Here is a 106,881-nt window from a genome sequence, read left to right on the forward strand (position 1 = left end):
TGGATCTTTTCAGGATTACCCTCATCAAAACGTGTTGGTTATCCCTTGAAGGATTTTTATATCTTCAGATTAAGTGTCTCAGACTGCCTCAGTTCATGCTGTTCTTGGATCTTCACACTTGCAGCCAGTTCTTTAGTTTTCATTATTTGTTCTTCAGAAGAGTACCTGAAGCATCACACACTTTTTATAGTTTTCCATGACTCCATGACTTGTAGCTCTACCAGTTATTTTTTTTTTTTTATGGATATTTTACTGTTTAGTTAAAATGCATTGGTTTGTTCGTGTGCTTTTCAGTTCTGCATTTGTGGGAGTTTGGGTAAATGGCAGTGTTGTGTTTTAGTGTGGACCCTTGTTTGTGCTAAGTCTTTGTGCACAAATCTACATATGTGTTGCTGATTAACAGTGGGCGGCAGAGATTCCTTTTTCTTGCCAGCTCACCCAGTGATACTGGCAGATATTGCTGCCTCTAGATGGAACAAGCTAAACTCTCTCCGTCTTGATGTAAACACTGGATGGCATTATGTTACAAGATCAGGTGATTCAATAGATACATGCAGTATATTGTGTAAAAACTGTAATGTTTGGCTTTGTTTCTTAGCATTTGTTTAAATCCAGTTCTTATGCTGACAATTAAGTCATTTAAATTATGACAAAATAAATTCATAGGAAGTATGGATAAGTTCTCACACACAGTGACTAAGTTCTCACACCTCTCTCCAGAGACCCAGAGCTAATATTTGAGCCAAGCAGATTTTTAGGTCTCCTCAGGCTGCTTGTCTCAGCTGTTCTTAGAAAATAATCGACAGTTAGCCAAGATATCGACATCCTGGTTCATTTGAGCTCAGATGCTGTGCCATTAATTGGCCTGTAAGCCCCAGATCTCCAAGCATGTTCATTATTTGTACTAACCACGAGCTCCACTATTGGCAAGTGGCATCAACACGGAATTATCAGAAAGGGGAGGGGAAGGCATTCAGAGATAGAGACTAAAGCCATGGCATACACCAAGCACATGAGAGCGACTGCTGGAGGGAGGGAGAAAGCGATTGTGCTGGAGAGATACAACCAAGAGATAGCAGAACAGAGAGCCATGAGCGAAACTGAGAAAGGGAGTGTAATGGTGTGGACGAGGAGGGGAAATGTGTGGAGTTATGTGATGAAAGAAAAGGGAAGATGGCGATGGAGGCGAGAGAGAAGGAGCGAGATCTGAAAGGAAGCTCTCAGCTTACTGTATAAAGACAGACTCTTATTATGATGGTTGGATCAACTATACTGATATCACAGATATCGTGACTGATCGAACCAATCTGGCCTGAGTCCTCCTGAATCTGGCCTGGTTATCACTTATTATCGTAGTGAACTGTGTGATGCTGGCTCATCAGTTGCATCTTGTTCCAATCCTTCCACATAATTACAATCAAGATGATTTTTAATTTAGATTTTTACAAGGCTGTGTGTGTTTATAAAGCTTATTTAAACTCAAAATGAAACAATTAAGAACTATGGTTTTGGTTTCATCTCAGGGTTTAAGTTAAAAACACCATATAAATGCTAGTTGCATAACATTATACAAACGCAGTTATATAATACTAACAGTTGTCATACACAAAGTTTTCTCCTTTCATATGTCCAACATCTTAGCTTATTGTATGGATACATACAGCGTAGTCTGTTTTGGCAAACTACACAGAAACCAGATACAGTATATAGATGCTCTTTTTACACAATGCCGTGATCTTCACATAGTCAAGGTATGATTAGGAGTTCTTTGCAGTTATCTTGGTATTTTGCTGTTGAGTTCGTTACATAACCTGTGTCTTCTCCCTTCACTCTTCCAGGTCCTTCCCTGGCTCCAGTGTGTCTTATGTCATTTTCTAGCTCCCGTTCACTCACTCGACTTTCACGTCACGTTTATTGCCAAGGCCATTGGTTTGTGTTGGGGGTGTTACTGATATATAAATTCAGACGTATACCACATACGTCTGAATTTATAAAATTCTCAAATACTCAAATACCACAGCAGTAAGTCACACCAGACCACCAGTATGATAAGGCTGATAGTATCTATTCATCCCTGGTCCTCAACTTGTCTCAGTCAATCCAGGATATTAAGGCTGCTCTTGCTGTTTGATACATTTTAGGTGGCATCTACCATGCATTCTCTTTTAGTCTTGCTGCTTACAATTACTACATATTCAGCTACATTATAAGACACATTTAGTTATTAATATCCTCTCACATCTGCGAGATCTGGTCTACACATCCTCTGATTAGACATGCACCATGATCCGAGTTCTCGTTAATTTTCCCTCAGGCTCTCTTATTTCTCTTATCCTCGTACTTTACTGCATATTCCACTGCGGTGCGGATGTGCAGGAGTGAATGGAGCAAAATGGAGGGCTGACAAAATCTTTCCCCCCCACACAACCATTTACTAAATGTTACTTTACAGAGCACAGGAAGATTGCATTTGTGGTGCAGAGGCATCATAAATATTGGATGTGGCCCCTGCCTGCCCACCTTCTTCTCAGTGCCTGCCGTATTGCCTGGCTGCATGCTAAGAGAGGTGAGTGCTGGTTGTCTACCTCGTTCACTCCCCGTTACATAATGCTTGACCTCATCCACTGCAGTGAGGCAAGAGCTGGGATTCCCTCCTGCACATGGAAACAAGCGGTGGGAAGAAAGGAGGCATGAGATGGAGAGGAAGGGAAGGGAGAACACAATGCAGCATGATGGCAAAATGGGTGGTAATTAATGATATATTGAAGACTGATGGGGAATTGCCAGGGGGCTGGCGATAACATGACGCTAAATGAAATTGAATGCCATTAACAAGGATGTCAAGAAATGAGTGAGATCAGATTGAGTAAGATCACTGTGGTGGAGATGTCTGCTGATCACCGTTTCATTATAAAAACTGAGAAATAGTAATAGGTGGTTCACAGTGTTGGAAATTACATTGTTGAGTATGTGAGTCAGGCATGGGAAATGAGTAGTACACCAAATGTTTGCTCGGGGGGATTGACTAGATTTTGCAGGACTTGGATTTGAATAAGCTGTGGCTGGATCAGACGGAATAGGTAAAAGAGAAGAAAAAGAGAAAGGGAAAGACTCTTACTGCAATTGTGTAACACTCCACATTGGTTATTTGGACATTGCTTGAATGAATAAATTTTTAAAAAGAAATGTAATGAGATATATTAATGATATCCATGACCATAAAAATGGATTGCATTTATTGCAGTGTAGCTGAAAGGTGTTAAACCTCAACAGAAATTAAATAGAGTACTATAGTTGGTGGGTCTTGCAGGTTCATTATTTCCACTCTGGGTTCACACAGACCTCTCAAAAACATGAGTTAGTGTGCTCCATAATAAATGGGAAAAAGCATTCTTTTTTTTTTATTGGTGTGAGGGAGACTAACCGAAAAGACAAAAGAGAGTGAGGGTATGACCTCAGACAGAGGGAGCCATTGAACTCACAATATCAAAGTAGATGAAATGTTTCTGATCCTGTGCTTTTAGACTCGCAACCATACGGCCCCAAACTTGATGTACCAGTGATACAAGTAAAATGACAGTTAGTACTGAATTTCTAGAATATAAAATTTCCCAAACTCAAATGCCGCTCATCTTGTACGTATTACAGGCCTTTGTTGTGGTATAACTCACATAATGACATTTTCCATTTTATTTCAGTGGTGTGTATCACAACATTTTTACTGAATTGCTGCAGAGTTAACTGGTAGCAGAGATAAAGATAATCTTACACATTTGGTGACAAATATCAGGCTTTGGTTTCACTTCCTTAGTTTTAAGGAGGAGGAGCGTTTTTTGCCAGATAACATTTCCCACTGACATTTAATAATCCCTCAGGGAGGGAGGAATGTATTTTTAATGAACTGCAGATAGAAACTGTCTCCAGACTTAAACCTCAATAGGCAAGAATCTCAAAAGAGCGACAATGAAATATTGTATTTATTGCAATGTCTTTTGATTTGTGCAAAATATCTGATCACATACGTATTTAACATATCATTTGCAAAGTGAATGACTTTATGTAGACTAACGTTTTTTTATTATAATTATTTCATTTCTGGTTGTGGTTTAACTCCTGATGGCTATACACTGGCACATTGTTAAACATAGCACAAACAAGCGTTTACCTCTACGACTTGATGTCATTCTGTTACAATACTTTATAGAGACTATGCTTAGAATCTTGTAGTTACTCTTCAAAGTGAGTATACACTTATACCAAACATATCTCATGAAGATAACTGTACTTTGAAAAGGCAACATCATGATCAAACGTAAAGGATAAAACATGCAAGGTTCGACCATCAAGTTGCAGCAGCATCTCATTTGTATACCCCATCTCCCATTTCAAGTGATAAGAGAGCATGTCCATACAACACGAAAGCAGTCTTTGTGCAGCATTTTTAACCCTAATGTCACAAAGGCGTGAATGCAGAATAAAACCCATAACATTAACAGCTGCCATACTCGGCAGAGAAAACATTTGTGGTTTCTGTTTCTTCCTAACATTATCTGCAATTCCCATCCCAAGCTGTCCTTCCATGTTATTAACTGGGGATTATTCATTAAAGTAATGGGTTGCTCCCTTTGTCTGGATTACAATAATGTTAATCTGACTTTCCTGTCTGACATTAAATTGTGTGACTGTGCTTTGGTTTGTTATATCCCTTTCAGGCTTTTGTGATGCTGCTTGAACCAATTTCCAATGCTTTTTTTTTGTCCATGTCAGTCTAATTACTCATTTTGCATTTATATAATCTCTGGTTGGTCTTGTGCAAAACTGTTGCTGTTTGTATGATCCCAGATACCCAGAGGTACAGCAGATTTATGACAGATGTGCAAATGAATACGTCATGACTGGATTTACAATAGCTGCTGGAAGTGGACAAAGGGCTTATAATAATGGATTTTCCCTCAGCTGTAGTGTAATTTGCGATACAATGAGGTCTAAATCTGTTATCTAATACATATTACATACAGTATCATACTGTAACTAAAACCTTCCACAATTATGCTTTTTCCAATATGGAGGAGTAGTTGCACTAAATACAAATAAAAAACAAACAAGGTCTGTAAATAATGGAGCAAATTAATAATTATTATCATTAATTAAAATGAAAAGCATTAAAGCAAATTTCATTATTATTATTATTGTTGTTGTTTTCTGACTGAGACACACACATTTTAATGCTATTCTTGTAAAAACACCTTTCAACATTTCCTTTAGAATTTGTTTTTTCACACGGAACGTTTTCCAAATTTCCTGGATCTGTATCAGACGTCTTGCTTGTTTATTGCTTATTTTAAGGATCCCAATTTGAAGCGTATTTGAATACTCACATTAATATTCAAAGCGGACCAGAGCTACTGCACCGCTGGAGTGGAAACAGACCAAACATGAATAATTAAGTGGCAGCATACATACACAACAGAAACACATGTTGCTCTGCCGCGGTACGTGTTGTGTCAATAATATGTAACAGGAGTAACGTTAGGTAACACTTAAAACTTCAGTTTTCTGATCAAGTATAGGAAAGTTTGACAGACAAACCATGACATTCTCCACTATTCCCAAGTCGCCACGTCATACATTCAGCTATAATTTAACATACCTTGCAGACACAGTTTTTATGTTAATAAATTTTTGAAACGGTAATACTAACAGAACCCTGCTTCCTAGCAAGCTGAAACTCTGGTGCATCCAGTTTGGTCTACTCTAACACCTCATGTGGCCACTAACCCTCTATGAAGTTCTGATCTCTAAGGAGGAAAAGCTGGAGAGACTAGTTCACTCCTACGAAAGGAAATACTGTGGCTCGGCCTTCCCAAATGCCTCAGCAGTATTGGGCTCTACAGCAAAGGAATGTTAGATCTGCCCATCTCCAGCTTATCTAAGGAGGACAAGTGTGCAAAAGTAAGACTTGAGATAAGACTGGAAATGAGGAGATCAGGAGTCAGGCGATCCAGCACTAGCCCAAGCTACCCCCCTCTTGGTGACTGGCAGGAGGTGGACCCCATCAGCACCAACAGAGCAGGCAAAGGCAGCACTCAGACACAGGGAAATTGTGTGCCAAGTGCAGGAGGCGAGAGGTGGCCTTGGTCTTAGGACCAGCCTGGAACAAGGCCACTCTGTTCGAAAGATGCAAGCTTGCAGTGTGGGAAGTATGGCAGCAAGAGGAAGCAGACAGGTGTGCAAAAGCCATTGTGCCAGCAAAATAAGGGCAGTAGATGACATGGGAACGTGTGGAAAGAGGAAGATCTCCTGGCAAGAACTATGGGATATGGAGGCATTCACCGTCAAGGCTGCCTTTGATGTCCTCCCATCTCCCAAGAACGTCAGCAAAGAATGGTAAAGCGAAGCTCATTATGTCCGACTCCAGCTACACTGAAACACGTTCTAATGACCAGCCTCACCCAAGGCTGTTACACCAGGCAGCACAACCAGGTGCTAAGGTGTCTTGCAGCAGTCCTGGAAACACGACGGCTGATGTCAACGCCCTTCCACCCACGTTATCCCGCTGGCAACCAACAACCTTTGTCTGAGAGGGTGAGGGTCAAGCCTGTCTCACCACCTCAAGAGCTGATGTTGCAGTGGAACAGAGCATGCGACTTGGACCAAAAGCTCTGCTTCCCACCTGAGATTGTGTCCACCAGCCTGCGACCGGATCTTGTGCTATGGTCATCTTCGGTAAGGCATGTATACATCATCGAGCTCACAGTGCCCTGGGAGAGCTCAGTAGAGGAGACCTACGAGTGCAAGAAGCTGAGGTACAGGGAGCTTGCTGCTGACGTACAAAAAACGAGGCTGGAATGTGAGGGTCCGACCAGTTGAAGTAGGCTGTAGAGAGTTCGGGAGATGGGAGTGTGAGGGAAAGCCCACCGGCAGGCAGTCAAGGACATCTCTAGAGCTGCTGAAAAGGGGAGTCAGTGACTGTGGATGAAGAGAAAGAACTCCAACTCAAGTGATTTGATGGCATCTGGGGGGTGAACCTAGACGCTGGGATTCACTGCTGAACCCACTGGAGGTGTTGTGGGCCTATCAGCGAAACACCCAAGAAAGAGGGCGCCTACTTGATAAGGATGCTGTCACTCACTTGACATCCCATAGAGTGGTGTCTCAAGTATGCAGTTAACAGATATTAACATCTAGTCCTATGCAACAAATCTGCTGCCTGTCCAGAAATGAGCCGTGTGCAGTAATCAGACATGGTTTTAATGATAATAAAATTTTTAAATGGTAATAATAACCATCAGGAATTTTACCACAGTTTATTATGAAACCTATAATCGTTACCTCCCCAAACGCATGATATCACAGTTCGAAGGTAACGTGGACCAACCCCAGCTAGTGGAAAAACCCTGGATGATTTAGACAGAAACATACTGTATTGTGTAAAAGCTTTAAGACCCCAAAGTAAAATGTGGGTTCCATCAAAATAACGTAAATGCAGTGAACAGAAACTCATGAAAAATATTTTTTTGGGTGACTGTCTGGGGCCTTCAAAAAAGCATCACTTTTCCTAGATATACTTCCGCACTGTCGCTCAAGGCAAGTAGATTCAGCTTTGCAAACTTAATTCAGGATGTTTCATTTGCTTTTGTCTATTCATGGAATCCCATGCTGACCCAAGACAATCAGACACCTCCCCTATGGTACTGCAAGATGGATAAAAATTTAAACATCATGTCTTAACATTTTCACAGCACTGTATATGTTTACACAGTGTAATCAGAAATGCTTGCTTTTCAATTTTTTTTACTCTACATTTGATTCAAATGAACCCATGACTGTGCTGTTATCCAACTGTGGGATCATCATGAATATTTAAAGAGAACTTCATGGTCCACATGGGATGAATATTTCAACATTGATGGATTGCCACTAGATGTTCCATATATGGTTCCTTGAGGATGAAGCCTTATTCTTTTGGTGATGCTCTGATATTTCCCGTGGCCATGAAATAGACATTTGGGGTTTGACAACGAAATATCTCAAACACTGTTGAAAGAATTGGACAGCATGTAACTTTGGTTATCTAAGTTTTCATATTTTTGTTGAATGTTTATCAAAAATATCATCAGAAGTTGCAGTTTACAATTACAATTTGCAGTGATTCTACATTAATCGTAATTAATGGCAAATTAAATACAAAACAGGTGTTGGTATTCAGCTTGAAGCACCATTGTGCGTCAGTACAGCCACACTGAGCTGCTTGAAAGGGAACGTGAAGAGCAACCAATGCAAAATGACATGCAACAAAGGTTACCAGCTGTATCTAAACCAGCGACCCTGCTATCGCACAGCTAGAGTCCTAACCCCCCTGGGTCATATGAGGAAGCGCAAGGGCCATTCAGCTATACTGAAGCAATGAACTTTGTAGGACCTATATATAGCCCCACATGAAGCATGCCAGTTACCATGTACAAGTGTGTAATGTTCTTTGTTTATTTAGCGAATCACATGATGCATGATGCAGAAGAAACGAAACGTTGTCAGAGCATTTAAGAAGCATGAAGTGAAAAAGTCTTTTTTTAAAACGTGACGGAGCACCACAACGGTAAAAAGCAATTTTCTGTTTCTATATGCTACGGAGAACAAGCGGCAGTGTGAAGAATCCACATCTCTGTTTTCTAAACTAAAATTGGCAACACACACTGCGGCTTCAGGACAATGTAACAAGGACACAATATGTCAAAAGTCTATTTCCTTTATGTTTCTTCTGATAAACAATCCGCATTCAATCAAACAAAGACCTGAAGAATAAGCACGAGGCTACAGTGCAGCTTTACTGTACCTCTAATGGTGGGAGCCGTCATGTTTGATGCTATTTGCAGTGAATGTTATCACTGCGCCTTCTCTGGGCAGTGTGTCATATCCATCTTTCCCGGGCTGTCCCTGGTGTCCTGGTGTGCTGGTAGCATTGATAAACAGAGGTGTGAGACGCTTTCTGCTCAGGGTAATCTGTTGAGAATGAAGCTTCAGCTTTTTCTGTCCCAACCAGGGGCACACGGGGAAGATGATGAAAGAGAGGTTGTTAAAGGGACAAATGGCAGTCAACTCTATTTAGATCCTCTGCTTTCAGAGGGCACATGAGTGTGGAAGGGTGTGCTGTATTCAAGGTTAGCAGCAAAGCATTCCATTGAATTTCACCATGAATTTGACCACTTTTTTCTTCCGTGAGCTGAAAGCCTGGGGAATATGTCAGTGTCTTCCGCCACCTGACTTATTTCTTGCGTTTGTTTGATTCGGTTAGCTCTGTGCACTGTTTTCCTCAATATACTGAACTCAGGTGTCTCTTATTGCTGCTTTTTCCCCCGATGGAGGTTTTCTCACTTCTAAGCCTTTTTGACCCCCCCTTTTTTCATATTTAATTTGTCCCCACTTCATCTTATTTAATCTTGGTATGTCTCTGGGGTATAGATCCAGATAGCTTAGCATTATTTATAGTCTGATAGGTTCAGCTCTAATTTCTGTTTGTTTTAGAATAGCTTGCCCTCAAGGATTGAAGATTATGAATAACAAAACTTTATGCAGAGAGGGCATTTCTTGACAATATTTTCAATTTACCACATTTATTAAATAATACGTCAACATAACATGTCCCTACATAGAGTAAATGGCATCCACAACATTGAAGGAGATTGAGGAAAACCCAGTGGAGGAGAAGTAAATGAGCTGCAGCTGCCATTCGTGGGTGGGTTCTGCATCAGCCGATCAATTAAGTTCTTTGTCTACTTCAGAAGGTTGTAAAAGCATCAATATTTCAGGGAGGCTGCACTTAACTCCGTCTGTTGTACATTAAATTGTGTGTAAAATTCAAGGAGCAATCATTCTGGCCTGTAATTATACTAATTAGAGTAATTTCGTGCATTGACTTTTTGATTGACAGATGGAATATAGTTTTCTGTACAACACGCCTCTCGTGACAGGACAGTAAGAAAGGGAAGGAGTTGATAAGTGAGAAAAGGTTTGAAACCTGATGTGTTCGTTAATGAATATTAGCAGTAAATGGGTGGAAATTGGGTTTTGTTTTCACTTCATACTTTTTGAATGGCAGCTTGAGTGATTGATAAATATTCTCTGAATACACTCCAAATAACAAGTGGCATCAAAAGATAAAGGATAATGTTTTTGCACTTGCCATTCAGTCTTCCATATGAAGCCAATTATAGAGACATTTGTGCCAGTTCGGTTACGGACAGAGAATGTTGCTCTGATGAAGCAAAGCGACGGCAAAATTGTGAAGGAGATGACAAAGACAGACAGAAAGGGAGACTTGGGTGTGAGGAAGAGAGAGGAATAGAAGCCAGTCAGCTGGTGCTGGCAGTGATAAAGGGTAATGAGTTATAGCATTCACAGGTACACTGTGCTCACATATATCACAGCACCATCAGTTCTGTCTGATTCGTGACAGAATATTTCAGCCCGACCTCCCTCAAACTCTCAAATCTTTGCGCACTGTAGTGGCAGTGAGTCTGCTTGATAGGTATATATGTGTGCGGCAGCTCATACTGTACATATGCATCAGACACACCCAGATATTGCATTTGCTCTTTTTTAGGGGGAGGCTCATTAGACTTACCAAGTGAAGGGCAGCATAGATGATCGGTCAGTGGGTGAGAAAAGGAGAGAACGAGATACCACGGAGGAAAAGTGGCTTCTCTTCACGTCGACATCTCTGAACAAGGCTGGCAGCCTCCGTTAATGAATTGGACTGTCCCATGCTAATGAATGGAGTCTAGAGATGGGAAAAAGGAAATGAAGGGAGTAGGGGGATGTCAAACTAAATGAACGATGAAGTAGCTCATATCAGGGCCCATATTACAGAGGCCTATTAGTCCTCCTGTCTCTGCTTGCAATGGGCGTAATGAGGAAGTCTCCAAGGGCCAGACTGATGCCTATTCTCACACTCACTAACATGAAGCTCACTGTAAAGTTGAACACAAGACTCTAATTAGCAGCAAAATTCTCTTTTGCTCTTGAAGCATTGTACAATAGCACAAATCAAATCTTTAGAGCAGTGTTAGGATTTTAAAAAATAGATAAATTTTTTGCCATTGGTCAAATTCAGAAAAGATAAGTCTCGTTGGTAGCTGACTGTTAGCCTGCTGGTCGTTTTTTTGCTTTTTTTTTCATTTGGACTGGGTTTCTAAATGTGTTTTGCCTCATGTTTTTTAGAGGGGAGAAGTGTTGGTTGGCGTGTAGTTGCGTATCCCATCACTTCTTACCTACCACTGTTGGCTAGGCTAGTTAGCTGGTGTCTTCTTGTTGGTTTCCAGCTGGTAGCTGACTGCTAGCCTGCTGGTCAGTTTTTCAGTTGGACTGGGCTTCTCGATGTGTTTTGCCTCCTGTCTTGGCACAAGGGATTGTAACATCTCATCCTGTGTAATAATGAAAGTCACCATTGGTGATCTCCATTGTTGGTTGCGTCAAAACAATTAAAAACAGATGTGGCCACATTGTTGCAGCGACAAATTTTTGTCCTTGTGAAAAAAATGCATGAACTATATTTTATCAAGAAATAGCTACACAGACATATAGCATTAAATTAATTTAGGAAACCTTAAGTATTTTTGCATAATTCCTCCTGCTGTTACTCTTTTCATAATTTTATTTATTTTGAGTTTTGATTTTTCGATGTATTTTAATGCCCTTATAATCCCTGGAATGCTACGTAGGTCGGTAGACGACAAATCAGAGCGGAGTAATCGTGGACATAACCCTTCATTAAAGCTCATTAAAGAAAGTGTTTCTTGCCAGTGTGACAGAGAAAGTGAAAGAACGGGCTGACCTTATTAACAAAGCTCGGTAGGTTAACGCGGTGTAGCGCCATCCTTCATATTATCCTTTCTCAGCCTGTCTTAACAATCACAGACTCCGCAGGTGATTACTACCTTGTGTAGCGTCCTCCCTGGGCACGAGGACCTTATAGCCTTGAAGTGTTCTAATTTTACCCATCAAACAATGTTGTTGTCTTTTATGTTCTTGCTTAATTATATAAAGACTTGACCTTGTCAAGCATGCTGTTTCCCCTCGCTAAGGAGGAGCCTTAGGCTGTTGCGTCTTGGCATAAACATGATTTATTCTCTGGGAAAGATTTGAATCATTTTCGCTAAAAACCAATCTCATGTTTAGCCTTTTGGAAAAAGCAATCTTACTTACTTAGTGGGGTTACTCAGCCAAAGCAGTGCTTATTCAGACATAGTGAAAAGCCACAGCTCTGCAGCAATTTTCAGGTGTCGAAGACTTCTATCACGTCCTACGGATATATTGATTTATTAAATAGAATGAGCCCTACACCAGCTGCAACTCTGAGGCAATTAAAGGCACATTCCACCTCTATAGGACACATGGGTGTTCACAGACAGGCAAGTTGCCAGGATTGAATTTATGTCAAATTTCTCAAGGGTGAAAGCTGGAATGCATGTTCTATACTATACTGTAATGGCCGGCCGGTGGGATAAATCTGGAAAATTATCACACAAAGAATAAAGTCTGACACATTTTAAAAGTATATCTTAATATAAACATTTTATTCAGTGCATTTTTGTGTATACAACAAATAATAAACAACTGGAAGTTATCAGACAGCTGCTGTGTCTGCCTGTATATGTTGTTTTTTTTTTTTTTAATCAGATTTAGCCAGGTAGTTTGGAACACATGATCCAACATGGGTTAATACACATAGCCTACATCATGCAGCTCTAGACCAGAATTTCCCTGCTTTCTTCCATGCAACAGATAGGTTCACCTAATACAAACCACCTTCAGAGGAAACCAAGAAAGGAAAGTCTCCCAGAAGCATGTACCAGAAAGAAGTTATGTAGCTGAAGGGAAGAGTACATAGCCCACAAAAAGGGTCCATTTTGTACATATTTGTGTTTGTACATGCCCTGTGCAAGAAAGGGAAGATGTTCGTTTTTCTATGTTGTTTTTTTTTTTTTTTTTTTTTTCACTTTTACAAATATGACGTGCCCTATAAAATGTTGAGCCACCTAAAAGTCCACAGTATTTTTTTTTTAAATATAGAAAATATTGTCACAACAATAAGTTACTCAAACACATAACAAGCATCCTGGGAAGGGACTTTCACCATATTCCTATGGTGAGCTTTATCAGTCAATAGAAGTCGACAAAAAAGGATGGCCGGGGAGTCGAAGTATGACACTAGCACAGAGGGAGGAAACGGATCACGAGGACAAGAGCTAGAGACATTGTGACACATCGGTAACAGAAGGGAATGGGGACACAGAATAGTTGTTTTGTTCCTCGGTCATCGAGTATATCAGCAAAAAAAGCACAACATTAAGCACGCTACCAACTCCAACGTTAAGTTTAAAATAACTTCCTCTGTCCACCGTTCTTGTTTTCCACGAACTCTTTGTTTTCCTTCATCAAAAATGTACATTGAAAAAAATCCAGCTTCGCCTTTATACTGACTTGGTTTTTCAGCGGCTTAAAGGGACACTCTTTCGTTCGTTTCGTTCGTCTTTGGTTTGCTGGAACCCTTTTCAGTAATGAACAGTGATACAAATACTGAACAATGGCTAGGGAAGAGAACACGAGGGGACAAAAATCAAACATGGTTATCAAATTAAAAAGCTCTCAGCTAATTCAGAAAATTAGCAAAAACCAAGGTGCAGCTGTGGCATCTCAGAAATTGAAAAAAAAGAAAGAAAAAAAACAGCAAGAGCGCCACACTGTCCCTTATATTTCAGGTCAGTTAAACATAGGCTTCATTTTCCCATGCTAGAGAGCTCAGTCTCTGAGCGTGTGCACTAGGACGCAGGAGAGCTACCATCTGGCTGGCCACAGTCCCAGTAGCACTAAGCTGTGCCACACCAGGGAGTGTATAGGCTTTGTATTCACAGAAGCATGGATGAGACAGACATCAGGGCTTGTACGTTACTACTGCAGCCTTGTAGACCAGCACCATTACTGGCTGCCCTGAACACCTGCATTTCTAACTTCCTGTCCCTGTCTGACTGATGCATGAGTGCTTGGAGTCTGCATGACTAAGAAAACTTACTGTCCACAGGAAATTAAGTAAGAACAACATAAGATAAGAATGAGCTAACTGGTATGCAATCATCACCAAAATGGAGAGGCCAATAAATAAATAAATTTCAAGCCCAAAACAAACATTTATATTTTTTTTTTAAATCCAGAATGATCTATCTGTTGTTAAGTTTCTTACTATCAATGCTGTTTTGATGATGATTGACCTAGATGCTATCTAACTGTTTTTTTTATTTTTTTTATCAATGGTATCTGGGTTTTGATGTGTTGTTTGTTGTCGTAGCTAGTCCTGAACCGCTGATCGGAGAAACAAGTCTGCTTGGATTCACGCTCTGTTAGAGGTAAGGTTCTGTGGTTCGGCCCCAGGCCTGGGTTTGGCTACAGGGCTACGTCGACTCATTCTGGCTCACGGCTTTGCCTCCGTTAAGGACCGCTGAGGCACTCCTGCTCTTGGTGGGTGTGCCGCTGCCAGAGCGGGAGAACTCTGTAAAGTCGTGGAGAGATGGCTCTTTGTACATTGCCACTGTGGAGACACGAGATAGAGATTTTGTACATTAAACAGTAACAGAATACAAGAACCACAACACATTTATCTATAGTATACATATACTGTAGCAATGAAAGAATTTAGTTAAATTCCACTGTAGCTGTAATGCAGATGGCCTCCGTATTTCAGCCAGCAAATCCTGAGTTTATTCACTGTAGAACATCAACAAGATGACATTTCGTTTCTCTGGTGGTCTGTGAGATTTAGGTTAGGCCTTAGGGACGGCCACCCAAGACTTTTCACCTGGGCGAAATATCCCTTTAACCTGTGACTGTTCCTAGTATTATTGCAAGTTTGTATCTTATTTTTTTTGTAAATACTGGTCCAAAAAGAAAGCAGACAAAGAAAGAGACCCATACACTATTGTTTCCACTCCCATGCTTTAACCCTCTCTAGGTGCCCCAAAACCTCAGCACCATCATGTGCATGTAAGTTCAATGTGGGCTCATCCAAAATTAACACATCTCCCAAAGATGCTGTCTTTCTGTATGTGTTCCTTTGCACTTTTCATCCTGACTGTCTTATTCTTTTAGCTTCTGCCATGTCACTCTTTGATGTTATACCCATGTTTTCCGATTATCCCCTTTCACTTGTCTTTGACATTTTTGCCACTGCAGAACTCACAAACACAAGTCATTCTCTTAACTTAATAAATCATTTTTTGAAGGAACACAACTACCACATTAGACCTGACATTCATAGGCATGTATTGTTTGAAAGTTACAACTCCCCAGAGACTCTTTGTAGTTAGAATAACCCTCTCATGATGGACTTTTGCTGTAACTTGGAACAAACTCTTTGAACAAACACTACTGTAAACTAGCTTTAACAGCTCCTGCTGTAAATGTTTAAGCAGAAATGTATTCTTAGTTATCGTAACTATTAACTATTTAACATTACACCTAGTCCAACTATTTTTGTCACCATATACAGGAAGTGACAGCCTGTTTTTATTTGTTTCACGAGTTTACTGATTTTATGTGGCAGTTTAAGGAAACTCATGAAGACTGCTGATCAATTGTCCATAGACTTTAGGAGGTCACCATGAAGTGCTGAATCAGGAGATCACTGGAGATCTGCTTGGTGTTGAAGTAAAAAAAAAAAAAAAAACCCATATTCAGTGCATGGCATTATAAATTCAAGACTTGCTAGTGCTTTAGCTTTGCTGTGTATGCAGCATTGGGTCAATCTGCATCTCAGCAGCTCCCTTTTCAGAAGAAATATCAGTAATCTGAGGTTCACAGTCTTTGGTTTCAGGATGTTGTCAACATCCTTCTGCATAGAATGCTATTTGATGTTTATTCCTGGGGGAGTCTGTGGCTGAAACAGCAAGCCCAGTCTTTCAGACACTTCACTTAGCCCAGCATTTTTTGGTAGAGCAGCCATCCAGTAGACAGTCCTTATGTACACACATCAATCATTGGTAGGATTTGGATGGGAACTGCTGATAATTATGATGGACCTTGTTAATGACAGTATTGTATGATTATAGTGGTAGCCAACTGACCTTGGTATTATAGTCATCACCGCAACCCCCTGCAACTTTTCATATTTCAACATTAATCCCCAACAACAGCAAGTAAATTTTTACATTTCCCACATAAATCTCCCAGAGTTTCAGTGACAGACGCCACCTGAAAAATTCACACATAAAACCAACTCTTTGTCTCTTACATCAGGACCTTCTGAAAGAATTTTAAGAGGATTTTCCTGTACGGGTTTGAATGACATGAGCTGAACTTACTCTTTCCAGAGGAAGACAGAATAAGAGGCTGTGGGATGAGCTTTACAGACTGAAACTAGAGGAATAGTGAGTAATGCCTGCAGGAGATGCCATCACCGGTGCAGAGACAGCTTCTTAATTGGTGCCCTGTAACGCCACTGAATCTTTATGAGCAGCTGGAACAAAATCTACTTTATTTCTCTTTCTCCCTCTTTCTTATTCAAAGTGCTCTTCGAACCACTATCTATATCTGATATTTAAATTATTTAAAAGATTATTATTATTATTATTATTTTTAAAATATTGTGGTTTATTTATTTTTTTTATTCATTTAAAACTTGTCCAGTCTAAAAGATGATGTATTTAAATTAAATGTTACATTTGCTGTTGGACCTCAAAACAGCATATTTTTGTTTTTCTAGGTTTTAGAAAAAATTTAAAGACTGTTACTATCTCACCCAGCCGATATCAGTCCTTACTTCTTTTCTTTCTCTGTATTTTTCTCCCAGCATACAGCAAGGCAATCATTCTGTGGGCATTGCTCTTAAATGTGATTCAGGCCCCCTGGATGGCCTTAAATGGAAGTGAAAAGCTATTAAAGTGATCCTGGAGGGCAGATATGGATTCTTAATAAGATGCTGGTGCAAGGGGCAGCATTTGAATGAAACCCCCATTTATAGTCTTACTAAGATATTTATCCACAAATGGATACCATCTGCATCATTTAGTGAATTTGATTTGAAGATGATTGGTGTGTTCAGGCAAATTTGATCTTTCAATTGAAATTGTATGGCTTCATTTGACAGGAGTAAAAAAGAATTCAGAAGAAGAAGAATTTATGCTGATGTTATTTGACTGATAACTGTAAGCATACTTAATAATAATAATAACAATGATAACAGTAATACTAACAATTGTTTCATTCAAGTCAAGTTCCTTTTATGAGATTTTTCTATAAACTGCACTTCCTCAAATGGCTTCTTGTTAGGCAGCAGAAACAAAGCTGTTTACAGCACAGTACCAAAAATTTAAATGATCTGTATTGAATTTCCCTAATCCCAACAACTGTATGGAGGGATTGCTAGTGGGTAATTTATGCAAAAGTGAAGATCTGGCCGGTTTGAGGTCCAAGGCATCAGCCTCCTACCTCACCCACTCACATGTCACTTCTGTTTCCTTCTGGTATAAACTGTCTGATCACTTTATTATGGGATACAGAGGGGTTCAAAATGTCAGAACATATTTCATTCCTATGGTATTTATGTTTCACAGTACAGCAAAACATTAATTAGATTAATGAACGTTTTACTGGGCTTTACTAAGTAGTGGTCATGTTAAAAAAAGACTGAATAAAGGACCAGATGACACATCCAACTATCTAAAGAAACTACCCTGCCTGTTCTGTGTATTTTGCCCTGCAAGCCTTTGAATTCCTACTTAAAAAAAAAAAAAAAAAAAAGAGAGTGCTCTTCTTTTGTCCCATTGAAGAGTAAACAGACTCTCCCACTTGTCTCCTCTCCAGGTAAATCTGTGTCTTGTTCGAGATGAAAAGACTGTGGTCTTTTCAACAGAGAGACTAGAACAATTCCTTCCTCTCTCCTCCCCCTTTCTCTCCAATTTCCACAACCACACTACGCCACATGCATTGTAGATGGGTGGAGTTCTCTGTGAATTTACTGTAATGACAATAAAATCCCCAGTGCTACTGTTCAAATAACGTAAATGTTCCTGCAGCCTCTGGTTACAAAAAAAGGCTGAAACAAATTTTGCACTCCTTCTGCAATGAAGTTTGACCAGCTTTAGAGGAATGCTGGTGAATAGATACATCACAGCATCTCTGATGAAAATTAAAAATAGCAGTCAAGTAGAAAGAAGCTGTGTAGGGAAAAAACATATTCAGAAGAAAAGAAATGAAAAAATTGGATCAAAGCAAAATTTCTTCTTCATTCTCATAGTGTGCCCAGAATCCCTTAACAGATTATGTAGTTTTAAGAACTGTCCCTGATCTTAAACATTGCACTGCAGAGTAGGCTCGTGGACTTCTTGTCATACTTTGTCTTGAGTGCAACACCAAACAACAATGTGCACAACTTCTCTATATATATGTATTGGTTGGTAACACATTGCATAAACTAATTATTATAACTATAACCCATGTGATGTCCCTTTAAGAGTAAAATAGTTTGTGCAGCTGCGCTGTTTGTCCCTGCAGGTCCCCACTCACAGTTCATTTTCCTCTCGCATAAGTCTGAGTAAATGAACTGTTTGTTTGTGTATTATCTATGTGACTTACCTGTTGGTCTTCCGATTTGGATTTTTGTTTTTGTTTGTAAAAGTTAATAGGGGACCGATGCTAATGCGTTAGCCTGTCATTGGGATTTTCTGTATTATGTTGGCATCGAGCTAATTGCTCCTTGTTACCACTTCTGTTGTGGTGAGTAAATAACAATTTTGGTTTAGACAAAACAAACTATGACACAACATTTGTTCTTGTTTTTTATTTCAATTTCACAGATTTTCTTAATAAAGCATCAAAAACTTCCTGAAGACTCTGTGGTGTTGAGAAATTGTTTAGTTATCTGCCAAGCTAGAAGCCAGCAGCATTCTGTGAGGGCAGAATAGTGAAAAGACTCAGGCCTGACGGGTTACTTACAGAAAAGTGGATCTTCGTGGAAACACTGTCTCTGTTTGACATTAAAGCTTCAAGATGGATACCAATGACCTCCATTGCATCCAGAGTGCGTGCAAAAGCAGAAGCTGCTCGTGCAAAATCATCATTTGCACAAAAGGAAGGAAGCTCTAGCATGTGTTGAAGAGCAACAGCAAAAGGCTGCAGCAAAGGCTGCGAGGAAAAAGGCAGTTACAAGCTAGTCTGCACACACTGAAGCTAAAGTGTGAGGCTGCAGCTGCCATCGCTGAAGCTTATGCTTTGGAAGCAGCTGAATGCGCCAAACATAAGTACACTGAGAATCCAAGACCCGAGCCTCATCAAGCCTCAAAGCCGCCAGCCGACAATGGACGGTGACACAGCTGATAACAATTTGTGAGAAGGTAAAGACAAGTCAAGCGAGGTCAGCAACTACGAAGTCAGCAACAATGACTTACCTGCTCAGCGAACATTCAAACAGGAGGATGATTCAACTCCATATCACCTTCACGCTCACACTCAAGGTTTATCCAGAATAGGCCCCCTGAAATGAGAGTGCCTGCACAGTTCAACTCATCTGATGCAAGCAGACAACACAAGCCAGCAGTAGCTACCAACCTCCTCACTGGCATACTGGTGCCACTACCAGAACCAACGACCAATGAAATATGGACATGGGGGGTCGTGTAGGACGTTGAGACTCGCCCACCCAACTTTCCCCTACCAGTTAGCTTAGGGTAACGCTGGTCACTCAAAGCGGGGGTGCCCTTACTTATGCAGAATTTCAAATGTTAAAATAAAATTAACAAATAGAATTAGAAAAATATTCAAGCTGGCTCACTTTTGTGACTGTACATGCTCCCTTTTGGAGCCAGCCTCAGGCGGCCACTTGATGAACTGCAGTTTTTTGCACTTGTGCATGGGCTTCATCGCTCAGACGTGGAGGTGTCCGCTTGGGTAAAACTCGCATTCCAATACCTGAGGTTGCCAGACATTATAAACACCTCAAACGGATTGTGAACATGATCACTGCCTTTGACCCTCCGGATTCATCCTTATCCTGCTCGGCCAAGACACAACAAGGGCACACAAGGTTCGAGAACAATGTAATGGGCCTCACAATGCCCCCTACACCCAAAGTCTCGAGATCCTTGTTGGAAAAGCCCACAAATCGAATTGCGTCAACATCTACTGGACCAATGTGCTGAGTAACGGACGTACATCTTTGTTTGACCTTGTACCAACAGCATCCAAATCAAAGAGAAGCTGGATATTCCACAACATCACTGTCACTTTCCAAAGGCTTATGAGGTGAAAGATCTAGAAGAAGACAACCCAAAGAAGTCTTCCAGCAAACATCACAAAACAATAGGCCTGCTATGTTCTTGGTGGCACCACTACCCTTCAGGAAATCTAGGCATAGACTCTCTAACAACAGAACACATGCAGTCAAGCGTCTTGCAATGTTACGTGGCATGCTTGAGAAAAAGACAGACATGAAGATCCTCCAGAGAGGTCATGCTGAACCAGCCCTATCACACAATGAGTATGTCATCTGCACAAGCCAGGCCGGGTTCGAGCAGTGTTCAACTTGAGCACCAAGCACGACGGCATCTCCCTTAATGATGTCCTGTTTAGTGGAGCTGACCTGAATAACATGACTTTCGGGAGTCCTCACTTGTTTTTGTAAGGACCCCGTGGCTGTGGCAGCAGATATCGAACAAATGTTCTACTGCTTCAAGGTCTGCCAGGAACATTGCGATTTCTTACTCTTCCTCTGGTTTGAGGACAGTGATCCTACAAAAAAGATCATGGTGTACTGCAAGACTGTACACGTCTATGGCAGTAGCCCCTCTCTCACTGTTGCCATATATGGTTTGAGGAGACAGCAGCCCTGCAAGGTCAGTCAGAATAGGGGGCTTTTATGATGATGATGGACTTACCTCATTCTCAACCAATGATGACGCCATCCAAGTCCTTAAAAAAGACTAAGCAAATGTTGGCTGACTCAAACATACGACTGCATAAAATAGCATCTGATCATAAGTCAGTGATGGAACCATTTCTGCCCTGAAAAATGTGCTAAAGAGCTGAAAGACCTAAAGCTAGGTGTGGATCATCAGATGTGAGCTGAAAAATTAGGCCTTAAGTGGCATCTTCAAACTGACAGCTTTACCTTCTACATCTCTAAAGAGGAGCAACCATTCGCCCCTTGGGAACATTATCTTTACAGTCAACAGCATATTTGATCTACTGGGATTTGTGACTCCAATAACTGCACAAGGCAAGGCTATTGTCAAAGAGCACAGATAATTACAACTGGGATGTCCCAATACCTCTTGAAAAAGAAATTCAGTGGAAATCTTGACAAGAGTCACTCAAAGCAAATTGGTTTTCAGGACCATTCTTTCTCAAGAGAGGCGATGGAGCTACCCCTACTCAGTCAGACTCCTTTGAGTTCATTGAACCAGACACTAATGCACGTACATCAATTGGTTCTCCAAAAGCTTCTCCAACACTCTTTGGGTCACACAGATTTACAGTTTTCTGGAAAAACTTACACATAGACTAGCTAAACTCATTCAGAAGGTCAAACTCTGCCCTCCACAGGGAGAGATACGCCAAAAGCAGATGCACTTATGCAAGCAAGAATGGTAGTTGTGAAAACTGTGCGGCAAGTGGCCTTTAGAGAGGATTTCAAGGGCTTGGCAAAAGGAGAAATCGTCTCAAAACATAGCCGTCTCCGGATTCTTGACCCCATCCTGGATGCAGATTGTGTGCTGAGGATTGGCGTCCGTAAAAACATCCATATTGCAAGTGTGGCCATAACACTGAAGGGGCCATCAGATTTGACGGACTGTGGATTCTGGGAGGAAAGAGACTGGTATCGAGCATCATACACAAGTGCGTCACCTGCAGAAGGAGGAAGTATGGAAAACCAAAAAACTTACCCACTTACCTACCTACCTACCTCACCCAAATACCGCCATTCACACAGGTCAGATTAGATGTATATGAACCATGGTCCGTTTGTGCTCATACTAGGGAAGGCCTCTCAGAAAGCAAGTGCTGGGTCATTATATTTACCTGTTTGGTCATGAGAGCGGTTCATATGGAAGAGGTGTCTCTGTCAAACAGAGACACCACTGTGTCTCTCTGTCAACATCAAAGTTCATAAATGCACTAAGAAGATTCCCTCATGTCAGGGGTGCAACAAAGCTCCTTTGTTCAGGCCAAGGAAAAAACTTTGTTGGAGCATGCAAAGAACTTGGCATAACACTGGAAAATGTAGTGTCTTATGCAGAGACCAAGTATCTGAGACTTCAGTCTTCCACACTCATCCCACATGGGGGGAGTGTGGAAAGGAATGATGGGGTTGCCCAGCGTATCCTAGATGGCTTGTTGCTTAAGGTGCATTCTCCCAGTGTGACACACAAAGTTCTCATGATGCTGATGGCAGAGTTTGCCGCCATAATGAATGCATGTCGGTGGCAACTGTACCAACTGTATTCACCCCTGCTATGATTTTAACACAGAAGGTTGACTCGTGTCTGCTCCATCAGGAGCAGCCTTGATCTTAAAGATCTCTACCAGAGTCAGTGGATGCAGGTTCCGGGACCTGCTGATTCATTCTTGAAGCAATTGCGTCAAGAGTACCTAGCAACGCTCCAGATAAGACAGAAATGGCAAGGAGATCAACCTGCAAACTGGAGGTGCTGTACTCTTAAAAGACAGTCAAACCAAACCAGGATTCAGAGTCAACACCATTCCAGGTCAGGACAATAGAAAACTGTTTTTCTGTAAAGTGGACATCAGGGTTGTCAAAGGTGGTTCCCCCCAAAGTATATTCAAAACCTGCTACAGATGTTGTGTTACTTCTTAAAGGTACATAGTGGTATAGCTTTATACCAAGCGGAGGGTGTTCCATCCCTTCAGGTGTGTCGGGATTTTTTGTGTTCCGCCCCTTTAAGAGGGAGATCGTTTGTGCAGCTGCACTGTTTGTCCTTGCAAGTCTCCACTCACGGTTCACTCCCTCTGTACCTAGAAAGGCTATAAGTCTGTGAGTGAATGTACTGTTTGATTATGTATTACCTGTGTGACTTACCTGTTTTGGTCTTCCGATTTCTTTATCGTTTTTGTGGCGCGACCGATGCTAATTAGCCCGTCAATGGGATTTGCTGTATTTTTCTGTATTGTGTTAGCATCAAGCTAAGCGCTACTTGTTACCACTTCTTTTGAGTAGAGTAAATAACAATTTTGTTTTATGTTTATGTTTGTTGTGTTTATGAATATGCAAGAAACTGACAAAACAAACTGTGACACACCATTTGTTTTTGTTTTTTGTTTGTATTTCAGTTTCACAGATCTTCTTAGTAAAGCATCAAAAACTTCCTGAACACTGGTGTTTTATTGAGGAACTGTTTAGCTAAAAGCCAGTAGCATTCTTGTGAGGCCAGAATAACCCAAATGCCAATAATGATTAGTAAATTGTGGAAGAGGATCTGGGCAGGCCTACCTTTCAGAGGTTTGGGGAGGAAGTGGGCTGCTGGCTTGTTCTTCTTGACATGATTACCCTTCATGATTTCTCCTTCCTTGTTCAGACCGAGGTACCAGCCCCTGCCCGACTGCTGCTGCCGATATATCATGGAGGAGTATGTCACATAATAGTTCTCAAACACCGACTCCTTGAATTTACACTCTGCTGTAAAGTGTTCCTGGGGGGAAGGAAAAGAAGATACAGTGTATAAGCAGTTGCTGGACAGTAGTTTACACCATCTCAAGAGTCCTTCACATCCTGTTATGAACAGAGGCAGCTGAAATGCAATAGCTCATTACTTTTGAATACTTTTGAACTTAATAATGGTACGTTGCACTGCACAACCGAGGCACACTCAGACACGAGAAGAGCGAAGGAATTATCTTGAGGCTCAAATCCGTTTTGAAATGTCTGTCTCTTGATAATCTTATAAATCTATTCATTCCATTTACTGTGGTGAATAATGTAGCACTTTATAGCATAGATAACACTGACATGACTGATACACAGCAGCATGAATAAAACATGCAGGAAAGATGAAGAGATATTCCGATTTGGTCATAGATGTAAATTATACATGGGTAGTTAATTATCTTTTTGTTGGGAATGAATATGTATTACAGACTTTTTATGCTTTTTGTACTTTATTAATTTAAACTTGAAGAAAGAATGCCATAAAGAATGGTGGCTCTACTAGGATATTATTTGTGTACACTTGGTTAGCAAGGTTTTGTTTCTTGTTTTTATTGTATACAGGTGCACTGTTGTGGGAAGCCACCTTAGATAAAAACAAAATTCATTCTCCAGACTCCATGCTGTGCAAGAGTTCACTCGCCCTTTCTGTTTGAATCCAGTTGTTTCAGGGGATTTCGGATTTAATGCTTACAACAGTGTGGCTGAGGTTTATTTCCCCTGAGGCAAGATTGTGTGTCTGTGTGTGTGTGTGCGCGCGTGCATGGGTATGTATTTGTGTGCCTAGGTGTATGAGTGTGTGTCCAATTTGTGGAGCTGCTCAGGGAGTGAGCCTACAAAACAGAGTCTAATCAGTTTGAAGACAGTTCCCCCTGAGAGAGATTAAGGGACAGTACATAAGACAGTGCATGCAACTAAAGACAAGAGAAGCTAGTCAGCAGTGAATTGTTTTTGTTCTTGCTTTTAATTTTCTCGTTGTGACGGTTTGCATATACTGTATTTTTCATCTGAAACCCCCACTGTGAATGTTTTGAGTAGTATGGAAATATGGATCCTTATTTCACACCAGAGCAGGCCCAGTTAGGCCTAACCCCATTTAAAAAACAAACAAACAACAAAATATCACATTCAGTGTGATGATGTCTCCCTCGGGTCAAAGACCAGCTGTGAGACCATGACAAACAACATGTCACTAACGGATATGGAGTCATTCATAACCAGCTTTCTGTTTTTTACCAGCTAACCACCATCACTCATCATGTGCAGCAGTAACTGGACTTTAAAAGGCTGAATGGGGTTCACATCTGATGATGCTGGGCTTTGCTCTCCCATTGAAGTCTTTATGTGTGAGGCAGCTAAAACACACAGAAGCTGTGTAATATGAAAGCAGTGAACTGTAATGGATTGTAAAATGTTCACTCGTTGAACTTATTTAAAGAGCTTCAGCACATTGCATTGAGCCTTTTGTCATGGCAAACCTCCGAGCCCACTTTGGGCAAAAAAACTGCACCATAGTAACTGGCAGCCGCACCATTTATCATCTCCTCTTGCTGATCTCGCCTTCACCGACCACACAAAGGCAAACATTTCTGACAAAAGCAGTAACAACATGAAACTTTTGACCACCTCAATAGGGGTACATCTTGTTGGCTCAACTCTAGTTCAGAGTTGAGTTTCAACATCACACGGCCAAAATGCAGTTCGAATAAATGCTGAAACCATTAGGATGGCCGAGGAACTAGCAACTTACAGTGTTGTGATTCAGTGAAAAAACTGGTATCCCAGATAGTTTAACATTCAAAGTAATGACACGAAAAAAAGAGCAAGACTGACTCCATCTGCTGTTTTTAAGCATATCTATTCCTGTCCCCCAGATGACCCAACTAAGCAGCTGAACTGAAGAGAACATGCTCTAGTCCTTAAATGGCTTTGTGTTTGTGTCCAAAGCAAAACTGAAACCTGGGAGTGATGGGTGTGTTTATGTACTGCATTTATTTACCCAAGTACTTACAGTATAAGTGATGGAGCACTGTTCCTGCTCTGTGTGAAATGCATTAAGTACAGGTACAGCTAATACTGACAACTATCCTGCCTGCAGCGTATTCTTGCTCTCTTCCTACATTTAGTCAACTGGGCTTTTGGCCCATCCATCTGTAGTTGGGCTCATTTGAGTCATGAAATGTAGATATTTTGTTCTTTGAGATGTCTCATTCATCTCATTATTCTATTTATGCCATCTGTTCCTGTCTTTAAAGACATGAACATTATTAATAACCTTAAGATTTTTGTTTGCTGTAAGATAGATCATTGATATATTTTTGTGTTTCCTGATCTGAGGAAGTTTCAGCCTAAGATCTGTAGCCTTGTCTCCGCATGGGTAGACTCTATTTAAGGGGTTATGAAAAATAAAAAAGATTCCTGTTACACTTACTGAATAATTTTCATTCGTAGCACTTCTAGATTTTGGATTGAATGCCAGACATTTCCATGACAGACATTAGTTAGTCTCCAAGCAGTTAACAGCTGCACAGAAAACCTGTGTTTTCAGTCAGTGTGTTCAGTTTGTGTGCATCACCAGCTCTGATGCTTATGTCCTGCCAGATTTCAGCAAGACTGAACAAACAAAATAAGAAAAGAAAAAAAGAGAAGAAGGGATATAATCATTCTATTATTCTATTACAGCTATTCTGGCTGCTGAGTCACCTGAACGAGGTAATGCATTTCAGACCCATCAGAGTCTTTGTGGTCCACGTCGCCGCAAAACGTAGTTAGATTTTTGGAGAGGTGCATGTCAGGTTACACCGTAGGGTCTGGAGCAAGGATGTACCTACACCGCCAATGTGATGCGAGATTATGAATTAAGTTTCATCAGCCAGCTGTGCTACAAGGCTTCATTAGTTGTAAATCAATGCATAGAAGTATTCTTCTTCTGTGCGTTAGACTACTAATTGAGCCTACAATTTATTTGTTTTAATATAAAGACTCAACAATTTAACAAAAGTCTCACTATGTAGTTTTCCATTTTTTGCTACACAGTATGGGCAGTGCTTTTGTCTAAATCTAAGTATAAAAAAAAGTATATTTCATTTTGTTGCTTTCTTTGTTCTCGTCATGTGTCTTTCTCTGCCGTTCACCTCTCTTGAGGTATTCAGTCTCGTCCTTCTGTCTTCGTGTGTAAGTCTCTTGTTCAGCCTGATTAGCAACAGCAGCAGTCTTAGGAAGACTGGGCAGCCTCCAACGCGGTTGCGCACAAACTGCAATTGTAACTAAAACAACAGCTACTTTTGTGCCAGGAGTTCTGTTCTACCTCTAATAATGAGCTTATGTGGATTTGGCTGGTTACTCTTGTCCGGGAGAAGAATGAGAGTCCCTTGATAAACAGACGCATACAAATAGGTACAGGCAACGTTAGAGCCAAGATGGAGGAAGGGCTTCTGGCTATTGCTGCTTTATTGGAGTGGGGCTCTGGACAACAGGCTCTCAGATTGATGCAAGGAGGGGCCAAAATGGCAGGGGATCCCCATTTCTATTCTAACAGGACTGTGATGGACAGAAACATTCAGATTCTCTTGAGGGGGCTCCAGAACGGCCTATCTATTGTTCACTGAAACCAATCTCCTATTAAAAAAATTACTTTAATCACGACTCCAGTGCCAGATGAGGCGAGGGGAAATCATTTCAGAAATACAAAGCAGGCCTTTCAATGCATTGGAAAAATATCTGTCTTGTCATTTCCCATCCCTCAAATCTTTATGGTGGTTTGGCTAAATGGACTTTTAATGATCCCATTACACCACAGGCGCTTTTCCTCGAAATATGCAAGTACTACAAGTCCTTATCCAAATGTTGCACAGCTGGCAACCTTGCTTAAGCAGTTTTATAAAATATTATTGTTCATGTCGCAGGTAATTGTTAGTGCATATTATGCTTTCGGGTACTGTGTCCCATTCATATAACTAGACTAAGTCAGTGTGAGATTTAAATTAACTAATTTAAATGAACTTCATAATTGTAATACTTATATAAATAAGCCTGTTACCCATTCTTTTATATAAATGGTATAGGAAACAATTCATCCTTGTTCATACCTCTTTGTATTTTCATTTATCTGTGTAGGCCTCTCTGTCTTTACACAGTGCCACTGGACTGGAAAGGAGTATGAGGGAGCAGGACGACAGATTCACATTTTTACCTTATTTTAGTTTTGCTTAATTGTTTTTGCCCATTAGAGTGCCAACAGTGACGACTATTTCCACACTGTCTTGCCTTTTATTTACTGTTGAATTTTAAGCTTTAGTAGATCCACAGGATGCCTTGCTTATATGTGTGTTTTCTAGGCTTGTAATTCTTGAAACTCTGTTATACAAATGGATAAAGTGTATTACATTATATAGATTTTATCAAAAGGAAGATATATGCTAAGTATACTAAAGTTTTTAAATTATTTAAAACAAGTAGGTCTGAAATTAAGATCAGGATTCATGAATTGCAACTCTAATAGGCTTAACAAGAAATTCCTAAGTCTTTCTCATGTCTTTCTGTAGTCACAGAAACATGTGCCTTGCCTCCCAATAATATCTGTTGTCGCATGCAGCTATTCCTTATATACAAATTCATTCACACTTGTGTATTCTCCCATGGGCAAAGGGCGAGCAGAGGCAAAGAACCGTCTTGTGTTTTACAGCAAGGGGGAATCCCTGCTGGAGTTACAGCAGCGTATGCTCGGCTCTTTACGGCCTAATAACTGCCTACAGGAAGGAGACATTTGAAGGCTGATGAAACGTTGAGCATACTGCGGGGAAGCGTGTTTCCTTGACCCTGAATGGAAAACACATGGACATCTGGGAAACCCTTTGCGCTCACACACAGTTAAACAATTTGGTACTTGTAAGGGGCGACTGTAAAAGGATTATTCCATTAGTAAAGCAGTCATGTCAAGAAAACACCATCAATTATGATACACTCTCAAAGTATATTCCGTTTGCTGTATAGGAGTAATTACAGTCTAGTTATGTTTTCCCAATCCAGTCATCAGTAAGGGAGCATAATGAATCTGTTCTTCACAGTAAAGCCGTTGGCCGGATATTTCACAAGTCAACCCCATGTGTAGTCAAGCACCATATCAAAACTAAAATGACACCAATTGTGCCAATTTAATCAGGGCCGAGATGTCTTCTAGACTAATACCAGGATCGGACAGTGAAGACAGATCTTCATAATCTTTGTCCAGCTTTTTTTAGTCCTTTTTTTTGAGGGGTGGACACTTTTCTTCAGCTAAATATGAAGTGCACTCATAGTGTGTTCCATTGTTTGGGAATAAATTGGAAAGTTTTAATCTAGCGGAAAATACCCTCGCAAATACCAAACACAAATAGGCACACCTACGCAAGGGTACACATTCAATCTAGAAACACACACACACACACAACACAAAGTAGTTAATGACACAGCTCAGTGGAGTGAAACCTTACAGCAGCGGTTATTTACCAAAGCCATTGTGCTTGCTAAATAGATGAAAAAAGGAAAGGGTGTGAGCCAACTACATATGTAACAGGAGAGCACTAACACACCAATATGTAATGCATGAGTATAGCAATATATAGGCTTCTATGGTACCTTTCAATCTGTAAATTGATTTTATCCCACAATCAGAATAAAAAATGTTCTTTTATGCAACCTCTGCATTCTTTGTACAAGGTTTTAGTGGTTTTAATGAAGCCTCATTATGAAGTTGGACAAAAAAAAATGCAAGTAAGTATTTAATTGACTTGAGATAAAGTGGATACATGCAACATTCCCCTTCAGTAACTTTTCCTTCATCATCTCTTTATTTCTTTTGTCTTCTTGTGTGCATTATTCTGATTACCTTTCTATTAACTCCAAACATTTAGTTGGAACTAGATGCCTGAACAACAACAACCAAAAAAAATAAAATACAAAAGGCTGAGAATGTGAGGAGTTTTATGTCTAATGCAGAAACTCTTTCCCAGAATACACATCCACTGCTTGCAGGTATTTACACGGCCTCAGTCGTCAGAGATGGGGAAATCTCAATTGTAGCCTGATAAATACCTCCACCCAAGAGCCCTGAACTCTCCAGTTTACACACATATAACACAGGCAGCAGTCTAGACGAGACTCGACTGGAGCCTCTGTGACTCACACTAATTCAAATATGACCCACCAGGAAATTAATAACACCACTTCAAAGGCACCTCGTGAGATATGTGCCGACCACTTAACGCAGGATCTGAAAACATACTTGCAGATTTGAAAACATTGCTTCAAAAGGCTCAAATTATATTTCATATATACACTATATTAAAGGCTGTTGAGGTGCATGATTTTGCGGACTAGTTTAAAATATATCACAAGCATTTTTTTTTTTTTTAAGAATAGAGTGCGCCTCTGATGCCAAGCATGTGCCGGTACTTTTGTAAAAGCAGAGAAGCAAACGGTGAAATAAAAAATAGTAAAGTAAAATGCATATTAATTGCTTCTTTCTCTCCCACACGTTGACGCCGATGGATGAATATATTTTCACCGGTGCATTCTGCCTCCCCCACACATGTGCTCTTCTTTTTTTCTCACTACTCATTTCTCATTCTATCTTTTCCTGGGTGTACGTTTTCTGCTCTTAAACGTGCACAACACAATGTTACGTAAAAAAAACAAATGCGCAAGCTGTATGTGCACTGCATATTTGAGGTATCTCAGATTAATTTTACTTAAGGAAAGGTGTAAAATTTTGTTGGACTTAACCAGTGATACAATTATATGATATGTGTAAATCAAATCAATCCTAATTCTTACAAATATTCACTCACCATTCATTTCTGTTTCTGTTTATGGATGCTGTTACGCTCATGCAGAATAGTGTGATACATCTAGAGCTCAGCAGCAGCACTTGTCATGTACCTAGGTGACGCAGTCTGTCTCCCCACTGCTGAGAGGGATTCTCCCCCCCTGCTCTGACGTGACACTGGCTAGTTCAATGTGTTACTTGAAGGCAGCACTTTACCATTACAACAATCCAAGTAAGACAGGAGCTAATAGGCGCCGAGATTCACATTCGGTTCAATTCCCTTTCTAATTTAGCTGAAATAGAAGGCTGTGCAGCCCATCCCCCAAACCGCATTATTCCAATTTAAAGTACCTACAATATGTGCTGCACGTACTCGAGAGCTAGTATTTAAAACATAGCATAGATGGTGTGTTATTCTCTTCTGTGGCTTTTTTTTTTTTTTACATCAGCCTTTTCTCTTCTCTATGTGATACACAATACATGTTTACATTACCAAAAGCACAGAGATTAAATTAAAGAGATTAAATTTACATTAAATTCTAAATTCTGTGCTTTTTCAAAAGAGTTTTGTAGTTTTAGAATTTACTTTAGCTCTTTTGGAATCGTGGTCCTACTTTGTGTAGGCAGGACCCACCTTTATATGTACATAATAATTTGATCACCCGTTAAAGGGGAAGCATAGCATGTGCATCAGCATGCATTGTTAAAAATATCAGCTGAAAAACTGGACAGGGAGGACTTTACCCAGATACACCTCTTTGTCTCTTTGTTATGCAGTGTGAAAAGTTACAGTACATGGAAAGTACCACTTCTTTCCCTAAACCTTTGGCAGTAAACAACATTTTATAAATAGGACCGTACTTCTGCTGTTGCTTCCTTCTACCACCCCTCTCCTCTACCAGAAGGATCCAGATATATTAAATTCATCCTCCAACCTGCTTCGTATGCTTAATTACTGACAGACATCAAACCCATATCATTAAAATCGCACACTGGGAGCTGTGGACTGGTGTGGAGCCATGTTAAATAACCCCATAAATGTCCGTGAGTGCGTGTGGGAAGGGCTTGAAGCAGTATGTTTTATTTCAATTATTCCTGTATATTCCCCTCAGGCACGCTTAGCTGGCTGGTATGTTGTCAAACAACTGTTAGAAGTCATTAGAATGTAATTACAGGCAGAACGTAAAGCATTTGGCTACATAACGGCTACAATGACCATGACAGTGTCATTGTTACGGCCATAAAAAAAATATTAAACTTTTTTTTTAAACATAGCTGTTAACTAGAATTTAGACGGGCATGTTTTACTGTAGGTAAATCAACGCAGGTCTAATGATTAGTTAGGTTGTCAGGGCTGTATTATGTTCTTTATATTGCTATGTGCTGCCAGTGTGTTTTTACTGAAATGTAATGTTCATACAGTGTCCATCTTGTTTCTAAGAAATTGACATCTTTTATTAACCCTAACTGTAAAAAAAACTGGAAAAAACTCAGCTTATGTTAACCGTGTCTTCTTCAACTAATATTGGATGAAAACATGAAACTAGTGGAGCCAGAACAATGACGTTAGAAGTGAAAATAAAATTTGTCAAATAAAACAAAACATAAACTGAGAAGGTGAACACTGGCTTTTAAATTTTTACACTTTATTCCTACTGACCACCAAAGCCACAGTATAACCAGTCTCAATAACACTGACAACTTCTTGTCACTTGAGTTATTTTCCACTTCATCATTCTAAGATAAAATAAGATAGTACTTTATTGATCCCCATTGGGGAAATTCAAATGTTACAGCAGCACAAGTCAGAAAATGTTTCCGTGTTTGACATATTTTCATCCATATTATTTTATTTCCATGTAATCTACATAGAATTTGCTTAATTCAGAGAGTAAGTCAATCTTCCTGACCTCCTGCCTCTGGATGTATTGATGCATATATGCTAATTAAAAGCTTACATAACATTTTAGGAAATCGGGATCAACGTCTTTCTGTGCAGTTGCTAGAGACCGTTTCACTGTTTTGTTTTTCCCCCTGCTGCTGTTGCTGCCTGTTCTCTGCCACTTTAATAGTGAGTAGGGAAGGAAATTGATAAGATTTAATTGATACCGATGCCTTATCAATTCGATTCTTTATCAATTCCTCCTATGAATTTTTGGCTTAGAAAAAGTAGGTGCTTGTGGTTTTGTGTAATTTTATTGGGTTTCTAAACGAGATAAGAGCTCGTGTAAGTGAACAAATGGGAAACTGGTCACCGGATAAGCATGACGTCAATGAATTGAACCAGCTGGAACTGGTTCTTTAAAGGAACTGGTTCTCGAAGCCCATCCCTAACACTGAGATGCCCTTCATCGAGTCTAAGACCTAACACCTACCTCCCAAACCTCAAGTAAGTGTGTTTTTCAGTCCTGAGTTCATCTCAGTCAGGCAGCCAAAGGCTTCAGGCACACGTCAGGTCAGGAATGACAAAAAGAATGAAGAATGACTTTTTCAGTTCAACTTTTTTCAGCGGCACTTCTTTTTTCCGTTCAACTGTCAAAATGCCAAAACTTTTTTTACAGGTCAGATGTTTTCAGTCGTTGCTCTGACTCCACTTAAACCGGTTTAATGAGACTTGTTTGTGTACAACAGAGGAACATCGGCTCTGACAAATGCAAGCCGGAAGGCTTGTTTACCCTCCTACTTCATCACATTACTGCCTGAGTACGTAATAGATAATTTGCCCACAGCAGCTGCGGAAGTAAAAGTCAAAAGATCGTTAGGTTTTGTTTTCCATTTCATCGCTTGTTGCTATCAATCAGGAGACCTTTACCGCACAGAAAGATCTTTGGTAATTTGACTAAAAAGACTGTCTATCAACAGTGAATGTGTCTGTCTGCATCACTCCGGGTGCACATTCAGCCAGCCTGTCAGTCTCCTCAATGACGCCTGCCACACAAGGCGATGGTGGCATTTGGGAAGTAGAAGAACATTGGGACATTGTTCAGCCTGCAAGTGAATAATTCATAACCTTGCACATTTAATCAAAAGATGAAGAGCCAGCTGCCATGATTGGATACATCACTCCTTAACCCGCTTACACAATCCTTAAATGTTCTGTTGACATTGAATTATATCAGGAAACGATGTTGTTGTTTCGTCAGGTTTAGGATGATGTGTCTGAACGATCAGGATGAGAGTGTGTTTTCTGTTTACACAAACAGCAGAAAAAAGAAAAACGCTAACAAGTTCTTCAAAATACCTGTCTTCTCCCTCTCTCATGTATTACTGGTATTTTGTCTACTTTCTCATGTCATGCAATTCAAATCTGCCAGAGTGCACACAGCTGGATAAAGAAACCAAGACCCCGTCAGCACACGTACACAGAGAAAAACACACACACAAACATGGGATAAGGGACTTACTGATGTGTATAAGTATCCCTCACTGTTCATCGCCAGGTAGAGTTTGGTCTGAACCCCTTGGATGGCCACCACTCGCAGCCCCACTGGAATAAGGTTGAACATGGCTGGAAAGAGAGAGGACGAGGGACAGCAGAAACAAGGAATAAACAAACATTCTCCTCTACTTAAGGAATCAATGTAAATCAGAATTCATACCTAGTAACTACCACAAACTACCGTTTAGTAAACTCTGTTGGTTTAATCGTGATTCAAACCAATATTTTACATGGGTAATTAAAAAAAAAATAATAATTTAAAAAAATGAGAGAATAAATGACAAAAGAGGTCATGATGATATGTAATTATACACATGGACAGAAAAGACAGGCTGCATTGAAATTAATCTGTCTAAGCTGTGATGCTACCAATGGCGTTTGGCTGCACCTACTCTATGTAAACATGGAAACAAAGCACTTACTCCACTCCGTACGTGGACCTTATGCTTAAACACACACACACAAACGTGAACTTGTCTGTGTCCGGCAGGCTGAATGCAAGTTGAGAGGCTGAGAAAGCCTGAAGCTGTTCAGCAAGGTACATCTCTACCTAATTAGTGTCATCCTGTATCGTATTTTTGTACGCACGTAATAGTATTTCATAAGATGCTGGAACTGAACCCACAGGCTGAATAAGAGAAGCGCACGTGAACGTCCACCTGAGAGCCTGTGCGCATGCGTCGGTTCCTGAACATCGTCACAAACATTGTGCGCTTTTGTTTGACCCTTTTGGTAGTAGCGAACACAATAAATAAGGCGCGCGGGAGAACCTTAACGTTCATCGTACGTTTCCCTCGTTAATGCTGTGACTGTAATGTGGGAGCAGGTATGGAGACTTCCAGCTCTGGATGCATGTCAGAAGAGACACAGCGTCAGTTGATCTGTGAGTCAGAGTGTGTCCTTACTATCAGTCCTCTTGTCAACCGGTTTGTGAATCCCCGTCTGACACCTCTGCGTGAAGTGCACTATAGAGGCTTCTTGATAGGCTGCTTCATTTGCCTTCATTGCATGTGCACACAAGACCTCCTTTTCTCAGAGCTTTTATTGTAAACAGCTGCCACAGGAATGCATAATATATTGACTTCATAAGTACCGCTTGGTTCAGTGCAGGCTTGGTTAGAGTCCCAGAACCCCTCGCTTTCCTGCAGTCTGTCTTTTCTTACTCTCCGTTCATCCTTTTCCTTTCAGTTTGCCTTTATTTTCTAAGTGTGTTCAAATGCCAGGTGAAAAGTCTGTAGTGATACATGCTCATGTCTGTTCTCATGTCCCACATGACAAATGATATATATAATATACAGCTTTCGACAATACCAACAAAAAGAGATTAAAAATCCCATGAGTGCATTTAGTGAGATGCATTGCAGATGCATGCATTAGATGGTGACTCAGCTCGTCGCAAGCTGTGTTTCAAAGCAGTTCTAATCATATAGCGCTTTAATTTACTCTGTAGTATAATACCCTCTCTGTATTTTTGTTTATTTATTTATTACATAATCTCACTTCCTGCTCATTTCTGCTAAAACTGCCTTCTGCTTACCAGGACTGATTTTTTTTTTTCCCGTTGTCTCCACGCGCCACAAGAATTCTCCGTGATACTCTCAGGTACAGTAATGATTGAGTCGCACGGTTGAGTAGCTTCAGCTCACACTAAAATTGCACCTCTCAAACACATAGTGACACTTGTACAATATTGCAGCTTTCAAAAGATGACTCCCAGGGGAAAGTCACACCACTGTATCTCGAAGCCTTGAGAATGACAGACTGGCGCATCTTTTCCGGGAGAGCGGTGATGTCTGCTTTGTGCCGCCCGATGCTGCCAGCAAAACGCGCCTCAAGCCAACAGGACCTACTATTTAAAGCCTCCGTATCTGCAGCGTTTGAAGGTGTGCTGTACAGTAATCTTGTGCATTTATTAAGATGACAAATGGGTTATACGTAGGCTTGCCAAATTTATTTTTATTGACCCTGTCAACCAAAGCCGGGATGCTATAAGAATTTAGGTCATACCTGCTGCACCGGGAGACACTAAGATACACAATGGCCTGAGTGTCCTCAGAACATTTTCTTAAGAAATGATGTGTCAAGCGACAGACATGAAAAACTAAGAGGAAGAATCATTACAACTAAAGACTACAACAGACAAACAATTTCTACTCTTTAAAACAGTTTTGAATACCGCAGTGCGTAGGCTCAACAATTTCCCACCAGAAACACAGGTTACAGATTTCTCAGCAAACTTTCTCCACTGTATAACTTGATCCATCTTGCTGTGGCTAGAAGAGGTGGTTTCATAAGATCTCTCTCTCTCTCTCCACTTCTCTTGCAAAATAACTGGATTATCAGGTTTAATCCATCTGAAATTACACAAATTTCAATCTGTAACCGCAAGCTTTTTCTGATGCATGCAGCATCATTTAGATTTGAGGATCTGATGTGTCCCTCTCTGTGAAAGATCTTGCTACACGAGCAGCTGTTGTCTTTATGATTGCGTCCCTATAACACTGCGTCACTCAACCGAGTTCATTCTCTTGATACTCCCACCAAGAGGCGCACGTACACATCTGCACTCCACTTCATTTCAGAGGGATTACCAGCCGGTGTGCTGATAGCGATTTTCAAGAAAGGAAACTCAATTACTTCCTGGCCTCCTAGAAACACCTGAGCACACTGAAGAGGATGACAGAGCTGCCACCCACTCACAGACCTTTCGTGGTCTAGAGGAACACGTAAGAGCGAGGAGGCCTGAGGGACGTTTTTTTTTTTTTTGTCTCAGCTCCACCTACAAACAGCAAACCTTATTCAATGTGACAATAAATCTTAAGCTTCCCAACAATAGCAGGTCACGTTTGAACCGTTAAGCCATATCTGTTACTCATTCCGGGTGCAGTATGAGCACAATTAGAGCAGCCTGAATGTGACAGGATGACAAAGCATTAAAAGTAAGCTGTTGTGACAACACTACAAGGCACTGTAGTTTGATGAATACCAAACTGCAGCAGTTTTTGAGGAAACTGTTTTACTTAAAGAAATATGTAAGGCAGAATTAGATAAATAATGTAAGTAATTCCTGTATTCAGCGGCAGAGACATTAAAAAGGATTTAATTGTATTGCACATACATGTTTTTGAACTAAACATTACTGTATCTCTAATCTTGGGGGAAACTTTTAGACTGTTGAAACATAGACTGATAATGGAGTTCATTTTGAACAGTGAAAATATCTGCTGTATTTCAAAGACAATGATACAGAGTTGCCTTGTACAGTAGATATGTACTTTTTTTTCTTGATACTCAGTGGGTTTGTTCAGCTGTGATGCAACACAGAAAAATAGCTGATTCTTGGATTCATGGAACTTGGATTTGTTGCTTCCGACATAGTTTTTCCTGCCCAATGAACATGTCAGAAATATCACGTGTATTTATTAACACGGCCTTCTAAACCTGCTACAGCAACGTTCAAATCCTTGCATCGTGTGCGTGTGTACGCATTTGAGAAGGTCCTCTCCCACCATCACAAGACACCAGTAGCTCCAAGAGGACTGAGCTCTCCGTCACCATGGAGACAAGCGCACCCAGCGCCTAACAACTCTATTTTTGGAGCAGTGCAAAGAGCTCCACTCTTTCTCCTTTTCCTATTCAGCAGCACTCTTTAATATTCTTCTCAAAAACCAGTTTTGAGGCCAGCGCCGGTCAGCTGTTATGTAAGGTGATGTAAGAAAAGTGAGCTTGTGCAGACACGACGGGGTGGGGTGGACGGTTTGTGAAGTACAGAGGTAATTTAATCATCTTTGTTTTTTTACTCCTGCCCTTGCCAACTCTGTGTAGTATTTAACTTTTTCATTGTGTTATTTAAGAAACAAATTCTTCATGTAATTACAAGGTGCTCTGCTTGGGCAATATCCCACTTACACAGAACTGCTACTTATATACAAGACACACCACCTAAATGAATACAGATACTTATTTAGAGGCTCCAGAAGTGTTTACAATGGCTTAGTGGCGGGATTACAGGGAAAGTATTACAACAAATCTGTTTCAGTGTACCTTGCAGATCTTCGTCCTTGAATGTATTAACTTGGATAAAGTGAATTTCACTAACCGATGTTTGACCAGTCTTTAAACAAATGTGTTCGTTGCGCTGGCTAATTATAAGGCGTCTCTATATCTGCCGTGTTGTTGTTTAATCTATTTGAAAACAAAGAGCTGGTGGGTGTTGTGCCAATGATAAGGGTGCATCAATACATAGTATAAAAGGGAACTGGCTCTCACCACGGAGTCGGGCTGTGGGGAGGAGGAGGGGGGAGGGTGTGTGATTAGCTGTGATCTGTATTCAGGTTGGTATAGAAGGACTTTGCAATAAAAGCAAACATTTACTGCATCACTTAAATGCACCATCATGGACAGATTTAGAGCCCTTCTACTATGAACCATATAACCACTGGAACAGAAATAAAACCAGCATGCTTTTGAATATTTCAAGATTTACGATCAAACCTAAGAATAGAAAGATAGAAAAGCTTCACTGTCTCTCTTGAACGAATTCAAAAGGCACGAATTTGATGTTGAAGTTGACTTAATATTCTGCACATTCTGTTATATGGCAAACAGCTGTGTTTAGTGTAACATGGGATTGGAATAACAAAGATAAAATGAATCCCCAGGGCAACAGCACAACATGCCAATGGAGGCACGATGAAAAGTATGAGCGAGACAGAAATAAGAAACTTACTGTAACTACTGTCCTCCTCCTTTGTTCCATCAATGGTTCCATCTGCCTGCAGCTGCAGGTGGAAACCTTGTCGACTGTACAGCTTTGTGACAATCCCCTTTAGCTGGGGCTCTGTGGAAGGAGAGGGAGGGGGGGCAGAGACAGGAAGACATAATAATGAAACCACAGACTGCCAGGTAATGTCATCTGCAACCTTCTAATGGGATAGTTTGAAGCTTTAGATTTACTGCTTGACATCAATATAGAAGCCACAACAATCCCTTCTGGTTGAGGACTAAGTGGAGCAGGGGTGAGACAAAATGGAGCAATTTACAACAGATGATTGTGATGGGCTTAAAAACTTGGCAGGCACGCAAACACAATTCATCAATTTAGATTTGGCCTTCTTCTCGTGTGAGGAAAAGTTTGACAGATAGATTCAGAGCCAGAATCTGGGAATTAGTAAAGGATCCGCAGGAGTTTAAGATACATTGTGCCTTGACGGCAGAGAAGTAAGAGCACAGATGGACAAGACCAAAGAGTGTTCAAATTCGAAAATGACTGAGAGGGCATGTGGTGATTCAGAAGTCTGTCAGCCCTCTTTCTCTCTCCGTGCTCCATTGTATTAAAATAAATTTAGAAATTTGGAACTTAAATTAATAAATCTACTGGGGTTAAAAACAAAAACAATACACTGAACATTTTTAAAACACAGTGAGGAAGTAGCTGCATTTTCATTTGGAAACTATGAAAAGAGTGATATTGCCGCTAAAGTGGTAAAAGCGATATTGATTTGCACAAAAAAAATAGAGCTTTAAAGTCAATGGTCTAAAGTGTTAGTTCTCATGAGCATGTCTGTTGTTGTATCAGTGTGATGTCTGATAAGAGATAAGTGCTCTCCATCCTCTGGTTACAGTCCCTAGTGGAGTGTCCTTTACTGTGGTTAACCACTCCTTTCTACCATGCTTTCATCTCGCTTACCTTTCAGTACTGCCATTACTAGACCGACTAGTAAGATTACCTTTGCTTCATAGAAAGCTCATTCATGCCACATAATAGGGACATTGCAATAATTGTGTTGTCAGGTCAGATTTCATTGTCGGTTTATGACACTTAGACAAAGGGACTGTAGCATGAAGGCCTTCAAGCATCAAAACTACAGCTGGACACACATCAGTATGTACTGTGAGCACAAAACAAGAATACCATGTACACACACAAAATGACTTGATAATACACTAAACACCGTGCACACATACAATACTTTATTTCCCGTAGATGCAAACTTTTTGTGTTATGTGAGACTCCATGTGTAAATGACACACAGACAGCGCCTTCTCCTTGGTACTCATTGCTTCCTCCACAGGATAGAAATGGAAATTGGAAGTGAGAGGGGTGCAGAAACTGTAGGATAGTTATACTGTTATATAAATGCCGCAATATCCGTGTGCATCACTTGCAGAGTTAGAAAACCTCTTGGAAATTAAAAAAGTGGGTGCGATTAAATAAATCTGTTCACAAACATTAAGACACTGGCATTGTTGACAAGAAGTAAGCTTTGGGCTAAAGGGCGATGAGATGTGATCAGATATCCAGCCCTGATCACTTTTGCTTTAGATAATTTTGTTGGTACAAAAATATGAGTAACAACCGCAGGCAAAGGTCCTGTGCTCACATGTCTGGGGAAACAGTAACATAAATACAATGCTTATTGGAAGCATAGAAGTACACAGCTCAAATACTTTTCATGTTATTTTCATCAGGTACAACTTCTTTCTTCTTATCTTAACATGTATTTTTCAACTGGACACACTACCGCCGCAAACAACCCATGTGGGAAGTATCATTTTGGAATTAATCACAAAATCTGATTGACTTTCTAAATATTAGTTTTTACATGCTTATTAAACTCCGTGAGTCAACTTGTGTCTGTCTTACATAAGCCTGATTATGAAACTGTATTTACATTATCCTAGGAAGAATAAGAAATACTAATAGTAGGTATTATCCAGATGATAATACAGTAATTGTAAACTACCTATAACAAAGTGATTATCCCGTTTTATTTTAACAGGGTGTATGACTTTTAAGTGAAATTGAAGCCTAAATTAATTCACTTAATAAACATTTTGTATATTCAGTCATGCGTGGGTTGAATAAGTAGACAGTGGGGGATTAAGCATCAGTTTAATGTATCCCTCAGCTCAACCTGGGATGGCAAAGGTGATTTCTTTTTGTATAAACTTAAGGGGCTTCTCCCTTGACAGAGAAATGAGCAATAGTAAGTAGGTGCATTCTTGTTCATGTGATTTTTAAATATAATGCAACCGGCACTAGTTGAAGAGTTATTTATGGAGAGGATAACAGCCTGATTAAATTGTACAACAGACCTGGTCGTCTCCTTCGCCTCTTCTTGGAACCAAAGAGTTTGACCCGTGAGAAAACGTTCAGTCGACTGGGCTTTTCACAGCTTCCTTTGGTTTTACTGGGGCTGCTAACGCAGCGGCAGGCATTAGACTTCTCCCGCTCCCTCGCCTGCCTTTTTTGCCTTATGAGGGAGCTGGCAATCGCTGCCGCCATAGCCAGTTTGGCAGCGTTCTGGAAAAAACTTCCAGAGAAGCGTGAATACAATCACGATTCTGAAAGAAAACGTCAGGGCGAAGGTAGCAATGTGAGCCAACTACAACGATGCGTAAAATAAAAAAATTGCAAAGCGCACTGAATAGTGGAATGGAGTAGTCCCCGTAGTGCGGCAACGCGAGTTAGATAATGTCCACATGAATCTTTTCTTCTTTTTTTACCCCCAGGAATTTCTGCGTTATTCAGGAATTGTCCGCTGTATCTCCGATGAAAACGAGGAATTTAGTAAAAAACGAATAGCACACGTTCTGCCCGAAGCTGTAAAAATATTTCCTCCACAGCACGCTGCATGTTCCTCCAAATGTATAATTTTCTCTGTATCTCAACAAATACGCACAAACCCAGTTTCTCAAAGCCGTTTTGCATCATCCCACTAAAGTACACAGCCACGCACATGGTAATCAGCGGTTAGTCTTGAATGAAGCTCAATGCGCAGCCACAGGGTGGAAACACCTGTTTGCAGGAGCTGAGGCTGCTTGCGGTGCTCTTTAACTGTCTCCCCTAATCCCAAAGATTTAAAGCGCCTTTTAGAAATATAACGCGCAGGTTGTGAACGAGTCACTATGGAGACTCCACGTGTTTGTCTCTCGTTTGATGAAGCGAAGCAGTGTACTGTAATAGCAGGAGGCGCCTCATCGTGGATCAGTATCCGAAACCTGCGTAGACACAAACTCAGCTGTGCTGCTGAGAGGATCCCACCTACCTACAACCAGGAGAATGAGCAGTGGGGGGGGGGGGGGTTGATAGTGAGACGCAAACCCAGTCAGCGTGCACAGCTGCAAAATGAACATCTCCGCACAGGCGGTCGTAGGGGATAATGCATTTTATCAAGAAAAAGGGTCGAAGCGATAGGCTATCACCGACTAACTGTCTTTTATGTAACCAAAAGAAAAAAAAAAAGACAAGAACTGCTAATACTACTCAGTGACTTCAAATAATATAAATAATATAAATCCTGTATTTTGCACCTGAATGTGTGCAAGCGTCATCACTTGAATCCAAAGCCTTAATAATTAAATACTAACTTTTAAACACTTATTTTGAACACATATCTATTAGGTTCTCCATTTGCCTACGTATTGTGAAACACGTATCGTCAGACATCAATACAATATTATTAAATTGTACACCCAAATAACTATATCGGAAATTCCCGTGAAATTAGTTTGGTATCGTATTCCAAGACAAAACATAATACAATGTAAACTTTGGAACATTTCGTTCACCTAACGTTGCTAATTTTAAAAAAGTGGTCAGTGCTGTTTTTGTAGATACAGACTCCTGCCCAATGTCCTGACACTGACATTTTCAAGCCTGACTGCCAGCCTTGTCCCTGCCTTGCGTTTACTTTGTTCTCAATTTAGCAGACTGGCCAATGGTGCCACCTACAGTCCTCAACCAAAACTGTCGCAGACGTTTTTTTTTTATTATTGTTTTTTATTTATTCATTTTTATATTATTATTATTTATTTTTATTCAGCGTGGTCAAGAGTAACACACCTCAAGATTACGTATATGTCTATATGAGATTAAACATATTTTAAGTGTTTAATGTGAAATGGAATTACGCTTAACAGAGTTAAGAATTATCTAAACGAACACTTCAACTTAAATATAAACCTCTTCTGAATAAAAAGTCTCAAAACACAGTTTTTTTTAAAAGTTGACATTTTCATAATGTCTCAAAACTCAGTGAAGATAAATGAAGCAAACTATTACCAAAGCCATGTCTGCTTCAGCACCATGGACAGCGGCAAGCCCATTCAGCATTCTACCAGGAAATTAACCATCTGTCACTAAAATCAAACATTATAACTGCCATTAATATGAGCTCTGAAAACAGTTTGCTGAGAAAATAGGAATATTTTGAAGGAAAAATGAAAACAATTGAAGCATAATATGCAAACCAGGAACAGCAGCCTACCTGAAGCAGATTTCCTCAAAGGAAAAGTCATATTTTCTCTACAGCGAAGCCAAAGCAGTGACTCGGATACTCGCAGTCCTTGTTGTAGGCAAGTGAAGGCGAGGAGGCTACATTCAGCAAAGTTCAAACCATTGTCAGACAACTGTCAGAGGCGTAGTGGAAGAGACAGCACTGAGGCGTGGCCATCAACAGGAAGATCGTTATAGGACATTAGCGACATGCCATTATGACTTCTAAAATGCTCATTAAACATTCATTTAGAGGTCTTGTTGATCCGGCAAACACAGGCGTGTGTTCAATGTTTTTCTGGGCTCAGGGGGGTGGGGGGAAGCTCGATGTCAGAGTGGAGAAAAGTGAAGGAAGAGGCAGGATGTGATCGGGCTTCCTTCTTAGGGCAGCAAAGACTTTGCTCTCATATTACAAAAAAAAAAAAAAAATGATGTAAAATGATCCGATAATGCATTGACTAAACCGGTTATACAAGCCTGTCCACTTTTGACTCAAAAATATCGATGCGCAACCAACTGAGATGCATTAGATAAAGTGTTGTTTTACAAAGACAATTATGTTTTCTTTGAAATTGTGGAGGGAGTTTTTTTTTCTACCAAATATGAAGACTGACCTGAAATAATGCAGTGTTATTTATCCGCATCATGACTTAAATCGCTGACAGTAAAAATCCATCAAGTGTTGTCTCTTGGTTTGCTTAAATAGCTCTGCTCCATATAAGTACAAACTATATGCGTTAATTTAAACGTTGTTTGTATACACACAGGCCTCAAAGTGAAAGCAGATGTACTGATGAGATCTACAGCCCGAGATAAAACGAGTGCGCCTTTACTCAGGTAATGTGCGGGTGTGACCACTAGATGGAGCAAGGAGACCGGCTATAAAGAGGTAAACTTTCCCTAAAACATAACCCTCTTTAGTAACTCTCAGGGAATCAAAACTTGACATAAAGATATAATAACAAGTTTTGAAATTGGTTTGTTGTCACAAGATCTGCGACTAGTGTAGAGCTCTAGCAGAAATCGCAACGCATATCAATAAAGTACGCATCCTTTACTAAGTGTGTTCCGGAAAGTTGTCTCTGAATGAAAATCTAGCCGCAGTCCTGTTTGATTTAGGTCAAAGATCAATGTCAAATCACGCACTAAAACCTTTACAGAAGTCGATACTGGAAGTCAACATAAATATTTTATTGAGAGATTGAGTGACCTGACCAGTCAGCAGTGCAGAAGAATGGTTAATATGTTTTTGTGGTTTTATGGACTCTGAATATAAAATTCTTCATGGGTCAGTAGTATTGATGCATGAAGAAACACATATTTATATAGTGTATATGTATAAAGCATTAATTTTCCTGTTTACTGTCATTATCGTTCCAAGTGGGCTTCTCTTATCGCGGGGTGACCTGTATTCTGTATTTTATGTTTTCTTTTATCACTTCTTGGGGCAACAGAAATAGTTCAGACTGTGAGCGCAGCAAGAGACATCCAGTGAATGTGGCAGGTGATGATGCAGATGTTTCACAAAAATAACATCAGCCAGGATGCTGTCTAGTTTTATGTGGTGCTATTTTGAGATGAGGTATTTTAAGATTATTTTTGTGTTTTTGCCTCTCCAGGATAGTGACAGTGAGGACAGATAGGAAATATGAGAGAGCGCAGAAGAGAATGACGTTAATTAAAGGTCTGGCCGGACAGGAGTTGAAGTGGTGACTGCTGCCAAGGGCATATTTGAAAATGTTGTATGCGCCTGAAACAATTCTGATTGTTTTATTTAAATATACTATATTCTAGTGGTTGTTAGATGGTAGATAACACAGTCTGTCATTGAACTGAAAATTAGTCTTGCCCTTTATAATTTATGAGTTTAAACTGTCTGAAATAGTCAGATAGCAGTAGTAAGTGAAAGCCTATAACAAATATAGTGAATGTTTTTGGAAGTGAAGATATCTGATATTACTACAGAGAATCAGGCCCTTTTGTTTAATAGCACACTTGAGGGTGCTATCACTGCATGCTGGGACACGGTGCAGGTTGAACCTTCACACAATCTGGTTTACACTGCAACATGTAGTATCCTTGCCTGGTTTTATTCAGTGCCTTTAATTATGCCACTAGCGAACACAGGAAGATAGCTCTCCACACTAATCCCAGGTTTTTCATCAGTCACCTAACTGCTGATAAATCCAGGCCATCACTCAAGCAGCCAGTGTGGCCCTTCTGGAGGATGACTGGGTTTATCGGAGACAGTTAAGAAGACAGTCGGGCTGCATTGTACAACCGTGACACTAATCAAGCGCATGCGATTATACAAGAGAAGCTACAAATGTGTATAAGCCTGATAACATCCCCCCCTGCGTTTAGTGCTTTTCCTCCCAGCAGGAGGCAAAACACAAAATGGCATACGATGGCACAAACGGAACTCACAATAAAATAAGATATAGACCATTGTTTCATCCCAATTCTGTCACCATTATTAGTCCTTACCTTTGCTTTAGCATTATTTAACTCCTTTGACATTTAGTAATCCTCATGAACTATGCTGCCTGGAAATCAACCTAACTGTGGGTTAGGCTTTATTTATTTGAGTATGTTTCTCAATTTTCTCAACAAAGGACTCAAATAGCAAATGACCTCTGTAACTGACACCTTTAGACACTGGAAATAAGACAAATAAGACAAGCCAGTAAAGCACAAGGACACACACAAACTGAGAAACTGCCAACATGTGCTGTGTGTGTATGCTTTGGTTGCTTGTGTTGCAATGTGCCTTGGGTACATTAATTACTGTAGTGCCCCAGAATGCCAGTCTACTGTGGCCTCCCAGGGGCACCTTCACCGTACTGTGCTCACACACACAGAGTGAGAAAATAATTGAGAAAAACTGAAAGCGTACAGTTTGGGTGGTGTACATCATAATGCAACTACAGTATAATCTACAATCTATGTAGTCTACAGTCTATTCTGCTTGTGTAGTGACGTTTGAATTTATAACATGCATGTTAAGTAACCATTACTAAAATATTTGCAGATCAGATTTGCATTTGATAAACCACAGGTCCATCAGAAAGACATTTATCATGCGTACACACAGCTAACTGTGCAAGGACCACTGGATGGCAAACACAGACTTTACTGCACTTCCATCTCTGGCCACTAGAGACCATCATGAAGACGGGGTAGATGGAGTAGATGGCCCGTGTGCTGGCAAGGTTGAGCACAGTGTTAACCTTTGTAATATTAAATACAACCCAACAATTAAAGCCATCTTTTAATAATAACCCGAGGCTGCCTTGATAACACCCAGGGTTTAATGAATTTTTTAAAATTCACAGAGAAAATTGGCCTCCAAGGGCGAACACAGACTAAACGGGGAGGTTAACCTTGCTCGTGGCGTTTAACAGAGGGTAAAGTTGCATGCTAGGATTGTGCTACATATACCAGGATGTTTGAAAAATATTAATTTACTTTGACATCAAAGTGCAGTGGCAGGATTTCTAACCTTACAGAGTAAAGGGGATAATGCGAGGCATAATCAGGGGGAAAAGGAATGATCTCTTATAAGCTCAAAGGGTTGGTGCTCAAATCATTCAGCCCTTTGGCAACATTCAGCTGGCTGTCTGCTCTCTTTGTGTGCGCGCGGGTACAGTAAATCCACTACAACAGCAGCTTGCGGCATGCTCAGCCACCAGTGCCATAGTGATACCATGCGTTGCCATGGAGACTGCTCATACGTAAGAGGGTGTGTGTGAAAGATGGACATGGAAATGGAGAGAGAAAGAGAGAGAGCGTATGTGTGCTGAGAATGGGGGTTGGGTGTTGCAGAAGAAGACACCGTCAGTCACTTGAGGCTCCAGCTGAGGAGGAAGGGGCCGCAACACACATGGATGACTGGAAGAACGTGGCAATGATTGTGTGGTCCGTCCTCCTCCTTTTGAACATACAGCTGTGTTCAGTGCATGAAAGCAACCGAATGACATCAGTCCATCGCCATCACTGAGAGCAGTTATAGATCAGGATATACTGGAACTGTCTATTTTAGACTAATGCTATTTATACCCAGATTAGTCTTTAGTTTCAGTGAATGTGATATTTTTAAACATCAATACTCTATTGATGCAATGATCAATCATGTGCAAGGCTGATCCTCATTAAACGATTACCAGTTCTACCTCCGCTTCACTTTAAAACGCTAAAATTAATTAGGCGCATATGGGACGCCTAACCTGTCATCTAACCTCTTACCTTTTGTACAATCACAGTCTTACTAAAGTCGAAGCGGAGCTGCCATATTTTCTCTTCGCAGAGAGAATAGCTGCAGAGCCTTTTTGTTATTCAAGTCAAAGTAATACAGTTTCATTTGATAGAACAATAAAAGATGAAGATGGCACTGAAACAGAGGACTCAAGCAAGTCAAGCACCCCCCAGACACACAGTGTCTGTTTGTTTGACAACGAGGCCAGCAGATGAGGAGATGAGATGAAGTCCACTGCTGAATGATCTTCCTCTATCAGATATTTATTAGCAGCCTGGACATTCAGTAAAGTAAGTAATGTCATGATTATTTGTTCCAATTTCAACAAATATTCATGCGTGTATCACTCAGTGCATTGCCCATTATGCTGTGAATAAATATGCATTTGTTTATTTACATAAATACTACGTACTGTTTAACTGCTCAGTTCAGCTGCTGCTACTGTAATGGTAATGGGTCATTCAAATGTAGGACACTGCAACATTAGGGCATACAGAGAAAAATGCTTTATCCTGCTTTTTACTAAGTTCTAAACTCAGTTGTTGTTGTTTTGTTTTCTAGGAAGAAATCAAATGAATGATTTTTGAAAAGGAGTAGAGTTTACACTCTGCTGTCAGCTAGATCAAAAAATGTCCGTCCTTTGTAGGGTATGTGATAGGTATACCTTTAACAAGAACCACACAGTTTAGCAGTAAGTAAATGAATTTGTGAATATATTGTTACAGTTTGGTTTCTAATTCTAATTTCACTGCATCCAAAGAGCATAATTTGTCTGGATGGCATACTGTGAGCTTTCACATGGCCTCTGCTCTTATTGTCCCTTAAAATGTGTGTTCTTATGTGACTCATTATGTGTAAGTTCGTTGGCTGTAATGATGTGGAGAAACCTCATCAGAGGCACCAAACAGTGTGTGAAATGGCCAGAGTTCAGGCAACAAGCCTCCCCGGAATGACTAATGCTGCACCAGCAGTGCGCTGTCAGCCAGGCACAGACAGAAGTGTGAACCTGGAGGCTACAGAGGCTCCCTGTTTCTCTTGTCCTTTAACCAGATAACCTTATTTCTCTTCAGATGTCAAAGATGGGAAGGTTTTGTGATACTTTAAAGCTCCTGGCCACAGATCTTAAAGACCTGGGAGCTGAATCACAATGATGATAAAAGCTGATAAACAAAGTCGGGCATGTCCAGATGTGCCTTTCTGCAAAGTGCAGTATGCCACCATGTCATCCACTGTGTAGCCGCCAGAGAATCATGAATATAGACCCCTTCACGGTTTGTAAACAATGTGACGTTATTTGAGGGGCGGGGCTTAAATGGATGCCAAACATCTCAAACACTACAGCTTGTAGCATATTTCAATGGACTGTTTTGGCACGAATGGGCGAGGAAAACACACATTTTAGAGAATATACTAATACACTCACTCTCCTAGACTGTGAGTTTTATTTTAAAAAGTTGACGCTGACTGTTGGGACCATATTCACCAACCCCTACAACTTCTGCATGGACATCCCTGAAACACACAAGTACTATTGCTTTAGCTCGTGGTTAGCATTAGCATTAACGTGTAACAAGAATCCCCTGAATAATAACTTTACGTAATTTGTCAAATCGTCCATCCAGTGAGTGAAGGATGATTTGACAGGACTGGCCGCCGTGCAATAGGCAGATATCTTTCTACACGAAAGAAAAGCTGAAGGTATACAAATCATTACACACCTATAACAATGTCTTAAATGGACATGTGCAAGACTTGCAATAGAAGAATTTGATTGATGACGTTTGTCCATACGAACACAGAGGGGCTGTCTTTATCAAGTGAAACCTCTCCAACAAAGATATTACAAGAAGTAAGTGGAACCACTGTGGAGGGTAAAATACTAAGTGCAACTTCCGCTTGGACACCCCTGAAACACACAAGTAACACTGTGTTACTGTTTATTTTAATTCTGTTAATTCTTGTCATTTTATGGACATTTAACCCATTTGTGCCCAGATTTTTGTCAATGTTTTCATGCATATTATCATGTTAATTGAGTTACATATCATTCTATTCAACCTCTTCCCTCGTTGGTCGCCCGAAAATGGTTAAAGAACTTAGAGCTTAGTCGTGCTGATTGAAAGCTGATTGATAACGTCTGGCACGTCCTATTTGCCTGAACAGATTATATTTTTTAAAAAAAGCATTTTATTAACGCTTTATTTAATACTTGCATACTTGCACATTCAAAATATCCGGAATGTGAGTGGATGTGGCTGCATTGCATGCATCTGTAGTCCCATCAGGGGTTGTGGCTGAATCAGAGCTATTGTTGTTGTAAACCAGAAGGGGGTGGTTTTAAGTCCCTATGACTGATTAGTCTGGTCCTAGTCTTAGACAGTGAGTATGTTAAACAGCAGGGGCTCATAGAGAACCAAAGAGATGGTATAGTATTGATACAAGACTCAGTTCAGCTGTTTGGAAAGCTGCAAAAAATGGCTTTAGCTACTCATAGACTTGCATTGATACAAAATTTCATACAGCATGTAATACATGATGCCTGATTCTAGGCTAACTACCTTCATTAATGCCACATTAGTCCCTGAGTTGAGGTGGGACGAGTGAAAGATACAGTAGGATGTAAACACACACTTGTGTACATATACCTCAGCAGGCCGACATAACAGAAACACACGTGTGCGCACACAGGCAGCACCTTTGCCAAATCAGATCTGAGTCTTTAAATCCCTGTCATCAGAACAACATCCAGCATGTATGCTGCCAGGATCGCAGCAGGAGTGAGCTGGAGGAGGAAATCAAGTGAAGGAGACGCTCACTCGCCAATACAGATGACTGAACAGTCACATGTGAATCATATACGGTGAGTCACTGGAAGCCCTTTGGCAATATCCATCGTGGTGGGAGAGCTACAAATGACAAAATCATTTTTATTCTCTTTCAACTAAGCCCTCCTCCATTTCCCAGAACACACGCAGGAAATGGGCTCTCATCACAGTGAAGAGGGACATCTGGTATCAAAGAGACATCAAGGAAGTGTGCTGCAGACTTTCTGAAAGTTTGTATTAATAACTTAATGCTAATTATACCCCGTCCAGCAAGAGCCGTCTTGGAGTTCCAGAATAAAGTAAGTGAAGGGATTTTGTCCTACATATCCCTTCCAGCATGACACTGCAAGGAAGGGGATGGAGTGAGATTAAAGGCATCATCTCAGACACCAGCTGGCTTAAACTGTCTACCCACTGATGGAGACACAAAGAAAAGCTCTAAGAGCACAATATCATACTCGCTGACTTTTTTTAAGAGCCGCTAACTTTCAGCGCTTTGACATAAGTGTGCTTTTCCAAACAGGGGTGATTAATGTAAAAACAGTACTATTCGAGAAACCAAAACATTCAGCTAATACAGTGTCTTCATTCAGAAAGGCAAGGAAAATAAAACTCCAAGGAGACTGAAACACGTTGTTTCATGTTCTCTTGCTGGGAAGAAACTCTGTCTATTTTTTTTGTCATCGTGTGACAAGTATCCATTATTCACACTGAGCTTTGCATTAACCAGGTTCCTGTCCTCAGAATAACCCCTCCGCATGCCCCAAGATAACTGTGAGTATTATGCAATGAGGTTAAATGTGCAGTGCAGCGAACTGGATGTGAACATTAATGAAGCTCATTTTAGTCTGGCCACACACTCTGGGTTTCTCCTGCAAGTGGTGCATGTCCTCAAGGAAGATTTTCATTTCCCTGTGGGGGAAGAAGTGATGCCCCACTGCAGATCAGAGGGGCAGGGAAGCTGCAAGGAATACGTCTTCACTGTGCATAAAGTAGGTGATGAATACCTGTATATGAATTTTAAGTCTTTTGCTTTCAAATCTTTTGATGTTAAAACGATTATGCGTCTTTACACAAAGATCGAAATGTGTGCGGACATGCCAGTGTGATTCCATGGTTTCAGACCAGAATGGATTATTTCAGTATACTTGAAAGCGTTTGGTGGAACTGATTGACTAAGCTGGAAATGACACGACAGGAGACGTGAGTCAACTGATGGGAGTGGGTGGGTAAATAGGTCATGTTCCCTACCCAACACGGAGTATCCCACTTTTCACTTTCATTCCCTGTGCTTGTTAGTGAAGTCGGGGCACAGAGAAATCAATGGCAGCATAATGACAATGGATGGTAGTGGACCAGTTAGGAACATAACAGGTGGGAGGAGCTGTAGCAAGCTGATAGAGAACCCTAAAGTGCTTTGAAAAAGTAGACCAGAACTCAGCAGCAAGGCAGCAGTGCTGCTCTTCTCATGCACTGTCATATATATATATATATTATTATTATTATTATTATTTTTATTTTTTTTGTGACCTTTTATATATATAAAAAAACACTTTTTTGTACCAAGCCTTGTGTGCATTGCAAACAATTGCATACACCCTCAAGAATACTAAATTACAGGCCAACTCTTTCTATCTGTGCCATAAACTAAAATAAAATGAAAAATGCTGTTAAAGAAGAATACAAAAACAGTGCCAAAGCAATGCCGTGACTCCTTTCTGTGTTTGTAAGGTCTGCAGGATCACTCATGCATGGAATGGCTGTTTAATTAAATGAAATTAGGTGTATAAACACTGCAAATACATATGAAGAGCCTAGAATGCTGCACACAGCAAGAACAGAGATAAACACGCTCTTTCTCTTATATTTAATTTATTAAACAATGTGTTGCCATTGCAAGGCTTTTTAGAAATGTAAATATTTTTTTGATGTTTTAATAAGCTGACAAAAAATGACGATGATTGGCTGTTAAGGTATCGGCCTCTCACTGTGGTGGGATGGTTCTCCCCATCAGTAATCTGATGATTCTCATAAGCATTGCTAGCTTATATTTATTCTTTGCTTTTATTTAGGCTGCAAAACAGTTGTATAAGACTGGATGGCATTCTTCAATCCTGGTGTCTTTATGAACCCATCAAAGCGGATGAAGATAGGACAAAACTAAAAAACTCAGCAGTCAGCACAGCATACTCTTTGCTGCAGAGTGCATGGATGTGTATCTCTCTCTTTATCTGTGTTTTTATATCCTACATGTTTTTCTGTGGTCAAATTTAAGATGCATCATGATGTTCCAGTCTTTATTTTAGATTTAGGGTAAGAGAAGTTATCATTTATGTTGAATATACTCATGTGTCCTCCTCCTTTCCTTTTTCTCTCTGTGCAGTCCTGCAGCAGTTCAAGCTTAATATCTCTTTAAGCAGTTTTAAGCAGTCATAGTTTCCGTAGATTTAAGCAGCACAAGATCTGCAATAATGTTCCTGCGATTGATATTAATAAGGTACAGTGCAGACAAAACGGATATAAACTAATTCATATGTCTGAGCTTGAAGCTGTGTGTTTGGTAAACGGTTGAATCTGTTATTTGTCCATTTCACTTATGTACAAATGTGCAGCTGCATTCATTATTGGCATGGCATAAATTATATATATATATTTTGTTGTCATTTTGGGGAGATTATGGTGAAGCAAGAATGTGTGAATTTAACACTGGGGAATACAGACATGAATGAGACCGGGACTCCTAAGAAGTTGAGTGTATTCCCAGGACAGCAGAGAAGGGAATAATAGCAGTGACCTTTTGTCACTCTTAGAGCCTCCATCTATCAGGCCCATGTGTCATGCAGTATGTCAGAGGTTATGCCTTAACATGATGGAATGATTGCACTGAGCCCTTTGCTACCGATTGAAGGATAAGTTCAAATGACTACAGCCTATATCATATTACTAAGTCTATGGTCCACAAGCAGCACAGCTGCTGCAGTATTATGTGTCTGTAGCTCGCTCAGTTTGCAAAACAAAGTCTCGCAAACATGCACTCAAATTCAAGTCAGAAGTTAGTCGGACCACTGCTGCATCAGATTTGTACCACAGAGTGTTAGGAAAAGGGCCGCTTCAGAATCTCTAGGCATGACCTGCACTGTGCACCATCATCCAGAGTCAAAGTGGGTTCGCAATTGAGGAGATAACATGTGGAGATTAGGACATATTAACCAATGCTTTGGTCAGTCAGGAGCACAGATTAGAGATGGGAGGCTGCGTGACACTGGCCCGTTGTGATGAAGGTTTATTTGTGATCATCAGTACTACTGAAGGACTGGCGCACTGGCTGATTGCTACCCATTACATCACTCTGAACATGCATCTGTGGCCTGTGACATCTTACTCGCACACTACGGCCATAACACAGAAGAAGCAGGGTGGCATTACAGCACATAAGAAACATGCAGTGACGAGTTATGTGCATATTTTAACAATCTGTCCTGTCAACATGTTGAACTAATGATAAAACCTTTTGTCTTTTGGTTTCATCTTTCTGTGTTTGTTAGAGTGAGTGAGAGAGAAAATGAGAGACCAACAAAGAGAGACATCTGTCACTGTTCGCTAGCAGGGACTGGTGAGATGTGCAATGTCTAGCAAGGTATACTAATGGCCTGCGTGTGTTTTGTTGTAGAACGCACACGCACACATGCATGAAGTTTAAAAAAAATGCAGATCAGACAAGAGCATCTATTTAATTCTAACTTGAAAAGAACAGATGTGCTGTGTTTTTTTTTTTTTTTTTTTTTTGAGAAATAAAACCGGCAGCAGCAAGGCCAGAGGAAACTTTTGGGAAGCCATTTGGCAGTGGCGTGGCTGTGCATGGTCGACTGTGCCGTACTCTGCCTTCAATGGCGTGGCTACGTGTACATATGTTTGCATGTGAGCATGGGTCCTGTAGTGTCCCACCAGCGCTTGACTGCTGACGTTCAGCGCAGCTGCATGGATGCAACACTTCTCTGATGTTATTTATTCAGTCCAGTGCACCGGCCTGCTTGGTTGCCCGTGTGCGTGCTGTAAAATTAGATTTCAGTCTACAATAATGACTTGGGGGCTTCCGGATCACGGCATACTGATGCAAGTCACCCAAGTATGGGTGCATGAGTGTTTGTGCATAGTAGCATAGTAGAGGAAGAACAAGGCTGAATGACACAGGGGCACAAACACTCTCCTGGAGCTTGTTGGAGGTAAAGCACACGTCATACAGGTCAATTAAATTACTTATTATCGGGGCTTGTTTGACAAACACCCACAGAATGTAATGGAGAAGCACGGTACACTTTAGTAAACAGGAATGGACCATGACCTGATTCGGGAGAGGCAGTTTTAAGTAGTTAAAGAGTTAGATTTCATTCAACAGTGTTTTTTTTTTTTTTTAAGGAGCTTTCACTTTGTCCTTGAAAGATTTTATGTTATACAAGACGGCTTTACATTCACGTATTTAAATATTTTCATTAAAGATTAACTTTTTTTTGTTTGACATACTGTAAATGTTTTCTAATTTTGATTTTGCTCACAGAAAAATGGATGTTGTAGGTCGAGCCAAAAATCTGATGTGAATCATAAAGGACTCTGCCAGAGCAGTATACCAGCGTTAAAGCCAATGTAAAAAACAAACAACATGGCTGTTTTAGCAGCTTTTACAAAGTTGGGAGGCTATTGCACAGCATGCAGATCAGTGAGTCGGCATTAAATTGGCTAAGGCTACTGTGGAATAGCCTGGACACTTTCCAGACATTTAACCGCCATTGCATTGAAGTAAACAAACAGTCTGTCTCTCGTGTGGCACATAAACGCAGAAGAAAAGGGAGATGGGGGAGGGAAGAGAATCTCCAGATGGCACCTTATTTAAAGCTGCCTTTTCAGTTCTGTTCTTGACTAAATGATCTTGAACCACTTTTCTGCAGAGTGTGGCAGCATCAGTATACAGAACAGTCTCTGTGTGCAGCGTACACCAGGGCTTTTGTAGCCCTTAAAATGTGTTTCTTTTGACTCCCCGGAGAGGACAAGTTGTCTTGGTTGCAGGCAGGCTACATGATGGGAAAAATTGGGTGTCTGTGCAAATCCTTGCCAACGTTAGCCTTGGCTGGCAGGCTGGCACATTACTTGCTGACCCTTAGGATAAAACATGCAGGGGTTTTACATAACCATGCCATCTCCCAAGATGATCCTCCAACTGTCTGTGTGCATCAGAGCCAAACAGGTTCTCAGCCTTAACTAATGGTGAGTTTTGGCAGTTTGGGCATTGCCTGCATAGAAATTGGGAGTCTTGCAGATCTTAAATGACCTTGTGTCAGTGCCGTTTTTAGCGTCATTTTGGAAGTTATTAGTGTTAACTCAATATTTTGTTAATATTTGCCATCCAAGTTGGTATGCGTTATTTTTGTAGAGTATTTTCAGCTAAAATTTATGGCTACAGCAGAAAGATATCAAAGGTCAAACCTGTGATCATTCGTTGTTTTATTCAGTACTCTGAACTAATCATTAGAGCCTACTAAGTATTAGATATTTGAGGCAGATACAGTAGAAACAATACATAGTATAAATAATATCAACAAACATTGTGGAGAAGAAGTCCCATAATCTGATCCCATAGGTTGCAACTATGTTGTGTGTCGAAGAGGACATTTCAATGTTAAAATAAATAAATAAATAAACATTAAGGTTTCTTTACTGGACAAATGATGCATTGGTGATTCTAAAACCTTAATTAAATCATTGTCACATTCGATCTGTAATTACTACACTTCCCATGTTTTTGTAGAAAAGCTGCTGAAACCGAAAAGCTCAACAGAAAATAGCTGAATTTGCCAAGTCATGCTTTTAGCCTTTAAGCCTTGGATAAAGAGTGTCAGATGCAAGATAAAGTGTGCACTATACATGTAACTTTTGAGCAAACACTAAAGGGAGAAGGACCACAGAAGGGAAGAGTGGCTGGCCGTCTGTGTTATGATTTGGGGAAAGAAACAAGTGGCTGAATATCTAGCGGTGGCGGCCGCAGGGCTGGCTGGAGACCAAATACAGTAGCGTGCAGTGTATTGATTTTTCCGGATGTGATGTGGGGTTCTAAAGGATGACAGGGAAAGATGAGTCAATGAAAGGCAAAAAAAAGCCATGAATCTATTTTTAATACAATTATACAGCATGTATTCCCCACTGTAGTATCTCAATCTGTATTATGTGCATGTGCATTAACCTTTTCAGTAAATACCAGTAAAATCGATGCCTCGTAAGCTGCAATTATCACCTTGTGTAGGTCTTCCTTGCGCCTCCAAAACAGTTGAGGCTCATCAGAGAATGGACATGGGCCTTCTGAGGGTGTCCTGTGGTGTCTGGCGGCAGGATGTTGTCAGTGGGGGTCTTTGTGTCCAGTGGGTTGAGGAAGTGTCGCTGCTATGTGGTGGATGGTGTTGGGGTGCCTGGTCTGGTCTGGGTGGGTGGACCATGTGTAATTAACATACACATGAACTGAACTGAATTGTCCCAAGACGCTCAATGTTTACTTCTCCTGTCAGTGGTTTTAAAGTTGAGGCTCATTGCTGCCCGGTGCTACTTTAAAATATCTGCCGAACTTCTTCGCCACAATAAGGGACGTTAATTTGTGTTTACTTGCCGTCTTCAGATGCTTCGCTAACCTCCCATTAATGTGGTGCTGACTCAGCCGTGTGCCTCATTACCTCAGTTAAATACTGTAGATTAACGCTTGTTTACTCTGGGGATAACTTACACCCTGCTTGTGTCACAGTTATTTTACTCTGACTTCTTTACTCAGTGCTAAGCTCAGATTTAGAGCCAGGCTGTAGTTAAAATAGGGTATACCTGCATAAAACAAAGAAAATCTCTCAGTGACATAATCTGGGGTAGTGTCAGACTGGGTGAAAGTTTGTCTTTTATAAGTGAAGCAATGTGTCGATGGGGATTATCTGTATCAGTGGAGCTGCTGATAAGGACATGTTGGATAAATATGCATGCTTCTACAGGTGAGGTAGAATATAAAACATCTTTTGTATCCCATGGTATGCAACTAATATCCATCCTGTCCCAGTGAATTTAAGACTTTAATTAATGTTAATTATTGAAGTGAGCTTTAAAGCATTCAATATAAATACTAAGTAATACTTGGGCTTTATGTCTGATGATGGGAACGTTCACATTTATATTGAGTAGATGTTCTCAACAATTTAGGGCTCAGTGCATATTGCATATTTCTATGCAATATGACTTGTTCCATATGCATAAGCTGTAGAGTAGATTCATTGATATTGTCCTTCCATAACAACGCTTATTAATTTCATTTAAATATGTGGCTATTTCTGCATTTGAGGAGAGGACCTGAGATGCGGAGGAGAATACGGCATTAGTGTTAATTAAACAGAAAATGAAGGAATATAATAAGCCTGGCAACTTGACTCCGCTTCACTTCTCTGTTGGTCTCCGGAGTGGTTTCTTACTAATGTTGTCACGCACACCCACTCCTGCTGTTTGTTTATGCCTTTAGTTTAAGCCCCAGAGGAGCCAGGCACTACTACTGATTCAGCACTGCTGCCTATAAAAGAAGACGGGGAAATGTTCTGTTTGTACGAAAGACAGAGTCTGTTCACTACTGTGCAGCAAACGGCTCGATATTTTGTGATTGTAGATGAAAATATATATAGCGCATTAGATTGGCTCGACTTTTTCTGAAAAACAATAACAGAAGACACAGTTTGATGACTCATGGAGGCAGGCAAAAACTGCTTTTTATGCACATTGCTCAGATATATTTACTATTTATTTTTTGAAATAGTCACAGGTAACTTCACAGGTAAATATAATTGAATTGCTAACATATGGTTAAATTTGCAAGTGTTGCTTATGGTATATGGGGCATTCAAATGTGTATTATATCCATGCATTTATCCATGCTGAACAATAATACTGAAATAACTTTATGAGCATGCTGAATATTGTAATGTTATGCCAGAGCCTACACACTTATTTCTCCAGAAGTTATAAAAACTAGTAATAAAGTACGCAAAACAAACAAACCTTTTAACCTTTAAAGCTTTCAAAATAGACATTACATCTTTAAATTAAATTTGATTTTAATGTAAGCTAAAGTGTTCATACACACGTGATTATTTAATTTGCACTGCTCCCCTTAAGGACTTCACTTGCGCTCACTTTCCTTCTACAAGAATAAAAGCACGTTTTATATAATGCAAAGTGCACATTATGCTCTTACAGATGACTGGAGTGGTCAGGTAAGCACAGCAAAACTCACAGTGCAGATGTGACACTGGCGCCCACAAGACCGCTCTCTCTAGGCACCGAATCACATTATCATACACATGATTTATTCATGCATAGTCTATTTATGTATTTACTTCAACAAACAGAGTTGTTGCTTTGACGCAGGAAGACTGAATGCAATGAAAACAAAAGGAAATTGAACAAGCTGCCACTGCGACATGAGTGCATCCTGTGGCTGTATGCTATGCTGTAGTAATGTGCAGGACGAGGTGAGACTCCTCGATGAGATTCTCTTATAAACAGCAGCGCTAGCTCCCTGAAATGTAATTGCATTGTGTCGTTTTGAGTGTGGGAAATGAATGGTGCTACTACCCATTCCTTTTGCAATTCTGCTTACATTTTCTTGGCTGAGTGGGTACGAGATGAGTTATTTTGTCAATACAGAGACAAGTAGTGACTTGGATCTTGAGCAACAAATGTGCTAGACATTGTTCTGTTTGCAAAGGACGAATCATATCACCCGTTTAATTGCGTTTCTTTCTGTGTTCAGTGCTAGTTAATGGAGTAATACGCTAAGTGACAACCGTGGCTACAGGCTCAAGTTCAAGCTATAGTGAAAATAGTGAAAAAAAGAAAAACCAATACCAATGGTGTGTGATCCTTTCAAAGGAAATGTTTATGCATTGTCTAGTTTGACAGTATAGTCAACACTGTATGTAGTATGGCATCAAGTTAAGCTTGCCCTTATTGTTCTTCCTGTTTCTTTTGTGTTACTCTTCATTCACTGCAAATGAAAAAAGTGTGGTTTAAAGTAACTCAAGTAGCCAAGTAACGTCATACAGTGTAATTTGAAAGTGACAGTCAAATGCAGAATTTTCTTTCTGCATTTGTTGTAATCTAAATCCAACCAGGAAACCTTGCATATTACTGCAAAGAAAGTGAAAATCTTTCTAATTCTAAAAGTGAATATTGCAAATCAAAGGTAGAAGCCACAAATGCACTGCCTACATCCAATTCCTACTCACATATTGCTCAAGCCTTACATTTCTGTGTTTACATTTCTATATGGACTACACAGGCTATCTGTCTGTGTGTATATATGGCATCGCCAGGAACTCTAAACACAAAGTCTTGCAGCTGTTTGAATTATGGATGGATATTTACACAGATCAGTCCCCTCAGGCACCATCTTTTGTTTCTGCTATGGCGCAATGGTACAGAGCCAAACACAGAAAGAGAAGCAGAGGAAACCAGAGAGAATGGGTTGAAATTAAAAAGCAACAATAGATCAAGATAGACTGAATAGAAATAAAGAGCTGGTAGCACACACAGACCTGAGGTTGGAGGAGTGCTCTGTCTGAAGTGAGCACACGTGTCCGAACACATCAACACAGATGAGCTGATATGATTTCAGCTCATCCTCTGATGTGCTACAGGCTATTGTTCTGTCAACCATGTCTCTGGGATATCGTTAGCCTGATAGCATAATTGCATAATTAAGTCATATTACACGAAAAAACAAACAAAACACAATTTTTATCCAGCACATTGTATTTTATATTGATAGTGTAGCAGCCAGTCAAAAAATTACCAAGCTATTAGGCTAATGATATGTGAAAGCAGTATCTTAGTTGCTGTATCATTCACCTCAAGGCAGCACTTGGGTAGTGAGGTAGGTTATGCATCAGAAAAACTATAGATTACAGACTGTGTCAAAGACTAGATCAGGGGTCGGCAAGCCGTGGCTCCGGAGACACATGCGGCTCTTTTGTCCCTCTGCTGCGGCTTTCTGTGGCGAGCAGTGCGGAGCAAGGACGCTAATCAAAATCGTTCACTTTTTCATGCCAACTGCCTCCCAATAGCAGCAACTATTAACTCAATAGTGAACGAACAGGAGCTACACAACAACTGAATGACATTGAAAGCCACAGCACTCACACTCATGGTTGTAACATCAACCAAAAACACTGAACTCCCACAGCGCATTGCAGCACATATACCCCTTGCTATTGAGTATTTAATTCAAACATATTTTATTTTAGTTTGTTACTTTTTAAAATATAATTTGAATTTATGGCAATGTAACATTAAAATAAAACGTGTTTAATTTTTTGCCGCTCAAAATATACGTCACAACTGCCGATGTGCAACGCCCGCTGGCAGGTCCAGCCTGCTATTTATTGAACTTTTCAACTGCAGATAAGCCAACCATGGATAAGTCCCTGTTATGTATGCATGAATACAATTTCGTTTTCTCTTTAGCAGTTCTTTCATTTCATAAATGCAACACAGTATGGTTTTTTTATACATAGCATAGAGGTAAAAAACGGCATATGCAGTGTTACGTTCAACCTGCTTTTTTTTTCGGAGTTCAAAATGTATTTGTATGCATAAATAAAATTTCATTTTCTCTGTAGCAGTTCCTTCAATTTTATAAATGCAACACCCTATAGTTTTTTATACATAGGCCTAGCATAGAGGTAAAAACGATATATGCAGTGTTATCTTCAATTTAGATGTGAAAGGGGTTTTGTAGCTCCCAATGTTTTCTTTTCTGTGGGAAACAAATGGTCTAAATGGCTCATTGAGTGTTGAAGATTGCTGACCCCTGGCCTAGATCTTAAAGGATCTGAGTCTTCACAGGATCTCAGAGCAAGTCTCATTGTCACCAAATCCACTACAGCTTCTCAAACATCAATAAACTCTTTGCTGCCATTTCCTGTCATTGATTCAGTCAAACTCTGTATACAACCATACAGCCCCTGACCTAAACTGTCTGTGCTGCAATCCACTATGACTTACAAACTCTGTTTAATATGCCGCTAAGTATTCCATTAACAAATGAGCAGTTGAAATGAAACGTTGCCATGGTAACGGTGTGACAAGACTGGCTTTCGGATCTCGCAACACATGCAGATTTGCATCAAATACCTCCCTTTCAACAAAGAGCACTGCCAGTACACCACTATCTGGCTGGGTGTTTTTAATATTTAATGCGGTATTCATTCCCTTTGATAAAAATATAAGCAGACCACCTGAAAGTGAATGTTCCAGTTTATCTGTTTACCCTGCTGCACACGCAGCTTCGCACAGTTTCCATTCGCGTCATGCATCACCATTCATGACGTCCTCACGAACAGCTTACGTAAGAGCTCAAGTCTCCCCTCCTTCTTTTGTAAATTCAGTCACGTCCAGCTGGAGCTGCAGACAAACTGAATAATACATCTGTACTTCTCTCTGCCAGACCTCTGCAAGCATACTGCTTCTCTACATCTCTCTCTTTTCTCACAGGGATAAGTACATGTGCTCGAGTCCTTCAGTGGGTAAACAGAGAGCTGTCAACAGGTTAACGGATGTCTAAGTGCAGGAATACTATACAAAACATGGCCCATTTTTAGAGACAGCGGCGCACACACACCATTACATTGCTGAAAACATATCAGTAGTGAGAGAGTTCATCTCTTACCTATGAGGAAGTCTGCAAAGGAAAGCAATGTCTACAATCATCGCACTCTATTGGAATAGTTGATAAATAAGCATGCCAGACAGAGCAGGGTATGGCAGCATGCTTGCAGCACAAAAGGATTATTTAGGTTTAATACTTGTCTTTAACGGTAGAAATATGGCTAGCATATTAAGTATGGGGTTATAGTCTTATGCTGCAAGCACTAATGCAGGAAAAAGAAACAGAAGTAGGGAAAAAGGTAAAGGGAGGGAAAGATACAAGCGAGGGTGAAAAGGAAGAAAGGAAGCCACCAACAGACAATTGAGCCACAGGCAAAATCAGTGGAATCACAGGGAACAGGAGGAAGAGAGGTTTGCTGACTTGCAGTATGTAGCTGAGTAGATCACTCTTTAGTCATGAATATAAAACACAATTTTATGGATGGGAAGAATAAAGAGCTTCACCTTTTTGTTCAATGAGGCCGGTTGAAGTGAGAGCACACGTTGAAATTGCCTAGTCATTGAACTCATTAGGGCGGCAGCTGCCTCCATCTATAACCCCCTTTTCTTTTTGCACTTTGTTTTGGTTTGTGCATGCGCCTCGGGGTGGCAATGACCGAGTTAATGGTTCGGGTATAGGGAGGGGTGGGCAGGAGCTACAGATGCTATGCTCCTTGGTCCAACATAAGGGGTATACACACTCACACATACACACCATGCCAGACAAGGCCAAGAGAGATATGCTCTCATACTGGTCCTACAGGGATCAAACATTCCCTAGCACTGAGTCGCGTACTAATCTAAACACACACTCACACTTTCACACATTTGTGCACAAGCACACAAATGCTATAAAGGGGTTGAAGCACACCAGATGCTCTCTAAAAATGGGACAGGAAAGAGAAGTTAGTTTGGAGGGACAGAGAACTACCGGTTCACACAGAATATGAGAGGGGAGAAAACAAGACGAGAGTGGGCAGGGGAGATGAGGAGCATCAGCAAATCAAAACAAGGAGGGGGTGCGAACAAACCTTCGGGCGCTGCGTTCTCTTTGTGGACGACTTGCTTCAGCGGGCAGCAGAAGATTTCGTGACACTTAGCACGAAAGGGGGACCCTTTACTCCTTATATCCGCAGAATGGATGGAGTCCTGCCGTAACATAATGTACTCCTGGGTACCTGGGGCAGCGTCATCCTGGACTGCGGTGGTGCCATAACAGAATGAACTGGGGTTAGAAAATTCACCAGGACACAAAAACAAAAGAAAACAACAACAACAACAATAGCAGAAACACAGGCAAAGTAAAAGACATCAAACATTGGCGACATCGATAGCTTTAGGTAACAGTACTATAGCACATAGTGACAGAGTTGAGGAGAGAATAAGAAAAAAAAAGGCAGATCAAGAACAACAACATCACTAAACAAGTCAAATTAATGGCAAATGAAAGAAAAACAGTGAGGGCTCCCTTCAGTATATCCTCGGTCACTGGAAAGGAATTGTTAAAAGAAATAAAAAGGGAAACAGTTCAATGTGCAAAATCAGTGTTATGGCAGGCTTTTAGATTCTAGCTGATCCAAGATCTTATGCACTTAAATGATGTGATTGTAGGGCTGCTAGATGTTGTGAGATTGCAAGGCAAGCATGCGATGTGCTTCTGTTGTAAGTTACCTTTACTGAAACTTATTTCAAATGGTGATCATACCCACCCTGGTCACCGCATTTCTATATGAGTAGACAAGCAGATGCAAAGGCATGCACAGGTCCCTAGCTCACACTGTCATGACCAGGTTTGCTTCCACGTTTCCAGTCATGCTTGGTGTAAACGTCACTAAGGAGAGCTTCTACGATTATAACGTTGCATGCGTCTATAGGAATTCTGGGATCCTGCGAAAATCCCTGTGTTTCCATTTCTGTTCGTACGTATTGGACAAACTGCATCTGTCCTCTTCTGGGCACAGTCTCTGCTTGGCTTCGATCACTGACCTATTTTCTCTCTGTTTATGGATTAGCTACAAGCAAATCGGCCCAAATAAATTGTATCTTCTTTTCCTAATGGGCCTGAGTGGCATGCCTCTTCTGACACATTTACTGCTTCGTGAAAATGGCTTTTAATCAGTCACGTCTATCGAACCGCCGCAAAGCTCAATCACAATGCTTAATTTACGACATGTTGCATAATTATTTTCAGTACAAGGCTCACCAGAAAACTGACACTGTGAAAAATGTTAAACATTTGCACATAACTCATGACTCATCCTCATGGAGTCATTTATGATGACCTGGTATCGACTCCTCACATGCTGTGATAATATCACAATCTTGCGCTGCATGTAAACGTCTGCCAGCCTTATTCAGAGGGCTGAAACGTGAACGGATTACACAGACATTCACCACACACTGATTCCAGTGTAGTGTAGTTTTACATAGAACGTCTTCTTCACAAATGAGAATGTGAGGCACTAGCTTAAATGTTTCTCTTCCTTTGTGACAAAAAAATAACATACCTACACAAAAAGGACCACGTGTATAAGGCAGCATTTTTTTTTTTTTATCTCATCTCATCTCCTACTACCGCTTATCCTCGTTAAGGTCACGGGGGGGTTGTTGTTTTTAATTTAAATTTAAATTACTTTGCTTTAACCGATATGCAAATTATGAGCAGTGGTGGAAAACATTACATGAGCTCACTTCTTGCGAAGCACGAACAATACACGGGCATTGCGTAAAAGATTTATGCACCTCAAATGTATAGATATGTCGAACCAGAACCAAACATAGAGCTAGAAACATAAATAACTATCTTCATTACAAAAATAAAGACTCCTACAACAAATAATGCTGCCCCCACAGAGCCCAGGGAGTCAAGTTGGCATCACATTAAGAACCAGAAGACACTAAGACAGCTGAACTCCACAGATGAACTGTGGCAAGTTCAACAGGAACACAGCGACACACACTTACAGGCAGCAGATTTTCAGTTTTTCCACACCGGGTGCAATTAATCACCACATGCCTTTTCTCCTATAGGACTTATCAGTATCTCAGGGCCTTTTTCAGGCTCCTGGAGGACCTGTTGCACTAACAATCTCCACATCCACAGAATCTCCTGCAAACCACGCACATCCTATCCATTGCAGCCCACCACCAAGAAAACCACAGCAGTATTAAAACTTTAATTGTGCTAGGAAATGACAGAGATGTCCAGGTTTTCTTCAAAGAGTATAGCACCATTCTCTGCTCCTCAGACGCAGAGGTGCTGCTAATGTATTTGATCAAGTGACATTGGGTTAAAATAATCTGCTGCTTTAACCTGCACATAAATAAGTAAAAAAAATCCAAACTGTCATATTAAACCTGTGATATCCTGACTGTTTTGTATCATCCTCACCACTGTGCCTGCTCTTATTTAAGTATTCCTGAGCTCAGAGTTAAGCTGGAGAATGTGAGGGTGTGCAGAAGACTGGGAGCACAGACTCTGGGTAACGTCCACAAATTTCTAATACCATGCAGACGTTTATTAATGAACCAGCTAACTGTCGGCTCATCAGAGGGAATGAAAATGAGTGACAGCAGCGTAGGGGGTGGGCACCATCTTTTACAGCTTTCTTCTTTGCCCGGCCTTGATGAAGAGCGCATACTGGGAGTGAAGGTAGCATGATGGATGACGCAGGAGGGCCTGAGACCTCACTCTCTATCAGACCAGCCACTCAGAGTGAGCTGTCACCCAGGTTCATGATAGCTGGTGATCTATAGACACCAGTGTTGCCACTCTGGACCTTTGGCGGACTGCAATGGATGTCCTTGCCCCTCTGACAGGAATAAATCTCACAGTAAAGAAGAACGGGTACAAATAAAGAGGTCGAGGAGGGGTGTGAGATGTATCTCGCTTCGGTTAGTTGCTCATCTATTTTAGGGCCCTTAAGGCTGATCGGACATGTTTAGGTTTTATGGGAACAGTATGGCCGAGGTGCCATGTGTGCGTGCAGTATTTACCGTGTATAATGTACAGTATGTGATGCGTAATGACACTGACACTGTGCTTGCGTTAAAATGTGGCGTCCACAGAGGAGCAGACTTAATGTGACAAAGCGTCATCAGTGACACCCGAGCTAATAAATGTCTCCTGCCTCGCGCTCAAACGGGGTTCAAGGACATGTGTAATCAACTGAAGCGCTATAGAAGAAAAAGAGAGTGCGCTTCCGTACATAAAGCGTTCCTTGCACAATTTACTTAACTCATGGCTTACATCCATCACAAAGGTGGTGCTTATTCATCGTAGCTCGGCGAATAGCACACTCACTAAATTAGAATCAGAATTAAGCACAGGTCTGTAGCCTGAGGTTTGCCTTTCAGAAATAGCCTGGCCTCAATGTGGTTTTGCAAGGGGCAGAATCTAGCACATTCTCTTATGGGACACCTTCGGTTCAATGTAGCTCCATCTCAAGAAAGAATAATTTTATTTTGGTTGTAAGTCACCTTGCAGGCAGCAGAGAAAGTAAGTCGAGTTGAACGTGAGTTTTTCGCCCAAACGAGGAATGAGCTTGCATTTTTATGCCTGCTTTTTCATTCCTGGAGATCATTGTTTGTCACTCTGTCTTAGTCTCTCCCTTCGTCTTGTTCTTTGTTCTTTTGTGCTTTTATCACAACCAGGAGCTTTGTATGACAGGATCACTTTGGCTGAATACTGTAGCTTTTTGCGGACAGCGCATTGATTGCCAGTCAACTAGAGTGATGGGAATTACAATAAATACAAAATCACAGGGAAAAGTACCTAGGAAAAGTAAATTTTCCAATCAGCTATTCCACTGGGATAAAAGGCACAATCTATAAAAGAGCAGGGAAACAATTTCCACTAATGTCCGCAATTACTCAAATGCAACACAGTATGGCCATGGCTGCAGTCATGCTCTCTTGGGAAAAGCAATTCATTTCCACCAATATTCAGTAAGTAAAGAAGCTATGAATCTGCCCCAGAGGGCAGTCGGCCGTCTTCTATTCTATTTATTCATCTAATATTAATGTGCCTCATGACACTGAAACACAGGGTAAATGAGAGACTGCTGTAGTCTGATTGAGAAAGGAATTAAAAGTAACTGACTGTGACCTTGCTACATTTTATGTGTTTTCAGAGGCGGGGATATATTTAGACATGCCCGTATGTATTTTATGATGAGTGGGAAATACTGAGCAGAGTAATTTCTATTCTGACACACAGCACCATCCAGTGATCCAGTGGCTAAGTAAGTAAGTCTCATTGCAGAGTTTTGGTTGGTTTGGGGTTTGTGACTGTGGGAGAGCAAGAATTTGTCAATATGGCATGTCTGCAGAGATCAGTGTTCCAGTATGTTGGTGAAGGCACATGCAGCGCTCACATGAAAAGGTATTGATCAAAGTGTGGCCTTGCAGAGAGTGTGCATTTGGCCACATTCTGACAGCTTCCTCAGCCTCAGCGTTCGTAGTCAAACGCTCACACGGGAGACATGTACTAGGTTTGATATGTTTATGAGCTTGCATGTCTGCTGGTGGTTGGTGAGTTTAGGTGTGGATACTACAACAGGGGTCTTCAACATTTTTCAGGCCAAGGGACCCCCTACCTACTATATAGGTTCTATATTAAACTCTAGTGCTATTTATAAATCATTTTGCATTCAGTATTAAGGTAATCACATAATAATTGGATTCAAATGTTCATTCTTTTATTTCAAACAGGTGTAGCGGTAGTGGGGCGGTGCAACATTAACATAAACATACCTGACTAGCAGACACAATTGACAGATAGAGAAAGTAATTGACAGATTCAAGATTTAGTTTCACCTGGGGACTGAATAGGCTCTTTGACCAATTGTGGGGAATCTGATAGACCAGCATAATATGTGACCTCATGATTGTCTCAGCAGCAATATGGGCGGGGGCATACTGTGATTGACAAGTCTGGACTAGTGTGGCGCTTTGTGTAAAAGAGTGCGCTGTTGAGACAGCTCCTGTATCGAATGCGAATGAGTGAAGTGCTGACTGAAAGATAACTTCTTCTGCCTCCATTCATCCCTAAATTTGTGTGGGAAAATTGCGGGGGAAATTAAAAAAAAAAAAAAAAAAACATATAAAAATGTCTAATCAAACAAAACATTTTGCGACCTCCCTGCAGTACCAGGACCCCCTTTTGAAAACCTATGTACTACAGTATATGTTACACTGATTTTAAACAATCACTCTAAAAATATTTTCTTCTCCTAATAAATGACTATTGATTTTTTTTCTGGTTTTTGTATGTGTTGTTATGAAGTAAGGCCAGAGAATTACTTTTAGAGATGAACTGGTAAATTATGAAATATTAGATACGTATATATCGTCTCATGACATGGAGAATTACAGAAATGTAATGTGTCACATTAGCACTATGCACTACTTTATTGTGAGTTATTTTGCTGCGTGTAGTCTTGGAAAAGTATCACTGTGACCGCAGCCACAACCAAAACATTCTCACGTGTCATGAAATACGATAAAATGTCACAGAAGACGTTTAAAACATGCAGTCGTGACACATGAAATGTGCTTGAAGTGGCACACTATTTATATTCCATGATATCATGTAGCATCTACAACACATACAAGACATGCAACTAGTGGTGTGAGAACGTCTGATGATTGCTGGGACAGACATTATTTATTTAGTTACTTAGTTAAATTAATTTCTTAACAGACTCAAGCGCTTCTAAATAGAATTGATTTCTGATGAAGGATAAAACATTCTGAGACACACTAATTTTATCCCTATGGATTCGAACGTTTTATAGATACTGTAACAGCACACAGGGATCAAATGCACACTCCAGCTAAGGCAGATTAATGTGAAGGATCCCTCTCACCGCAATTAACAGCTGACAGGAGCAAATAGGATTGTAAAGCATATACTGCTGTCTGCTGATCATTAGGCCTTTGAGTTCAGGAAACATTGTGGGAGGAGGTTCAAGTGTAATAGGATCAACAAAGCTTGAGCAGCAAGTGACACCAAGTGGCTTATGATGTATCTTATGCTAAAAGTCACATGTTATACGTGTGTTCTGTTCACGCTGTCGAACTCCGCAGTGTAAGGTTTGAAGGGAGGATGTGCTGCTTGCCCATCACACTGCGATCTGCTGGTGTTTGAAAGTGCGCGTTAGCGATGTGCACTTGATCTTCAGTCATGGATTTTAACAGGAAACATCTGTCCTCTTTTATGCATAAGACGATTAGCACAGTGTCGCCGTCGACTACCTCCTCAACAAAATTAGCGCAAACCAAGCGCACAAACGCCTCATGGATTTGCCCAGATTTACCAAAACACTGACACAGCAGCAGCAGGTATTAAAACCATCATAAAATAATCACAATCAATTCTGAAAAGCAGGCTGTCATTTAAAATGGGATATTAATTTGGTTTTCAGGTTGTGAACAAAGTAAACTGATTTAATTAAAACCGTAAATTGATACTGAAGAGTTTCTGGAAATGTCTTTTAACCGTCACCACCATCATACGCTAATGTGTTCGGAATGTGGAATCGAAATTCTTGGCTCCAAGACGCAGATTTTCTGCTTTGTTCTGAAGAATAAATGTGCTATATACACACAGAAATGCAGACATTAGTAAAACACACCTAAGATATAAAGTGTGAAACATACGAATCCAAGAGGAGCTATTCTAATGTTGTGGCTCTATTGATTCAAATGTTTTTGTAAGTGCACTTGACCACAGGTCTTATAAATAAGCTCTCAATATATTACCTCATTGAAGAAATATAGAGCCAAAATGAAACTAAAGCTACCTGCACTGCGGTACTTTATAAACCACCTTAGAGTTTCCAAAAGTCGCAGATGTGTTCTTCATTGTTCCCATGGTAATTGAGGCCTTATAAACTCAAAAAAAGTTCACTTCCAACCAAATGCTGTAGTCTTGCATAACAGGAGGCAACCTCAGCGTGAGACCTGCAGCTCAGAACTACAGAGATGACGAGTCAGTGCTGCTCAGTCATGAGACCATGCCAGACATTTATAGAATCTAATCCGTCACATCTGATAATACACGAGTCATTTTAGATTTTTACAAACATTGGACTGCTATTTAATACCAGATGTTCTTTAACCCCTCAAATGTGCAACAAAATAACATTATATCATGAAAACAGTTGCTTCTACATTTACATTCTCTACTTTGACCTACCAATAAGCTCTGACAAAGCACCGGTGGGTTCAAATTAAAATTGCATCAGAGAAAGTGAACGGAAACTCTAAAATTTAAATCTCCAAATTTAAGTTTGGAGCACATATGTAGTTGGATGTTAGCACATCATAATCATATCACCACTAAGCTTTCGCAGGTTGTGACAAGGCTCTTTATTAATTACTTCACCAAAAAAAGTCCTTCATCCGAGCCCCTGTGCCAAGAACCCAGTCTCTGGCAGAGCGGATATGGAGGGCAGCATCTTCCCCTTCCCCTTTGCCAACCAGATTAGATCCCAGATGGGCAACTTTAGTTTATTAATGCGCATTTGCAGCCTTCCCCGTTGTTGGAGGAGGAAAGGTAGCAGAGGGAGAGTGGGCGGAGAAGGCATGTGCAGTCTTAAAGAACAGGAGTAGAGGAGAAAAAAAAAAAAAAAAGGAGGGTGACCTTAAAATGCCATTAGTGTGAGTCTCAGCACTGCAGAGATTTAACTGAATGTTTGCTGCAAACACAAGCCCTGCAGAGAATTTCATTAATGACTGAGAGGTATTTTACAGAAAAACTGCAACGAGGGACGAAATAGGAAATGGGTAGTTTTTAGTGAGCAAGACAAACATCATTGTGTATTATCTATATCTATAGTTCTTTTTCTGATTCTTTCAGTTTTGAGTTATTGAATTTACTATGAAATTTCAATGTTTTTTATTTCTTTTATTTATTAACAACATTATCATAATGAAATCTGCATTTTTACCCTTTTAAAACATCAACATTGTTGATTTTTGTCCCTGTTTAATTTTAACACCGATCTTTAACTGTTACACTGCTGTCTTTCCATACACACAAATAAATGATTTTATCTCATAATCTTATAATCTAATTAACATTTCCCAGTGTTCAGTCGTTGGTCACCTACTGGAGTTATGCTGCAACCCATTTTTTTGGAAAGATTCTATGTTTTTGCTTTGTTTTTGTTTGTTTTGTTGAAAATTAAATGAAAGAATGAAAGGGAAAAAAGTGTTGGCCTAATAATAATAACAAGAACAAAAGTACATGAATCAAACACTGGCCGCTTACATGAAAAGTACATCAAATAAAAGATACAGTATAAGAAAAAATAAATTATCGCTAACCTCCTGCTACATTAATAAGTGATGAACACACTGTCCATTCCAAATGACCCCAGTCCCAACTAGCTTGGCCTTGATGCCGGATTACATAAAGGATTCAAATCGAGGCATTCAGAGAGAGGAGATTTAGGAACAGCTAACGCCAACGCTATCTGAGTCATCAAATATATGGGATTAGTGTTTGATGGCTCAGTTTCTCGATGATGGATTTTGAGAGGGACACAATCTCTTAGTTGTTTTACTGGTGTCAAGCTGAGAATTAATCCAGGCATTTGTTGGGCTTTGGGATCGGAGACCGTCCTCCCATCTCAACTGTCTAGTGATGTAGTTGAACCAGAACAAATAAGGTTATTCCAGAAGAGTTGTTATTGTTTGAGACAGTTGTCTTTCTTGGAGACATCAGATAAACTTTCTCATGTCCTCCTTGCAGGTTTATAGTGTTACATTTGTTCCTTTCAAATATCTAAACAATGTTTTAAAATTATTTTCTAAATGAAATTACTAACCCTTTCTTTAAAGCTTTATTATTATTTTTAGCACAGAAAGCAGAAGTGCACTTAATCTGAGCCAGAAAATGGAAACGGATTAATGCTTGGAAAGTTTTGCCTAACTTTCCTACTCGCTTCTACAGAAGTGTCTAATCTTTAATACGAGCCCTTGTCTCATAATAATATACAATATGATTTTTTTTTTAAGAAAAAAAAAGAAACATCTAAGAGACCTACAAGTGCTGTTCACTTGGAGCAGTTGCCCTGCCTGAACATTTCCCACACCACCAGCCAAAACATCCCAGCTGTTGACCAATCACATGCTCAACACACTAAACCAGGAGATCCTGGGGACAATGAAGGGTGGTGCCGTCATCAGTCATAGTAATACCAAAATAGTTGTCCTCGTACTATACAGTCACCCACCCCAAATGGGAATGCGTCAAGAGAGTCAGAGAGTGAACGTCAATGTCAGCCACCAAGGCACGGCAACCAAAAAATATATCATGTTTTTCTTTTGGTTTGCTAGAACACAATACACTGCACCAGAAAGTTTCTCTCCTCTGCACTGAAAGGCCGTGTCTTTTCTGTCTGAATTTGTTCATGATGAAATGTTATGTCCATTTTCTCATCATTATCTGATGTTTATTTGATGGCATCAATGTTTTAGTGTCCAGCAAAATATCTCCATAGAAACCAACCTGTTCTATAAACTCTGTCAATTTACAAAAGTGAAGAAAAACCACAGTGCACTTCACAGCGTGATAACATTGACTGCATTATCTGCCCTGCTGTTTATGGTGAGGTCATGGTCTCTGCTCATATAGCTTTGCATGTGTCACACAAATGCACGTATACCTGTGCCTTAGAAGCTTCTATAATAAATACCACTATGCATACTGCAGTTGGTGTAGACGAGCTTGTCTGGGGAGTCCATCTGCCCAAGGGACCTGGGGGCATCTGGAGACGAGGCATCTGTGTGTGTACTTGTAATCTATTTTTATGAGGACTCATTTGTGTTCTTTCCCTGAGGAGTGAGGATATTTTTGGGCGGTCATCACTTTGGGACAGACCTTCAGAGGAATATTTGGGGGTTAAGACTTGATTGTAGGATTCAGGTTAGAATTATAGTTTAAGATGAAGGTTAAGGTTTGGCATTTAGTTGTGGTGTTGAAGAGGTTGACTAAATGGTCCTTAGAGGGCCAGAAAGGTTTCGGTGTGTTTATTTTTCCACTATGTGAGTGAATGTACATGCACAGTATGTGTGCATACGAAGACATAATCCAGATGGCATGACCTGTAGGTTGAAATCATTGCACCCTGTTTCAATCAGGGTTAATCTGAAGAGGTGTTATAATACAAATATGTTGCCAGTTTAATTCTGGATGGGAAAAAAAAGACTAAACACAAATTTACCACTAAATTAAACTCTTAATGTCAAGGACAAACCGTAGGGGTTTTTGGTGTGCAGACACAGATACCTTTCTGGCTCTCTGTGTACAGTGTGTGTGATATTCTCTGTTTAAACTGCTCTCCCATGATACAAGTTGACCACACCGGTCTTATTGTATGTGTCAGGCTCCCAGAGTTAACACTAACTCACCACAGCAAACGCAGTCCAAACACGTATGGATGAGAGTACATATATCTGCCATCCTTATGGGTTTCTAGCTTCAGACGATAGCGCTGGGTGTTAACTGATTATGAGTCCCTCTGGAATTACTATGAAACACAACCCAAATGATTATCATGTCTTCTTGAAGTGCACAGAAAATATACCCCATGTGGGCTCCTGTATACACAATTTGTCCTTAAAATGAGAATATTTTAACATAAAACCTGGAATGATGGAGATAAATAAAGTACGGCTACAGCTGCAGCTCCGAGTTCAGTTCTGACTGCTGTTATTGTGAGCCTGTATAGCTTGTGTATCTGTGTGTCCGGAAGCAATAGGGTAGGCTTTGGCTGATGCTACAGTACCCGTCAGTATTTCATGACGACACAGAACTCATTACACAGCTGAGGTGTACGACTGAGGGAGAGAGAAAGCGGAGGGAGTGCGGGGTTTAGCTCTACACCAAGACATGAATTATGCAGCCGGGCCATCCAGACATGTAGTTGTGTATCTTTTATAAATGCTTTACAGAGGCAGAGCAAGTTTAGATAACATTTCCTCCCACCACTAAGTCCTACACACACAGGGAGAGAGAGCAGAGGGAGAAGAAAAATTGAGGGAGGGTATTTCAGCAGAAGCTTCTGGCACAACCAGTGATAAAAACTGACATCTGAGAGGGATGCAGCAAAAGGAGTTGGTTCCATCGGTCTTATGCGGGCACCGCACTTGACGGATTTAAAAAAAAAAAAAAAAAAATGATACACGGAGTGTAGTTCTCCCTCCCTCTCACTTTGATCCCAACTGAGGGTTTTACAAGAATCATACTCGACCATAAGCATAAATAGGGCAAGGCGCACCATCTGTGCAAATATAGGAGGGATGCTGGGGGGTCATCACGTTAAGTCCTGCAGATGGTGACCAATCAAAAACACAAGTGCTATAAGTGGCCGCCGGTTTTATCAAGTGTTATATTTATCATCTATCCTGTGTTTTTCGAGTTCAGATGTCACGTATCAAAATGCAAGTACGTGAAACAGAGAGGGAGAGAAGAAGAGAGCGCATGTGTGTCTGTCCAACGCCAAGTTGAGCTCGGGGCTAGGTTTACTATCTGGTGTTTACAGAGAGCCTGATCAGAGGGATTACAATTACACAGGAAGACTGCTTAAGACAGCTGCTTTACTCAGCGTTATCAAACCACCCACGCGTGCCATACGCTAGCACCCTACAACACACACACAACAAGTGTGGAAGGGGAAATCTACACCATTTCTGGTATTGACGGCCATTTATACTGGCAACAGGTGACGATCCAGACGAGTGGTAGTGTTTCATTGACAACAATTCTTGTCCAGAACAGGCCAATCCAACAGTGTCTAAAAATAGCATTTTATTTTCAGTCTGCATGAAGTATCAAAGTCATCATGTCATATCATCCTGCATCCTGTAATGGCTCAGCTTTAGGCACTAATAGTCGTTCGACAAGGCCTATCAATCAGATCTAACAAAAAGCTGGATGCTGTATGCTTATCCAGGAGGTGAAGGGGACCCGTAGCCATCGGCTTTGATTTATAGTTGAAAATATGATCACACTTTCTGTGTTTATACTCTTTCGTTCATTTTGACAGCGAGCATCAATCACGGTGGGCACGCAGGTTTAAAGTGGGAATGGTTTTGATAGATGCGTGTCACTGCAAAGCAGGAGAATCCACCATCACCAATATTTACTGCCACATCCTTTTATAGAATCACAGTATCAGTTACAGTACATATTTGAAGACATGCGAGCTGTACACGTACAATCTGCACTATCACTGCGGTGTTTTTCAAACAAGCAGCAACCTCCAGGGCAGATTCTTGAATCAAAGAGTAATGCTGCAGTGCCTGAAATGGCCACTTGAGGCTGGCTCCAAAAAATGAATGAAACCCTTTAGACCTTCATATGAAAATGCTTAACCTTACAACTGAAATAAACACTGCCTGTTACAGACAGAATTCACAACACCTACAAAGGGTGGGATTTTTCTATATTACTCACCTGTTTAAATTATATCAAGAACTAAAGTAACACCTGAACAGGGAGTGGCCTCAACTGTCACTAGGTGTCAGTCGCCAAACTCAGTAGAGCTCTTGGTTCATCTCTTCACCTATTATTGAATTAGCTTAGGCGGGGTCAGACACTGTCAAGATAGCAATGGTTGGTGCTATGCGTGTTGTCAGAGAGGGTTTGTCCATATCCCCCTAATTCACAAATACAGTATGACATATATCTAGCACAAGAAGTCTAACATGTCATGGCGAAAATGGATTAAAAGAGTTCCAGTGCATTCTGATTTTCAGTTCAGCCTCAAAATGAATGAATCATTTATTTGTTCTGTGTCAACAAATGTAATGACATGAATAAATGAATAAATGAAATGATTCCATCAGCTGCCAGAATATTTTTCGTGCGACGTGAGACAGAAAGAAAGCTAGAGGGAAGGACGGTGTGAATAAAAGGAGACCACCAGTTGTTGACCGTGTGAAAATGATTCTGTAACTGAAAACCGCTTCTTGCCCTGCAACTGTTTTCTAGAAGTGGATACACTGTAGAGCTAAGGAAAGCAACTGGAGGGCGAGACTGAAATGTTCCAGCTTCTTTTTTCACACGACTTCAGTGATTTCATTCACGTATTCACCCACTGATAGAGGGCTGATGGATGAACGCATAGCTGAAATACATCACATAAAGCACCTAGCCCATGCCCGCATCCCAGAGCACACATAGATTATTGTGCTCTTGCCTCATTAATTGTCCCACAGCTGCTGGGATGTATTTGGACAGCCAGCACTAATGAGCATACGCTGAGGCCACAGAACACTAAACTGCCCCTCAGTGTTGCAGATAACTGCCATGACAACACCCGCAGCTTGAAAAGAGACAGAATGGCTGCCACAGAGACACTGCAATGTTTGCAGTGTCGCATAAATCGATCAGAAGAGTCTGATTTTCCCCGCGGGATGTGTTTTATTAATGTGGTCAATAGTTGTTTAATGAGGAACAATTGTACCAATTGAGCGTTAACGACTGCCACGTCTTAGCTAACGGTTAGCTGTGCCGACATTGATGAGTAATTTGTGAGCGGGCTTCATCTGCCACTTAGAGTCAGAGTTTATTCTTCTCAAAACGTTGTCACAAACCATTCAAAACAAGCTGCAGGGGAATCAGAGTCCGTGCCAGGATGGTGTTCGTATTCTGTCAGCAGGAGGAAGGCCTGCATGCTCTTGTGCTGCAAACTTTTTTTGAGCTGTGAAACAAATGGTAGACATCAACAAACACTTCTGAATAAAAAGACCTGTTTGTCTACTGCTCCCGTGCAGCAGAAATCCCTGTCAGCTACGCTATGGTATGTTAAATATTTGATGGCCATGTATGTGCAGCAAAGGGCTGTTTGCAGCAGGCGAGAGAGGCTTTGATTCACTCTCTGCAGAGTGCTTTCGCACTGTGTTTTATTTTGACATGCTAAGAGCAGTGACAGCAGTTTTTTTAAGCCTGTGCTATTAAATGTTGATGGGCACGCAGAGGCTAGCTATGTCCTTACATTTTAATATAGACCAAGATCACTGTAATCTGATGGTGCCATCACCACGTATCTAGGCAGCCGTTAGGTGGAGATAATGAGTCCGCTCAAGAGTCTCATAGGTCAGATTGCGCTAACAGCGCTGCCCTTTTGTTTTTAACACAAAACCAAGCGGCGCACTCAAAACAAATGCCACACTGCCACGATGACAGTGAGAGAGAGAGAGAGAGAGAGGTTCTTGATACGGCATCCATTTCCTCATGTTATCGTGTATTGCAAAAGGGCCAGATGTCCCATTCAGCTGAGATGAAGAGATACTAAGAATGAACCCAATGTCCTCAGCGCTTCATAATATTACCGCATGCAAAAACACCAGGAGTGCAGCAGTCATTCGAAGTCATGCCTCACAGTACATGTGATGACCAGTTAGCCACACTTGTGACTGTTTTGAATCGCAGCCACAATCTTACCTCATCCCCGACACATTATGCAGATCGGTGGAGGTCATTATCAGTGCCATGTGCATTACTATCAGGCTAGCCTTCTTTTGTATAAAGGCTTCGAGATCAGCTGTCACGGTTGCATAAAATGGGATTATAAAATAAAATATTCAGATTTCCTTTATTATGCTACCATACATACAGAAGCTGTTGGGATGGTTGATCTTAAATGCAGTATGTAAAACAGATTATGTATTACTGTGTGTGAAAGTTAATCTATAGCTGTAGTGTTATTCTGACAAGTACAAGTGTTGTTAATACTGCTGCAAGTTGATTAATTTAAATATCTACCAATATTTCTGTCAGTAATTTAAGACGGTCCCAGGTACTTAAATGTGAGAATTTGCTGCTCTTCTTCTTGTTAATTTAAAACTAATTCAGTGTTTCGAGGGTTTAACTTGTTTCTCGGTGTGGCACTGTGATAGTATGATGGGTACATGTTTAGTTTTCAACACAAGCTTTTGTGTTGATTTTTCTTTCTTCAGTAATCTTCAGACATCCCAGGTTACGCAACATTGCACAAACTGTTCCTTGAAATAAATTAGTGGAATGGCTCTTTTTAACATATTGTATTTTTATTGATGGCACTTAACATGAGGTATGTTTAGAAGAGATTTCAGAGTTCTAAAAGAAAGAAATGCTCTTGGTGATAGGCATGCTTTATATTGTATTATCATCACCTAATTGTTGTCACATAGGCCAGTAGTGTTTCAGATTTAATAGTTTTTGATTTAATAACCTAGAATTTTAAAAAGAGTCCCGAGGCTTCTTTTTCAAGCAACATACAGGTCCACAGGAATCACACAGGTACCCTCCATACCTCCATAAAGCCATCAAAGTATTATGACTAGAGGTTGTTACTCTGCTGTTCCCTGTGTGAAGATTTTACATCACTGCTCTTATTAATGTCAGAACATTCTACCTAAGCCAGTAAACATTAATATAGTCCCCCCGGTGACACAATAGAGGAGCTTACAACTGTACACATCATTCTCACAGACTTGTAACGGGCGCTTTTCCCGCAGTCTATCAGGTTTAAATCTAATGCAGGTTGCATTAGCCTTTGTCCTTCATGTGACCTCACCACAAATACTTCCATTAAGGCCTGAGGGCATCAAACCCAGAGGGACTTTGCTTCACTACGTAAAGCACCTCTGGTCCAGCACAATCCCCTTAACTTAACTTTTTCATGTAACTCTGATCACTAAGGAAGGTCAAAAAGCCATTAGGGTCAATTAGCCATTCTAGACAGTGAGCTTGGTTGACATTGTAGATACTGTGGATTTTACTAGATAAACCTTGTAGAGAAAAATGTAATGGTGCAACATGTATCACAAAACAGCTTTACAGCGAGGTTTAATAATATAGGTTAGGAAAATTAATCAACAGAGTGAGCAGCGGTGGTTTCCCATGACCCTTCCTGCTGCTGGCCTGCAGTTTCATGATCCACAGGGGATTGTGGGTAAAGCAGCAAGAGATAATGGGAGGTGTCTTTCAGGACAGCACCACTCTGAGACAGTCAGAGTGACAGACTGAAACAAAAAGAGTCAAGGCGACCCGGAGAACGTAGTCAGACTTCATAAGACAAATAACTGACAAATGCTATCCTTGGTCTTTTCTATGTGGATTGCTCTAAGTGTCAAATTTTTATCATGGTTTAGTTTTATTTTTTCACAAACAAATGAACTGTGAACTCTAATAAAAGAGCACTGAATATAGCAGGCTATGTGACCCCAATGACCCAACTCCATTTCTGCCAAGACATAAACCCCAATTTTTATCCCTCCACCTGTCACACACAGCCACCTCAGGGGTCATCCTGGTAAAAAAAAAAAATGTACCCAGAAGATGAGAGAAATTCTCTAGACGCAATCACCACCACATCACAGCATCCATCATCATTCTCCCCATGCCTTCAGCCTACTCCATGTCCTGCCCCCTGACCTGTGTCATAAACAGGTGGACCAACTCTCTGTAGGAGCAAAACTGTGAACATGGCACTCTGAGTATGAGAGCACGATGACAGCTTAGCGACCAATCAGTGCCTTAAATAAATCTGCGTCTGCAACGCAACAACTGACCACAACCTTGGGTTTGACAACTAAAATTGGATGCTGCACTCGTGAGATTTTTGCAATTAGACTTCTGACCTTGGCTAAGTGGTGACATATGGAGATGAGAAAATATATAGTATATGTTCTGGAATTCAGGTGTAAGGTCAAGACAAAATATGAAAAAAGTGAAACATGTGTTTTTTATTAAAATAGTAACTGCATTTGCCTAAGTATTTCCCTTGTTGGCACACTTTGGAATAATTAAATCCTTCAGTCACGTCCCACAGTTAGACCAGGGTAGCGTGTAGGCTGCAGAGTGTCTTTTTATCCTTAAATCGCTTCCCAAATGCGAACACTGACAATTGCACATGATTGGGGCGCATAAGCTAAAACTCCTCAACTGTGAAATTCACCTCCACTAGAGTGGGTGAGAATTTTCACTCGTGTGCCATCTGGGCCCCTAAAAATAGTTTTACAATTCTTTTTTTCTTTTCTATTTTTTTCTTAAATTTAGTTTCAATCCTCCCATTTGGAATTTTACATTAATTCAATCATTCATTTTTATTTTATATATATAAATGCCAGAAGCTGTCTTTATTAACATGCTTGCCAATTACCTTGGAATTGTGCAGCAGTGTAATGAGGGGAATCAGTGCTCTTTCACAGGCAAGTCACACAAAATATTTAATCTTATTATTTATTTCATTTTCTGAGCTGGGAGTTTATTTTCTGAACTGAATTACAGGGTCCAATTGATAACTAAAATTTACTTATGTTATTATTTTTGAAATATCGTATATATAATTACGCATCCATAATCACCAAATGCATTTTTTTGCTGCTGACATGAAAGAGATGCAAAATGTATAAAATCAGAACACCAACGGCTGGAGTCAGTAATAAAAACAAGTCAAATACTTTATAAATTCCTTCCTGCTTAAATGCTATGTTTTCCATTTGCCAAATTAGGGGGAAACAACATAACTGTGGCAAAATATTCAAGAGGGAATTATTTTTCTTTGTAAAGTGCAAATGTTACTTTCCAGATATAGCCTGTCATCTTTACCAAGCTCAGCTGTCACTGATGAATAATGGAGCATAGTATTTAGAGGTGAGAATTAGCTCATCCACAAAGCCCTACACGCCATATATATCATATACAGTATGTCCATGACCGCAGGTGACGTCAAACACGAGAGTATGTGGGAGGCACACAGAGGTGGCAGCTCTATGTCCATCCCATTTGCAGGCACGCTTGCCGTGTGTTACCATACTGAGAATATACATGAACTCGCCTATAGCCTACATTATGACCTAGATGGGAGAAAGGGGGGCATTGAAGAGACTTAAACACTCTTCTCTGTCTGCTGTCTCAGTGGAAGTGTGGAGTCCTCCTTCTCCGACACACTTTGCGACTTAATGGGGCCTAGTAGGTATGCGTTTGTGTGTAAGTATGCGGGAGATAGAGGCGCGTTAATCCGACCTCCGCTGCCAACGGCATCACGACCAACACACCAGCCACATGAGGCTCAGGCAAAAAGCGCACTCATTAAAGTCAAGTGCCCAACACGTGAGCTGGTGATTATGCAAAACAAAGGGGTTCTCGGGAAACATCTCACCGCATTCAGCCCTTTGAAAAAAATGGGCTGAGCAATGCACATTTCTCGATAGAACTGTTGTTGCTGTCCGCTCGAAAAAGACCTGTTTGAGCCCAAACGGACTAAGTAAATGGGCTAGTCCGATCTGGTCCAATCTGGGCCAAGTTGTTCTGGGTCTTTCTGTTGACTGTTCCCTGCTCAGCTCTGCCAGTCTGTACCCAGAGGGCCTGTTATTTTGGGAGCTCAGCTGAGAAGAGATGACAACATCATGGACTGCTTAAGCTGCTTACATTTCCTCAAGCACTCCCAGTGCACCCTGGGACCCATGCTCTTGTGTTGCTGCAGTCACTGTTGCTTCACATGCGTCGGGTGCATGTGGACAGGCATTATGTGGCATGTCTGTGCGAAACCCATTCAGACCTGCGCAGAAACACATTAGGAGTCGTACAAAGTGATGTGACAGCGAAGCATGTGTGTGGATAATGCAGCGTGTGAAGCAAGTTAGTGAAGGCTGAAAACGAGAGAATCCCACAAGTTTGCAGAGAGAGGACGAATACAGAAGTGAGATATGATACTGTGTGTGTGGAGGGGGAGTTACAGGTAGTAGACGTGGGTCCTTTGACATTTAATGTTTACTGCACGTTAATTTTAATTTTTGATTAGTTTCACTATTTGCCAGTAAGTAAGTTATTCAGTTTGAGGCATAAATACTAAACCCTGTAGCTGCTTCTGTTCATGTAAAACACGTTACCCAATGTGCATAGGAGACTTTTTCATCCTCATGTTGGGGAAAATGTTAAAGCAAACAGATAAAATACTACCTAAATTGCAATTTCATTGCAAAGTCTTGTTTTTGGGAAATCTTCTTCAGTAATTCTTCAACATCTGATAAGATATGCTGAGTGAAGGTAATAGGTTAACAGAGTTCAGGCTGCTAACTGCCACCACAGTCCTGTTTCATAACATGAGCTGATATGTTAACAGCAGGCATAATGCCGGCATTCCTGGCACAAGTTCTCCTCGCAGTTATTACTGCTCACCCTACACTCAAGCAACCAGCCCCGATGCAAACAACACAGACAGTCAACCGTAAAACTCCTGGCGCTGGATGTTACAAGCGCACTGGCCAGCTGAATGACATAAAATCTGACAGCATGAAATTTAAGTGCCGCTGAGGGAGGGAGAAGAGGAGTTAAGAGTCGTGTTATACTGAGTCCAATGTAAAGAGTGTTAGTGGTGGAGGTTATGGGAGGCATAGCAGACAGAAAGATGTACTCTCTTTCTAAATAGGGAGTTCTAATGTGCTGCTAGAAGAAATTTGGAGTAATAAAATAAAAGTGTGTTTTGTGAGGGCAAAAAATCTACAGAAGACGAATTGTCATTGGAGCATTTATAGATACGTCTCAGTGAAATCCACTAAAATCACAAATGAGCTGCTAACTGCAGCAGGTCTGTGCACGTGTGTCGCTCAGTCACCCCACTAATGGTGTTAGTCCAGATTTATTCCTCTTTACGACTCGCCTGGCCACGCAGGGGTTAAACCAGAGGGGAGGTGGACAGTGAGATCAGTCACAGGATATCTGTGCAGACATCCGTCAGCGTTCAGACTGCTACTGGCACAGACAGTGTCCTACAGCTCGGCGCGCTTTTAAGTTGGAGAGACAGACAGAAGTGAGGGCGGCTGAGAGGGACCCTCCGGCCAGCGCGGCCGCATGAAGTAACCTAACCACGACAGCTTGCAATGGGGCCCCTGCCATGCAAACCCTGTGCATAAACAACGTACACTACCGACACAAGACTCCGTGTACAGGACATTTCTGCATTTTGGCTCGAAACGATACTCAAGGGTTTAATTCTATGCGGTGACAAAATCTGAATAAAAACACCTGAATATGGACCCTAGAAATCATTGGTTGTGCACCGCGGCACACGCTCACACGCTGCCACCTCGTCCCCGACAGAATATTCACAGCTGACACACACGTACATCTGCATGCAAAGTGTAGTGCATGCAGTATATGTTCAGACACCCACAAAGTTCGCGTGAATATGAACTCGGGCATGTACACATTTGCACTTTGTTTCACGCAGTGCCTTAAGAATAAACTAAAATTACCCGACTGCTCTCGAGCCCTGTTGTGTATTGGATCACATGGAGGGGCACGGGGTCCAGACACAGCAGATGGGAAAGCCATTAGGTCTCTACCAGCTCCCACAACACCCACCTCCGAGGATTAAGTTTTACACAGTCTGAGGTAAAGTTTCTAACTATGGTCTTTCAAAGGAAAAGCCAGAAAGCTAGAAAGCACAAGGATAAAATACCTACCGTCTCCTATTTACTCTTTGTCAATTTTAATGTGCTCATCAACACATAAGATGCAACAGTTGTGAGCACTAATGCAAACGAGATGTACACAAAAACTGACATGAAATGGTTGGTCCTGGCCATGTTCAAAGAATCAGTACTGACTTCCAAAGCGTATAAGGTTACTGGATATAGTTTGTTCTCTGTGGGAAACTGTGATTGCAGTTTAAAAATAAAAAAAGGCTTTTCCTGTAGCATGATACCTTTTTCCACTGTCCATATTTGCCCACAGTATTTGTATATATGCAAAACTATAAATAGGTATACTTCTTAAGCTATGCAAAAATTATTGTTGGCCTTCCATTTCCATTAGTTTAATAAGTACTTAGTATCCAGAAATGGAACATGTTGCATTACTGTTATGATGTTTGTTCATTTTCCCTCAAATAAAAACAGCAAACACTAAATAATCACTAAAGGCGTTTTTCAGGTTTCTAGGACATGGTAGTTTGAGAGGCAAAAGGACGATTTCAGAGCATCGGTTACACTTTTTCTTGCTTCTAATTGCATACTTGTATCGGGGACTCTGGTGTGCAACAGCATAGCTCAGCGTCTCCTCAAACCTCACTGCTTTCCAATTTAAAGAAACCTGTGTTGTCTGCGGCCTCCGCAGCAGCACCTCGGAGAACCCGCGCAGCCGCCTGTTAACAAGCTCCGGTTGGCACGGTTCAACGCCATGTACGACAGCCTCAGCTCTGGCTGTTGGAAAATCTTTCACCATCAGGTCATTTTTCCTTCATTTGTTTTTTCGCTTTCATCTCCCCTTCAATCATCAGGCAGGGTGCCGTGGCACAACTACTCATTAGTGAGCGGCAGTGGGCAGGTGCAGATCGTTTTGCAAAGACAAACAACTTAATTAGTGGCAGCACAGCTTTAATAAGTTCAGCTCAAAATAGTCGGGAAAGCGGGTGAGAAACGTGACATCAGGCGTGCTGTAATTATGTCCGGACAAGATTTTGATTTCAAATTTAAGTGTCTGTGTTTTATGTGTGTGTATGTGTGTTCATGCTCTGGAGCAAATACAAAAAAATTGTGCTTCCTGTAAACTCTCAGCGTTTGTCTGTGCTACAAAGGAGATGATTAAAAAATAAATAAATAAATAAAAAGCCCTTGCGCACCCCTACCACACCTGCCCGCACATTTTTTTGGGTTTATTTGGATGAGCAGAGCCGGAAGAGCTTTCATCAAATCCGCTGTAGTGTATTAGCCCTTCCCGTCACTCCACCGTCTCTGTGCTGTAAATTGTAGATCGCTTGGGCCAGATTTACGCAGGGCAAATTTCCACTTCTCCTTTCATTCATTTGGACTTGCAATCTGCTGGTAATTAGTGCCTGATTATTAAGGTAGTGGGTAATTACACAATCAGGGACCAGGACTGCCTTCCAACATGCAGTTCAATAGGGTGAATTTGTCTGAGAACAGCAAACTCAGGGAAGAAATAATAATTGCGCGATGCAATTGAGGTTCAAAAGCATTTACAAACGCCACAGCTGAGAAGAGAATATTTGGTTATTTAAAACCACACAGAAATCGATGTACATGAACAAAGAAATGTGTTAGCCCTGCGATGGCCAGCCCCTGTGGCCCTCCAGAGGACAAGCAGTTATACAAGATGAGAATGAGAAAATTCAAATGCTACATTGATTCAACTATGAATGAAGGGCATGGGCATTTTAGATTAATTTCAATGTTCCTTCACTTCCCAAAAATAAACTTACATTAACGCTACAAATTCTGTAGGCTTTAGAATACGGTGGTAAAGTAATGCAGTGCCATTGTGCTTAATGAAAAAAACTGCTGAGCCAGCAGTCTGTCGCAGCGATTAGCACGCTGGTTTGGATTCCTGCATGGGTCAGGTCACTTGCTGCAGCAGGGTTAGTGGTTAGCGCAGAGTAGGCAGCTTGATTAGCCTGCGGGGCAAAAGGAACCCAGATACTTCAAAATGTGCATATGTGTATTTGCAGACTGTATGGATCCAGTATGTGGGTATTATTGTGAGACCATGGCCAAGACAGGATGGAGACCCAGAGCCAAAGACAAGAGACCGGTAGAGCAACTCGCAATGAGACTGAGCAGCCATCTGTCCCTCCAGGCTTTGCAGTGTGGAGAGATGAGCACTCACACAAACACTCAAACCCAACGCACACATACCATACAGCATCACCCAACGCATTTAACTGACAGAAACCGCAACAGTAGAGCATGTTATACATACCGTGTTTAAACGCCCCTAAACAAGTCCTCCTCTGAGCGAGAGCTCCACTTAGAATCTGTGAATGAACAATGACGAGCTACATTTGAAAAAGTCTGAATTCATTTGGCCCAAAATGGATGACGGAGGTCTGTACCACAAAAAACAAAGAGATGTCAAACGGCCAACGTTTTTGACTTTTTCTGATTAAAACAAGAAAATAAACAAGACCATAATAATTATTTTTTTAGTCTTTTTTGCTTTTGGGTGTCTCACGGCTAAGGACGTTGTGCAAGTGTTTTTTTTTATTCGGTGTGGTGACTGATTTTAGAGATAGTGTGAGGCCTGCCTCCAAACAGTGTTAACGACACATTCTGTTCATCCTACCAGAAATGCCCACAGGGTCGCTATTCAGTTTCTGAACAGACACACCAACATTCATGACACATCAAATCTTTCCATAAAAGAGAAAATTGTCGCAGTAGCTTGGACCTGCTGTGTAGATTGGTATCGTTTGAAAGGTTGTTCATCAATTATTCAGGATACAGCATGAATGTGTGTTCAGGTGCGTGGAACCAGATGTGGCTGAGATTATGTTATTTTGCACACAAATACTACTATGCAGCAAAACTATGGGTGCAGCCTCACTTCTCCTTTGTTCTTTCTGTTCAGTGAAGGTTTAACAGGAAAAAGAAAAAATGGGGCAGGAGAGACGTTTGAGAGAAGAAATAATCCTACAGGACTCATTCAGTGTAGCATGTGGGCACATGCAAGTGTTCATTGGAAAACTGCAGTTTTACTCTTCTTCCTGTGCCGGTCAGATGTGTGCCTTTCTGTCTGACTGTAGATGCATCCAGTTTGAAACATTGAATCCTTTTTTTTTAACCAACTGTTTCCAGAGTTGCCTTCAGATCCTGGGTTGAATTTGCCAGGCAGTCTATCCTGACTTAATTATTTGAGATGTACACCATTCATAAATGATCCTTATAGTGGGAGATTATTTGATTGATTCCAAATGTTGTGTGCGTCCATGAGGACAGTCTAGGAGACCCCTTCATGGCCTACGTCACTGTGACCTCACAGTGTTAACTGGAGACAAAACAGAGGGAAGCTTGAGGCGAACACTGTCACTTTCAATCATGAAAATGTCTTTTTGCTGTATTTTTTGGTGCCAAAACTGAAAAATAAAAATCACTAACTTGAAGTTTTATCACATACCAGACACTGCCAGACACAAAGGATTTGAGACAATCAACAATGGCCACACTTCATATCAGGTCAGATTAATATGTGATGCATCATCAGTTTCAGCCTGGAAAACGTTATGAGTTAGAATAAATCATAACTGAAATTACGTTAAGTTAATCATTATTTAGGGGATTCTTGTTACATGTTAATGCTAATGCTAACTGTGAAGTAACGCAACGTTAGTTGTGTGTTTCATGGGTGTCGAAGCTGAAGTTTCATTTACTACGTTACTCTCTACTCTCCACAGCGGTTCCACTTCTTGTATCATCTCTGTTGGAGAGGCTTCACTTGATAAAGACAGACCAGACTTCGTCCCCTCTGTGGCCTCCTTTGGTCAAATCGTCCAACCGGTGAGCGAGAGTGTAGGAGTTGGTGAAAATAGTCCCATCAGTCGCAGTCACCTTTTTAAAATAACACTCATGGTCACAGAGATTAGTGTATTCTCTAAAATATGCGTTTTCCTCGTCCATTCTTGCCAAAACAGGTCATTGAAACATGCTAACCGCCGTTTACAGGCTATAGTGCTATAAATGTTTGGCATCCAGTTAAGCCCCGCCCACAACAAACGTCACATTGTTTACAAACTGTGAAAGGGTCTATAGTTAGTTATATACCAATCTGCAACCCTTTATTTAAAAACTGTAATAATTTCACAATGTAAGAAATGTCACTGCGACTGCTTTGTTTATTATATGAAATAGCGTGCAGCACAGTTTTATGGTGGTTAGCACTGGGAGGTCTGGGTCTGGGTCCGAATCTGACCGGGGCCTTTCTGTGTGGAGCTCGCATGTTCTCCCTGTCTCTGTGTGGGTTCTCTCCAGTTACTCCGGCTTCCTCCCACCGTCCAAAGACATGCCTGTTAGGCTAGTGGGTGATCCTAAATTGGCCGTACAAACAAACCAACAACAAACCCAATGACTCATGACTCACAATCACATATACATATATAGATCGGTATATGTACTGTCCAACGCACAACAGGCGATCACAATACAAACATGAAGGAAAAATCTGCGCTATAAACAAACACCAGATGCTGTCCATACTGATCTACAGAGCACAGCCAAACAGAACGCCCTGCAGAATCCAGAGATAACACCGGCGGAAAACACACAATCACTGACACAATCACACGCACACAATCACACACACACACGGTAGTTGGGGGTTTCAGTATGTTTCCTGCTCTATCAAACGTGTGCTAAAGGTTGCTGTGACACAGAAGTCTTTGCGCTCTGAATGGTACAATCAAACAATATATATATAAAAAAAATAAAAAATAAAACACAATGTGTCTGTTTTATAAGGCAGAGGGGAACAAATGACCAGTTGATTACGCAGCTCACCAAACACATGGACGTGACATAAAGGTCAGGAACACAAGGACTGGCTACAGAGCAACTGTTGAACAGTGCTTCATTTAGATCAAGTGTGCTCATCTGCAAATCTGAAATGACACAGTGCCGACGTTAATCAGAAGAGTAAATTCAAGCTGGAATTTAAAATTGCACTCCTCCAGATATTATAGTCGGCACTAGTGAGGAGCCTCAGTAAGTGAATGAATTGAAGCAATTTAACATTGTCCCCGTCTTCATTTTCCACTGTAACCTTTAAGCACAGCTGAAGCATTTTGCCGGGATTGCGCGTAACCTTTTATCTCGCCTACAGCACTGTTCATCTTCTTTATTGTAGCCAGTTCTGCTGTTATGGATTACTGTTAGACCACTGACTGCCGTCTCTCTCCCTCCCTCTCTCTCTTTCTCTCTCCCTCCCTTCATCCGTTTGCTTCACTGTCCACGTCTTTATCTTTCTCTCTCTGTGCTGCAGTGTAGGCAGAGACTTGTCTCCTCTAATTACACCGAAAACGACGGGATCATTCACTGCAGAGAATCTCTGATGACATCTGACAAAACAAACAAAAAAAAAAAACTTTGTCAGGTAGGAAAGTGAATCACACTGCCCTCTAGACAGAGGCTAACGAGGTTAATGGTTGTAGAACATCAGCATCAGAGGATATTTCAAACCATTAAATATTATATTTGAGATATAACTTATGGAAATGTTTTTCTGCCAGGCCAATGTACTTAATCAGTGCTTATCCATAGAAACATGTCTATTGTCCAGGCTTTTACATTTTTACACAAATTCTATTTTTTGTAAAATAAAAGTAAATTAATCTGATTCCCCAACACACAGATTTGACACATATTCTGATTCACATCACAGCAACACAGACGAAGAATCATTTCTTCTGGCAAGTAAATGACTCAGCAAATTTTATTTCTTATTTAAATATTTCTTCATTCAGAAAGTTGCACCTGTTAAAGCTTTGCTGTTTGCGCATTCATGTAAGTTTGGAATAATCGGAAAAACTAATTCCAACCTGGGAGAATTAACTCTACAAAACCTTAACTGCATGTTTATCTCTCATGGCACAATTTTGAGGAAATACATACATTTTTATGATAAATATACACATGTTGTTGTTGTTTTTTAATCGTGATACCTCTGATCAGCTTTTGTTGCCATATAGACTTAAAGGCACATGAACACAAACGGTTTTGTGTTCTCTTAGACACGGTCACTAAACCTTTCAGTTAAATGTAGTGGAGTCTACTCAGTCTAATCCTAAGTACCTTTAAATGACAGTATAGAAACTGCTTGTTTACTGTGGACTTGTCACCCTTTATTTCCCAATCAAGTGTGCCTCTCCATATGGATTCACCCAGGCTCAGAGCATATGTTTGTCAGAGCATGCGTGACGCCATTCGCGGTGGTGCATTCACAACAGCGCGTGTACGGAAGGCACCTTGGTATCTATGACTGACTCCCACTCCCCATGCTTATTGGGGCTTTGTTGCCGTGGCAGCATCTCATTATGTAAATGACATCTCCCTGATGAGAATGAGGCAGCGCAGCCGTGATGCTCGCTGCTCCAGACTGTGTAAAATTGGCTTCAGGGACCAGTGAAGGATCGTTGCTATATTTAGCAGTCATCTTAACAATGTCTTTCTTCTCCGCTCTTTCTCACACCCCTCAAACAGAAGGCACACTTGAATTTAACACTTGCTTCATCTTTCTCACACAGTGACTACTAAAATATTACTCCGTTTAACACACGGGCGCACACAAAAGGCACACACCCACGTTTCAGTTGCGAGTTTGACATTTGCTACTTCTAGGTTTCACGGACTGCGATCGTATCTGAATTTCTTTGGTTTTTTCCCTCCGTTGAACATTTTTGCTCTGATTATATCACCCGTCCTCATCAATGCTGAATGAGCTTTCTCTGTGGAATGATGCTAATGGCTTCCTGCCATATATCATCTTTCACGGTCCAACTTAAGGGAAACCAATACTAAGTGGCTTGGTCCCTCCTCACATTAATCGTGGTCCAAAGATGGGAATCAATTCACTGTACACATTTCTGATTTTAAGTTAAGTACACCTGCTGTTTTTTTTACCTTTAACAGTATGTGTAAACTGATCATAAAACAGACTCCTCTGTCTTGGTTATGGTCGTAAAATAAATGTTCTCCTGCTCAGGGGCTATCCTAGTTTCCGGGGGATGGATTCTATATTTTTACGTGATTTGTATCTCATTATTTTGCCGTTTCTTCTAGTTCTTCTAGTCCTTTGTTTTTTACATTATGTTATGCATCTCTGCTTTATTATGCAAATGAGGGGACTGTCCTTGGGTATAGGGTCGACATTGTTAGAAAAATGTGGAATGCAGGTACCCAGAAGTGCTAATAATTACTTCAAGTAATCCAGTTTCTAAACACGTGTCTTCCTCAACAGTTTCCCAGAATATTTTGCACCATGATCTTATTTTTGTGCACACTGACTTTGTTTCCCTTTATCTGAAAGGAACAATACACCAAGATTCATATGTCATTGTCTGTCACCGTGCACAAAATTCAGACTCAAAATAAACCCCTGCTCTTCACTGTCAGTGTGGGCATCGGGGACTAAAACTGCTTACTGCTATTTCGTGCATACATGCCACACACTGCTATGCATTAAGGAATATTTTCCAGGATTTTTTTTTTTATATAATGCAAAGTTTGGCATTTTTGACATTTGGCATTCACAGAGGCCAAAGGGTTACAACAGTGGATAGGGCCATTTCCAGCCTCTAAAACAAATCCGTTTATCTTCCATAATCTACCAGCCCATCAGGTCAGATCAGGATTTCCGTTCTGCTTTCCACACTGATGGTTCTTCTCATAGGCAGTGAGCAATGATGAGGTGGAACACTGACGCAAGCTGAAGTCTGGCCCTGGCTGTAACTTGCTTGCGAAATCGGCTGCGGCACTGGAAGGGAGCAAGAGGCAGGTAATCCTGTTAACTATTCTGTCCGTGCTTGTAGACGAGATGGTGGTCTGCTACTCTGACGTCCTCCTCATGAATTCTCACTTCAGATACTAAAATCTGCCCCAGAGCTAAGAAAGTGCCGCTCACTAATCTGCATTCTGCTCAAATCTGAGGCAATCACTCAGCCTCACCATCAGCAGTACGGAGGCCCGATGCCCAGTCCGACACTGTCTGACACTGCTCCGTTGTAGACCTTGTTTATTACCCCTCTTCTGGCCTTATCTCCTCCCTTTCTTACCTCGCCTTAATCCCCTTTATAATTTTCACCAACTTTAATTAGTTCGTGTCCAGAGCAACTATTAATCCCGAGCGTGATTTAAAATATAGGATCCAGCAGGCCATAAAACCCCTGAACATTTTATGATTTTCAAATCCTGACAGAAGTACTTCACTGCTGTCGCTCTGCACAGAAAATGGCCCTCTCTTCACAATGATTTTATGTGCGGCTGTTCCTGTACTTCTGGGTTCTGGAAAGGTGGCCTTGGATGATGATGGCAACCCATGGCTTTTACAGTAACCTTGGGATGCTGTAATTGCTTCTGTGACCTCACTCTGCCCTCATAACCTCCAATAGCTCTCTGCAGTGTCATACATGATGTCACTGTGCATAAAAAAAAAATGAAAAATGAGCACTGTTGGTATTTTCCAAAAATATAGGATTCTAGTCTGATGCAAACATGATGAAATCTACTTGACTGCGCTTTTTTTTTTTTCTTTTTTTTTTTGAAGTTAGCACCCCACTTGTAAATATTCTTTAAAGAGAATATTTACTGAACAGACCTTCAGCGGTGCCTTATGTTTGAATATAAATGAAGAAGGCATCTCCTGCAGACCTACATGTGGCACAGGGCTGCACACGATCTGAAAGCGAGCTCAAGGTGGTGTGAAGGCTTTCAGAAAAATGAGTCAGTGCTGCCACATGCTCCGTTACACAGACGAGCTCTTTCTTTCATCTCAGATGGGATAACAGCATCTGACCAGGCGATGAGTCCATTAACACTCATAGTTAGACTGTCACATGCCTGGCAAAGGTATTACAAGAGGAGGAATTGATTCTGTTTGGCATTTGTCATGTCTCCCCTCATACGATGAGTTTAAGGCCAGAAACCAAACAAGCGTTCCCTCCTCAAAGCAGCAGCAGAGAGGAAAGCCGTTAAGGACCATTTTCCGCTGATGTCAGCTTTGTCCAATTTAGCCAATAATAGGCTATTCTGAAAACCGTCAAGTCTTTTGATTCTTCCCCCACTAAAGCCATCATGAAATTTTCTAACCTTGGCTTGGCTCACTGATACTAGCAGCTGCAAGAACGGGTTAGCAGGTTTCTATAACTGACGTCACCGTAAATCCTTAGGTGACATAGTTTTAAATGTACAGCCACCGTACTCTGAAATATTCCACTTTTCAGGCCTCATGGAGCCACATCACTTATTGTTATCTGCCTGTTTGACACACAAAACCAAAACTATGAGGGATTATCTTTAGACGGGATTAACTACTGCAGAACTGAGTGCATTTCTGAAAGTAAAATTGCAGTAATCCAAAGGTAGCTCTCGTTCCACACCTATTAGCTGTTTTGCATTCGGATGCATGCCATTATTTTAATGAAATCGTTTAGGTATACGTTATTATTGTGTGCAATGTTCAACGTCAGTGGATGGACACAGGCCAGAGAGCACATCAGAGATAATCACACACACAAAATTTAATAAAAAATAAATTTAAAAAAAAATTAAAAACCTTGTGTGTCACACAAAGCTAAAATTTCACTAATGCAGGCAAATATTGTGGTTTCGGGGATCATCACACATGCATGCATCTGCTTCCTCGTCAAACATTAGCAAAATTCGTGGCCTTTAGGTTAATAAGGATTAAAACTCTTTAGTCCCTCTGAGTGACACAATTTGGGAGTGAGAGCCAAATGACACGACCAACTTAATGTCTACCAAGAGCAATATTACTACATCAAGAAATGACAAGAAAATAAATGTCTGAGAATAAGACAGAAAAGGGACAGAGAAAGACATAAAGAAAGGGGGGGAAAACTTGCGGGAATACCGATGACATATTATCACATGTTCCGTGGCCCGGCAAATTAACAGTCAGGGGAGGCGTGTTGTCACATAGGGGACAGCTCACACAGCCATGCACCTCAGAAGACATGCAGCTCTGTGGATTACCAGTAGCAGGCTGACTAATGCAACGACTGTCAGGTATTTAGAGAATTTGGGGGTAGGGATGACGCAAGACTGCCAGTGTGTTTCGGTTCAAAGTTAAGAAATTAATAGGATCGCAGGTGCGTTTTTGCCTGTGTTTTGCGTGTACGCATCTCAAAAGGACACAACTTTCTAGTCAAAGAACAAACCGATATTCAGAAATAGACGCAAATGCACAGAACAGCGGAGCATCCCGGGTCACTCTGAAGCCATCAGCTTCACAAGCAATCAGCTCACAAGTCAGCAATGGAGAGTGGCAGATCACTGATGCCACTCAGAGATCTGAGTGGCATTCGGCTCAGCTCAGGAGGAGAGCTGGTTTCCTCCAGGCTGTGCATCCGGATCTGCGTCAGTACCGGGAAAGCATCTGACAGGGAGCAACTCTGACGCTCCGACACCACAAATACCTCATGTCCTCTACAACCTCGAGTGTAGTTGTAGATTTACTTTGATTAAACAGAAAATGACCTGTTTGATTAAATTAAGGAGGCTGTAAGGCAATATAGGGGAATATTTTAGACTGTACGTTTACTATAAAAGATACAAATGAGGAAAAAAGGAACAGTGCACCAGTATGTAAAAAGAAAAAATCTTTTAGGATGACCCTGACAAGATGACTGCAAAATCCTGTGATTCATTTTCATAATACCGACATGAAAAGTGCTCATACAGGTCCCATCTGTCAATAAATCTCCCTGCAGTCATCTATCTCACTTCGCAAATAAAACCGGACTGTGTCTAAAATTGTTACCTAACAATTAAACAAATCCTCCCTTTACCATAGGCTACTGAGAAGAGCGTCATTAGATTGAAAGGTCTTGATGACACAGTAGACGGTATCTGGTTTTGCTGATTAGATTAGAGCAGGTGTCAGTGTTGTGGAAGACAGAGCTGCCTGCATTGTGATTAATGAAGCTGCTCCAAACTCCTCTCTTGGTATCTATTGATTCACTTCTGTGGCTGGCCATGAGCTGAATGAATTTGCCTGAAAATATGCAAGACTTATGCCTTCTGCTATACCCAGGCCTGCTATTCGAGGCGGACATGAATCCACTGGCTGACACTTGCAGCCCAAGAGGGAAGTCTATCACCGCACTGCATTAAGGTCTGGGGGGGCTGATAGAAATGCAGTCAAAGTTCTTTGCTCACATAAATGTGGCATTTATAGGCAAAAAATTACATAAAAAAAGTGTGCATAAAACTTTGTGTATTGGCTTTCTTACACTGGGACTGTGAAATGGGATGGAGGTCATATGATTTGATTGTAATACTGTCACAACAGTTAAAGGTTAAAGTGGATATATCTGCATAATAAAAAATACAACCCTGTTATTGCATAAGCACAGGAGCTCCGGATAAGTTTTCAGACTCTGGAAAGTTATAAAGCCGAGAAAGTGCCTATGTCACGCTTTGACACGTCACTTTGTCTGCACAACTTAGCATCACAAGGACAGGGGGAAAATAACACATCACAGTTCAGTGGTGTTGATACTGGAGCTCTGATACATACCACTTCCTCCCCCCAACGTATTTCTCTCTGTCTCTGTTTCCTTCTGCATCTGCATGATTTTAGTTTTTAAATGCACTGCTTTAGAATAACCTGCGGCCTTTCTGAGAGACACAAAGAGAGAATAGATTTCTGTCATAAAAGTCAAACTCGCCGAGCCTGAGAATATACATTGTGGCAAAAGAAGGATTTTGTCACTGGACTGCACAGTTTTAATTTGTATTTTTGAGATGATTACTACCAAGACCAAGACATTACCCCAGTATCATTTTGTTGGATTTTTATTTTCTTTGATTTTATTCATTTTGGAACCTTTTTAAAACGGTTTTTAACTAAAACTGAATTTTTGTTTTATTTTAAACTTAATTTTAGTTTCATTACTTTCAAGATGCACTGCATTATACATTCATGTATAATTTTAGAAGCCCAGTGAGGTAAGATAAAAGACGATCATTTCTGAAAAAGCAGGGCAATCAGAAACTTCTGTGGGCCAAAGGATTTGAGGGGGAAAAACTGGTCGAGATGGCAGGTGGTTCTGGTTTTAATGGACTGTTTCCCTGAAATAATTTGTGGGACAGGTGGCTGCGAACTTTGGCAGGGTCAGTAGTTATTTTCCCCATGCAATTCCCTGCTCTTGTGCTATTCAAGTCTCTGATGAAGGGCAGCTGGCACCAAGTGAACCCTCTCAGTGATGCAGAGATAGGGAGAGGGACAGAGAGAGGGAGAGAGAGAGAGAGAGAGAGAGAGAGAGAAAGAACACTTTTTTTCTAAAATTGGAGGGCAGCGGAGTCACATCAGTTTCTGGCTTTTTGTCGTGCATCCATAAAACTAGCACAAGCTCTGCTGAATGTTCTCGTGAGGATGTTGTATCTCGGGCCGAGAGTAGATGCTGTAGACCTTTAATGAGTCGATGTTCATATATATGCATCAATACATACAGCACATTTACATTACATTATTAAGATATAATCCAAGCCTATGTTGTCATTTTAACATCAGATTGAGTAGAAACATGAAATAACAAATGAAACTTTATCTTTTATTTCAGGAAAGCTTCTCAGATACATCAATAAATGAATCAGAGAGGCCAGGGCATGAAATTGGAACACTGGATCCTTTGTCTCAATTAAGCATGGGTTTACAGTCCAGTTCTCTGAAGACAGTAGATGAGGTTAAATACCCTTATCTTAGAAGCTAATTATACACTGATAAATAAATAAATGAACTATTTGTACCTGGGCTGTGTTTACGTGCTACTGGACGTTTTGTCACCATCCTTCCTGCATATCACTCATAGTAGCATCACTTGCGCCACTGCTGCCAAAATAAGCCAGTTAGGTTTATTGATTGGTTGTGAGCACCTTAAACAGAGCCGGAACATGATAACGGGGAGATCCAATTGTATCCTATTGCTGTACTGTAAATAAACAAGAGGGCAGCAGTTGGCACGCTGCCACAGTGGAAATGCTGGTTGCTATTATATTACACTCTGAAAAGCCGTGTTTATATCTTTGGGAAATGGTCATTAATCCTGTTCCCCCAAAACGGTCGAAAGACAAATAAGTAGCTACTGACGCAATGAGACAGCTTTCCCGTCAGTCCCATATTATTTATTTATGTATGGATTTATTTATTTATTTTCCCAATTGCCTAATAGGGAGCCGACCACAGAGACAAAAGTGTAGTAATATGTGTGCCGGTGCGTAAAGTATCGTGCACATCCCCAGTGTGGATGGAGCGCTTACGGTGACGAGTCCCGCCACGTTTCTCTGGCAACCCTGTCTCCGCTCTGTCTCCATGGCAATGCATAGGCAGTTTACTTCCCCTTTTGTCCGAGATATGGCCCCCCGTTTTTCACGAATGGGTCGCAAGCTCTGGCTATGCGACAAGCGACTAGGCTGCGCGCTTCGTGTTCGCACAGATGCGTTGAGAGCTCGGTACTGTATGCGGGTGCGATGCGAGAGAGAGAAACACAAAGGGACCTTTCAACAGGATGCCAGTGACACAACAGGGATATCACCGTCATCGTTTCAACGTCATAATAAGGGTTAGCTTTGATGTAAAATTCGTTTTTATGCACATCCTGTGACTAACACCTACAGGTCTCCAACATACTGAAAGCATGTGATCTCAGACAAACACATCGTGCAGCATATAGGCCTACAGGAGCAAATGCTTACATCTCAAACAGCAATACCCACATGCACCGTGCTGGGAAATGGTTCACCATCCAATGGCTGCTATTCAGTCAGTCTAACCTCAAAGGGTGATTTGAGCACCATGCAGGGGAGGAATGGTTGCATGGTCGCAGTCAGAGACCTGTGAGCTGTGGATAAGACAGTCTGTGAAAGGCAAGGTTCTCCTCTTACCCTTGGAAGCATCCTTGTCTTCTTTAGGCTTCGCCACTTTTCCGCTCATAGATCCCAGTTTGGATGAGTAATTCCCGATTTAGATAAGAATGGAAATCCCCCCAGTTGCTGACTGTCCTCAATGAAATCCTTACCACAGGTCCCAGGTACTGAGATAAGGGTTCTGTTAGGAGAGACATATTCATCAAAATTGTTTTTTTTTTCTTTCTGTCATAACACAGGAGCAGTGTTTGGTCACAGGGCCACAGAACAAGACAATGTACCGTGGTGGAAGCCATCCGTACTGCAAGGTGTTTATCAATTAGACATCAATGAAAACATCCAACTATTGATGCTCCCTTAACACACTCGCACACCTCAAGACAAAGAGCCCATACAGTTTGAACACCAACAATCAGCCGGAGCACGTCTATCAATGCGCAGCCTTTTCAGTGATTTAACGCCACGCTTTAACCTACCTTATCTCCTCCACGTTTTCTGCTACATCAATGCACATTGATGAACGGAAACGCTCCCACCACGAATCCCGTTATGTTGCATACAAAAATCACGACCTACTCTACTGTGACAAAGGAGAGGAGCAAAAAAAAAAAAAAAAAAGAAAAGCTGCGGAATGGAGCGCAGTGTTTCCCCCCTCCAGAGGTCTCCAGTCAAGAGAAATAGAAGTCAAGTCACTGAGCCGTCCTATCTAACGAACCCCCGGAGAAATGCCATCCAGTGCAGCGTCTGCGACCAGGTTTTCTCGTCTGGGGCTTTCTCTTCTGGCGAGCTCCTCTAAACGCACGGTGGGCAGAATCAACAGGATACACACAGCGAGAGCGCTCCACTCGTTACAGCGCCGATTCACACAGTGGACATTTGTTTATTGACCCTCGGTATCACCGCTGTGATGAGAACGAGCCTCTCCATCCATGAATGCAGCCAGCGTGTGAGCAGTGCGGTCGATGTGGTGAAGAATTAAAGCAGGAGGCTGTGCTGCATGGCGCACACCATCTTGCTGTTGCTCTCATTCAGTTGCCTTGGCAGAGCTATGCGTTATCCCATTCACATCCCGGCTGCGCATTTTCTTAAAATGCGATCTGAGCCGTTTCCTTTCGCTTTATGAAATGCAGTATGTGGATCGATGGAGGATCAAATATGACAATACAAAATAATAGGCTAACTAATATTTTTGTTTATATAGATTTATCAAACTGTAGTTTATGTGAAAGATACACCACTATATGTTATGTAAAACTACATGCAGCATTGGTTGCAACATTTCCTAATGTCTGTGTACTTTGAGTTTGGAGACATTTTAATGGTGCTTTGCTGGGAAAGTTTCTAAAAATTGTATTGTTCCAAAGGTTGACCCAAGTTTGACTTAATAAACAGTAAAAAAAAAAACAAACAAACAAAAAACGGTTGCTTTAAATTTACAACATGCAGGTTTAGTCTGTCCTCACCCTGAGTGACATATTACATAACCATGGTAGTGATTTCGTTGTGCTTCCACCGCGCTTCTTTATTCACAGACCCCAATGTCAACTATTTTCATTTTGAAAATTTTTGACTTTCTTACGACTTTAAAGAAAATGCTTATTAAAGCAACTCTAAAGCAATATTTTCTTATCTATAGGAGCAAATTATATCCATCCGTGAATGACTTCTTCATCTTAAATTGGTTCTGTAAGTACATGCTGTATGAAAGGTCCTTACCTTTAAGGTGAAGCCTAAGAGCTGTATGTCATCCTTTATTGGAACCTGCGTGGAACGGTCTCTTCCAAACAGTGACTGAGCCACACTGACAGCTTAAAATCCCATCTGATTTTGGGGTTCTTAATCCAGCTTTGTTATGAGTTTTGTTTAGTTTTTTCTTAGTTTTTTTCCCCAGTTTATATTCTGAAGTCCCACTCAAATTTCTGTCCGAGTTTCCCGGGCGTTATGTCACATCTGTTGGTCCTGCAAGTCTGTAGCACTCTGTAGCAGCAGGGGAAAAAGACCTGCAGGTTGAGGGTTACAAGATCTATATGGCTGCTATTTTTAGAAGAAACTAGACCCCCTTCGAACTTTCTTCACATGCTCAAATCTTCCTGAGACGTTTGAAGGAACGCTGTGGTGGCCGGTTTCAGTGATTTGGCTTTCCCTCAAAATGTCAAGTCCTGCAGCATTTACGCAGAGTTGGGCTAATTTGTGTTTTGTTTTCTATGTTTTTCAGTAAAGCATTCAGTGAACTGCACTCCAGTTAAGCAAAATCATGTCTCTGACGCTTCAGCAATTGGTCTTAAAAACTCACAGTTTCTGCCATGCCATTCTGTTGCTGTCACTGGATTAGTATCTAATTTACAACTGCACTCCGTGTGTGTGTGTTTGTTTCTCTATTACATTTGTCTGTTACAGTTTAAACTGATTCCTCTTAGATGACTTACTTGTTCCAGGAGTTGTTTCCATTATTCTTTGATTGCAACAGCACGTGGTTCGCTGTTGCAATTAAGTCACAGTTTAAAGCTTATGAAAAATACTGCTATTTATTGCTCTCAGTTCCAGCTGTGTGGCTCATATTTTGAGGGCATGTGATACGACTGCTCATCTGATTCAGTGGCAGTGAGAATGTTATTCTTTTACAGTCTTAGCACCAGATCAGAGAAGACTGTGAATCAATATGAGCTGACTGCTTAGTAGCAGTAGGGTCAGGGAGGTGACCCCAGGTGAAGGGTATATGTTCATATGAGATGCAATTGATCACCAAGCTTTGATTTCTCACAGGAAGAAGGCACTGGGTTTGAATCCATTGGCCGGCTGGGGCTTTTCTTTGTGGAGTTTGGATGTTCTTCTCAGGCTCTTACTTCCTCTCACTGCCCAAAGACATGCTAAATTGGTCGTAGGTGCGAATGGTTGTTTGTCTGTATGTTAGCCATGCGATAGACAGGCCCACACCTATCTTGGGTGTAACCCATCTCTAGCCCAATGACAGCTGGGATGAGCTCCTCTAGCTGAAGATTCCAGAAAGTCTTTTGGTGACACATGGAAATTTGTAATATCGCTACTAAAAGTTGAACTGTTGATGCAGTTAAACAACACGCACCAACTCAAGAAGCAATAATGCGACATGTGATTGTATTCTGTGGTCAGGCTGTGTTTCAAATGATATTTTACATCTTTTAAGTGACTAATAGTTGACCAACACCGGTCCTCTTAAAGTTCCAGGCAAGCGCCCGGCTGAACTTGAGCATTTATGTTGGGAATGAGCTATAAAGAGCGAGAGTTAGACAGGGTGTAAATGCCACTGGTTTGTTTTCCCACTGTGTCCATGGCCTGTGCCCCGCTTTGACCTTCCCAGCAGGGCGTCACACCACAGCGCCACGTTCATCCGCTCACCGTTTAAAGCGAAGCCCCGGAGCGGTACAGCACAAACAAACTCCTGACTCACCCTCTGTCACTCTGATGTCAGTTCACAGGCCGCGTCCACACATGCTACGGAAAATAACCCTGCATCACTTCTTTTTGACTGCTGATTGCAATGTTTCTGCTGGAATATGCACCACGTCAAGGTCACATTGTTCCACACTGGTAGACACACGCTCAGCAAACTGGTCTGTTTTGTTCTGAAATATTTTACTAATATAGGTAATATAAGTAATCCCATTGTGTTATAATACCTGATTAAAATAAATTAATTCCAAATCTTACAGTCAGACAAAATTAATTAAAGTAGGTTCAACATGGCCCAATTCTGAGATTGCATTTATCTATATTAATAGATTTCTTTTTATTATTCCTTTATTGATTCCTCATGGGGAAATTCCCTCTCTGCATTTGACCCATCCATTCATTCACACAGTGTTGTGTACAGTTGGAGCAGAGTGGACTGCAGCCTCATGTGGGCCGCACCCAGGAGCAAATAGAGACATTTTTGATTATTGCTAATTCTGAGAATTTCATGAGAAGAAGTGACAATACAGTGTCACTGTATCACACAATACAAATAGCTCATAGTCAACTGAGTGTTTAGTCAAGTAAAGTACTGCACCTACTGCTAGTGGTTTTAATTCTTGTTTTAAGAATCTTTATTGTCTTAATCTTTATTTTTATACAGTTTGTTCTCTACATTTTAACCATTAATTTCTGCACACATGAAACAGTGGGAAGCACAGGGAGCACAGAGGCTTCGATGCCTTGCTCAGGGGCACTTCAGCTGTGGATCCCTGACCCTCTGGTCCCAGGTCCCAGGACTGCTTCTCTAACTACAAGGCCACGGCTGCCCTGGTTTTATGTTTTTACCATATATTGTGCGTAACGTTCCTCATAGTAATACAAAAATCCAGATTTATAAACCAATAAACAAGTCTAATCAGAGACACTTATTGTAATGTTGTTATTTAGCAACACATACTGGTACAGCAGGTAGCAGAATGGCTTGTTAATAATTAATTCATGCTTATTTATTCAAGTGTTATTGTGAGAGGCTTGTTACTGTTAGAAATATTACTAATCTAGAAATAATAATCTAATAATAATAATCTAACCTAATCTATGCACCTTCAAAGAAAATGTTACAAGTTTTTACAGTTTCTGTGGCAAAAATCATATAGAAGTAGGACTGGCTTACACGGACATTCCCATTACTACTGTACTGCAGACATTGTTTATGAAAATGCCCTTCCCATACATTGTTGATATTTTAAAATCGGCACGAGTTCAGCATTCATTCAGCTTAACGGAACTCGAATGTACACTCGCTACCCTTATCATCTCTTCGTGCAGTACTCCAGCATGATGTAATGTGCGGGTGCAGATTGTGGAGGAAGTTCTTAGTGTGGGAGGCACTTTTGTGCAGTTAGGTGGGTTAATTGTTATTTCCATGCGCGTTACATAAGGCAATAAGATGATGGAGGCTTGGCATTGCAGGGAAACAACAAATCACTCAAGGCAGCACAATGGCATTTGGTGAAGAGAATGCACGCTCCGTCCTCGTGTGGGTTTCCCCTGGGTGCTGCGGTTTACTTCAAAATTAGTCAGCCGTGCAGTTTAAGCAAGTTTGAGGCTCGTGTTGGCAAAACCTTACAGATCTGTGGCAGGATGACGTTATGCCACAACAGCCAGTTCTATTCTTAATGCCAGGATAGTGAGATTATTTGTTGCATGTACTTTAATATGGTGTCAGGCAATGATTCATCAATGCTCTGCAGTTCCCATGTCCAAAGATAATTAGGACATGTTAGGCCTATATTGTACATGATGCTACGTACTATATGCCTTGCTTCCTGATGGACATCTACACCACACGGCGCCTCAGCAGAGCTCGCAACATCATCCAGGACAAGTCACAGCTGTTTGAGCTGTTGCCCTCTAGGAGGCGCTACAGATCATTCAGAGCACGGGCAAACGGACCGAAAAACGGCGTCTTTCCGAGAGCCATCACCACCCTGAACTCTCACATGCAACAATCCGTGTAATATTGAGTGTGCAATACAGACTTGAAACTACACAGATGCTGCTGTTGTGCAATACATTTTTGCATGTTTACACTTTACCACTGCTGCTACATGTTTACCACTGCTGCAATAAAAAGTAATGTCATTTTATTTTACAGTTTTTGTATATTTTCAATATATTTTTAGCATTAGTATTTTGACTTCGGCTGTAAATCTTTGTAAATAAAACCTTCTTTACACTATTTTGTGTATACGTATGTTTTTTTTTGCACTAAAACGCTAATTACTCTCCAGTCTCATTGTTCGCTGTGTAATGACAATAAAGGGCATTCAGTTCTATTTAATTATACTGTGATGTGTACCTCGCCATATATTACACCTCATACATTTCATCAGTCATTACTAGATGTTTTCTCTTTATGGGCATCAAGCTCCACATTTTCAGTAGATGTGTTTTATTCTCTTTTGCGACCTACTGCCCTCTTATTTCACTTTAAGTGTGCATTTATCATGGGAGTTCAAAATCAATTTCCAATCGCATGAAACAGCCACACATCCCATCTACACCCTGAGCCCACTTGTAAATCAGTTCCACGGGATGACAGAGCAACATTGGACCAACGTTGAAGGAGCCGCTTGATTTGTGGGTTGCCCGGACCAACAATCACTCAAGGTGATATTTGTGGAGGAGCCAGTACGGGGTGCTAAGGATCAATCCCCGAGATCATTCTCCGGGACAAGCGGTCAGGTGTTGGAGGGTGATTAATGCTCCAGTATTGTGCAGCTGGGTTAGTCGTCCGCCCATGACTGTGTGTTTTAGCCTGATTCGAGCTCTGAGTGTGGCTGATAAGGTAATCAGGCTGGTTCTGTTACAGCGGATACACGCCGGCATCAAGGGGGTCAAGGGGTGTTTGCAGAATTTGGAACAACAGAGAACTGAGTACATTTGGGGCTTACTCAGTTAATACAAGACACGGGAGCTATGAAGAGAGACTTAATTCACTTGAGTTTACAGTGGTACACCTGTTCTCAATCAAGAAACACTTCAGTGGGACCTGCCTGGCAAAGTGTAGACCAAATATCCTCAAAAGCTACCAACACGCTGAGATCCAAAGAAATTCAGGGACAAATGAGAGTAATTGAGATTCATCTCTGGAGAAGGATATAAAGTCATTTCTTTGGGACTCCGGGGAGAGCCATTATCCACAAATGGTGAAAACATGTCACACTGTACTTGGGAAATTGCTACCTTACATTACGCTGTTGAAAGCAGCTGAGGTCAGTGTCATATGTGTTAGGTATCAAGTGCAATATCCACGTGTTGGTCATAAAGAAATGTAATGAATAATAATGTAACTCAGTGGCAAACTCAAGACAGTTGAAGGACTGAAAATGAAAATGAAGGCTGTACAGGTGTACCGTTGTGTGTACGTATCCACAGGCCCTCGCATAAAGGTGATGGATTTCATCAAATGCCATTAAAGGACTGTTGCACGTGCTCATCTATCACCGGGTCTCAAATAGCTCAAGGAGGCTGACATAATTTTCAAGGGTCGGGACGGGGTCAGCAAGTTATTTCAAAACCAAACAGGTCAGGGTCAAAAGGCAAGAGGCAACGTCGTATTTCTGTCACGTCTCCCCATAACACTGTACATAATTGACTTCCGGATTGCATTCTTATATATGTCGCATCACAGATGATCTATATGTATTTGTCCATGTGATACACAAGAAGCCTTCACACCTACACTTACAGGTGACTAATCTTCCCCTTTTAGCAGTAGAACAGTGGAACTGATATTATGAGAAATCCGTTTTAGCCCTATCTACCTTATTTGCTCTATGGAGTTCAGCTTTTTGCACAAACGAAAATAATAATGATGATTTCTGACATTCATCAGGAAAGCAGTCAGCTTCGCGGGCACTTTCTGACCAGGAGGGATGGAAGCTCCAGTTTTCATTAACGGTGGCTGAACATGTCTGAGCCGGCAGCGTCTGTCAGATTGGCTGCATCACGGCTCACAGAACCAGGAGTGGATTTAAGCCCTCATTTTTAAGAAACACACAATAGTACTGTATTTCTGGGTCACTGTCTGTAGGAGTTAGCTTAGCTGCACTCAACGCTAATAACGCTCAATGCAAGCGTCATCCGTAGAACATCCAAGAGGCTGAATAGCTTCTTTCCTCAGGCTGTAAGGATGATCAATGGACTGTCCCCCTTCCCTAAATTAACATCCTCAATCACCCCCTCTGCGAACGGCTAAACCATGGATGAGAAACAATATTTCACTGTTCTCTGTGCATACAAGTACACAATGAAAAATTATAATTAAAAAAAAAAGAATCTTGGGGGGGAAAAATTCATCTTTGTTTGCCCAATAAATGCGCCCATAACTGATGCTTTTACACATTAAGACCAAGCCTGACTGACACAACTGAAATTTTTTAAGGAAAAAACACAGCAAAGTATTTTACTGCTGTTTGAGTATTTCATTGTGCTTGAAATCATATTATTTTATTAGTCAATCAGATTATTTCTCACTTTAGTAAATAATTTGTGAAAACTGCCCACCATACGCAAACAAGTCATCATCATATATGATAAATCCATCAAAAACTACATTTCAAACTTGTTTGCATCTACCTCTTTCCTTTTTAAACAACAGTCTGCTTAAAAACTATTGCGCTGCGACTGGTATTGTAAGCCGTTAAATCCAAACACCTCTCCACCAATCAAAATGTCAGCATTCACCTTGCATGGGTAAGCACGGGAACAGCTCTAAGACGTCAGGCTTTCAAATGACAGAAGTCACTGTGCTAATTAACGGAGCGAGACGCTCTGAAATATCACATTCATGTTAATGTCAATGACTTTATCATTATGGAAGGGGGTGGGGGCTTCTTTGAGAGCTGCTGTGTGCAGCTGCCTGAGTACATCCAGTTGTTCCTTCAGTCTCTGAGTGCAAAAACAGATATAAACACCGCAAAAAAACAGCCGTGAAAATGATAATATCAGTTATAGTTTCAGAGATGTAAATCACCTGTAAGTAAATCTAAATCAGCTGAAATACTGTTTTTCTCAAGAGAACATCATTTATACCTCCTTTATAATTCACACCATAAATGTTCCTGTAAACAAACCACTTCAGGGATTCTCAGAAACATGTTATTTGCTTGTTTGATAAGAATAACCCATAACACTCAATATTCAATAATCCATTACTACACTCTGATTTCTCTACTGGCTGGTGATGCTAGCTGAGCTTAGCACACAGACTAGAAACAGGGGGAAACTGCTAGCCTTGTCAGCACCTGACTGCCTGGATTAAACAAGACATACACCGACCAAGCATAACATTATGACCACCTTCCTAGTATTGTGCAGGTCTCCCTTGTGCCTCCAAAAAAGCTGTGACTCATCAGAGAATGGGTCTTCTGAGGGTGTCCTGTGGCAACAGTATGTTGTTAGTGGGGGTCTTTGGGTCCTATGGGTTGAGGGGAGGGGCCTCTGTGGATCATCCCACAGATACTTGATCGGTTTGAGATCTAGTGAATTTGGAGGCCAGGTCATCACCTTGTGCTGTTTGCATGTTTTTATGAGTTGTATTTCTGAGTTGCACTGCATTGTCGCAAGATGGTCGATGTTATTTCCTTCGCCTGCCAGTGGTTTTAATGTTGTGGCTGATCAGTGTGACCTCTAAAGGGTGTAGGGAAAGCCAAGCTAGCTGTTCCTCCCTATGTCTAGTGTTTATGTCTAATAGAACCATCTCTTGGACTAAAATAACCTTCTGACTCCACTTCAAATGTTGTGATCATTTTAGACATGCACAGTCTGTGATGGATGAGCGAGCAGCTAAGTTTCCTCAAAGTGACAGTGGGACAGCTATTCCGCTTTGGCTCTGAGGGGAAATGGTGATCATAAACTAAAGATGTGCTTGCATGTCATCAATCATATAAATAGGTAGCTTAACCTTCCTTTCTTTGCTTGCATTTCACAAGAATATTGCACACCATGCCCCGGAGAAGCCCCGAGGA

The 106,881-nt window shown here is 40.9% G+C and overlaps 1 protein-coding gene across 4 annotated transcripts; it reads right to left on the bottom strand.

Annotated features, from left to right (window-relative positions):
- Window positions 1-12,542: 12,542 nt before the first annotated feature.
- fgf13a (fibroblast growth factor 13a) lies at window positions 12,543-99,388 on the bottom strand. 4 transcript variants are annotated; one of them, XM_047585274.1, is made up of 7 exons: window positions 99,131-99,388; window positions 97,433-97,595; window positions 63,052-63,219; window positions 38,678-38,788; window positions 33,914-34,017; window positions 23,492-23,690; window positions 12,543-14,581 (listed from the first exon to the last, which is right to left on the bottom strand). In XM_047585274.1, exons 2-7 carry the CDS (start codon window positions 97,479-97,481, stop codon window positions 14,445-14,447), a joined length of 768 nt encoding a protein of 255 aa, XP_047441230.1. In that variant the 5' UTR covers window positions 97,482-97,595; window positions 99,131-99,388; the 3' UTR covers window positions 12,543-14,444. The 4 variants fall into 4 exon arrangements, with proteins under 4 accessions (XP_047441230.1, XP_047441229.1, XP_047441232.1 ...); XM_047585273.1 differs by lacking the exon at window positions 99,131-99,388 and adding an exon at window positions 97,891-98,492; XM_047585276.1 differs by lacking the exons at window positions 63,052-63,219; window positions 99,131-99,388 and adding an exon at window positions 97,891-98,494.
- Between the last annotated feature and the right edge of the window lie 7,493 nt (window positions 99,389-106,881).

Source organism: Mugil cephalus, chromosome 5, assembly GCF_022458985.1.
Source record: "Mugil cephalus isolate CIBA_MC_2020 chromosome 5, CIBA_Mcephalus_1.1, whole genome shotgun sequence".
NCBI classification, from domain to species: Eukaryota; Metazoa; Chordata; class Actinopteri; order Mugiliformes; family Mugilidae; genus Mugil; species Mugil cephalus.

Bases quoted from the DNA above. Each gene is read 5' to 3' on its own strand.
- fgf13a (XM_047585274.1), bottom strand. From the start codon at position 97,481: ATGAGCGGAAAAGTGGCGAAGCCTAAAGAAGACAAGGATGCTTCCAAG. The intron at 38,789-63,051 runs GTTTGTTCGCAC...CTCCTTCCACAG, and splicing joins AGAGAACGCAGCGCCCGAAG to AGCCCCAGCTAAAGGGGATT. The intron at 23,691-33,913 runs GTAAGTCCCTTA...CCTTCCCCCCAG, and splicing joins AGGGATACTTATACACATCA to GAACACTTTACAGCAGAGTG.